Raw genomic sequence first — 144,179 nt, forward strand, 5'->3', positions numbered from 1 at the left:
TTCCATATCAGCAGCAGGGGATTTGACTCCTAGCTTTTTCATAACGATTTTGTAGCCCAACCCCCATGGGTTACTATTTATATCGTCAAAGTAATTATTGGAATCAAAAGCATGGTAGTACTACTGCAGATTTTTGCAGCCAATGCAATCAATATGTTGCTATCGCGTGAAACTGAAGCTAAAATGTAAAAGCCTATACTGAATAGAAACCTATGGTGAAAAGATTTTTAAAAGGTGTGGACAAGATTAGATTAGGTTTGTTTACAAAAAAACTGAGATTGTGTTGGTAATGTGCGAAAAAGCCAACACAGTCTATGCTCATGTTGATTCGCTGCAGCCTAAACAACGACTGAAATAAGGCGAATTCAATACAGAAGGTGGCAGTTACTTTATTTTTCAGTCAAGCACCCGTAATAACACACAAAAAACAAAAACGAACAAAAGGAGAAGAAATAGCATGTTTATGAAAATTTAGTGAATGGCTTGGTAGTATTGTGATTTCTGACATTTGAACTGAAAGAACTAATTCACCAAGTTTGAGCCAGATTCGGTGTATTTCTTTGTGTTTGACATTCATTTGAAACGAGAAAGTCGAGTGATTTTCTTTTTCCATCATGAAACGCACCAGCTCTCGTCTCAGCAGTTTTGGTCGCAAAATTAATGGAAATAGAGCCCCAACTCGTTTCACATTGCCCTATTCCTCAGACTTGGCTCACTCGGATCCCTCAGACTACTATTTGTTCCCTAATTTGAAGAAATGGCTGGTGAGAAAAAGATTTTAATCAAACGAGTAGGTGATTGCAGAAATGAGTGCCTATTTTTCAGACTTGGACAAATTCTAATATTCAGAAGCGATCAACGAACTAGCACAGCTTTGGACAAGGTGCATAAGCCTAAAAGAAGATTATGTGGAAAGATAAAAAAATTTACTTCAAACAATATACATATAATTGGCGCTCACACCCTTTTTGGTTGTTTGGCCTAGCTTCTCCTCCTATTTGTGGTGTGCGTCTTGGTGTTGTTCCACAAATAGAGGGACCTACAGTTTCAAGCCGACTCCGAACGGCAGAAATTTTTATGAGAAGCTTTTTCATGGTAGAAATACACTCGCAGGTTTGCCATTGCCTGCCGAGAGGCGACCGCTATTAGACATTTTTTTTCTAATTTTGGTGTTTCACCGAGATTCGAACCTACGTTCTCTCTGTGAATTCCGAAAGGTAGTCACGCATCAACCCATTCGGCTACGGCAGTCGCCAAACAATTAATATTTTTTTATTTTTCCACCGACTCTTCGAACGTCCCTCGTTTAGTTGGAGGCTACTTGAAATCAATCACTTGTTTCGACATTTTCAATTTGTTAATTTCAGTTAGCGTTGAAATGAACTTTGGCACGGAATCTTCGATAAACCCAGAGCACAGTTACGTTAGTACTGAATTACGTACTATTCTCCAATCATAACAAAATTGATTAAGAAAGTCAAACGCTTGATGAACTGCGCGCACTCCTACTTAGGTACACGAGTACGAATATATACATAATTATGCAATATGTGCATGCATATGTATGTGTGAAGCGCATACATACATATAAAGTATACTCTGTTACATTTCCTCGATGATCGATCACATCCTGTGCGAGTTAATTAACAAAGTTTGCCGCCGTCAAAGTAAAGCAAAGCGTTCGATCCATGCCATCCTACAGCCTACGAGTATTTGTGCTTTTACGATCATTGGCATTTATGATCAGCATGCGCATATGTGCATGTATTTCTTATATTTTTATATGACCCCTCAGTCATCGCTGATTTGATGAGAGTCAATATGAAGCAACACACAGGCCGTAATAAGGTGCCTACTATTTATTTATAAACTTCTAGAAATCAGCAATATCCGGTGTAGAGTATCGAACAGTATAGTTTTATATTTGATGTTGCCATTTGATCGCATGACGATTGACTATTACATACAAGCACATGCATACATACATACACATATACTCATACATGCTTAAATAGTAACTTTGCGGCTTCTCTTAATGATTGACTGAGCGCTGCACGATTTTTATATCCTTTAGTTAAGTTCAATTAGTTGCATTCGTAAAATACTCGTGTTGTTGTTGTTATTACTACGTTTGATAAAAACAAAACACAAGCGATACGCTTGCGTACATTGGTAAATGCGGGTCTTTTGTGTGAATTAAGCCTAATTATGGAAGAAGGTAGCAGTGAACTCAGCTGCGCGTTGACAGCTCTAACGCACCCCAAGCTGGATAAAATGCCGATGTGTGAATTTTTCTTCAAAAGAAAATTGTTCAGATGACTTAACAGAAAGTGCACACATGCATATCTACATACATAATTATATGTGTGAGGAAAAAATTGGCGTGCATCACTTGAAGAAAACTGCTTCATCATTTACCATCGCATGCACAAAATATCTATGTGTGTGTATTGCATTTGTGTTGATTGTGGAGAGTCTTTTGATTGGATCGTAAATTAAAATTTGGTAAATTAAAAATGATATGAAAAAATTTTATTAACTACAAATGAGCGAAAACAACTTTAAAAACATTTCGTTTATTGAGTCAAGCCTGTAGAATTGTGAAGTTTGTTATTGTTTGTAGTCATAAAATCGAATTAAAAATTAATAATTGCTTTAATGCTTTCGGGGAAAGTTTAAAAGTGTCGTTGATTGGTTGTTTGTAGCACGCCTTTGTGTGAGAAACTTCGCAGCATGCATTGTCTCAAGAAATGCGACAGTCCTAGCCCGAATTTTTCTTACCCTACATCAGCCGGAGTCACTGAACGCTTGCGCTATAGGAAAGATAAATTATAGAAAGGTGTGAAAAATAGAAGAGTTTATGCAGTGGAGGTAAAAAAAGTAAATACTCCAAAAGTATTCGTTGCGGTACCAGCTGGTGGTAGCAGAGAAAAAGAATAGCATCCCGTAATAAAATTAAAGAGCGAAGGACATGGCTTCACTTGGTGTGTCCAACTGGTGCCGGTTAGCACGAGAAGGAAGAAGAATCAATGAGCATAGTTAAAAGAATATGGCGTTCTTGTAGCAAAACCAATAAAAACTGTTAAAAAAATATGCACAAAGTGGCGCAAAAAGAATCAGCCTATTTGAACTTGCTAAAATTTTTTCATTTGACCAGCTTTTCTGCGTAACTCGTCGACAAAGAGGACTGGATTTTGCGAACTTGACGCACGAGTTGCTTTAAATCGTGGACTGTCCTTTCGGCAAGATGCGTTTTCATAGTTCCCCACACAATTTTAATGGGGTAGGCATCTGGCGACTGGGAAGGCCAATCCACTACTGTGACGCAATATTCTTGTTTTGTTGTTTCTCAATGTGTTATTCTGAGAACAGTGTATTGATACTCACATCTTACTTACTTACTTAGATGGCCATAACAACCCATTACCGAGTTACAGCGACCTCACTAGCTCTCTCCAGGCGCCTCTTCTCCGCGCGCGTCTCCTCCACCTGGCCTTTCCACCGGAGCAATGGTCTTCCTCTGCGTCGGCTCCCTTGGACTTCGCCCTCGAACACCTTCTTTGCTGGAGCTTCTTCATCCATACGCACGACATGCCCTAGCCAACGCAGGCGTTGGATGGCGATGCATTGAACTACGTCAATGTCGGCGTAGAGCTCATACAGCTCGTGGTTCATTCTTGAACGGTAGTCTTCGCCAACGCGCACAGGACCGAAGATCCTACGAAGAACTTTTCTCTCGAACACCCCAAGAGCGGCTGCATCGCTTTGTGACACTACCCATGCCTCTGCGCCATAAAGCAATACGGGTATGATGAGCGTCTTGTAAAGTGTCAGTTTGGTCATGCGAGAGAGGGCTCGACTACTCAATTGCTTACTTAGCCCATATTAACACCTATTAGCAAGACTGATTCTCCGTTTCATCTTCAGGCTGATATCGTTGTTGCTGTTAACGGCGGTGCCAAGATAAATAAATTTTGGCACAACTTCGAAAGTATAGTTGTAGACAGCATATACTTCGTTTTACCCTCGTTCACCGCCAGACCCACTCGTGATGATTTCTTCTCGATAGCAAAAACGCAGCCGTGACATCTCGCTTACAGCGCCCTATAATGTCAATGTCATCGGCGTACGCAAGGAGCTGGACACATTTGTAGAAAATAGTGCCATTATGATGCACACCTGCTTTTCGGAGCACCCCTTCCACCGTCATTCTGCAAAGCCGTAAGAGCTTCGCTGGTATACCGAGCTCAGACATGGTGGCGTACAGGCAATCCCTTATCGGGCTATCGAACGCAGCTTTATAATCGACAAAGAGGTGATGGGTGTCGACTTGCTTTTCATGGGTCTTTTCCAGGATTTGGCGTACTGTGAAAATCTGGTCGATGGTGGACTTACCACTTCTGAAGCCGCACTGATAAGGCCCGATCAGTGTGTTGGCAAACGGCTTCAGTTTTCCACATAGGACGCTAGACAGGACACTTGTAAGCGATGGTTAGAAGACTGATGCCCCGGTAGTTGGTGCAGATCGTCGGGTAACCCTTCTTCAGTACAGGACAAAGGATACTGAGATTCCAATCGTCGGGCATTGATACCCACATCTTTTCCCTTTTTAGAAAGAACTGATCGTACTTGGCGTAGTCACAAAGAAGGGTTCCGCTTAAAAAGTTGGACGATCACTTTATCCTGCTTTTTTGTCGTCATTCGCTCGGAAAAGTCATCAATATTTTTGTACCCTTTATACCACTGATTCCACATCACAACAAACTTTTTTGATTTTTTAATTACTTTTGCAGCCGCGGCGTAAGATAATTTCGACACTTTGGAATGCGTGCATAAAAATACCGCCTAAAAACGCTGTGCGTACTTCTCACTCATTTTTGTTTGGTTGCGTTTACGGAAAAGTCTCGAACGACACTAACCTGAGTTAGCGCTGGCGTCGTAGCCCTTGAGTGGTACTATTATGGAGGAAAAAGCAGAACGAAATATATCTTGAAGTTATAAGAAAAAAACCAGTTCTTTTCTTCTGACACAGATTGTAAGTGATTCATTTTTTTGCTGTAGATGAAATTGAGTTGATAATATCAAGAATGTTTTTTTTTTGTGTTTTTTTGCCATCCAACTATACTTTATAAACTTCCTGCCATGCTGTCAAGTTTCAGCAAAGGCGCATTTATTAAAGGTGGTGGCACTAGACCAACAACAATGTTTTGTACGTTTGATTGTCACGGCAAAGTATTGGAAAAGTAGAAAAAAAAAATAATTCGCCTTGTTTTATTCTGTGCTGACAGCCATATGGGCACAGCGAAAGAAAAAAAAACAAATCAGCTGATTCACCAACACCACCTTTAAGCGGACAGATACCTGTAAAATTTCGAAAAAAAAATTTTTTTTCATAAAATGTTAATATAATCCTTTAAGAATATGCCAAAAAAAAAAATTTTAGAACGTAAATTTAGGTATTTCTTATATTATAGAACGTCAACCGTGACGACTCTATTCTTTGCGTTCGAGCGCTGGGAATGTATTCAAACTTTAGACGCGTTTTTCTCAAAACTATATTATATTCTTCGAATTGGCGTACACGATAACTCGAAAAGTTATTTACCGATCTCCCTGAAATTTTGCACACCCCTTTTTTATGATATTACTTTCTATGTGAATTAACAAGTTTTTGAAAATATTTCGAAAAAATAATTTTTCATTTTTTTTTTGTAAGAATTTTTTTGTTTTTGATTTTTTTTGAGTTCATATAGAAATTATGACATTAATAAACAAAAAAATTTTAGGTCTTTTGTATTCAGGTCACTGACGCCGATGCTATAATGCCCACCGTTTGAGAAGCCCCGCTGCGATCTTCCTGGAAAAATTGATTACAATGAAAAAAAAATTATATTATTTTAATGTATAGGTAAATAATAATCGCAGACGATGGAACGATGAGCTGTATGAGCTTTACGACGACATAGGAATAACGCAGCGAATAAAGATCCAGTGGCTTCGTTGGCTGGGTCATGTCGTCCGAATGGATACAAGCGCTCCGGCTTTGAAAGTATTCGATGCGGTACCAGCTGGTGGTAGCAGAGGAAGAGGAAGGCCTCCTCTGCGTTGGAAAGATCAGGTGGAGAAGGACTTGGCTTCACTTGGTGTGTCCAATTGGCGCCGGTTAGCACGAGAAAGAAACGACTGGCGCGCTTTGTTAATCTCGGCCAAAATCGCGTAAGCGGTTATCGCGCCAATTAAGAAGAAGATAGGTAAATAAACTGTATACCCATTTTGAAAAAAAATATATTGATTTCTTCATTTTAAATTTATGAAAATTAATGAAATTCAAGGAAAATATGGCCGTTTACAGATATCTTAATAGATTCGCCTTGAATTTCAGCTTGTTGTTTTTTTTTGTGGGGACAACTAGCAATTGCAGCACTCAGACATTAATTAAGTCAATTGTATTACACTTGGATTCCCTTTTAATTTTCTTTAAATCTACCCGATCTCCGAAGAAATCTGAGTAGATCTTGTAGTGCCAAGGAGCCAAGATGGTCGCTTCTTAACACATCAGTGCCAAAGACCTCAAACCTGATTCGAGCGAAGGCGGGGCAGACACACAGGAAGTGGTCCGCCGTCTCATCCTCCTCTTCACAAGCTGGGCAGAGTACACTGTCTGAGATGCCCAACCTTTCCATGTGCTTTGCCCACAGAAAGTGGCCCGTCATCAGTCCAACCAGCCGTCTGCACTCCCCTCTGCTTAATGACAGAAGGGTTTGCGACAGTCGATCGGACATGACAGGTAACATCAGTTTAGTCCATCTGCAGCCTCTCTCAGCCTACCAAGCTCGCTTGTGGGTGATAGTTACCCATTTGCTAACCGTGGCTGTGATGGCCGCAGAAGGGGTGGCAAAACGGGCTCTGGACCAAAGAAGTTGGCCTTATAGCCCATCTTAGCTAAGGAGTCAGAGGTCTCGTTTCCCACGATACCCACGTGTCACGAGACCCATGTTAGCATCAGGCTATTTTGTCTACCGACATAGTTCAGCCTGGATTTACAGGACTTGACTACCCCTGATGTGGCTGGAGGGCTGTCTAAGGCTATAAGCGCAGCTTGGCTGTCGCTGCAGACACATATAGATCTGCCTCTCCATCGCTTTTCCACAACAATTTCAGCTACTCAGCCGCTTTTCCATTGTGTAGAATGAATTTCCGAATCTGTCGGAAGCATCACTTTTGTACCCACCCAGTCAGGTTGTTTCTAAAATTGAAAAAAACGGCAACTCTTTTTTAAACTTGTGATCTTTTCTTCAATAAATTCATTTATTTACTTTAAAACAAAAAAGTTGTTGATCGATTTTAAGCTATTTACCAATTAATTAACATTAAATGAATGTATTTTAATTATTTTATTTTAATTGTACAATAAAAATTTTATTTTGTTTACAATTAGATTAATTAGACTAAATCTTTGGAATGACAATAATATCAAAAGTTCTTTATTTTCGTACGCACACACACACACACTAGCGCACATTTACATTTTTTTAATTTTTGGATGTGTGCGTGTGTGTGTAAACGTATTAATTACGCGTCAGTAAAATCCACGGCTAACTATTTATTTAGAAGCGAGAATAGTGTTTTTGTTTTTTACTTCTTACACACATATACATGTATGTGTATGTATGTGTGGAGAAAATAGATTATATTACTTACTTAATTACAATTACATACATACAATTTAGTTACCGTTAAATACATACATAAAAACATACGTATATTACAAGATAATTTCTATGCTAATATTTACAGATTTACTTAAAGCAGCTTTGTTTTTGTGCAACTGGAAAAGTGTTTAAGGATGAAAATTAAGAAGAAGAATGCGAGCAAATGAGGCGTGAGTTACATAACTAGCATTTCTTAGAAGCTTTGCTTTGTGTATTATTTTTATTTTTATTTTTACTTTTATTTTCTTTTTCAGTTAAGAATTAGGAGGGCTTAGATAATAAAAAATATAGATACATACATACATACATATTTAAATTTTTAACATATTAAATTAAAAATAAAAAATAAGCGCAAAACTATTGCTTTGCTTTGGCAACACTGGAAATTTGAAGAGTTACGCAGACTGTGTTTGTTTGCTTTGTTTTTGTTGTTTGTTTTTTTGCTGTAGACATATTAACTGTACATGGAATTTTTCGTAAGCAATTATTCCGCATTTTATAATCTTCGAATTTGTTCTTTTTATTTAATCTTATTGCACATAATCGTTGTTAGTGTAATTATCCTTTGATTGCTGAATATCCCGCGCCTCACACCTAATCGACTTTGAGGCATTGCTGCAGCCGTCGCTGTTGTTCCAACAATCTTTCATGCTGTTGTTGTAATTGCAATTGTTGTCTCTGCTATTGTGCCTGTTATACCAGCAAAGATACTTTTTGGCAATTCATTGATGCCAATTGTGTATTGATGGAGGATGCAGCTGCCGCCGCCGCTGCCGCAGCAGCAGCTCCCATGTTGTTACTGCCAATGACGCCGCCACCACCTCCACCACCATCATGATGACCACCCATAGTGGACGTCAAACCTTCATGTTGGCCCATTTGTGATGCTGCCGCTGCTGCTGCGGCGGCCATGAACTCCACCTTGCCGCCGAGATTGCGTTCGATCAGTGGCCTTAAGTCGGTGTGTTGGGTTTCTTTATGCCGTCGCAGATCGACTTTGCGCTGGAACGATTTGTGGCAAAGTTTGCAGGCGAACGGTTTGTAGCCGGTGTGTTTGCGTGAGTGTGTGATGAGGTTGGAGCTTTGGCTGAACGCCTTGCCGCACACCGTGCATTTGTGTGGTTTTTCGCCTGCAAAGAGCGGAAGAATAAAAGAAAATTGTAAATTTTAAATTTTTTACTGATAGTTGGAGGGTGTACTTGTAAAAAAGTGCTAAATAATGGGCAATGATATACTAATAGAAAATTTTTAGTGTGGGATTTTGTTATTTTTCACTTTTCTACATGTAAATAAATAAACAAATAATTGGCACTTACACCCGTTTTGGGTGTTTGGCCGAGCTCCTTCTCCTATTTGTGGCATGCGTTTCGATGTTGTTCCACAAATGGAGGGACCTACAGTTTTAAGCCGACTTCAAACGGCAAATGGTTTTTATGAGGAGCACAAAAATACACTCGAAGATTTTTCTTCAAGTGACACCTCACAAAATTGTATGGTAACCCTGTCGGAGCTTCCCTACAAACCGTGTTAAAAAAAACCTTTACGTTAACTACAGATTTGCATATTAATTATCTCCTCCGTTTACATTATGCATACAAATATTATCTCGATAGCAACCCTACCCACCCAATTTTTGGAACAAACTGTGTAACATAAAAGTACGTATTGACAAAGTTTTAAGTTTTCAACTAAAATCTTCGTTTGGAACTTAAAATTCTATGGCAACCCTATACAAACTTATTTTTTAGAGAATAAGTATTCGACCATCATAAAATGTAGATTGGCCACTTTCACCGTGATCTAGTGTTAATTTTTCTATTCTTACATATAATAAATTGTCTGAACTTTAATGCTCTAGTAATAAAATTGATTAATTTTTTCCATTGAAAATCATTTACACCATTTAGAACTTGAACTATTTCGGTTTTACTAAGGACGGTCTTTCCCAAGAAGGTACAGCGATCCTTTTTTAATATAAAGCATCGCTCAAGAAAATGTTGAACTGTTTCCTTCTAATTAAAGTTACATAAAGACCAGTTTTTATTGTAAAGGCCATTTAGCGTAAAGCAATTACTTCAGGTTTTAAAAACGATGAAATTTAAAGTTTTTCTTTGGCATCTGTAAAATAACTTTGAGCTAACACTACGGTCCAGTTCTTTATAAGAACGAATCCTGAGAATTACAACGTTTTGAAGCCCGTCGGAAGAAAATTATCACTATCAACTCGAAAACAGCGAACAATCATAAGGAAAGCTTCTAATTCGACTAAGTGGTGCTCCAACTTGGCCGCTGTTGTTCAAAATAGCGTCCCAAAAACAACAATTTGGCGCACATTACAGAAGTGAAAGCATTTAAAATTATCAAAAATAAGAAAAGGACCCCATCTTTTGCCATGGTATAAGCTGGCACAGTAAGATATTTGGAATATTTTTAATGTTGCCCAATTTAATATTATTTTTTAAAAAGGTTGTATTTTCGCATGAAAAAAATGGAGCCTGGATGGACCCGATGGTTTTTTTAATTGTTGGAGAGATTTGCGCAAGAGCCCCCTCTTATTTTCCAAGCGCAACTTCTGTGGAAGTTCTGTTATGGTTTTGGGTGCTTTTACATCGAATGCAACTCTCTATGTACAGTTTACATCAACGCGAATAAATAATGGGGACTACAAAAACGTTTTGAAAAATAGTCTCCTTCCTTTTATTTAGGATAATCGGGAAGTGCCCTTCGCTTTTCAGCAAGACAACGCCCGAATCCACTTAAGCAGGGGAACAAGGCAGTACTTGACCGATTGTTCCATAGAAACTATAAACTGGCCGGCGTGTTCTCCGGTTCTAAACCCAATAGAAAAAATTTGGGGTATTTTAGACAGAAGAGTTTATGGCAACAATCGCCAATTTGACAACACCAACGAGCTTAAAGCGGCAATTAAGGCAGAATGGGCTTCTCTAGATGTAAATTTACTTAAAAAGTTAGCAGAATCCATGAAAAAAATGTTATTTTGTGTCGCTAAAGCAAATGGTGCGTCCATAGAATACTGAAATATTCTAGACGACAGAAAAAAAATTCGTAAAAATTATACTTTTGTTCAACGATCACATTAATTAAACAGTGTCTTATCATTCTGAAACGCCCGGAAATACGTTTTTGCTAAAAAATTTTCCTTATGTATTGAAAATTAAAAAACAGATAACTTTTGTTACTTTAATCGATGTGAAAAATTTTTATTTTCCTCAGAAATCTATAAATAAAAATACTTTGAAAAATTAGGGGTTTATTATGATTATAAAACGCACCTTATGTTTATAAATTAGAAGCATAAGTAGGCGGACAGCTGGAGTGCTTAAAATGTTCTTTATGAATTTCAGTTCTAATTTGTCATCTCGAACATTCAGTATCCCCACACCTGCGCCGCTTAACTTTGGACAGCTCGACAGACTGATTGAAAGATTTTCCATTTCACATCTAATTTTATGTCCTTCTATTCAAAAAAGCTATTCTATGTGAAGTTTAAACTTAGCATTGCGGGGTTACTCCTTTTTTGGAAAACCATTTTGAGTGTAAGAACCAACCCAGGTAGCAGTACGTGTCTATTATTGTATAATAATATTCACTCGTTTTTCAATAGTTTGCCAACACAATGAAAAACCATTATTGCCGATTTGGCTAGGTTAACCTCCATGCAAGTCTCTAGATTATTTACCATTTTTTAAAGTGTATTTATTCATCGGCCCAAGTGATTATATCACCGGCAGCCTCATATTTCGATCGCCAACTTTCAAGAACCATCCAAATCTTCACTCAAGTCATTTAAATATAGCGGAAAAACTATAAGATACACTAGACACACTTGCTTTACCCCAGCGTACGTTTTAAAATCATCTGAATAATCTCCACCTGTCCATATTATGGATCTTGTGTCTAGATATACCTGTTCAATGAAGTTAAAAAATTTGGTGGGGATATCTTCCACGTATTTTTTTTCTCGTTAAATTTTAGTCAATAGAGTACAACGCAAGACTGTAGATATTGTCAATCGTTGAGTACTTTTGCCGGAAACTTGCATGAAACTCTGTGAGAAAGTTATTTTCTTCAACCCATTGAGCCAGCCGAGAATTTAAAACTAGACTTTAAGCTAATTACTACAAAAAAAAAGATGTGAGCCATGAATCATTGGCAAAAGTAAATTTCAAGCTTGGTATCTCGCCTTCAATCCACTATAAGCAGCTTGACACTTCGTTATGGTCGTGTGAAGTGAAAATACGACCTCTTCGGGTTTTTGTTTTTCAAAAAATCGCGATGTACTTAAGTTGCCATAGATAAACTAATACTATTGTAGTATTGCAAGCGAAACATATCCTAGAATAAATATGTTTGTCTTTAAAAGTCTACTATCAAAATATATCTGATATGACATATGTATGTATGTATGCTGGCACATCTCATAGTGATTATGACGTAGTTCTTCTTGTAGAAACGTGGCAAACACTGAACCTTTTTAGTGAAGAACATTTTCATAAAAACTTATATAATGTCTATAGCAAAAATAGAGATACCTTAAGAACAAGTCTTGTTAAAGGTGTAGTCAAAAAGGACTTCCTGTCATTAGTGGCAAAAGGGACTTGTGCAGTTCTGTAATTTCTCCTCTCCACTCCGATTCTGGAACACGGAATATGACCGCATTATATAAAATTTGTTCTATGACGTCCACAATAAAAGCGGGCAAATTAAGCGTATTCAAAAAGTTTTTATGAAGTACTTCTTATCAGAGTTGAATTTTGATTTACCCGTTCCTTCTTACAGTTCAAGGTGCAAACTCACAAGTCCACATACACTTGAAAGTAAAAGGTAACTTTTTTATGTGATATTATCAATGGGCACAATGATTGCCTACAACTACTAGAATTGGTAAAATTGTATGCCCCTGCCAAACTCTTAGACGGCACCACACATTTTTTATTGACGCCTATAAAACGAATTACTTAATAACTTAGTATTAGATAAATATGCCCGCTTTGATTTTTCACTTCGCCAATTCGGTTTCAGAAATGCACTACTTTGTTATATAAGGTGGCGCAAAATTAATCATCCTATCGGAAGGTTTATAATTTTTCAAAGTGGCGTCGTACGTCAAACATACTTGACACTTAGGAATTAAACAGAAAAGCATGTATACAAGGTGGCGCAAATTTAATCACCCTATGGGAAGATTTATACTTTTGGCCCTTGTGAAATAGACAACTGTAGTAACAAACAGTTAAGCAACAAAGCGCTTAAAGATCATAGTCAAGATTTCTATCACTCAAAATTATTTTTTTTAGTAAAACATTACACAAAAACAATTGAATGATTAATTTTGCCCCACCTTATATTAAATAAACTATGTACACTCAGTAAATGAGCAATATTTATATTTAGTCTGTAAGATTTCCAAATCATACACTTCGGCTCACTACTTTAATAAATTTTCTATATTTTCTACATTCAAAATTATTAAAAAAAATGCAAATTTTATCAATGGGGGCTTCGAACGGTGTGAAAATTTCCATTTCAAGGGGTGCCTGCTTTAAAGGCTTCAAAAAATCGATTTCTTTTTTGCATAAATGTCTTTCCCAACTATCCAAAAATGTGTCTCCAAAATTTCAGAACCAAATTCAAAATATTTTCGGAGTTACAGAAGAAATTGTGAGCAAGCGTCGAGCAGGTATACGAGCGGCCGGATCGCTCGAGGTGCGATTTCTCGGTTTTTTATATTTACGATATTTCCTAATTGGCGGGGAAGATAGGAAAAAAGTTAAACATCCTATCGAAACGAGATAAAATTGATTGTATTCGGAATTCGAATTAAATTCTCTTCTAGTTGAACCTAAAAAACCTTAAGAAAGTTATGATTAACCCACTTTTTAAACAATCTAAAGTGAATTAGTTTTCCAAAAAAAAAAAAATTTTTTTTTTTAATTAGCGAATAATTGTTGAATTTTTCACTTTTTGTTTAATTTTGTGGGTTTAACTAGAAGCTATACTGTACTAAAATAAATTTTTTTTTGGGGTTTTGGTTTCTGATGAAAATTGCGACCTACATCTTTCATTCGAGTCGTCTCGGCAAAATGCTTGTACCAGGCATAATATGACATATATTTTAATGAAAAAATTTGAGAAGACTGTTGAAATGTATAACAATAAAACCTGAAAGTTTCAATGGAATATTTCTTTCCTTCCCAAAAAAAATGTTTGAAGCCTCTAAAGCAGGCTCCCCCCTTAAAAATTCATATTTCACCAATAGGGAAACCTTTCATTTCAACGAATAATTGAAAATTATTTTGAAGCTACGTTTTTTCTCGACACATTAATTAATGGTGTAGACACTGCCTAATTAAGAATTCACACAACAGCCGTTAATTGTCGACAATTCGATATTATTAACTAACTTAAGTCAACTGTTGTTGTTGTTTTTGTTGTAGTAAAAGCCTTTTAATGTACTACCTGCTTAGGTAAATTCTACATTAACTGTAGTCATCGAGATCATCTAACGGAAAATTGTTGTTTTGCCGGGTTGGCAGGGTGACAGTTGCCGAACAAAGGAAGAGAGATGTTAGATGAGTCGTTTAAATTCAAGCGTAAGGGCTTTTTTCACAAATAAATCTCTATATATTTGGTATGTCGGGGTCTAACCTGCCCATTTTCGTTTGTTGGCCTCATCAAATTTTCGATTTTAATTGATTTAAATTTGACAGATACCTGTAAAATTTGGAAAAAAAAAATTCTTTCGAAAATTTTACGAAAAAATAACTTTTTTGAAGCAAAAATAGTACAATGACCGCCTATTGAGAAGCCCCGCTGCGACCTTCTTGGAAGAATTGAGTGAAGAATATATTGGACTTCTTCATTTTAAATTTATGAAAATTAATGAAAATCAGGGAAATATGGCCATTTACAGGTATCTGTCCCCTTAGTGTCTTTCTAATTTTGTTTTACAATTTTTGAGATTCAGCATTCATATCCATAATTTTTAAATATTATTAGCGCATAAAATTCAAATAACTCCCACGTTCGCCTTTCAATAAATTTACACATCCACAGTCACCACGCCAAGTGTTACGAAGCACAAGAAATCTCAGGCTTTAAAATGCTTTGAATGCAGAAAATCGATAAACTCATGAAATCTGCGCGAAAGCTCTCATTTCTCCAACATATTTTACTGTTTTTCATTTTTTTGTATATTTTTTTACGCCCTTTCCAAGTTGCCTTTGGTTTTTATTGCATTTAGTTTTCTATTTTGTTTTTATTGCGCTTCACATCTGCTGTACACACGCAGCTAAGCAGCATTCACATGGCCGTCGTACATTTACACTTTGCACTTACATTTGTATATGTATGTATGTGCGTATGTATGTATAGTAAACCAAATGTACGAATATTTTAGTAGATATCTCGGTTTTTCAGTATCATGGCTGAGGATTTTTCTTTTTAATGCTCACCAACACAAATAAAATGTCTGCCATCTTCGCCTTCTACCTTCTGCCTATGTACCACCTATTTTCACTACTCACTGCCCCCTGCTCTGCATAACGCCATTAACCTCACTGACATGGCTGCGGAGATCTGTTGTGTGCAACAACCATTGCTCCAATTTACAACCCCCCAATAACACACCACAATGGGACCAACGCATGGTGGTGGTGGTGTTTTTGGGTTTCGTTTTTTTTGTTTCTCCATGCCACCCCCTTTACACTTTGTGCTGTGGCGCTATAGATGTTTAAACTTCAACATGCGGATCATCTGTGGTTTTTGTGGTTTTATATGAAGCGAAAGCTTAGATGGAAGGCAAATGCAAGCGAATCGAATTTAAAGCGCTGCTGGCTGAAATGCCCGAAATACCGAGCTGAATAATATAATATCTTGAATGTGATTGAATAGGTACCTATGAGTGTATTTCTACAAATAAAAGCTGATTCTAAACGCACGTGAAATCTGGCACGTTCTTGATTCTGGACACCTAATATACATTGTCCAGTACACATACATGCAGATTGGTGCTTACGTATTATATATGGATGTGTATCTGCGAGTGTGCTTATGTAATCTGTGTGTATGTAGTGCATTTGTACCAACACAATCAATTTAATCAATTCTAATAAAATCGAAGCTATGATTAGCGTTCAACGAATTCTGATTTTATTGCAATTCGTAAAACTTAACTACTAATTGGCATTTATAGTACATACATACATACATATATACATATATATACTGTGTACACAAATATGGCTGTGTTCATTTATTCATTGGCATGTATGTTTGTATGTTAATTATATAAACACCAAAACTGTATTAAACGCATGCTCCTCCGCCGTGGTGTGTAGTATCATAGATTGCGTGTGGCTACCATTCGGGTGGCCCCGAATTCGTTTTCCATAGTGTTCATGCTGCCATCCACTGATGGAACATGATTTTTAAGGCCTTAGCAAACCTGCCCTGAGCTGAAAAAATGTTGCTAAAAATCATTTGCAATTTGGAAGCGACATAAAACAGGGACCTGCAGCCATGCTTTAAAGCACGGAGAGCATGAAATTGATTGGAAAATTTTGTCCCAGCTAAAATCAGATGATTTCAATAATTCGTTCCTTTCGCACACTGGCGATGGGAATAAATATGAAAAACTTGCGAATTGGTAAATTGTTTAAGAAAATTTCAAGTTCAGTGGAGGAAAAAATAAATGCCGCTGACTATTTTCTGAGCTCTGGACCTATTAGAACATGAAGTCAATCTTCACGATTAAGCAAGTCAATAGGGTTCCAGTATCATATGCGCTGATTAACTGCGCGCCTAATGCCCATGGATCGATGGATGCTGAAATCAAAAATAGCAGCTAAAAATATCTTATAAACTTGCAGAGCCATACAAATCCGCTTGCTGTTGCTCTCGCTCATACAAAGGGCATGGAACAAAGAGATCAGCCCCCATTGAATGAAAATAGGTGGATCAAAACGATGCCGTTCAACGTTATATATTGAAGTTTATAGGCTAAGATTAAAAAACTTACAGTTAGGCTTAGCTTTATCATAATCAGATAGTATGTAATATGTGGCGCAAATTTAATCATTAAATTTTGCATTTGAATAACTTTTTCACTAAACACAAACAAATGATTTTGAGTGTTAAACATCTTTATTTTGACCTTTATGCACTCCATTGCCTGTTTATTTTGTTGCTGTCTCATTCATTAGTGCCAAATATGATTATCGTACAACGCCATTTGCAAAAATTATAATATATACAAATTATAAATTCGATAGGGTGATTAATTAAAATTAATTTAAATTAAAAATAGTAAATAAATTAAAAAAATATATTAACTATATATTATTGCCCTCAGAGAAAAATGTGTTTTTGGCAAGAATTTTCTGATCTGTGAACATAAAATTATTCTTCAAATATTTTTTCCTGTAAAAGGTGGATTTCCAACAATTTATTGTCTCTTTGAAGTATACTAGACAGATATGCAACAACAGCAAAGCTACTATATTAATGAATCATTGCTAAGATTTAACAGAGAATCTATAAGAAAAATGATAGGTGTTTTAACTGGTCATTGCTTAATAGGCAGCCACGCTAGAAGGTTAGGACTCCCGTCTCCGATTTCTGTAGAAGCTGTCTTAATACAGAAGAAGAGGAAACAGTCAGACACCTTTTATGTGAGTGTGAAAGCTTAGCTATGAGAAGGCTGCGCACTCTCAATACGGAATTTTTAACTGATGTAGCGGACATAGCGCATCTAAACCTAACGATGCTCTGCTCGTTTATTAAAGCTACCGGATGGTTTGAAAAGGAACATGTAGGGTAAGGATAAGCTCCAGTGGTATCACAATGAACCTGCGAAAGGTCTAAGTGTGTCTTTATGACAACCACCCTACCTACCTACCTATCATTGCTTCCGCCTGTTAAGAATAGAATATTGAAGGCACTCTTCTATGGCCGACCAATGGTGACGGGAATTGACATTTCTTTCTTTTTTGTTTCTTTTTGTTTTTTTTTTTAAAAAAAGGGTAATCCTTCAAACTCCAACTTTCTTGCTTCAAATTATTTGCAAACATTTAATTATCGCGAAAAATGTCAAAATAGCGTAGATGAAAAGTACCAACGATCAATAAAAATCCAGGTTGAGGACAGCCATCGAAATTTAGGGAAACATTGAAGTTCTAAAGTGGTTAGCTGACACCAAGTTGAGCTCTTTGTTTACCATTTCATTTGCCCAGCAGATCGTAGGATCTCTCAAAGAGCTTATGAAGTAGTAAATTGAAAACATGGACTACCTAAAATGCATAGCTCTTCATGGTCATCGCGCTACCTCAGTTGTCCTGTATGTATCGCCAGTCTGGCAAATGTGACTAAATGAATAAATTCATAAATAACAGAAGGAAACTATTATCTGCAGAGGATAAATGCCCTAAAGGTTTGCCTTGGTTATCGAACTATATCAGATGATACGGCGTGTGTGATAGCTGGTATGATACTAGCGGATATGCTCGCGGATGAGATGAAACGGGTCTACGACAGATGCTCGGCTGAGCTGGAAATAAGTAAAAAGGCGATTAAGGGAGGGGAACGACTTATTTCACTAAAATGGTGCCTAAATCGATGGGACACATTCAACAAGGGGCGATGGACTTATGTCAAAATGTCAGTTTCCAATGTCCCTTTTATGACAATAATAAGACTTCCAAATGCAGTTGAGTTAATGTCTGAGTCAGAAGAAGGTTGGGATGAGGTAACTGCTTATGTTACAAGAATTCACAAAGACCTTAGATACATCGAGCAAAGTAAAGTAACAGCAGTTAAAGCAGTTCTACAGAGAGAGTGGTGGAGGTGACGGAGTTGAGGGCTGAGCCCTTAGGTGTACAGTTTCGCAAATCCAGCTTAATAAGAAAATACTAAAAATATTGCGTGGTTCCAAATGAGGTGTACCTTTAGAGGGCAGTATGAATCGTGCATGCGATTTATGTTGATGATATCTATTTAAGATTTCCCGGTTCTAAAAATACAAAAAAAAAAAAACAAGTAACGAAAGGAAGCAACAAATGTTTCCCGGCATGAAAGCGGTCTTACTATTAAGTGCTTCCAAATAAATGTAATTTTTGTAAATGTAACCAACTTCAGACTGCTCTCGCAGCATCAGCTGTCTGTTAGTTGGCTAAATGGCAGTCCAGAGTATTTTTTATAAGCGCGCGGAAGCATTTTGCCCATAGTAAACGCGAAAAAAAAATCAGTAATGGATTTCAAAAGCAATAGTGTGATTGCATTATATTTGGCTGGAAAATCACAACCGTCGATTGTTCGTGAGCTCGAGCTTCTTAAAGGAAACACAGTTTTTGTTCATCGCACCATTACTCGTTACAATGATAGTGGTAGCATCACGAAACGTCATGGAGGTGGCCATCAAAAGACTGCAACGTCACGTGAAATGGTTCAAAAAGTGAAGAAGCGACTTGAGCGAAATCCCCGACCGCCGACGAAGTGCCAATCAAATGGCGAAAGAACTGAAAATATCTGAGCATAGCATCCGCCGCATATTGAAAATTGAAGTTAAAGTGAAGCCTTACAAGATCCCAATGGCGCATGATCTCACACCAAAGCAGCAACAAATCGAACTTTAGAGAGCGAAGAACTTGCTGCATTTGGCCGAAAGCGGTCAATTTTCGAATATTGTGTTTTTTGACGAGAAAATTTTTCAAATCGAGCAATTCGTAAACTTCCAAAACGATAGGGATTTTTTGAGTCATCGATTGGCCACCAGAAGGCAGCACCCGGCACAGGTAATGGTTTGTGCCGCTGTAACCGCAAATGGGCGCTCTCCAATCGTTTTCATTGAGCCTGACGTCAGGGTAAATGCGAAATATTATCGGGAAAGTATTCTGAAGGTTGCTTGGAAGTCGTCGGCAGACAAACATTTCGGTAGCAGACCATGAACGTTTCCACAGGACTCGGCACCGTCTCACAAAGCTCGAGTGAACTAAGAATGGCTAAAAAACAACGTTCCGAACTTCATAACGTCCACACAATGGCTCTCAAATTCACCAGCCACGAATCTGATGGATTATTCTCTTTGAGCTATTTTAGAGAGCAAGGTCCGAACTAAAAGATTCACCAGTCTCGCGGCGCTAAAAAAAGCCATTGCCCGCGAGTGGGCCAAAATACCTGCAAGTCACATTCGGACAGCTTTCAATTCGTTTCTGAACCATTTCAAGACCATAGTCAAGACAAAAGTTGATCATATCGAGCAAAAGTAAATTCATTCTTAATTTTGTATTATTTTCAAACATTTTTTACTTTGAATTGAATAAAAGTAATTTTCCAAACTAAATTTATGGTCTTTTTAATTGGTTACACTTCGAGTGCCGGACCCCGCATCGAATGCGCCTTTACTAAGCTTAAAAAATGGGTTTTCAAATGTAATATTCACTGTAGGTGGGACTGATAGTCATGGGGTGGGACTGAAAGTCATATTTTCATTCGACCTACGAAATTTTAGTACTTCAAATTCCTTCTAAAGTGCATCAAGTTTCGTTAGTTATTTGTTTTCTATTTGATCCCATTGCTTCAGCCACGGATTTCTAAGAAAAGGAAGCTTACTAAAGTTGACTGAAGCCAAACGCTAGTATTGAAAAAAAAAACGCTCTAAAAAATCAAATGAAAAACATCATATTTTGGACTGTGTAAAAGCAGTCACTTTAACCAAAGCTCGTTTTGAATTTGTTCACACATACCTACATATACTATATACATATGAGTACTCCTAAAGCAAATTGCATTTTCCACTTGTAGTATCTGTTAAAAGAAATTACAAATAAAAATCAGAACCTCAATCATCACATTTCATCTCTCCGGCTCATTCGTTTGACTTCTATTTTTTCTTTGTTTTTGTCTTTTGTTTTATTCTTTTTTTTTTTGTTTTGCTTCGACACAGAGTCGCTGAAAGCAGTAATATGTCTTTCGGGAATGAAAACAGACTAAATCAATTTAATGTGATTTTTCCACTCTACTACTTCCACTTCCCGTTACTCTAACGCACAGCGTAGCCAGTAAAAACCAAAGTTTACTTTACCCTGATCTAACAGATAGTGGCACGAAAGAGAAAAGAAAAATTAAAAGGATGTCAAGTGGAAGGATATAAAGCATATAAAAAGATGCGAACCGTTCCAAGCGTTCATATGTATGTGTGCGTAGTTATATACTAAGTTCGCGTGTATGTATTAGTACATTTGTCGCATACTATAGCTGCGCGGCCAAAACGTCGCATGTCTGGAGGTACATAGGTACCTATGTTATATGAGTGTATGAGTGAAGTATAGCTATGATGAGGTAAAGCTACACATATGGTAGCTGAAATGGGCACAAATGGAGCCTTTGACTAAACACCGGTTTTGCGAGAAAATTTTGAAGAAAATTTCTCAAGATCAAGCACAGTGCGGCATTTGATTTTGTGCCTTTATTTTAGACAATGCTGATCGTAGCAGTATGAGATAGAAGTTTTGATAGTATACAGTGAAGAACTTAAGTGTACAGGATCCGACACTCGAAGTGGGCCATAAATTTAGTTTGTAAAATTACTTTTATTCAATTCAAAGTAAAAAATTTATGAAAATAATACAAAATTAAGAATCAATTTACTTTTGCTCGATATGACCACCTTTTGCCTTTACTATGGCCTTGAGACGGTCCAGAAACGAATCGCAAGCTACCCCAATGTGTCTTGCAGGAGTTTTGGCCCACACGCGGACAGTGGCTTTTTTCAGCGCCTCGAGACTGGTGAATCTTTTAGTTCGTATCTTGCACAAAATGGCCCAAAGAGAAAAGTTTTTAATAGGATAATTTTTTTGGGAAAATTACCTGATACCTATATCGATTTAACCTGGGTTTTCAATACTTGAAAACCAAAAAGAGGTGACCTTAAATTGTGTGCCTATGTCTCTGGCCCCATGGGTAGCTGATATGAATGTATGCAAATGTGTGCAGATCTCTGTGTGACAAACAAACATCAACAAGCATCTAAAGCGTGTAGTGTTCTACTCATATATGTATGTATTTATGCGGGTTTGTATGTAGGCATTTACTCAGAGATACTCCACCACATACTCTCTTTCATTTGCTGAATTAAAAGCATACAATCAGAGCTGGTATATAATCAAAGTCTCATATATCGCACCCTAAATACAAAAGGGTCACAACTCAAAATTTTCCAAAACTGAGTTTTTTGCATAAATTAATTCAGAGTACACATTTCTAACTGCTGCAAATATTTCGTTCACATAACTATCTTCTTTAACTGCAAAAATACAGTTATGTCTATTTTTATGTCAAGTGTGTTGCTTTTGCACGATCAACTAAAGAGCCTTATTTTGAGTTGCGTTAATGGGCTCAAGAACAGCTGATTACTTTTATTACACATAAAGAGTTTTATTTTGAGTTCTGCCTCTATAACTGTAAAAAGTGATACATTTCGTGGTATATTATTTTGCATTGTGCCTCTTTAGTTGTGAAAAGTGAGTTCAATTAGGTTAGGAAACTTATAAAATTACAACATTTTATCAGTTAAAAAGGCACAACTTAAGATAATATCCCTAGTTAATCGAAAAAATTTCAGTTAAAGAGTCATAAATCAAAATTTTGTTTTATTTTCGCAAACATAATATAAAATTGAAAAAAATATAGTAGAACCTTCTTCAATGTTGTATATTTTCATGATGGAACAATATTTTCTTTAAATATTACAAAAATTTTTACATAAAACGTTTTTCGTCTCTCCTGAAAATCTTAGTATTTTGAGTTGTGACCCTTTTGTATTTAGGGTGCGATATGTTAAATGTGCATGCACCCATACATACATGCAGGCATGCATACATACACACATACCCATAAATACACTGCCCACATTTATGTAAATACAGAATACGGCAGATGAGTCGTTGATAACATTGAAGAAAACAAAGATTTAAAAGAATTCCCGCAATGTGATACCATAAAAATCCTTGAGTTGCTTCTTCCTACTCCCCACACCGCTCTTCTGCCCTGCACTTCGTTTCATTTACTTGCCACGTACTGCCTGCCTTCTTCCGTTCTCTCTCCCAACTAATAGCAGCAACGGCTGACTGTGGGCGGCTTTTCTACAAGTATGCGTGTATGTATGTATGTATGCATACTTGCCTATACACTCGCATACATTGAAGGAGCAGCGCAATCTGTTACTCGGAGTTCGCTGCTTTGCTTGCTTTGGTTTTTATGTGTTTCCAGGATATTCGTAGTTGGGTGCCATCATATAATATATTTGTTTGTTGGTGGCTGTGTGTGCAATACATTTATACATACATGCATATATATACACTTATGTATCTTTATATCCAGCATGTTGATGGTGTTGGTGCTTTCGCTTAAGAGTCTACTGCTCGTTAGTTATCCTCTTTCCCCAACTTCAGCTGTGATAAATAATAAAAGCTGCTCTATAATCTCTGCGTCTACGTGACGTTATTTGTTCCGATAGTGTACGAACGTGTTCAGCGTACGGACTACATTAAACCCGTTTCGATATACGAGTCTGTGTGTGTGTGTGTGTGAGTGGTTCTATGTATGTTTTGTTGAACCTAGAGGGTCCGAATAACCCCAAGCTATAGGACATATGTACGCCAATACAAGCATCCACACGCATGCATATACATATGTACGTCAATTTGTATGTATGTATGTACGTATTATGGTGCGCTTGTACTGTTGCTTTTATTTTGGCTTCTGCGTGTCTGCCACTGCTACTGTGCGCGTGCTATCGGGTCCTTTATATTTTCTGCAATTTTTTTCAAGTACATAGTTCACCTAGTATACATCCCTACATTTGGAGGCATCTCTGCATATACTACATATATAAACCTCTCCGCCTTTCTCACTCTCTCTCTTTCTCTCTCTCTCTTGCCACTTGCCCCTTTTCAGTCGTTGGCCACTGCACCAAGCAATGAATCCGTTGCTAATGTTGAATCAGAGCACATCCCAACGGTCGAATGTTTCGCAATCACATCTCTGCAATACCATTATGGGATTCCACTTCCTCTCATTCAATGTCAGCACCAATGTGGGGAGGTATGTGCATATAGACACACATACTTACTAATGCTACGTCAAAGAAATAAATTTGTATGGATTTTTGTTATCTTCTTTTGCAAATTTAAGCCTTTAAAGCGAGTGTTGAGCATATCGAAGTTTTTCTTAATTTTGGAGCAAAAGCTTTAAATAAATAAAGTATTTAGAATTCGTGGACAAAATAATTCCAAAAAAACGGAATATAAGTTTGCGGAAAAAAAATCCATTATTTTCTCGGTAGATGGCTGAAGTTGTCGATATCTCTTAAAGTATCAAACAAACAATTTAAAGGTTGCGCTTTTGCTATTTTTTGTTTGTTCAACGCTCAGACCAGTCGAGTCGAGATGCGAAGTCCTCAAACATTTTTGAAAAAGTTGGAAAACTTGTTCGAAAAAAAAAAAGATTGCAAACATGTCTACGCTTGTTTTAGGCAACCCACATGATCATCTTGGTACGTTTCCACGGCAGTCGGTTCTACGTTACCGAAACGACCCGGATTTATATCCGGCTAAGGATTGCCACTCCAGCAGCAACCCCGTATGTAAGTATGGGGAATGTTTATGCTGCTACCACAACAACAACAACACAACAACAACAACAGCAATCATCTTCGTGCGTCTAAGACCAGTGGAGGATGATTGCCAAGAATGCTCACGCCACTCCTGAAGTATGACGCTTGGAGTTCATCAACCACTTCATTACTGTATTAAACTATGAACTTGAGTCGAAGCAGGACACTATGCAGTGCAAGTTAATCACCGCCTAAAAAGTGCGAGGAGTTTCAATCCACTGGAAAAATTGTAACTAGTATTTTTTAGGATTCAGAACGCATTTCATTAGATAAATGTAAAGAAAAAGTGTGAATATTGTGGGTGAATATTTCACTAAGCTTTGGAGTAATTAAGAGGTGCCATTCACGAAAAACAATGAGGAATTAGACTCGAAACGTGCTTCCTTTGCATGACAATCCACCCGTTCAAAGAGCTCCATGGTCCAAAGAGCTGACTGGCACTTGTGAGGCTTCGAAGCACACCAGATTTAACTCCTCCAGCTTAATTTTATTTGCATCCAAGCAAAATATATTCAACGAAACCAAGTTTAATGATAATATTTCTGTTTTTATTTGAAGGCCTTTTTGACGCCTTAGGATGGGCACAGAAAAGAGCAACAACAGTTACCAGGCCTTCACTAGTGCAGACGCTTGCAGCCCTTCCACTTCCGGTCTTTACGTAAGATCTGACGTCTGTAACACCTAAACATAGTTCCTGTAAAGCACAAACTCACCGCTTAAAGTCATAATAACGCAGTTAAGCCGCGGGCATAACCAGAACCGTCCTTGCGAGTGAAGAGTTCTAGTAGCGTTGGATCCTCGCTACTTTCGTGGCTTTCGATGCCACGCTACTATTGTTCCATCTACTCTCACAAAGGTACTGGAGAGGTCGTTCGAAAATTACCTGTATAGTCGACACTCATCATAAATATTTCGAGATCGAATCTTAAAGCAGAGGAGAATAAAGCAAGAGGTGACGCAGGATGGTGCCCTTTCCCCTTGCTTTTCAACTTCGAAATTTCGAAATATCCCCAACCAAAAGAGGCAGTTTCTTCGGTCCCATACGCTATCAACTGTTCGGTATTGGCGTCCGACAATGGCATCGATGGCTTGTTCTAAAAGTGGACGAACGATATATTCTTTCTCACTTCTTCATTTCAAGCAATTCTTATCTTTGTCCCACTAAATTCCAAGTGGCGTCTATGCACATCTTAAGCGAAGAGCGTCCAACTATCGCTGGAAGCCAAAGTCGATGGAATACCAATACCGACTGTAAATAACCACAAATTACTGGGGATCACTTTCGATAATTTGCTCTACTTATTAGCGCATGCAACCACAACCATCATATAGTAATCGTAAAAGCCCAAAACTGCAACAAGGTCCACTCACTAACCGGTAGCACTTTTGGCAAAAAAACAGAAATGCTGCTGGCGAAATTTAGGGCAATTGACTGTTCAGTTCTTAATTAAGCAGCACCTATCTGGACGCCAGAAACTACTGATACGCAGTGTATTAAGCTGCAGACCTGCCAAAATTTTCCATCAGGGTGACGATTTGATGCCTCCGATAAACATTTATCTAGCGAAGCATCCAAGCTTCCAATCAAAGAACATAACACATAACACTCATAAAGCAGTCGCTGTTGGAGTCACCCCAGTAGGCACTTGCTGGAGGCGGAGCCTACTTCTAAGCACATCAGAAGGCATCCACATCACTTAACTAACAAGATCCAGTGCTATACTCGATAGCCTTTGGGCCGCCCAGTATACGGGCAGGCTATTAACGACATTCGCCGGGAGTTTCGTACGACTTTATCAACTTCCGCTCTCCGAATGCCGTCATAGAGGTCCAACAACCACCCGTGGCAGGCGAAGAGCTTCAGCTCGGAGCCCGTGTTACTCTGTCACAATTACGCTCCGCATATTGCATCCGGTTGCAATCCTACTTATGCAGAATTAACCCCGGCCAGCTTAACATATGTACATCTGTTCAGCATGTAAAGGTACCCCGGACGACACGAACCACCTATTCACATACCGCATTAAATCTACCCATGTAACACCCATTCCTCCTACATTCATGGCGAATATTCGATGACTTCATTGCGCTCAAAAAGGCTTTATAAACTTCTATAACCAGCCTGTCTAAGCATTCAAACTATTTGACTGAACTTATTTGCTGATTTTTGTAAATTTAAACTCTTAAGGATAACGCAGGTGTGGTCGCAAAAGTAATGGAAAGCCGGACTTTTCAAAGACCTGTGCACATTGATCACATACGAGGTGTGTTCAAAAAGTATCGCAAATTTTCGAATTTTCGCAGGTTACGTATACTCGAATTTTTATTTTTTATTGGCGATATGTTGGTACTCTTGTCTCTCACTCATGCCGACGAGCTCGGCCATGTTCACTTAATTCCTGACAGCTTCTTTGCTTGCACGTGTTTCAGCTCGTCTTCGATTTTTACCTATTCAAAAACATGGATCAAAGAACCTGTATGAAATTTTTTGTGAAAACCGAAATTAACTGCGCGGATGCATTCCGAATGCTGACTGAGTCATGCGGAGAAGCTACTTTGGACCAAAGCAACGTTTATCGGTGGTACAAAATGTTTTCAGAAGGCCGAAAAGATGTGAACGACGAAAAGCGTGCCGGACGACCAAGCTCTTCAACAACAGACGAAAAAATTGAAGTGATGAAGTGAAGAAAATGGTATTGGCCAATCGTCGAATCACCATTAGAGAAATTGCTGAGGACCTAGACATATCGATTGGCACGTGCCATTCGATTTTTCCCAATGATTTGGGCATGAGACGGGACGTTCGTACCAAAACTGCTCAATTTCGACCAAAAGCAGCATCGCATGAACATTGCTAATGAGATGTTGGGCTCTGTCCGGGACGACCCAAATTTGCTCCAGACTGTCATAACTGGTGACGAATCATGGGTTAATGGTTATGACGTGGAAACCAAAGCTCAATCATCTCAATGGAAGCTACCGCACGAACCAAGACCGAAAAAAGCGCGCCAAGTTCGGTCGAATGTTAAAGTTTTGCTTACCGTTTTCTTCGATTGCAGGGTCGTTGTGCTTCATGAGTACTTGCCACAGGGTAAAACGCTCAATAAGGAATACTACCTGCAAGTAATGCCAATTTGCGCGAAGCAATCCGCCAATCCGCCAGAAACGCCCGAATTTGAGGAAGAACAAAAATTGGCTCTTGCATCACGATAACGCCCCTGCGCATACATCGTTGCTTGTGCGCGACTTTTTGGCCAAAAACAACACACTTATGATGCCACAGCCACCGTATTCCCCAGATCTGGCCCCTGTGACTTTTTCTTGTTTCCGAAACTGAAGAGGCCCATGAAAGGATGATGCTACGCTACGATTGACGAGATAAAGACCACGTCGAGGAGCTGAACAAGATAAAAAAAATGATTTTTTGAAGTGCTTCGAAGATTGGAAAAAACGTTGGCACAAGTGCATAATATCTCATCGGGATTACTTTGAAGGGGACAAAATAGATATTAAAGAATAAATAAATAATTTTTGAAAAAACTCATAATTCGCAATACTTTTTGAACACACCTCGTATATGATACTATCCTTTAGACACCTATAGTTGGCAGAATTTACCGAAATTTTTTTATTTTAATATTCTAACCTTCTAGCTTCTACTTAAAAGGGTGTTTTTGGCCCTTCTTTAAGGACAGTTGCATGAAAGTTCATGAAAAAGACAGTTGAAAGGTTAAAATGTTCTATAAAAATTTAGAAAGAACAAACCTTATGCCATTTCAAAATATTTTTTCTCATATTCTTCAGTTTTTATCTCTTATTTTTGCGTACCTTTCAATACTTTAATAGACATACGACTTTGGAGTGAATTTCGGCGGCTGATTAGACTTCACGTTTTATTTTTTTTCGCTTAGAGTGCAATCTCCTTTTGCTTTTATGGAAAGAAAATGGTAAAGCCTGTGGCGAATAGAGGTTTGGAAGCCCAAACTTTGACATATACAAATACAAAACTAATTGTGCTATTTTTACTTCGTTAACATGACACCGGGAGAAGATTACAGACACAATGATTTCACCATCTCAACATGCCTACCTCAAAGGAACACAAGGACAGCTCTTCATGAGGTTGTTAGTGCGATTGAGAGGAGCATAGAATACAAACAATACTCACTAGTCGCTTTTCTCGACATAGAGGGGGCGTTCAACAATGCTAGCACAAGATCCATAATCGATGCTCTTAATATGTTAGGCATAGACATAGGTCTCAGCGAATGGATAGAGAACATGTTTAAAACTAGAATAATCATCTGTAAGGTAGGCAGCAGCACGGTAAAACGCTCTGTCAACAGGGGAACCCCTCAGGGAGGAGTCTTATCCCCTCTGCTGTGGTTACTAGTCGCTAACAACATCTTTACCAATTTCAACAGAAGGGGAATTAAAGTAGTGGCGTACGCGGACGACATAGTCCAGATGATCTCAGGAATATTTCCAACCACAATCAGTGGGATTATGGAAGGAGCTCTGGTATTACTCAGCAATTGGGCCACGGACTGTAGTTTAAGGGCGGGGTAGGGTTTAGCGCTAAAAAAAAAAACACTTTTTTTTTGAATTTTTTACAGAAATATGGCTTAAGATACTTTAATAAAATCAGTTGCATGTTATTGTACATCTTTTCAATAAGTTTTTAAAAAATATTAATAATAAAATATTGACAAATAAGCCCATGACAGAGTTTTTTTGGAGATATGTTTTTCGAGAGGTGCTCTGCGGTGCCAATCGGCATTCGTCGTAGAATCATCTGAAACTAAAAAAGTCGAATTTTTCAGTTAAAGTATGACGTAATGCTCCCCCCTACATTAATAAATTTTTTTTTTTTTAATTTTTGTAGTTTTGGTAGCAAAAAAACGTAAAACGAGCATTTTTAGCGAAAAATTTCGCCATATTTGTAAGTGAAAAACAACCTTAAAAAAAAAATGAAAAAAAACAGTGTAGGGGGGAGGTATTTTTGATTTAGAAAACGTGTGCCAAATTTGAAAAGAATCGGTTGAATAGTTTCGGAGTTGTGATTGGCACCGACTTTTAAGAAGTCGTTTCGGGAAAAACGCGTTTGAAAAAATGACTCTGAAAAATTATCGATGCTCCGCATTCGAGGTAGAGTGCCTACAAAGGCTATAACTTTGAGAGTTCTGCTCCGATCCACTTAAAATTTTGACACAACATTCTTGAAATGATTTACTATAAGATGAGTGAAGAAAAAAAATTTCGATTTTGTGACCCTACCCCCCCCTTAAGTGTAAACCCGAAAAAAACTGAACTGATGCTATTCACCAAGAAAACCAAGGTACCAAGCTTTAACCTCCAAAAACTAAACGGCGTCAGTCTCACACTAACCCAACAGGCAAAATACCTAGGTGTTATCCTAGATCCCAAACTGGAAGTCCAACGTAGAGTACCGGGTAAAGAATGCGAATATAGCACTTTACACGTGTAAGAGAATGTTGGGGAAAAAATGGGGTCTCCAAAAAAACTATCCAATTGGTCCTATACAGCCATTGTAAGGCCAATACTAACAAATGCGAAATACAACAAAACTAAGCTGAACAAGATACAAAGAACAGCGTGTATCTTAACTACAGGAGCGCTTAGCACCAGTGCTATTGAAGCGCTCAATGTACTAACTCATCTGCTACCATTAGATCTACACATTAAAACAATAGCTACTTGCAGCGCGGTGAGACTCAGAGACATAGGAAGCTGGACAACAAGGTCGTACGGTCACAGTAAGATCCTCCTACAGGGACCCTCACTGCTAAAAAAACAGATCAGACCCCCGACCTAAACTTCAAGAAAGGCTTTACGGTACGTTTTCCACCGAGAGCCGAATGGAGCAAAGGGAAGGTGATTGGAAGATACGATATCGAAATCTATACAGACGGTTCTAAGATGAACTGTGGTGTGGGAGCTGGCTTCCATTCGGAGCCACTCAACCTATCCCAGTCAATTCGTCTTCTTGACTATGCCAGCGTGTTCCAGGCAGAACTGTTAGCGATCAGAGAAGCATGCAAATCACTAAAACTCTACAAGGAAGTTGGTGCAAGAGTAGCTATCGTCTCAGACAGTCAAGCAGCTATAAAGGCCTTGGACTCCAACTCCATTTCATCCAAACTAGTCTTACAGTGTAGAGAGGAGCTGGAATTGCTCAGTCATTGGCTTGAAGTCACTCTGATATGGGTTCCCGGTCACAGGAACATACTGGGTAATGAGATAGCGGATGAGCTAGCAAGAAAAGGCTCGACACTAGAAATAGCAGAGGCGGTGGCAGTCTTCAGCCCACTCAACACATTAAAAGCATCGATTGCTTCACACTATCATGCTTTAGCCGAAAGAAGATGGAAGCAACTAGCTACATGTATTACAACAAAAAACACATGGCCGTCATACAAAATCCAAAGGACGAATGATCTGTTAGGATGCTCCCGGCCAAACATCTCACGCATCACTGCAACCCTTACAGGCCATTGGAAAGTAGGGGATCATGCAACTAGACTCAATCTACCTTTCAATCCTATCTGCAGGAGCTGTCAAGCAGAAGGTGCGAAGGAAAGTCTTTTCTACTACTTATGTGAACGACCAGGGCTAGCTAGGGCACGACTCCGCTCCTTTGGTAAGCCTTTCCTGCAGCAAATTAATGAAATCTCAGACATCGAGAATAATAAAGAATTTGCTGCTATACTTGGACCTCACTAAATGGATTTTACTTAGAACAACAAAAACAAAAAAAAAAAAAAAAAAAAACTCAACATACATCCCTATGTATGTGTATAAGCCATATGGCCATGGATATTTCGGGTTAATCAAAAAATTATAATACTTTAAACTTTCATGTCTTATTTACGGAATTTATGCTCACCACTTTGCTAGAATCCTTTTAAACACTGACAAGTTTTCATTAAATGTAGTCACAGCTTCCTCCCATCAACACTCTCACCGAATCGAATGCCAGAGGATATTGATTTTCTCTATCAGCACGCTGTCATAAATAAATCTGTGTGCGTACGTAAGCGGAAATCAGAAAATTCATACATACATTTGTTACCGTTTTAGCCGCAACGCCGCCAACATACCATCGCAGTTAATGGCACGTACATAGGAAAGAGCCTGCACGTACATGCGTGTGTGCAAAATAGCCATAAGCAGCAGAATACGCAACTAAGAGTGCGGGGAGAAGGGAAAGAAGTGATGACTAAAAATATTTCAATACTCAACGCGGAAAGAACCAAAAGAACCAAAAGAGGAAAAAAACTCCGCGCCATCGGTTAAATCTGAATGTAAATGCATGCATGACCTGCGCTGACGGCATCAAATCCACGAGTCAAGCATAAAGGCTGATGGAGAGTAACCGATGGATAGCAGAAGCAGAAGGTTGAGAATGTAAGAAAAAATGGACAAAAAGCAATCGAAGACAAAAACGATAAAAATGTCTGGCGGCTAAATATTGTTTGCTTTCTCAGCAATGCAGACAGCCAACACTCACTTGCCATTTCCAATACATACAAGTGCAACTACAAAAACACTACACTGACAGGTTCGTTCTTCTACTTTGCGTCGGCACACAGCCGCCGCCAATTGCTTTTGTACCGTTAAACGCTCAGCGTTAAAGTTATTATCTCTGCCATTTGTTAAACTGATTTACGGAAGTGTTCATATTCTTGTTGCTGTTGTTGTTGTTGTTGCTGCTGTAAAAGTCCCATTCAACTGATGTTGTTGCAATTTTCATTACTGATATCTGTTCCGCATTTCTTTGGTGGTGTCAGACGCAGCGCCAACAGCTGCTTTTCATCAATGTATGTCTAGTTTGTTTGCGCAAACTTGAGGCAACCATTTCCAGTGCAAGCGCTACTCCACTTCTCTCACTGCTCACCTTACTTGCCGCTATTCGATGTTGTTGGCTCAGATTAGCAGTCAATAGTACCCAAAATGGCAGCGCCAACGCGCAGGAACCAAAATTTCATGCTATTGTTCGTTCGTTGTTGTTGTTGTTGTTGTTGTTGTTGTAGCGTTAGTGCAGGAAATGGCTGCCAGAGGTCGTCGTCGTTGCCATCGTCGCTGCCAGTATACTATATATGTATATGCATGTGCATGTGTGTGTGTGTATGTGTACGTTGTAATAGCATGTGCCAACGCCACCTCCTCTGCTATCGGCACAACGTGAGCGCTTGTGTGTTAGATGGAGAAGTGTGGTGGAGCGCGCAGTGATTCCTGTGAGCGCAAATGGGGTGTGTTCTCTCTGACTGCGCCATTACAACAAAAACGAAGCTTTACAAATACCATATCATACTCTGTTGCTCGATTGGCGCGCGCGCGCGCTTATTTGAGAGCATTTGAGCGGGTGCATTTATGCAAGTCTGCAAGTGTGTGTATTTGTGTGCTTATGTGTAGTAGGAGCGTAAATTTCCAAGAATAAAATAGAAAATCAAAATCCCTTGACTAAATTTTTCATTGGTTGGCTGTGATTGCGCGCTCAGTATGTCGTTGGCGCACTTACACACTCACTCATTCGGTAAGCGATAACCGCTTTTGTAGTAGCACACTCACTATGTGGGTATAACAGCGAGTGTTAGCTGAAATCAATTATAATACGTCTGTATGTGTGCATTTATTTCCACGACACAATTTTCCAGTGCAGCTCAGATTTTTATCTCTGGCATTGATAGTCGTCGTTGCCGATTTTGTTGGTTGTTGATGTGACACTGTGGTGCCGTTGGCCCCAATACACACCAATGCGCTTATTACATATACATATATACCTACATATGTGTGTTGTGTTAGAATGTGCATGTGTTTGTTTGTGATTAGAATGGCAATGGCGTTCATTTCTTGATAATGCTTTCGTTTTTAAGAATTGTTCGAAGGGAGGAGAGCACGTTTTGCAACAGACTTACATACATGTATATGTTTATGTGAATATGTTATGAGTGCTCACGTTGCTTGCCAACCATTAGTGGATTTTTCAATTTTTGCTTTAAATTGATTTTACCAACAAAAAAGAGAGGAGACTCGGTATAAGAGCTCCCTGCAAATTGAGGGAAATAAATTAAATCAACTTAAAGTCTATTTAAACAATGCGCACAGTTTTCATTTATTCACGAGAAAGTTGGCAGTGTCCGTCACATTTTTCGAAATTTTGTTGTATTGTAGGTATTTCTACTAAAGTATTTTACACTAAATCTCCTCCGTTATTCCCAGAAATTCGCTTTTTTCAACTTTGAATGTCACCATTATATGGATGGTGAGCGAATTCGTTTTTTTATTGTAGAAATTTCGAAGTTCTCTTCTTGGAATATTTTTTTTTATTTATTTATAAAAATGAGAAACAACAATACAATTGTTATTGCACAGCGAAAAAAGGAACACTGGCTGCCAGGGCCTTCGGCTCAGGTTCTTGGAATATTTAAATTAATTTTTTCGGAAGGGCAGTACAGTCAGTATCTCCCTCTATAATGCCACATGCGAAAGTAAAGGAGAGAATAGGTCTTCTGCCTGCTAGAGGTTCGAGAATTAAAAGAAATAAACGAGCAATATATGACGGAAGAGGCTCAGTAAATGGTAAAGACCGCAGACCACACTTAAAAAAGGGAAAACCTTTCGAATTTTCTTAGAATTGTTGAGAAGGTCACTAAACAATAATGGCATACTCAGGGTGAGAACATACAAAAGAGGGGTAAATCATTTTTAAAATGTATGGGTATGAGAACTTCGAGCTATTCCACCGAATGAAACCAAACATCGCAAGAGATTTAGAAATTCCGTATCGGCGCAGTATTTCAGTTATTTTTTTTAAGTTTTTTGTATGGTAATTAAAATTATTTTTTATACAAATGCAGTTCATACTAGAACAATGGCCAAATAAAGCAAAGTTTCGAACTTCGTGCAAAATTTCATCAAAATTCCAAACTTTTTACTCAGGGATTTTAGAAAAATTTTAGGTTTGCTTTGAATATCTCAATAAATTTTAGTAAAGTGCAAGTTCCAAGTCATTAAAAAATCACGTTGATTTTTGACAAATTTTCCTGCTGACGGTGTTAAGTGTTTTTTTTTTCATATAGAAGAAATGTGGAGTAGGCATTACATGGAAAAAATGCACATGACCGCGACCGAAAAAAATTTCCAAAAATCAGTGTAATATTTGACCTACTTGAAACTTGCATTTTACCAAAATATATTGAGCTATAAAATGCAAGCCTGAAATTTTTACAGAAATTCTGATTATAAAGTTGGAAATTTTGATGAAAGTTTAACGAATTTTTTTAAATTTTGATGAAAATTTAACGAATTTTTATAAATTTTGTACAAAGTCTGAAAGACTATATGGTTTTTAAAGATTTATTTAAATATCATCCTCCAAATTCGTAACAAGCGATCTCAAAAAACCGCCCGCAGTTCTGTGCCGATCTGAAGGATTTTCAAAAATGTGTCCACCATATTTGGTCCGCCATTTGAATTTCGAAAATTTGATTTCAGATTCGTAATTAGCAGCCCCGAAAACCCCCAAGTACCAAGTTTCAACTCGATACGATACGATTTTGAATTTTGGCTACTTTTGAAGTTCGCAGCCCATAGTGCGCTGAGTGGTTTGAGAAGAAGGCTAGAAGGCTAACCAACTACTAACATTAGGTGTATTTATTTGGACATCTGTAGAGTATGGCTTTCATCATGAAGATTGAATAAATAGAATTTCCTGGAGTTCTCAAAAAATCTATACAACTTCTCTCGGGAGTACTACGTACTGCGAGACTCTTAGCCATATAACCGTCAAGCTTGGCTCACTTCGTAACCACTTCTATTGAAGCTGTAGAAATGAGTAAGCGGTAGAGCCCATTCATTACATGCAGTTTGAATGCCTTCGAGAAACGAGCGCTTCGAAAAAAGAACTTCGAGAAAAGAGCTTCAGATTCCTGGAAAATAACTTCTTCGTAGAACTGAACAATTTTGACTCTTACTCTCTGTTGAGTCTTTTTGGATATGCCTAAAGATTATAAAGGTAGGGCTACGATGCCATAAATTTTGCTTTTGCAACACAATGAGCCTTCGTCGCTACCGCGAAAGCTCGTCTTATCTAAGCTAATCGATATCCCCCGGTAGAGTAATGCGCTCGAGAATATTCAAGTCTTCCATTTTGACTCTTTTACTGATTTTCAAGCTAATATAACGTTGGGAACATCTAAAAATGTTCCATCGGAGGCGCCCAAAAACGTTCGATCTAATCGGAACCTAACCTTGCAAAGTTGTTGTTGTTGTGACATTGCAAACATTCTTCATAAATTTTTGGGATCAGTCATTGGCCGAATATAAGTCTGTAGAACCAATACAGGGTTTGATTGAAAAGTAATGAAACTTTATTTTTTAAGCAGTTTTATTAAACCTTTTGACTTACATAACTAATATTCTTCCAAATAGGACCCTTGAGCGTCAATACACCGTTGGTAGCGGTCCTTCCACTGCAGGAAACATTTTTTAAACTCATCCGCCGGAATCGCGTTCAATTCGACTGTCACAGTTTTTTGGATCGCCTCGATGGAGTCGAAACGCCTCCCCTTCAGCTTTCTTTTCAGCCGCGGGAACAAGAAGAAGTCCGCAGGGGACAGGTCTGGGCTGTAGGGTGGGGAAGCACCGTAACCCCCACCTTGGCCAATGCAGAGGTGCAGAGGAGGCGGTTTGCGTCGGCGAATTGTCGTGATGAAGGGTCCAATTGTTGGCGAGGTCGGGGCGAACCCGGGCGACGCAGTTTTTCAGCCGAAATTTAACTCTTCACTGATCTCACGTAGACTAGCACGACGGTCAATGTTCAAAAAATCACGAACCCGGTTCACATCTTTGTCTGTTTGCGTCGTCGAAGGCCTTCCAGATCGCTGTTCGTCTTCGACGTCCTCCCGGCCTTCCTTGAACGACTTGTGCCACCGTTTTACCTGGGCACTGGACAGAGATTGGTCTCCGTAAGCCTCCTTGAGTAGCCCAATGGTTTCGATACTCGTTTTGTTTAGCTTTACGCAAAATTTGATCGAGTAACGTTGCTCCAACGATCGCTGCATTGTCGCCACTGCAAAATCCTAACACACTTTTAAAATAGCTTTCACGCGCGGAGCGATGTTGACTGCACCGCTGTTGCCAGCGAACTGGGACCGGCTTCTAGTAGAAGGGGAAGGTACAACGATCATTTTCCCCCACCAGCCGATTCGGTTGATCGCTTGGCAGACGCTCCGCGCGGGAAGGCTCATTACTTTTCAATCAAACCCTGTATATGTTTTTTGTGGTGACAGACTAGCAAGTCTCGCAGCCCTCAAGCCTCTTAGCCCTCAAGTCTCTTAGCACTCAGACAGAATTAAATCCATTGTACTCGGGTTCCCTTTTTAATTTTCTTTAAATCTACCCGACCTCCGAAGAAATCTGAGTAGATCTGCCAATGCCAAAGACCGCAAGCCTGACTCGAGCGAAGGCCGAGCAGACGCGCAGAAAGTGGTCCGCCGTCCCATCCTCCTCTCCACAAGCAGGGCAGAGCGCACTGCCTGAGATGCCTACCTTTTTCAGGTGATTCGCCCATAGAAAGTGGCCCGCGATCAGTCCAACTAGCTGCCTACAGTCCTCTCTGCCTAATGACAGGAGGATCGGCGACAGTCGGTCGGACGCGGCAGGTAACATCAGTTTTGTCTATCCAAGAAGAGCCAGCAGCAAAACCGACTACAGTCACAGAATTTATGTGAAACAAATTTGTTTAAAAAAAAAAATAAATAAATAATTGGCGCGTACACTTCTGTTAGGTGTTTGGCCGAGCTCCTCCTCCTATTTGTGGTGTGCGTCTTGATGTTGTTCCACAAATGGAGGGACCTACAGTTTCAAGCCGACTCCGAACGGCAGATTTTTTTATGAGGAGCTTTTTCATGGCAGAAATACACTCGGAGGTTTGCCATTGCCTGCCGAGGGGCGATCGCTATTAGAAAAATGTTTTTTATTAATTTTGCCTTCACCCAGATTCGAACCAACGACATCTCTGTGAATTCCGAATGGTAATCACGCACCAAACCATTCGGCTACGGCGGCCGCCAAATTTGTTTAGCACTCAAAAAAAAATCTGTATGCTCGTCACTGGTCTCAACTAATTTTTAAAAACACTTTTTAATATTTTCCAAATCTTACCTGTATGTATGTAGGTGTGCTTCTTCATATCACTTTTTTGGTGGAAACGTTTTCCGCAATAACTGCACGGATAAGGCCGGGTGTCGCTGTGAATTAGCAGATGTGTGGACAGCGTACTGGAGCGTTTGAAGCGTTTTCCGCATTGTTTGCACTCAAAGACCTTCTCCACATTGTGTACAGCTCTGGCAAGAGGAAGAAGGGGAGAAGAAAGGAAGCAAATTTTAGCTATGGAGCAAATAAAAGTGAACCAAATTTATACAAATGAAATCTCTTTGCGGGCTTTTAAGCCACTAACTTAAGAGCTCTTTAACAGCTACGCTTTTCCTTTGCCAACTTAAGAGTTTGGAGTGGGTGCCAAAAAACGTTACATTTGGTTTTTAATTTAATTGCACTACGCTACAAATTAATTCGTTTACCGAATGTAAGCCTTTAGCTGCACTCCCCCTTGGCTTTCCTGTGCTCATTAAATTTTAACACAATATGTTAAAAGGCTTTTGGGACAACATCAACATACCTGTGTTGGCTCAAACTAACTTCATGACCGAAGGTCTTGTTGCAGAGTTCGCAAGCGTAGGGCTTCTTGCCGTGATGCGTACGTCGTGAATGGACTTCGAGTCCGTGCGGCGTGGAGAACATCTTCTCGCACTTCATGCATGAGTAAAGGTCACTGAATTGCGGCAGGCCTGGCCATTTGGCCATGTGGTGAAAATGCAGATGCGGTGGATGTGGCAGGCCGAGATGGGAATTCGGTGGCAGACCAGACGCATCGCCATTCTGGCCTGCCTGCAGCGGCACCATTAAGTTGCGTAGACGAAAGAGATCTTCCTGTGAAGCGGGATGGTAGCTGGGGTGGGGAGAAACAGAGAGAGAGAATGCTAATGTAATGCAAACAAACACTAACGTATGTGTGTGTGAGTTTGAGTGAGCAATTAAATATTTTGCAGCTTTTAATTAAGTTTTTGGTGTTTTGCGTTTTTTTTTTTTTTTTTTTTGCTTTTGTTGTTCTTTCTTTATTTTATTTTTTAAGCTGCCATATGCGCAATTGAGCTACTTACGCTGAGGTCAGACCAGATTGTTGGCCCTGGTGGAATGCAATGGCGGCAAAGGCGAACGGGAAAGCGGGTGACAGTAGTGGTCTTTGAAAGAATGCCGGCTCATAGCCACCGCCGCTGCCGCCCGCACCACCACCACCGCTACTCGTGTAACCGTTGCGAAATGCCTCGAAGGGATTCACACCTACGGGTATGCTCACTGCTGTGGGTGATTTTTGCGTTGGACGCATTGGCGCCGCCGCCGCCGCCGCCCCATGTACTGGCTCATCGCGTCGCAATAACGCGGACACCGAAAACATTTCAGACTTTTTTGGACTGGAGCTAATCAATAGTTCCGCGGTGGTCGGTGGTGGCGAACAGATTGGACTGGACCGGTTGGTGTGATGTGAGGCAGGCGGTGGCGGTGAATCAACTTCGAGTTCCAGCGAACTCGAACGTGAACGCGAGCGGGAATGTAACGAACGACGACAATTGCTGTCATCGTCGAGATCGATTTGTGATGATGAGGTGCGCGAATGACTGCGCGATCTCGAATTCATATCGCGTACGATGAATGGGCGCTGATGTTCGCCAACGCCACTCAATGGCTGTTGTAGTTTCCATTGTAGTATTTGATTTTTGCTCAATATACAAATTGAGTTGTTGTTGTCTTCATCATGCTTGGCAGCAGCGGCAGCCGCTGGGCTGGTCGTAAGCAGCGCAGCTGGATGATGACTGGGCAAATGCTCTGATTTGACAAGGCGATTAATGCTGAAGGCGAGCTCATCTGGAAGGAAAGAAGATATGTTTGTAGAGGTATTTGAAAAGCTGGAGAAATGGACGAAATAAAACAAGCAAAAAAATTTAATTAATTTAAGTTTTAGTGCCAAGTGAATTTGAGCCTTGAGAACGGATACGATTATAAGCAAAATTTATATGAAAGAAATTTAATGTTGTAATCTGCAGCCTGGTGCAGCCTCGTATTCACATGTGGAATGGAATAACTTTGCAGTTTTCAGTTTTTTTGTTGCTAATTATTAAATTATGGTCCATAAAAAAAACTTTTAAATTCAAGCTTTTATTTGTAGTAATTTTTTTTTTTTTTGGTTTTTTTTTTTAATTTTAAGGGGGAACTGTGAGTGGTCAAAAAATAGTCAATTTTTTGGTATTTTTTTTTTTTGTAAGTAGGAATGATTATTCGCTGATCGGACAAAAGGCAATTTATTAAATATGTATTACACTATGTTGATGTAAATTTTTATTAAAAAATATTGAAAATTGACAAATTTATGTAAATAAACGTAACGAGTTAAAAAAATGACGTCATCTGGTGGCAGCGATACAGCAATGAATAATCATCTGAAATCAAAACACCAAAAATTTTATTACTCTACATAATAGTGGCTATCGTTGTACGTAGCCGTTTTTGCTTTTTTTTTTTTTTTGACAAAATGGTGGTGATTTGAATTTCGATGTATGTTTTTCACCATTTTTTTATTTTCAACTGGTCCAAAAAATAGTTACTTTCAAAATTTTGAAAATCGGCTATGTACAACGATAGCCAATGCGATAACAAAAATTAAAAAAAAATGAAAATTAAAATCGGTTCACTAGCCTTCGAGAAATCGTTGCCACTGCATCAAAAAAAATCGTTTTGAGAAAAACGCGTTTAAAGTTTTTATTGGTCGTTGTAACTCACTACCTGCCCTTATTGTATTGTTATACCCAATAAATCGTAAATTTTCAAGATTTTAAGTTTATAATTTTTTTACAATTTTTTGAATATTTATACTTTCAGAAAATGCAAACAAAATCGATTTTTTTGAATTTTCACAATGGCGTTCCCCCTTAAAAAAATCAAATTGTTTTTTTTTTTAGAAAATTTTTATGCCACGATTTCCTGCGCAAATGGTGGGAACAAATTTATGAAAAATTGGGCACAAAAGACTTTGAGGTCGAAGTGCAAACTTCCAATAAATCTAAATCTAAAATTCAAATATTTACCACAAAAAACTGTGTTAAAACAACTACAAAGGTCAAAATCTTGGGCTACAATGGAGAGAAACATCAACAACTGGGTAATGGGAATTTTTCAAATATTTGTAACCGAAAAATGTACAGCGGAAGCAATTTTATTATGTGTCAAAAAATAGTTTCTTATCACAGCCAACAGCCGATTGAGGTTAGCATAAAGCTAAAGGTCCCTCCATTTGAGGACGCTCGTCATAAACTGAATCAGAAGCTCGGTCATTAATTTTTTGAAAATTCTTTGTCTTGAAAATTCTTATAGTAATAATTAGAAAAAATGGACAAATATATCAGGTCAGTCCATAAGTTCGTGCGTATTTTACCCATAATTTGACTTTTGTACGATTTTTGCATACAAAAAATTATTCGTGGAATATAACGGAACTATTTATATTTTCTTTGGTATATTGTGCATTCAACAAGTGATTTTAATCGTGTTGTTAAAAAGTAAAATGGAATCTTCGAACGCGTTTAAGAGGAATATTTTGTATTTTTTTTTATAAAAGTGGTAAAAATGCAACATCTGCTGCTGCAGAAATAAACACTGTTCACGGAGAGGATACCGTGAGTGTAAGGACTGCGCAAAAGTGGATTTCAAAATTCCGAAGTGGTAACTGCGACGTGGACGATGCCCCGCGCGCTGGTCGTCCTGAAGTCTTTAACTCCGACGCCTTGCTCGAACTCGTGGAAGCTGAGCCAAATTTGACAGTCGATATGATAGCTCAGAGGTTGAATTCATCGCATGGAACAGTTCACAGGCACCTGGTTCAGTTGGGAAATGTTTCAAAGCTGGGAAAATGAGTTCCACATAGACTTTCCGTCGCCAATCTTCTGCAGAGAGTGAAAGTGTGTTCTCAGCTGCTGTAACGGCTTGAAAATGAAAGTTTTTTGAACCGTATCGTTGCTGGTGATGAAAAATGGGTCCTTCTCAGCTGCTGTAACGGCTTGAAAATGAAAGTTTTTTGAACCGTATCGTTGCTGGTGATGAAAAATGTGTCCTTTACAATAATCCTGTTAGCAAACGCCAATGGTTAGATAAAGATGAAACACCAGAACCGACCCCTAGAGATGACCTTCACAGCAAGAAGATTCTCCTGTCTATTTGGTGGGATATGGCTGGTATTGTTTATTATGAACTTCTGGAACTAAACCAGTCGATAACTGCTGATTTCTATTCCCATCAGCTATCAAACCTGAATGAGGCACTTAAAAATATCGACCGTCTTTAGTGAATAGACGCAAAGTTTTGTTTCACCACGACAACGCAAGACCTCATACCGCAAGGCAAACATTAGGCAAGCTAAACGAGCTCGGTTGGGAGCTAATGCCGCATCCACCATACTCTCCGGATATTACACCTTGTGATTGTCACCTTTTCCGTGGACTTCAATCCCAATTGAGTAACAAGAACTACTCCTCGAAAGAAGCTATAAAAAGGGATATTGAAGAGTATTTTGGCTCCAAGGACAACACATTTTTTGAGCAGGGAATTAAAAATTTGCCTAAACGTTGGGAATACATTGGAAATAATGAAGGAAAATATATTATTGATTAATAAATACTTTAAACATCTTTTTTATTAATTTTAAAACCACCTTTAAGAAACGCATGAACTTATGGACTGACCTGATAATTAATGCAGAATGATAATATACATTTCAAAGTTTTTTCAGCCAAACACAGTATTCCAAACGGTGGAATTATATTTCATTTGTTGCAGCTTTAATATAAATTTTATGTTTTTTTAACGAATTTTGGCTTACAGGGACGCCCCTTTTGTAAATTTATGCAAGTGACGTCGAATAAAAACCATCCGGAAGAGATTAGCTTTAAAACACAACAAACTTTGTATAAATCGGAACATTCTGTGCGTAGTATCGGGTGCTTTTTTCGCTGCATGAGAACTATCGATATCTATAACTCTGATTTGACAGCTAAGACTGGCAAACTGTGTGGACAACGCTTCCAAATTTCAGAAATTTACTTAAAAAAAAAAATCTGATTGCGATATTCATAAAACACTGGCGGCATCATCAGCCCTCATTCCGAAAGAATAGGAAATTAGAAACTCGATTACAAAATTTAGAAACCTGAAAATTGTCAAAACTTCACTCCACTCATAAGCACATAATTAAAAGTTTTAAAGAGAGAATTGCCAAAAAATTTAATAAAATTGTGGAAATCGCTTGCAACTGGAGATAAATCTGAAATATTGGGAAACTTCACTCAACTCATAAGTAAATAATTATAAATAATAAAATCAAATAAAGTTTGATTAAAATGGGCTCCAAAAATTTAATGAAATTTTAGAGATTCAATTGCAAAGTTAAAAAACTTGAAAATTGGCGTAGGAACCAGCACTAACACCGTTAACAATGTCAGCCTTGAAATCCAACGGAGAATCTCTCTTGCCCACAACTGGACTAAGTAGGCAACTGAGCAGTAAAGTCCTCTCTCGACGAACAAAACTCACACTCTACAAGACTCTCATCATGCCCGTCCTAACGTATGGCGCAGAAGCTTGGAGAATGACAACATCCGATGAGGCGTCCCTTGGAGTGTTTGAGTGGAAGATTCTGCGGAAGATTTTTGGAGATGCAATGAATTGTATGGGCTTTACGACGATATAGACATGGCGCAGCGAATAAAGAGAAAGATCATGTCACGTTTCCACGACAGTCGGTTCTACGTTACCGAAACGACCCGGCTTTATATCCGGCCAAGGACTGTCACTCCAGCAGCATTCCCTGTATGTAAGTATGGGGAATGTGTATGCTGCTATAACAACAACAAAGATCATGTCATCCGAATGGGTACAAACGCTCCGACTCTGAAAGTATTTGATGCGGCACCAACTGGAGGTAGCAAAGACAAAGGAAGGCGTCCTTCGCGAAACGACTAATGCGGCTTGTTGAACTCAGCCGAAATCGCGTAAGCGTTTATCGCGCTTTAGGGTTACCGTACTTTAGGTTAGGCAGGGTTACATCAGTTGCCTGCTACGGAGTATACTCAGGCGCATATGCCATTGTGGTGCCGCGTGGGGAGCTTATCGTTATCTCTCCTAAACCCAGTGTGAACTTTTGAAACATTTTAGAACATCTTTGATTTCCACAGTACTGAGACCTACCAGCTCACCTAAAGTGCTGCATCTACGTCTGGGTAGAGCAGGACAGTGGCACAAAAGGTGCGAGATCGTCTCTTCCATATTTAGGCAGCTTCTGAAAAAGTCATGTGTCTGCGCGCCCATCCTCTGGGTGTGCTAAGAATATGCCTATTTTAGCTTAGCAGAGATGGGCGATTCTGCAGGTGGGTTCGTTACGATATCTTTCATTCACTGTTTTTACAATTTGTTGAAAACTAAATGGCTTAGAAGTCTGTGAAGGTATGTCTATGTCATTGTCTGCGTACTCAGCAGCCAGCTTGGTGTCAAGTCTCGCTAGTTCCTCGGCCCTACAGTTCCCTGGGATGTCGCAATGACCGGGTGATTTGAGGTGAAATGACTCAGCCATCTCTTTCAGAGATGTGCGGCAATTCATGGCAATCTTAACCCTACGGTGGGTACCCAGATCTGGCCAAACTGGTTTTTTCGACTTTGGACGTGAATTTAATGTATTTCTACTATAACTAACTACTTGAGCTTTCAGGTAGCTTCCTAAAATTTAATTTTCTATCGATTTATCCTTTGGATCCTGTCCTCGAATAGGACGAAAAACGACCAGACCCGGATACTCAACCGCAAGTTTTAAAAAAGGTGTCCAACGGAGGGTTAGGGGTTGTCAACTGCTTTGCGAGGTATTTTTTCGCCGATTGGCTACCAGTGAAAATGTAGACTTCATCTTCTTGTATCACGTCACACTGTGCCGATATCACGAGTTCCATTATTGCCATCAGTTCAGCCTGAAAGGCACTGCAATAGTCGGGGAGCCGAAAGCTGAAGAAGATCCCCAGATATGCGGAATATACACCTCCGCCCACCCGACCCTCGGGCTTTGAGTCATCTTTGCATACTTCTATGCACTTGCCCTGTCTTGAAGCGTCCCATTCCCACCCTTCCCTTAATCGTAGAAGGATCGTGAATGTTTGAATGGCAATCGTAAGCGGTTGTGCATAGTTCACCAGTCCAGGAAACTCCGAAATATCAGTTAGGATTTTACCGGAGATCATAGTTAAGATCTTACGTGGCCATAGCCCATATTTGACCACTTACTTAAGGCGTTCAATCTGATTGCCGCACGTGTTTTCACTGCATGTTCGTATTTTCATTAAAGCGAGTACAATTCAACACCCGCAATGAAGCCTCTGGCCACCGGAGTTCACTCATACAAGTTTACTGGCAATGCTTGCTTGGGACATATGGCGAGGTAATAAAACCAAAATAATTCACAAAAACTTTGTTTTTCCATGCTTCACGCTAACCAAAAAGTAAAGTAACGAAAACTAACAAAATCTAGTCATTCCACCTGTATCATATCAGGTCGTACTGCCCTACCTACCACTCCTACGCCCTCCTTCACTTGTGCTTCTATATGTGGCTGCCTATGCTTACTGAAGCACATATCTACGTACAGATTTCTGTCTGTCCATGACGGCGGCATCAAATTTCGAAACATAATTATTTTCGTATTCAATCACATAATCCACCTTACATGACCATTAATTCACCCTAATCAACCGCCCATCAGCATCAGGCGACGCAACGAATCGGCAAATCATCATTATAATCACCACCCTGACACCCAACGACTTGGCGGCACAGAATCCCTCCAACCACCACACAGTAGCGGTGCATAGACCATTTGCACCATAGCAAATAGAAAATAAAATAATAATACGCGCTTAAATAGAACATCTGTTCTTCCACACCCGAATAAATGGAGCATGACCAAACACAAAATACACAAACGCCCAGCAAAACATCATCAATAGCACACACACAACAACAACACACCCACACGCACGTGCATACGATTTGCATTCATGGTGACATTGATATATAAACAGCTAGAAAATTACAACAACCACAAAAGCTGTCAGTCCTCAGTAGTCGAGATGTGTTAGTGAAGTGCGAAAAAAGGGGTATGAAAATCTGCAATCGCAAGAGGACAAGCACGTAGCGCCAACTCTACACTACCGCCACGGCAAGCGAGCCGAGAGAAGGGCGTTTTTGGTGAGCTTTAAATGTGAATCGAATGCGTGTCGAAATGACGCGTCGTGCTAAAATTGTAATTTAACAAAAAAAAAAAAAAAAAAAAAAACACAAAAACAAGGAAAAATAAAAATCATTCGCAACGCTTTCTAAAAATCAAATACAAAGCAATTGGCAGCGAGAGAGATGAGCTGCTAAAATGGGTGAAGTGTTGAATGTGGAAAATTGATGTTAGCTTTAGGCGCAATCAGAAGCTATAATTGTTACACAATAGGAAATTGATAAATTACTGAAAGATTCGTGTTAATACTTGCGTAGGAGGACAAAAAATGATGTCACGATCGTTTTAATCAGGCGCAGTTGACGCTGGACGCATTCAACATCGAGCTTCAGTAATCTGTATCCGCTCAGACAATGGAAAACCTTCAAGAAATCGCATTACAGGAAGAAAATCCTAAGAGGCTTTTAAGAAAGGTATAGAAATTTATAGGCCGCCACCCTAGCCGAATGGGTAGGTGCGTGACTATTATTCGAAATTGCGCACGTTCGGGCAGTTTTTTTCTAATTGTGGTCGCAAAAATGGGCCATACCTGTTAATAACCCTGCCACCACCTGCCACATAAAGAGAATTCAAAGAGAAAAAAACTCAAGTTTGGCACAAGTGATGAACCTAAGAAAAAATACGTCAAACTTGAAATTTCTCAAAAATGGACTTGGTCACTTACCCACCTTTGGGTAAATGAACGTATCGCGATAACGACTTAATACAACTCACCCAAACTTGTTACAGGTAATGCTCCTCACCTCATTTAGATGAGATCGATTATGATTATGATTGAGATCGAATAAAAACCATGCCTACTTTTTATATGTTAAAACTAAATTTCCGTCCGTCCGCCTGATATTACAAGTTAGATTTCAATAATTAACTGCCAGCCAAAATAAAATTCGACTAAAATGTGCGCGTCTGGACCGAATTTAGCCTTCCTTACTTATTGGGTAGTCGAAAAAGTCTTTTCGTATTTCTAATCAAACTTCAACTCATTTTTTTTATATTTATAATGAACTTTATTAAACCAAATATGTACCATTTTGGTCGACCACCTTTTGCCATTTTTCTTCTAGAGACATTATTCCATCAGTGTAAAACTTTTGTGGTTCCTCGGCGAAAAACTGCGACAAGTAATTTTCACAAGCTTCTCTTGAAGCCAACTTTACTCCATTAAGGGAGTTCTGTATTGACCGAAACAAATGGTAGACCGATGGTGCAAGGTCAGGGCTATATGGTGGATGCATCAAAACTTCCCAGCCAAGCCCTTTCTGCTGAAGAGTGCTGACCGTTTTTTTCGATTGCGTGCTTCAATCTTATCAGTTGTTGACAGTAAAGTGTAGAATCAATCGTTCGAGCAGGTTGGAGCAGCTCATAGTGGATGACTCCTATCCAATCCCACCAAACACACAGCATAACCTTTCGAGGCGTCAATCCTGGCTTTGCGACCATTTGTTGAGCTTCACGACCCTTGCACCATGATCTTTTTTACACATTATTGTCGTATTTGATCCACTTTTCGTCTCCTGTTACCATTCGCTTCAGAAATGGTTCGATTTTATTTCGTTTCAGCAAAGAATCGCAGATGTTAATTCGGTCCGTTAAATTTTTCACAGACAATTTATGTGGTACCCAAACATCGAGCTTCTTTTTGTAACCAGCCTTTTTTAAATGGTTCAAAACCGTTTGATGATGAATGTTTAGTGCCTTGGCGATGTCATGGCAGCTTATGTGACGGTCCTGGTCAATCTTTTCCATAATTTCATCGACTTTTTCAACGATAGGTCGACCGGAGCGAGGTGCATCTTTCACATCGAAATTTCCAGAACGGAAGCGAGCAGACCATTGTTGTGCTACACGAACTGATACAGCATCGCCTCCGTAAACTTCACAAATTTCATTGGTGGCTTGCGTGGCATTCTTCCCTTTTTTATACAAAAATTTCAAAATATAGCGAATTTCTTCATTATTTTCACTCATTTTTGAACAGCTATTTTTTCAACTTCTCCGAATTTAATTTTTTTTGGTTAAATGAAGCTTAAAATGTCACCTTTCTAACACCATATGATATGACACAATGTGATTGGTAGCACTGGAGATAGATGACTCCAACGACATCTATTGACAAAATACGAAAAGGCTTTTTCGACTACCCAATATTAGGTTTAAAACTGTATATAACAGAATTTCGAAGTTAAGCAAATCAACTAATCAGCATCATGAGTACCTGAACTGTAACTCTCTCTCTCTCTCTCCAACTTCTCCAATCGAATAAATCAAATTGCAGTGTATTAGAACTTTGACTTTTATTGAAGGCGTGAATTTCTCTTACTAGCCGAACTTTCGTTCTATGTACATGCATACATATCTACATATGTAGTTGTGCGTGTTCATATTCACAAACCAAAAATTTATTATCTTCTTAAATGAAAATTTCCTGTGATCAAAATTGTTTACAAAATAAAGTTAAGCTTCTACTAAGAATCACGACCAGCAATAAAGTCACGTTTTGCAAAAAAAATTTATGAGCTTTCAGAGAGACCCTAGTAGCAAACAAATACCAGAAAAAAATTGAAGGCAATTGTTAAATAATTTTCAAACTCTCTTCATATACCAACAACACAATGGTCATCAGTGAGGGGTGCATTACACAGATATAATTCTACGTAATTTCTCCTTTTGCTCCACCACCAACACCATCAACGTATTATGAGCGTATAATTATGGAGGCAGGCATAGCGTATAGTTGAAATCGATGAGGGTGTTAACAGGCACATACATATGAGCCTGTGTGTGTGTGTATGTAGTTGTGTGCATGGACTGCATTCCCCAATGATTTGAGTTATCAGATGTGTGTATGAAAAGAGACAAATTTAATTATGAACAGCAGTAGATTTAATACGCATACATCTGTGTGTGCGTGTATTTGGTGTGAAAATTTAATGTACGCCAAAAAAGTAATTAAGATTATATAAGCATAACGCGGCATTGATTGTAACGAAATCTTAAAATGATTTTAAGTGAATTTTGGTTTAATTACTAGTGATGGCGTGAGGTGATTTGAGTTTTTGCCACTTATATTAAATAACGTCATGTAAATACAATTAACAGCCTCATTCTGCCTGACGAATGTGCAGCCGGAAGAGCATTTCGAGTGCCGAAGAAATCGTTTGCAATCGGAATTCCGTACCTCGTTCAAATTACCGTTTCGTCGTAGTTGATTAGTTCAAATGCATGTACATAGTTTTACGTTCCTTCTTGATGGGTAAAACTACTGTTCAAGCGAAGCAATAGCTTCAAAAGTCTTATAGGGGCTCCGCTCCATCAGGACTTTTTCAGCCCATATGTTATACCCTATGATCAAAAAGTACCGGGAATGTTTAATTTAAACGAACTGCGCACGTGTGAACCGGTCCATATTATCGGATCATTAGTGTCGGCCTGTATGTCGCAAATGGCCGGAAATGAGGGCAAACAATTCTTGGATTTTACATGATGATAACGCGCCATCGCACCGAGCCCAAATGTGCTGAATTATTTCACCAAATACCAAATAAATACCATCGTGCAAGCACCGTATTCGCCTGATATGGCCCCGTGCGACTTCTTTTGATTTCTTAAGTTGAAGTTACCACTTCGTGGAAGGAGACTTCAGTCTATAGAGGAGATCAAAGAGAATGCGACGAAGGAGCTGAAGGCCATCCCTTCGCCGGCCTACCAGGGGTGCATGGAGAACTGTGTTAAACGTTGGCACTTGTGTGTGTGTTTTGCTTCAGACGGGTCATATTTTGAAGGAGATAAAAAAAGATTTGCCTAAAATTTAACTCAGTTTTGTTTTATTTAAACATTCCCGGTACTTTCTGGTCATAGGGTATACCTACACTTTGTATTAAGGGGTTAGGGGTAGTCAGAGGCCCGAAAAAATGATGATATTCACGAATTTTTTTTTGTTACTTAATTAATTTATTTAACAAAAATAAAAACATAGCACAAAAACATCATGTTTTAACTTGACTTCACCAAAATTTCACAAAAAAAAATTAATAATTGCAAAAGTTATCGCTGCTTGTGTGAAGCCCGTTTCTCCAGAAGTCCCTTGCGGTGAACATCACAAGTCCTTGCAGATTCATCTAAAACCAATCGGACAAGAAAAATTAGTTTTATTAATAGATAATCTTGTGCCTGATCGAAGCTTTTTTTTTCAAAATGAACAAAATGGCGGCCTCAGAAATTTTTTTCCAGATTTTAGAAAAAAAAAACCAACAGTTAATTGTTAAAAAAAAAATCGAAATTTTTGAAAAAAAAAAAATCCTTCGATCAGGCACAAGTTTTTTATGTTTTTCAAAAGCTGTATAAATTTTATTGAAATCTACGTAGCGGTTTTTAAGTTACAGTGTTCACCAGTTTGAAAAACATAGTTTTGAGAAAAACGCATTTAAAGTTTTGCTATCGGCTCCGGAGCGGCCGAGCGCCCTTTGTTAATTGTTGAATAACTTAAAAAGTATTTGTCGGATTCCCTTCAAATTTTTACACAATATTTTTAAAACATTATACTTTAAGAAAATGCAAAAAAAATCGATTTTTTGAAAATTCTGACTACCCCTAACCCCTTAAGAAAAACAGCAAAAAAATTGTATGGGACGTTATTCTGTATTAAAGATTCTTTATTCTTTATAGCGAAATGACAAATTTCTAAATTCTGTCGCTAAATCTAAACATTAATTAAAAAATATTACTTTTGCCTTTACATTTCCGAAAAAATACTGCTTCTTGCCTTTATTAATTTTCTTATATCAGTAAATATGGATTTACAACCCATGTCCCGAGTAATTCCACGCGCTCTAATCAGCCTTCCTTATATCAGACACGCGCCACTGTTATTTGATATCGACCTGCATTATTATTCGCTTGCTTGAGACTTCAGCCAGCACTTTTATGGTAATACTAATTGTGTTATATCATATCTGGATACACACATATTTACATACTAACGTATGCCTATCAACATGACAACTATTTCAATTTTATTAAGACGTTCAGTTAATAATTTCCACTTTAAACTGCTTCTTGGCAAGATTTCAAAGCGCCTTAATTTCAACATTTAACACCCATTTGGAGCTATAACAATCGGCTTAAACGCTTTTATTTTTCAGCTAAACCAACAAAATTCGACTTTAGCAACACAAACACAAATATGCATATTTACCTATTTATGTTTTTGGACTTAGCCATGTTTTTCTTTAATAAATGCCAAACAACCTGCCGAATTCTGTTGAACACTTCGCAGCTCAATCAAGTGCGCATCAACGTACGCGCTCTGCAAGTACACCACCACTACCAGCAAAGCACGCATCTCACGCCGCCCTGTTACTGGGGTTGCGCAGCAAACAGATGTCGACAGTCAGTGAGCAATCGAGGGCGGTCGAACTGGTCGGGCCAGACTGTGTCTAATGCGTACAAATTTATGACTTAGTCCCGCGGGGCGCGTGCCGTTTAATACTCACACACACACATTGGCATACTCTAATATATTGAGAAGTTTAAAAGGGGCGGTTTATTGTTGTAATTCTCGTATTCCACTGCACAGTTTGAAGTTGTTGCCTGAGTTTGGTAGCACTGCTGATGATGAGTCTGTTGGAAGCTGAGCATATTTTTATTTGCTTTCTCCTGCGTGCAAAGGGTGTGAGGGGAGCGATGGTGAATTGAAAAATCCACAATCCTTATTATTATCCGCGTTGTGTCATTTAACATTTGAATTTTCAACAATTATTATACGTTGGGCGTTGGGTGTTGTTTGTTGTGCGTCTTTTGGCATGTCTCATTCTGTGTATGTGCGGTTGTGCGCGTCAGCAGGCAGGGGGTACATGAGCGGTGTTTGGTGTTAAGCCTATAATTATTATCCGGTGGTCGTAAAAAGGTGGAAATTAGAAAATCACACCTATTAAAGCGATTGCTGCCGTTTTTTCCGGTTAGCTTTACTTCTTATTTTTCCTATGCTTCGATAATTTTTTTTTTATTTGTATGATGCTGAATGGGAAGTGCAGCTGAATTTGAAAGGAACTGGTTAAAATAAGCCGTTCATTATCTCCTCTCTATCTATGTTTACTTATTCCCCTCCGGTGGACACCTCCGGACAGCGTTGGACACCTTTTTTAAAACCTTTGGTTGGGCACCCGGGTCTGGTTTGGTTTTGACCAGTTCAAGGATCCTTTATAAAAGGTTATATCCATAAATCGTAAGAAAATCAAATTTTAGGAAGCTGTCTGGAAGCTCAAGTCATTAGCTTTAGTAGAAATATGTTAAATTCATATCCAAAGTCGAAAAAACCATCTGTCCAGACTCGGGTGCCCAACGGAGGGTTAAACGGACTGTTTTTAATGATCAGCGTTCACTCGCCGCCTACAGATGGCCAACGTAGCACTCAGAAAAAGATTCCCTTTGAGTGAATTCAATCAGCCCTCTAGTGAGACTGTATCGAAATTGTCCAGACCTTCTAAGTAGTGGTTCCCCAGGAATATGAAGCACTTTCTTCGAAGTACCGGACATTCACACAAAAAGTTACCATTCTCTTTACAGAAATACGGAACTGGTTAGGCGGTGCTCTGAACCTACCTCTGAACCAAACACGGGTGCAGTACCCACTTAGTATTCTAGGTAGTAGACTTATTTTCGTCTTAAAAGTATATTAACGAAAAACAGGCTCATCGTGAATTGGCTGAAACGGTTGGTCCGGTTGCTCCACCCGCTGATTGTAGCTGTTCTAGCCGTTTCTTTAAGGTACCGCAAACTTTGGCAATGGTCCAAAAACGGACCTTTGTCGATTGATGTAAAGAAACGTTGAAGAAATTCAGCCGCGAAGGCTGAAAGCCTGTCTATAATTTCCTAATAAGTGACGAATTTTGGATTAGACATAGATCGCTGAAAGCAAAACAGAAATCAACAGTATGGATGTTCCAAGATGATTCTAATCCACCAAATTTGTTCGCGGAAGAAGCACCGCAAAGCAATTGGGTGCCTGTTTTTTCGGAACATCTGGTCATATCTCAACTCTACTAGTAGGGAAACTTAAAACAATCAGTGCTGAGTGGCATGAGTACATAACTATTTGTTTACCAGACGTTTTCGGAGAAGAGGCTGAAGAGGAATCATCATTCACCAAGACAATGCGAGCCCTCACGTATCGGCTCACATAAGAGAGTTTTTTAGCACTTAAAAGATCAAATTATCTGTGTCGTCCATATTACAGCCTTGACTTAATTCCTAATAATTCCTCTTTATTCCCCAACATAAAAAATAAAACGCTAGGTTAACATTTCTCAACATCTGAAGAAACTGTTGAAGCCCTTAAACAGCTCGGTTTAGAGGTATCCACTTCTAATTGGCAAAAATGCTTTGAAAATTGGTTCAAGCGAGTGTAGAAATGTTCTGACTTCCAACGAAAGCATTTTGAAAAACAATAAAGCCATTCTCATTATTATTTTACTCTGTTCTCATTCAACATCAAGTGCAAGTGAATCATTGCTTCCGTTACAATTCGCTTCCACGTCACTCGGTCTTTTTTTGACATCAGATATGCCCATAGTAGTCGTCTTCTATGGCATCTTCTTCTGCATGCATACAAATATATGTATGTATTTTACAATCAACATTTTTTTTTACTACCATTGCACTCATTACCCATTTTATCAATGACACATTTTCACCCGAAATAGAAACTTCAAAGTTCAATGCATAATATTTAAGGAATAGCGCTGCATAGAATTGTACTTTGACGTAACTACAATTAATACGTTTTTACATGTACATTCACTATGCGATAAATATTTATATCATAAAAACTATCGCAAAAAATTACGATAAAAAAACCCCAGAAAGGAAATCGTCCGTAAAGCAGTCGCAATAAAATTTTTTATAATTTCCCCATAAATGTATATATGTTTATATGTGAGTACATACCTGCATATGTATGTACGTGCATTTCGCATTTTCGGGGTATCAAAAATCACGCAGTTTTTAAACAAATAAAGGAGCTTCTACTGTAACAACTGTGCGCGGCAATAGCTCTAGCGCTATAAAATGATCACACAAATTACCGTCGGTATTATTAATGCGCTCGCAAAAACAAAAACAAAAACACTGACATTGGAATTACCAATCAAACTACGCCATTTTTCTAATCTCACTCACGCAATTCTCCACACTACTCAACACTGTGCAGGTGACAAAGAGTACAATCAGCTACAAACTCGCAACTACCAACGGTTCGTATGAGAACTGCCGTCAACAATCAGCGACTGATTGCCAACTCCTTCGGTAAGCGGAGAGCCGAGTGCTAAGCAGGAAAGAGCAAACAATTAGGTATCAATTTATCAGTGGAAAAAAGGTGTAAAGTTTAGATAGTCCCCTGATTTATGAGCGTAGATAAGAAAATCGTGCCCTAGCATAGGATCTACGTACCTACATACATACAAACATACATACATGAGCATGTAGATATGTATTAAGTAGAGTGATTGTTGTTGTTGTGGCAATAAATGCGAGTTATGTGGACATATTTACATACAATATATACACATAAACATACGCCCGTTCATATGTCAGTACAAAATATTATTAATCGTAAATATGTAGGCACATATGTTTATTTTTATTGCTGTTAAATATGTATTTTCCTATTTTTTTCCGAAAGTTCTTCTTCTGTGGTTAGCACTTTCTATGCCCGCCAGTTGTTTCTATTTTTGATTTTGTTTTCATTTTTGTTTAATAATATCTTTTACTATGTGGGTAACGCCTGAATAGCATTCATGCCAATCGATCACATTTGCCTTTCCATCGATCAGCGGCGATCGCGCAATCAGGAAATCATATTAGCCAATATTAATACACAAAGTTGAGCCCTCAAAGGCTGCCGCCAACGCTCGATCGATGGTAATCGCCATGTGCTTGTTAACATTTACGTTTATTATTATTACCCATTACTTGTACTTACTTTTACAATATTTACTAATAGCGATATTGACTGTCAGCACTGTAAGCAGTGTAAGCCTCATGTAATTACTTACAAGAAAGTTGTTTACCAAGGCACTCATAAAATGCCCTTTCTTAAATGTCAGACCGTTCGTTCGGTGTTGCCAAGCCATGGAGAGAAAAAATAAATAAGCAATAAAAACAATAGTAAACAAGTAAAGAAGTGCTGAATTTGGTTTGGACTGAACTTTATCTATACTAATATATAAAGAGGAAAACTTTGTTTGTTTGTTTGTTACGAATAGGCTCAAAAACTACTGGACCGATTTTAAAAATTCTTTCACCATTCGAAAGCTACATCATCCACGAGTAACATGGATTATATTTTATTTTGGAAATAGGGCTCGAGATATAGGTCAAAACGTGGACCCGGGTAACCTTCGGATGTGTATGTACAATATGGATATCAAATGGAAGCTGTTGGTGAATGCTTTAGTCCAGAGTATTTTTCATGCCGCTCTGTGACTGGGGTCTCGAGATATAGGTCAAAACGTGGACCCGAGTAACCTTTGGTTGTGTATGTACAATATGGGTATCAAATGGAAGCTGTTGGTGAATGCTTTAGTCCAGAGTATTTTTCATGCCGCTCTGTGACTGGGGTCTCGAGATATAGGTCAAAACGTGGACCCGGGTAACCTTTGGTTGTATATGTACAATATGGGTATCAAATGAAAGCTGTTGATAAGTGCTTTAATACGGGGTAATTTTCATACCTATTGATGACTAGGGTCTCGAAATATATGCCAAAACGTGGACTCGCCGTGTCTTTGAACCGAATTAAACCAAACTTACACACATTGTTAAGTTTGTATTGAAGATGATTTCCGTATAGTTTGAATACCTATTGGTAGATAGGGTCCCGAGATATAGGTCAAAACGTGGACCCGGGTAACCTTCGGACGTGTATGTACAATATGGGTATCAAATGAAAGCTGTTGGTGACTACTTTAGTACAAAGTATTTTTCATGCCGCTACGTGACTGGGGTCTCGGGATATAGGTCAAAACGTGGACCCGGGTAACCTTTGGTTGTGTATGTACAATATGGGTATCAAATGAAAGCTGTTGATAAGTGCTTTAATACGGGGTAATTTTCATACCTATTGATGACTAGGGTCTCGAAATATATGCCAAAACGTGGACCCGCCGTGTCTTTGCACCGAATTAAACCAAACTTACGCACATTGTTAAGTAAGTATTGAAAATGGGTTTCGTAAAATGTGGTTGTAATTCGGAGCACTGGCAACGGGTACATCGTTCTTTTGAACCAGCCATAATGTCGCTTACTTTTTTAACGCTTGGGGCGGAACTGAACTGTCAAATTGACAGTGTGAGTTACAATGTGTCAATATTTCTTTCTGATTTGGATGCCATAAGGAAAAAGTAAGTGCAACATGTAAAAATTGTTTGTGAATTTTTTTGGAGTGGATTTTTGAACAGTGAATAATTTCTTACGAAATTTGAGAATTTAATGTGAAATCCGAATGAAATTATGTGTTCGTGGAAAAAAAATTTTTTTCGTTTTTTTTTTTTTGAAAAATATAAATGGATAATGGTTAAAAAAGCTCCAATGCTTAATAAAACATATAAATTGAAACGAAAAATTCATGGATGATCATATGCATTGATTTGAAATTTAAAAACAATCTTTTTTTTTCCTGATTTTCAATTTATATTTTATATTTACTCAAAAACAAATAGAAAAACAAAAAATATTGTTAATGCCAAAGCGCTTGAATAAAGAATAAAGAAATAAATAATATGAAAACCATATATTTTCTGTTCTAAACCATATCTATTCTATTTTAGTGTGCCCAGCGAAGGGGGCCGGGTTTGCTAGTATTGTATATATAGCTGAGCACATTTTAGTAAAATTTAATTTGGACTCTCTGTTAATTTATGGAATCTAACTATGGATATGAGTTTGTCAATGAGAGTTATTGAGCTTATAACACTAAATGAAAGAAAGTTGTTTGAAAGCCGCTATGGCTAAATATCATGATGGAGAGAATAATGAGATGGCGCATATCGTGGTCCCGTTACTTGGCTCTCTGCGAATTTGACAACGAGTTACGTGATTTTAGCTCCAGTATGGCCAGATTACCATTTTCGTAACTTGATTTAGCATTTTTTTTTGTTTTTTTGTTATTTAGTGTCGGAGTTTTAGTTCTTTCTTCATGAGATTTTTCTAACCTGTTCTAATTAAAATGTAATATTTATAATTTTGTAAAATATACATTTTTTAATAATTAGTTAAATATATCACTCAGTTTTCTTTAGCTTTACTTTTTTTTAACATCTGGTGGCATTGCCCGCGTTTCCAGGTGTTGTTGCTGTTCTTCCGCTTTCGGCAGTCAAATCTCTCTCTCGCTACTGCAGTGTTGCCTAGCTTTGGATATAAAAACGCACTTAAATGCCCATTTAAAGAAAATAAAACACCAAATTTTTATTGAATCACTTAAAGAACTTTGTATGCGTGACAAATGGTCTTTAGAATGTGCGTTTTTTTTTAATAAATGTGTTATGCTTATGTACAATTTAATTTATGAGTTTTTTTGCTATGCGAGATTTTTTTTGTTAAGGAAACAAGTTATTTGCTATATTTGAGGTTATGTAACTAGATAAGGTACTTTTTTTGTAAAAATGCCAGTATGGTTTCTTTAGTATTTTCTGGTAGTTTGTGGCTTATTTTTACTATGAATACTCCTCTTGACGCCCTATGTCCCACTAAGGATTGATGGCCGGAAAAAATGGTTACACCTCTATGGTTTTAATCCGCATTCAGTAAGTTCAAACGCTTTTTAAAATGTGTAAAAAGGTTTTTGATCTTACGAAGAGTTGAGAGAGGGACATTTAATATTCTTGCATAACCTTAAAAGGAGCAAAAAATTAAATTCACACTTTCAAAATATCAAATTTATAATAACCAACTAATTTTCATTAGCGCTAAAATCTTCTCAGAATGGCCTTTTTTAACCTTCTTTTGTATAATAATACAGTTTTGTTTTAACTTAAAGTTTCGGTAGCTTTAAATTAAAAAAAAGAAACAAACACGAAACTTCAAATTTTCGCATTTTCGGTATAAAACAGCACTAAATTCATTGCGAAGAGCAAATGGTCGCCAATACTGCACAACTTGGAAAAACGTGACGTCACATACTCTTCTTTCTCTCATTCTTGGCTATTCGTATCGTATTAGCAAAGAATTCAAAAGCTCCATCGTATATGAGAATGAAGTTTGCATATATAGAGAAAAAATTAAGAGAGGCATCTCTCCAGCCAAAAGATGCCTAGAAGTGCATGCATTTGCCAAATAGGAAGAATGATAGAATACAAAATTACGCTCATCAGAGAGGAGTGACGCTACACTCGTACAGTTGCCTGAGCGAACAGTAGTCTGTGAGAAATTGGAACAAGAATACAAAAAGAAAATTAAATTACACAAACAACGCACGAATAAATTCCACAAGTGTGACTGCACATAACAGGACTATGAATAAGTTCGTGCGGTTTTACAACAGATGGCGTAACTTGATTATTATTCCATCGATCCACATTTCCAAACATTCATTGGAGAGCTACTGTCGTAAGGCACAAACGTCAGTATAAGTTTTTTATTTGAAGCGTAAACAACAATATTTTTACCACACTTGAAAATGTCGAATTTCGTGCCAAATAATGTGTTTTTGCGGGGAATTCTTCTTCATTATTTTAATATGAAGAAAAAAGCAGCCGAAAGTCATCGTATCTTGGTGGAAGTTTATGGTGAGCATGCTCTAGCTGAGCGAACGTGCCAGAAGTGGTTTGCACGCTTTAAAAGTGGTGATTTTGGCTTGGAAGACGAAGAACGCGAGGGTGCGCCGCCAAAGTTCATGGATACCGAATTGGAGGAATTGCTCGATCAAGATCCGGCTCAAACGCAAGAAGAGGTTGCAAAAACTTTGGGAGTTGATCAATCAACCATTTCCAAACGTTTAAAAGCCATGGGAATGATCCGAAAGGTAGGCCATTGGGTGCCGTATGAATTGAAGCCAAGAGACGTTGAACGCCGTTTTATGGCATGCGAACAACTGCTTCAACGGCACAAAAGAAAGGGTTTTTTGCATCGAATTGTGACTGGCGATGAAAAGTGGGTCCATTACGACAATCCAAAACGTCGGGCAACGTATGGATACCCTGGCCATGCTTCAACATCGACGTCGGCGCAGAATATTCATGGCCTGAAGGTTATGCTGTGTATCTGGTGGGACCAGCTGGGTGTTGTGTATTATGAGCTACTGAAACCGAATGAAACGATTACGGGGGATGTCTACCGACGACAATTGATGCGTTTGAGCCGAGCACTGCGAGAAAAGCGGCCGCAATACGCCGATAGACACGACAAAGTTATTTTGCAACATGACAATGCTCGGCCACATGTTGCACAAGTGGTCAAAACATACTTAGAAACGCTCAAATGGGATGTCCCACCCCACCCGCCGTATAGTCCAGACCTTGCGCCATCCGATTACTATCTCTTCCGATCGATGCAACATGGCCTGGCTGACCAGCACTTCCGTAATTACGATGAAGTCAAAAAATGGATCGATTCGTGGATTGCGGCAAAACCGACCGAATTTTTCACAAAGGGAATCCGTGAATTGCCAGAAAGATGGGAAAAAGTAGTAGTAAGCGATGGGCAATACTTTGAATATTAAATTTGTAACCATTTTACGTCAATAAAGTTTCAAATTTCCGAAAAAAACCGCACGAACTTATTCATAGTCCTATTACAATAAAAAAAAAAGCGTTTCCACAAAACTCACTGAGAGCGGAATAACGGTACGAGATACTAGCCACTTTTGTATTCTGTATATCATGCATCGTACACGCATTCGATAAGGAGAGAGAAACATCCATTCTTCTATAATAACTTCTATTTAAAAAATACCTTGAACTTGAAATATTGTTGAAATCTTTTATTTTCTTGATTGCTACATCTATCAGTTGTTTACATCCCACTTTTTAGCGCAATCTACTTATCCGATTATGTGTTCATACTAGTATTGTAAACAAGTTGTTGTTTGGCGCATTCTACAAATTTCCCAATGACAAATTTAGTAGTGCATAATTGGCGCAAAATTAATCATCCAATTGCGGTTTTGCATAATTTTTTCACTAGCTCAGGTTATGTGGCTAAGTGGATAAGTGGCTGCCCAGCGTGAGCACACTTAGACAAATAGTCAAATTCGTCCAAACAGAGAGAAAAAAAGTTAACCGAACTGAGCGAAAGAAAGAAGAAGAGGCTTCAAATTGGAGGATGATAATCAAACGGTGACTAATTACATTGTGTTAACCGCTTCAAGATGCTGATGATTTTCACCAAGTGTGTGACGCTTAAATCGGCTATATCCGCAGGTGCTGCAACAAAGTGAAGGCCTAGATATCTGAATCTTAGTCCGACGAGAGCATGGCAGCGGAGTAGAGGGTGCTGAGATGATTCCACCTCATCCTACATACAGGCAGCTTCAGCAAAAAGGACTTCAGGCTATTTTAAGTCTCATTGCATGGATACCTGACGGACAATGTACTGTAAGCATACCTACCAAATTCGAGAGCTGCGGCTTTGCTAGCCTCATAAGTTCCCCCAAGGGCCCTCGATCTACCTGTGGTCAGAAGGATCTCGCGACTTTGCCCTTCTGCGCAATAACCCAGCGCGGGCTGAGTTGACGTGAGGTCACTAAAAACAAAAAAAATATATATAAAAATAACTATTTTGAGGGATGGAAATCTTAAATTTGTCCTTTACGCGCCCCATTTCTTGTCTGTTTGCATTACGCTCCTGTGTACTTCACAAGTTTGAGGTACGACGCCCTTTGAAAAAATTATAAATTTCCCGATAGGGTGATTAATTTTGCGCCGAGTAACTGAAATTCATAAATTTTCTAAAACAAAAAAAAAAAAATATTAAAATATGAACTCGACAATATTGAAAACACAAGCCGTAGTACAAATAATTGAAAACCAGCCAGAATTTTGTTAATTATTTTCCTCGCTCCGGTCGCCTAAACATGGCTGTAACTGACGTTAACATCTAAAAAGTTAGGAAAATTATTCTCGAAAATTCAAAATTATAGATCTTCCGATAAAATGATTAATTTCGCGCCGTCTTGTAAATGCAGAGTGTTCTTTGTTTATACGAAGTATGGATTGTATTGTAAAACTCATTGAAGCCCGTAGCCGTGACAATGAACGAAACGACCAATATGTCTCTCTCTCTCTCTCTCTCTCTCGTTCTCTCTTTTCAAGAACAAGAGTTTAATGTTGTTGACTGTTCTTTAAATCTCAAAATAAGTATCTTTGAGAAGATTTGCAAAATATTTCTTGGTAAAAATAGTAAAGGGTGTTTTTTTTTAGAGGTTAGGTTTTCAAGGTGAAATAAAACGTATATAATTTAATGTTATGGCCAAGAATTTAGCTTTATTATAAAGATAAGGGTTTGCCATTATGTTTTAAAAATGATTTCGGGCAAGTGGCCGCCGCGGCTGGCTCGAATAAATTCCAGCCGAGAGGCCCAATTTTCGACCACTTTTTGCAGCAATTGGGGCCGTATGTCAGCAATAACGCGCCGAATATTCTCTTCCAAGACGTCAATCGTCTCGGGCTTATCTGCGTAGACAAGCGACTTCACATAGCCCCACAAGAAATAGTCCAGCGGTGTTATATCGCACGATCTTGGAGGTCACGCCACAGGTCCACGGCGCGAGATAATGCGCTCACCAAAAGTTTCCTTCAATAAATCGATTGTTGCGTTGGCTGTATGGCATATAGCGCCGTCTTGTTGGAACCAAAGGTCGTCCACATCAACATCGTCCAATTCAGGCACGAAAAAGTCATTAATCATGGCTCTATAGCGCTCTCCATTGACTGTAACATTATGGCCGGCTTCATTTTTAAAGAAATATGGGCCAATGATTCCCTCTGCCCATAGAGCACACCAAACGGTGACTTTTTGAGGATGTAACGGCGTCTCAGCAATGGTTTGTGGATTATGTTCACTCCAAATGCGACAATGAGCTTCATCGCTGAACAAAATTTTCTTCGATGCGTCGCGCGAACCGAACCATTATTTTCGTAATAAATTTGCACGATTTGCAAACGTTGTTCAGGTGTAAGTCTATTCATTATCAAATGGCAAACCAAACTGAGCATAAATCAAGTGACAGCTGTCAAAAAGACCATCTACGAAAAAAGTAGTGCCAACTTGAAAACCTAACCTCTAAAAAAAACACCCTTTATATTTACTAAGGTTGTATATTTGGGTATGTTGATCCACGCAACCCTTTCATTGGAACTAATTTTGTGGTAAAAATTATTACAAATACAATTCAGGCAGCAAATAGTAAAAGAACGCAAGTAAGGAGATAACACATTTCGCCAAAAATACCATTAATTCCTACATAGCTTACTTCTGCATTTTTAAGGTTCTCTTTCCCTATAAACAAATCGCAAAACCAAAGGTTAATAATGGCGCGCCTTCAGCTGAAAGCACAGTGATTTGCACTTGGTCAGTTATCGAATGGGAAGTCCGAATAATCTTTATGTTTATACACAATGCGATAATACTACAAATTTGAAATATGATTCACAGACAGGGGTTAATTTAAGTAATTGTTAAAAAAAATTATACTACATAGGGTGATTCAAGGGTGATGTAGGTCATTGTTCATATCTCATTCAAGAAAATACTATGCACTCACAACGAGTCTCTATTTGCTGTGGATTTTGGGCTGGCGGAGTCTTCAAAAATGTTGCCGGAAACGCTGTGCCGCAGTGATGTTTCAACACGTTTTGGGAGTTCTGAGAGAAAAGTCAGTACGGATGAAATTTTTGAGTGCAATCAAGAACTTAAGCACTGGATGGAATACAAAAATTAGAGCAGATGGAGAACATATTGATGAAATACCATGCATGTCTGGAATTCGCCAGAGCGATTCACTTAGCCACCTGGACAGTTATGATGGACCAGAAAATAAATGAAGTCAAGGAATTAGAAGGAGGTATCGACTGAAAAGGCGAAGAGCTTAGTCATATCAAAAAATCCAATAAGGGGGGAACTGAAAATAGATCGAACTGTTATTGAATAAGTGGTGAAGTTTAAATAACTCGGGGTGGAGATCTACAGTGACGGCAGAATTATTAAGTAAGTGCGAGAAAGATATGCTCAAGGTGCAAGCAATCAGGATGCCTTAGAGACACAATATGGAGGAATAAGTACTTGAGAACGGAAACCCGAATATACAAATCTGTGATAAGACCCATTCTAACGCAGAGGCGCGAACTGAATATTCAAAAACAAAAAACAAATGCTACGAACTGCAGATATGCAAATTTTACGATCCATCGCAGAAAAAACTGGTCTAGATTGCGTAAGAAATGAAACAATAAGAGAGAAAGAGAAACTTACTGACTTTGTAGGGACTAAGAGACGAACTTGGAATGGCCATATAACAAAGGTACCCAGTGATCAATAAAAATATAATTTTTTTTATTTTTATGTGATTATATGGGAACTGTGGTTTTAATGCATTTTATGTGTACTCGTGTAATGAAATGTAATTAATATAGCGTGGAGAAAAACAACTAAAAAGCCTGTAGTAAAGCACAAAGAAGAAGAAGTTACAGTTTAGAAAAATGTAAAAAACACAAAAATCGGTTTTAGTATATTAATAAAATAACTAGTCAAATGTGCCAAAAGTCTCACTAGTTTCAAATTTCCCTAACAAAATACTTTCAGTCAAAGTTCTATATCTCCCTACGTTTCCCTCAGATTTGATTAAAATTTTTACACAAAATTAGGGAAACGTTAAGCACTAGAAAAATACAAAAATCTGTTTTTGTAAAAATATAGTCAAATATACTTAAAGTCTTATTAAGAGGGTATTCTGGTCTAGAAATTAAAAAAAATCGATTTTTTTTTTGTTGCATATTTTCAAAGTTTAGACCTGCAAAAATATGTCCTTCAACGGATTTTTAAAAATTCGAATTATTTTCGGAGATACAGCGGATTTCGTGACGTGGCGTCTAAGCCGGCGGAGTGGAGCGAATCGCACAATGAACGGCAGATGTTACCGGACGACTTGAGGACTCGTTCTTTCCAGAAAAACGTTTGTATCCCACATAAACTTTATTTATTCTATACATATATATATACTTTATACTTCTATAATATTTACCTGGAAATATATCGCCGATTAATCCAGAGTGAGTAGTAAATATTATGATCTAAGTTATTCTATTGGAATTGTAGCTCCAACTTCAAACGCGATTTTCTCACTCTACTTTGATGGTCGTCATGATATCTCAAGTTCTACTTGACCGATCGCTTTGAAGTATAATGAGAATTTTTTGTTATACATCTGGCTATCGCGCCTGCCTCGGATTTTGAAAAATTTAAGTTCGAAGTATTTTTTGAAAAATTTGAAAAGGAAAAACAAATTTTTTTTTCAAGTTGAAGTCATTTTATGAATTATTATTTTTTCTTTGATTTGGCGTAATCCGATACCGACATTCTAACTAATGAAGATTTTTTTTAATTGGTTTGTTTTAGATTACTACAAGGGTAGGAATCATGTCAACCATGGACCGCCGTTTTTTATGTAGCCCCACTCCGCCGGCCTGTAATTCCACGATTTTTTTTTTTTTTTTTTTTATACTTTTCCAATATTATTAAAAACCATAAAAAATGGATGGTAAAAATGTTTTTAATTTTTTTACTTAGTGTTAAAAATACCTTAAATTAAGGCAGGTAAGATTTCACATGTATCCCCTAAGGATTTCAGACCAATCAGTCTCTCCCCGTTCCTGCTAAAAACCCTGGAGAGGCTGATTGATCTGCACAAAAGGAGTGAAATTCCTCGGGGGCGTTTATCGTACGCTCAACATGCTTACTGTAAAGCCAGATCGGAGAGTCTGCTTTGCAACCATTGTTAAGGACATCGAGGTGTCCCTCCACCAGAAGGAGTTCACTGTAGGTGCCTTCCTCGACATTGAGGGGGCTTTTAATAATGTCCTCCCGGAGGCAATCACCAGGTCGCTAGGTAAACTAGGAGTCGGAACCGAACTCATAAGGCTTATCCACACGATGCTTAGTGATATAAAGGTCGTGGCAGAATGGGGTGACACCTCTCTCCGCCGGCCAGTGAACAGAGGCACTCCGCAAGGCGGTATTCTCTCGCCACTACTCTGGATTGCCGTACTTAACGGTCTGCTGGAGGAGCTGGAGGGGAGGGGCTGACGTGGCACTTATTGTCAGAGGCAAGTTTCTAGATACTCTGATGGAACTGATGCAGGGTTATCTGAATCTAGTTATAAATTGGACCGCAAATTGCGGCCTATCGATAAATCCTCTGAAGGCGGAGCTCATCTTATTTACGAGGAAATACAAAATACCAAGAGTGTTTCTTCCCTCAATAACGGGCGCTCCGTTGGTGCTCTTTGACAAGGTGAAGTACCTGGGACTCATCCTTGACAGAGGTCTTACGTGGAAGCCAAATATTGAGGAGAGAATTAGGAAGGCAACAGTCGCCTTGTATGGTTGCAGGGGCGCTATCGGCAAAATATGGGGCCTCTCGCCTAAAGTCCCTTTTTGGCTTTATAACATGATTATAAAACCAATCTTGTTATACGGAGTCCTTGTCTGGAGGAACTCGCTAGAAAGGATGGTATCAGTTAAGAAGTTGGAGAGGGTACAAAGGTCTGCCCTCATTGGAATCAGTGGGGCGCTCTGTACCACTCCTACTCTAGCGCTTAACGCTATGCTGAATGTGACGCCCGTGGACATTGTAGGAAAAACTACCGCTGCACGCGCCGCAATCAGACTAAGGTGTTCGGGCCATAGGCTAGACTTAAGTTACGGACACTCTAGCATTCTTAAAAACTTTAGGTTCATCCCCATGGTGCTGGACCACTGTACACCCACGCTAGGTCCGAGCGGACCTTTCTCTACTCACATTCCCTCAAGGGATGAGTGGGCGGGGTGCAACATTTGGCGGCAAGGCATTACAAACATGTTTACGGATTGCTCGAAATTGGACGGAAGGGTTGGTGGGGGAGTATTCTGCAAGGAGCCTCCCATCAAACTTAAAATTAGGCTCCCGGACCACTGTAGTGTTTTCCAAGCGGAGGTATCCGCAATTAAGGATGCGGGGGACTGGTTCCTTAATTCGGTAATTACCGTTAAGGAAGTAAATATTTACTCCGATAGCCAATCGGCAATTAGGGCCTTGGGCTCGCTGTTTGTGCGTTCGAGATTGGTCGGGGAATGTCTGGCTTCTCTCTCGATTGCATCCGAATACTTTCTGATCAGGCTCATTTGGGTTCCCGGGCACAGCGGCATAGAGGGAAACTGCTGGGTTGATGAGCTGGCTAGACAGGGAACTTTGGAGACGGTTTCGTCGCGAAATAAGAGAATTGGGGTTCCCCTGAAAACCTGTGGTCTGCTCCTGGAAAGATGGGCCTTGAGTCAACTCAGCGAACGCTGGGCTAGTGCGCAAACGTGCAAGGTCGCGAGATCCTTCTGGCTACGGGTATATCGGGGACGCTCAAGGGAACTCCTAAGGTTAACAAAGCCCCAGCTCTCAAGTTTGGTGGGCATCCTTACCGGACATTGTCCATTAGGTGTTCATGCTGTGAGACTTGGGATTGCCTCAAGTCCGTTCTGCAGAAACTGTCTGGAGGACGAGGTGGAATCATCTCAACACCTTCTTCTCAGCTGTCCTGCTCTCGTCTGGCAAATACTTAGACATCTGGGCTCTCACTTTTTCGCTACGCCTGCGGATATAGCCGGTGTAAATACCATAAATTTGGTGAAGTTCATCAGTAGCTTGTTGCGGCTAACTACGAACGCAAATCAGCCACCGTCGGCGTCGTCGTAAAATGTATGGTCATCATCGTCTCTAATCGCAAGGCTCCTTCTTCCTTCCCTTCTCCTTTCTCCTCTCCCATGTGTGGCACCACAACGGACGAATTTTTAATATTTGCTCAAGTAAACCCTTAGCTAGGGCCAGAATACCCCCTTAAGACCAAATTTTCCTTACTAAATTATTTCAGTCCAAGTTCTATACCTCTGATTTACTTGAAATTTTGACGGAAAATTAGTGAAGCGATACATTTTAGAAAAATGCAAAAAACACAAAAATCGGTTTTTTGTAGAAAAAAAATCTCTCAAATGTGATAGTGAGACCTAGTTCAGAGTTTTCTTTCGGACCAAGATCTTGTGATTTGACACCATTAGACTGCTTTCTCTGGATCTGCGTGAAAGGTATGGTCTATGACAAAGTCATATGTGTTATAAACGATATGAAGCCACAAAGTTATGGAAAAGTTTGAATATATCCATCGTGTGTTGATAATACAACTTAGTTATTTAACGGATATTGTGGTACATACACAAATGCCATAGACTAAAAAAATAATAATTTCGACCAATTTTATTGGGTTTTATTTATTAATAAGTCCACGGTTTATTGAATCACCCTATCTTTAAAAACGTCTTGCTAAATTTTGACGCTGCTGCAGTCTTCTAAAAATAATTTTGCTAAATGAGTTATTATTTGGTCTAACTTCAAGCTGGCACATACATACATACATACATATATACATATGAATAAAGTTATCTTTATGGCTTAAGAAAAACAAATAAAAAGAACGTTGCTGGTAAGTCCATACACATGCGATATTACTTTACAGCAGCGTTGGTTCAAAAGCGTTAATTTGAGTTAAACAGAAGTGAGTCTGCATTTAAAAAAAAAAAGAATAGAGACTGGCAACGCGATAAAATTCACTAGTAGTGATTGGGACTAGTTAGGTTAGGTTAGGTTAGGTTAGGTTAGGTTAGGTTAGGTTAGGTTAGGTCTATTAGGTTTATTAGGTTCAACCCTCTCTTCAATTTTTGATCCATCAGTGAATACATTAATGGTCTTACTCCTCAGAACCAAGTCTTTGCGCCATTCACCGTATGCAATAACGGTCTTTAGTGGTTTTCCAAAACTCATAGCTTGGGCCATATAGTCTGAATTGACTGTGGCATTCCCAGCGATGGAGCTATGTGCGAGGACTCAAGACGTAAGCTGTTCGATTGTTTGTAGCCTCACAGCTGAGTTTGCAGCCCAATTTTCCGGAGATCCGAGATCAATCGGTGTTGGGTTGAGGATAGTCTCTAGAGAGAGTTGTTGAACTTTTACCAATGCCTTGAGACATGTTTTCTTCCTAACCGCCAGCCACCACACCAATAATCGAGGCCAGAGAGGACTGTTTTTTAAGTAAACTCGATGTTAGCAGCACAAAGCTCCTCTCGTTTCTATTTTAGCTTAGTCTTGTTTATTTTGGACTTCACCTTATGTAGGTAGGTCTAACAATTTCAGTGTAATCCCAATGCACAAGAGCAGGTAACGACTAGTTGCCGTTGTCAGAATATTGTCATAAAAGTTATAAATCTTGATTTCTCCGCCCATATTCCATCAAGGGAAGAGTGTACCAGGGGCAACACCTGGGAACAGGGCCTGGTTAACCGGTTCTCGGATGGCTCGAAGTCGGACGGTAGGGTTGGAGGAGGAGTATTCTGCAAAGAACTCCCCATGAAACTCAAATTCAGGTTACCGGATTACTGCAGTGTGTTCCAAGCAGAGATGGCCGCAATCAAAGAAGCAGCTGACTGGCTACTTACTTGCGTAATAACTCTTAAGAAGGTAAATATTTACTCCGATAGCCAAGCGGCAATTAGGGCTCTAGGCTCTATTACGGTGCACTTGAAACTGGTCAGGGAAAGCCTGGTCTCTCTTTCGATTGCATCAGAAATCTTCGACATAAGGATAATTTAGGTACCTGATAAACCGGCTGGAAACTGCGAAGCCGATGAGCTGGACAGACAATAGACCTGTGAGGTAGTGTGCCCGCGAAAGGAGAGAATCGGGATCCCCTTGAGAACCTGCGCTCTACTCCTGGAAGCATGCGCTTTGCACCAACTCAGCGAGCGCTGGGCAAGTGCACGAACGTGTAAGGTCGCGAAGTCCTTCTGGCCACGTTTGGATGGGAGGTGTTCGAGGGATATTCTGAGGAAGACAAAATCTCAGCTCTCAAATTTCGTGGGCATCATCATGGGGCACTATCCGCGGGGTATACATGTCGTGAGACTCGGAATTACTTCGAGTCGTTTTTGCGTCAGCTATATGGAGGACGGGGTGGAATCATCTCAGCACCTCCTCCTTAGCTGCCCCGCTCTCGCGAGACTAAGATTGAAGCATCTTGGTTCTTACTTCTTTTTTGCGTCTGCTGATATGGCGGCCGCCGTAGCCGAATGGGTTGGTGCATGACTGCCATTCGGAATTCACAGAGACAACGTCGGTTTTAATCTCGGTGAAAACACCAAAATTAAGAAAAACATTTTTCTAATAGCGGTCGCCCCTCGGCAGGCAATGGCAAACCTCCGAGTGAATTTCTGCCATGAAAAATCTCCTCATAAAAATATCTGCCGTTCGGAGTCGGCTTGAAACTGTAAGTCCCTCCATTTGTGGAACAACATCAAGACGCACACCACAAATATGAGGAGGAGCTCGGCCAAACACCCAAAAAGGGTGTATGCGCCAATTATATATATATATATATATTAGGCCGGGTCGATTTGTGGGGAGGCAAAAAAATCGCCCATTGCTCTGGGAAAATCATATTCTAGGGATCAAAGTAAGAAACTTTGCCGAAGGAACCATACCTCTAAAACGAATTCTGATGTCTCCCAATTTGGGTCGAACTTTTTAGTTTCTTTTCTCATGTAAAGGCCAAAAATGGTGATATTTTGAAATGATTGTATGTGGAACCCCCAGGGGAGTTCCAGGGGGTGTGCCACTGGCATGGGTGGATCGGCCGTCACAAGTTAGGGGGGGTCGGTCATACATTTGGACTCGATTGGAGCACTCTAAATGGGTCAAAGTGTGATTTTTCGTTCGACTCATATTGGGAGACATCAGAATTCGTTTTAGAGGTATGGTTCCTTCGGCAAAGTTTCTTATTTTGATCCCTAGAATACGATTTTCACAGAGCAATGAGCGATTTTTAAATCGACACGCCCTAATATATATGATATAGCAGGTCTTGATATCAAAAATCTGATGAACTTCATCAGCACCATAAAGAGGCTAACACAACCGCAAATTAGTCACCGCTCATTGTCCACAAAAACTCAACCCACCCCACTCCTTTTCGTCCTTTCGTTTTTTCTTTCACCTCTTTTTCCCCTCTTGCAATGGTATCACAAAGGATGAACCAAACTTCTTTCGTTCAAGTGGTCCCACTCTCTGGGCAACCATTACTACCTAACCTATAGGTAAGTCTTGATAGCACTTAACCGTTAGTAATTAGTATCTCGCAAATTTCGGTCAGCTATTCTTAGTAATTTTTGTCTCGATTTCATATAAAATCGAACCACTGTGCCGAACCTATGTGTATTTTATGGCAGGGATTTAGTAATTCAATATTTGTTGATTGATATTTGGCTGCCAAAAATGCTAATTCAAATATTTGTATTGCCCTCGTACTGAAACGTGCACATGTAAGTGTGTCAATTAGACGAAAATGCAATGCAAGCCTTTGGTAGTATTTTTATTTCCTGTTTTTTGTAGAAATTTATGACCGACCAATACCTGCAATTGGGTTGCATGCAACATGCGTTTGCTGGCCATAAATCAATCGAAGTGCGTGTCCAATGCACGCACGCTTGCTGTGACATGAGTATAAATTTTTGGCAGCAACTACTTTGACTTTTAACACCAGCGAAAGTGTCATCCATAGCGACAGCTACAATACTTGCTGAGTCGTATTTATTGACATTAAAGGCAGCCACTGTAGTGCATTTTGGTCCGAAACATTGCGATATATTTTATAATATGTCATTCATCCGACGTAATTGCTGCGAGTGGATTATAAAACTTCATAAATATGCCCCAGATTTGCTTTTAAAACACACATTGGTCCACTATCTATTGCTATCGAATTATTAGTATTTGCTTTCACTGTAAATAATTCTTTTTTTTGTCATTCAATTGTATTTGAACTGAAATGCTGTGGAACCATAAATCGCTCACTGGCAGAGTTGTTGGTGGTGGCAAATGCTTGTTGTTGACAGTATTAGTTTTACAATCTCGTATTTTTTTAAGTTATTTATTCGCTGATTTAGTTGATTTTATATAAATCACCATCATCAGCAACAGCAACAGCTGAGGTTTAGTTTATTTTTATTTCGTTTTACACTTTGATTTTATACAGATATCCATATATAAATGTATATGTAGGTAGGTTTGTAGGTATGTGTGTAGTGGCGGAAGTCCGTACAATTGGCTGCCCTGTAGGAAATGCACAGTTCAGAAATGGTGACCTAACTAGAGAAATGCGGGGGCTTTCTTTGCAGTTCTAGGCAAATATCTTTGCTGTGCCAGCAATTGGCGAATTTAGGATTTCTTTGTAGTTAGATTAGGTTAGGTTACGGTAGTTGCCACTCATCATGAGAATGTAGAAAGGCACACTTAGGCCTGCAGAGCCATTGTGGTACCACTTGATAGAGGAAGACTCCCCCTCTAATTTATGATGTTGAGAAACTATTTTTTTTTTAATTTTTTTTTTTTTTAATTTTTTAAATTTAAAATTTTTTTTTATATTTTTTTTTATATTTTTTTTTATATTTTTTAATTTCTTTTTATTTTAATATAATTTATATTTTTAATTTTTTTAAATTTTGTTTTTTTAATTTTTTTACGACGTTCAAACTCAATCAAAAGCCTTAGTTAGGGTGGGACTTTAACGCCACTAAAAGTACCTCAAGTCCGACGGTTCATCCTATAGGGATGAGGCCGATGCTAATTACGTCTGGAGGCTGTCGTGAGCAAAAAGCTCAATCGAAAGTTACATTCGTCTGCTGTTCGTCTTGCTGCATTTTATCAATACTGCAGTTGTTCTTGCCGCTGCGTTCGTCCAGCATCATTCCTTTGCTTCTAATCAAGGTTGCGAAGTCCCACGATAATTCGTGTTGCAAAAACTTGCACCACCCTCCACTTTTCATCCGACTCAAGAATTTGTGGGACTAGATTATTGGACGTTAGAAACACGCCAGTTTTGTTTGCTAGGTCGTCGCGTTCCTTAGCAAACCTGCTACAGTAAAAGGCCATATGTCGTCCAAGCATTCTGGGCAATAAGGGCAGCAATGTCGCGTTCTTGCAAGAGCAGAACAGTGGCAGAGAAAGCGTTCAACACTCTCTACTTCCTTCTTGTTTCTGCAGCTGCGACAAAAGTAATTGTCCCATTACGAAGTGCTTGGTAATGATGCCAACCGCTGTGCTAATGGAAGACTGGTCTAATTTGATGAGGAACTTAATTCTGCGCTCACATCTTCTAAGCCAGATCTGTCTAGGTACCTCACAAGTAGGCCCTTCTACTGTTGACCTGCGCGATGTGGGAGGACCTAATCCACAGCTTGCGCTGCAGAGCATCCTTAATAGGATGCGCACATACTGGACAGAGTTAACGTCTCTGCACCCAGAGTAGGTAGTAGCAAATTATTCGCTCTGTGTTACCCTTGACTAGAGTGAAATTCTAGTAGGCTCTCTTAAATTCTACCATTAATAAAATAAAACTCAGCACAAAGGTTTGGAGACCAGAAAAGAACCAGCCAAAATTTATATAACAAATAAATGCGAGGGTAGAGACCAGTAAGTAACTCAAATTGCAAATCCAGCATTTTCTATAATAAGAAGCATATTTTAAATAAATGCATCCTAATTTTGTGGCTGACCTGCTCATCCTGTTTTAGAGCCGTTTCGTAAGACGAAAAGCTGATTCTTCACAACACTCCAGCGACTTGGAAAGTGCGCCCAGCGAAGTAGTATTTTCTGAGCGAAGGTAGCCTTAATTAAAAAACAATGAATTGGTTGCTGACTTCAGTAACTACTGTAAGGGAGATAAATATCTGCTCCGACAGGCAGGCGGCAATTAGGGCCCTGGACCCGTTGTTTGTGCGTTCGAAATTAGTGGGGGAATGCCTGATTTCTCTGTCGGCTGCAACCGAATACGGCATAGCGGGCAACTGTTAGGCTGATGAGTTAGCTATACAGGGTACCCTGGAGACGGTTTCAACGCGAAATCAGAGGGTTGGGGTAACCTTGACCTGTGGTCTTGTTTTGGATGGTTAAGCCTCGCGTCAACGCAGCGAGCGCTATATTCGTGCGCAGACGTGCAAATTCGTGAGATTCTTCTGCCATCCAAGCGGTGAGACTTGAGATTGGTTCAAGTCCTTTCTGCAGAAACTGTCTGGAGGATGCCTTCTTCTCAGTTGCCCTGCTCCCGTCGAGCAAATACAAGTCAACTGTCTTCACAAGGTCAAGGTGGCAGTTTCTTGGAAGGTGCACACTAAATTCACATTTATTGCATTTCAAAGAGTGAAACGATCTCCGGCGCATACGAGCGCTTTGCAAAACTGTTGGATCGATTGATTAATTTACGCCAAATCAACCGTCTTTGAAAAGAAAAACTTTAAATTAGACTCTAAATTGGTGTCTCTCTAAAATATTTCCAATTATTTCTTATGACAAAATATAAATGAATGGCTGACCCAGGAAGAGATTTTTTGTCGGAGAAAGATGCATAATAAAATAATCATATTATTTTCTGAAGCTTATTGATTCACCCTCGTATATACTTAATTAACTACACTGCTCTTTCAGCGAGACCGAAGCAAGATTTGATTAAGTAGCAAAGTAGTTTAATAAGGTCCAGTTGGATACTAGTTTCCGTCAATCACGTCAATCAGTATAGGAATACCGAAAAAAATTACTGCAATACTAAAAGTGCGCCATAAACTACAGCTTAAATTAGACCATCCCGACAGTGCATTTATATGGACCACTTGGGTTACGTTTGAAAGGACTTTCAACTACAAACAAAAGAATAATTTGGAATTATTGTACTTGTTTCTTGCAGGGTGGTAAGTGAAACCCATACATTCCACATACAAATCCTTATGTATGCACTTCTTTCGAAACAGTCCGAGCGCGTCGGTGTGCTTATGGGGGAGAGTGGTGCAGTGAGGGTAATTTACGATCGCTATCGACAAACGTCGCAAACAAATAAATTTTCAGATATTGAATATTACGATGCGATTATTATTAATTGGAATTGTCGAATTGATTGGTGTGATTTAAATGGTATTTTTACTTTCGACTTTAAATATTGACCAGATTATGGCTAAGAAATATTATGCCAGTTGTATTGAAATGAATTGATTTGAGTAAGATTGCGTTGAGTTGCCAATAATTTATGTGTGTGAGTACAAAAAGTTTTTTATGGCTCCATAGATGAGTAAGCAAAACACAAATAAGTAGTGGCGGCGACAGAAATTTGTTACGAACGGGTTAATTGTTAAGAATTATTTTTTTAAGGAAATTTTTAAGAGGTTTGAAATTTTTTAATTAATAAGGCGAGTAAAGTGTAAATTTTCCAGACTCGACGAGATTATCTCTATAGACATTTCAAAAAATAGGCCGCATTCCTAACATTCTCAACTAACCACTAGAAGACACACGGGCTTTCATGGTGAAAAGAATTTAGAAGGTGTGGCTAACACCAGACCGTTAATTGATTCGCAGCGAATTTGAAGGAATCAGCTGATTTGCTTGCGCCTTAAAGGTTGTGACAACGGTTTGTTTACGACAAAACTGAGATTGTGTTGGTGATATAAGAAAAAAATCAACACAGGCTGCACTCATATTTTTCGTTGCCATCTGGACCGTAGATGACAAGATGCGAATCTCTTTTTTTTCGAGAGAGTGCAGTTAAAATGTGCATTTTTTTATATTATTTTTTTATTTTTTGTCAATGATGTCACACCGAAAGAAACATTAATTGGGAACTGAAAAAACAAAAAAATGGAAATTTTCAGTGTCCACACCACCATTGAGGTATATATACAAATGGCGCGTTTTCCGAATTTAGTGTTCAGTGCTCGGTTCCCCATTAGGCCTATATGATCCATATAGAAAAAAATATTAGGTGCGCAAATAAGTTCCCGCTGTTTGTCAAAAGATGCCGCCAGCAGTGTGGGCTAGTCGATTCTAACATAACCTAAACGTCATAAACCAAGCTTAGACATATGGTAAACAAACTGCTTCGACACATTAGTGATTTTGTTTTGGTATCATATAGTTTTGGTTTTGTGAAAATGTCTGATTTTGTGCCGAATAATCGTCGTCCTCTTTGATTCGAAAAAAAACGGCGGCTGAAGCGCATCGAGAGCTACAAAAAGTTTATGGAGATGCTGCTTTAAGTGAAGCAACGTGCCGAGGTTGGTTCCGTCGCTTCAAAGACGGTGATTTTAATGTTGACGACCGTCCGCGTGAAAGAAGACCAAAAACCTTGGAAGACGTTGGCATTACTCAATGAGGATCCGTGGCAAACGCAAGAAGAGCGGAGTTACCCGCCAATCTATTTCCAAGCGATTGCATGCTTTGGGAATGATTCAGAAAAAGGGGACATAAAACCAAGGGATATTGAACGTCGTTTTTTCGCCTGTGAACAACTGCTCCAGCGACAAAAAAAATGGTTTTCTTCATCACATCGTGACAGGTTATGAAAAATGGATTCATTACAGTAATCCAAAGAAAAGAAACTCATGGTGACTGCCCGGTCATGCTTCTACGACGACCGCCTCGGTCGAATATTCACGCTGCGAAGGTTATGCTGTGTATTTGGTGGGACCAAGTTGGTGTTATTTATTATGAACTGTTAAAACCAAGCGAAACCAACACTGGCGATCGGTATCGACTTCAATTGATGCGAATGAGCCGAGAACTGCGCGAGAAGTGGCCGCAATACGCGGATAGGCATGAAAAAGTGATTCTACAGCATAACAACGCTCGACCTCACGTTGCCAGACCCGTTAAAACCTACCTGGAAACACTGAAATTAAAAATTCTACCCCACCCGCCATATTCTCCAGATATTGCGCCGTCCGATTATCAACTGTTCCGATCGATGGCACATGGTCTAGCTGACCAGCAGTTCCATTCATTTGAAGACATCAAAAAATGGTTTGATCCATGGATAGCCTCAAAAGGTGAACAGTTTTACCGCGACGGTATACGAGATCTACCAGAAAGGTGGGAGAAAGTAGTAGCCAGCGATGGGCAATACTTTCAATGATTCACTTGTAACCATTTTTTCAGAATAAATATGTATTTTAATAAAAAAAAACAGCGATAATACAATAAAAATAAGCACAATCAGTATAAAATTCTACAAAATATTAAAAAGAAATCCATTATTTTTCCGTAAAATTTTTGCTCAAATGGCTTCGACCACTAACATGTCGGTCAGCTTCGATTATTTCTGTGATTTTATTGACATTTTCGCATTTTCTTTAACATCAAAAATGCCTGAATGGAATAGACGAAACCAAAATTGGACGCAATTAGCTGTTACAGAATCGGCACCACAATCACCATTCACAATTTCAGCGGCCTGGCTACATTTTCGCCTTTATCAAAGGAAAACTGTAAAACGTACCGAAATGTCTCTTCTTTCATTGTTGAATTCCATGGTTAACACCCTGTAACTCACAACTGAATGGAAAAAACAAAAAAACGGCGAAAGAATTTTTGAGTGTGAAATGTCACCTTGACAGTAAATATTAATTTTTTTATCATCACTACAGCCATCTACCGAGAAAATAATGGATTTCTGTTTCCCCAATCTAATATGTATGTAAATCACGATATTATCGTAAAATCAAACTATTTTCTGCAGTTATTTTTAGCGCCTTATTTCTGGCAACCCGCCATTTCGTCTATCAGCTGTTCATCAGCCCAGGGATTGGCAGTGTTGGGAAGTGCTCAAATGAGTTCATGGTCGCGCTCTCAAAGAAAATGAGAGAGTTTGGCATGTAGTCATCTAGGATCTGAACAACGACGGATTGAACGAGCGTAAGAATAAGTGAAATGAGCGGACAGAATTCTACTGCCGAGTTCCCGATGACGTGACAGCCGAAGTTACTCTGACAATTTTGCTTCGGATGGCCAAACCTCACAATCTATCATGCTTGATGCGCTTCTACAATTCTTTAGTGACATGTAGTATGATTTGTTGGATCCAAATTTTGCCTACAATTAAGAAAAAGGCTCGGTAATTTTTTTTTTATTGTGTTTGAATGGCAGCACAAACTACTGGTTTGAATTCGTGACTGGACCAACTAATCACGCCTATCTCGACAGTGAATTTACTATTTCATGAATTTAGACACAATATTTCGTAAAAGTAATATAATAAAAAAAAGGAAATAATATCAGGTGAAGATATGTTTCGTTCAGATATTGGAAATTTAATAATTTCTTTGGCTATCTAATCAATGTTTAGCTGATACCTTTCAGAAGGTTTGTCTACTTTTTAAATGCGACTTTGGAAAAAAAGTTTCTGTCACTCTCAAATTAAGATGGAGGAAATTGGTGGTGTGCTATTCATCACCTATAAATTTTATTAGAGAAGGTCTTATTCAAATAAAAATCAAATAGGAATCAATTGGCTTTTGTGTGTGCTGAATGTCGATCTCAAGTTTTGATAAAGAAATACCTATACCGGCTGTGCAGTATCCTAAAGTTCTCTGTTTCACACAAGAACTCTACAACATAAGTAAAATTTGTCCAATTAAAGGACTAACTATTATAAGCCACTGTCCATTACCCGACTTAAAATTCTTGATCAAATATTCTAAAGAAATTTTGGAGAGACATACCAAATCTACCGACATGAAACACCAAATGATTGAAAATGTTTTCACCTCTCGGCCGGCAAGGGCTTCTAGCTTCCGAGTGTATTTGTGCCATGAAAAAGCTCCTCATAAAAAAAAACCCATCTGCCTCTCGGAGTCCATCTGTCTCAATCCTTCTATTTGTGGAAAATATCGAGACGCACACCACACATAGGATGACTCGAGCTCGGCCAACCACCTAATAAAGGGCGCAAGCACCAATTACTTATATATATGTATATATATATATCCTAAGTCCCAAATGGATCTTAGAACAGAAGTGAGGACATACATTTTACTGCCGAAAGTGGCAGCTCTAAGCTAGGCATTCATCTCCTTGTTTGTAATTTTGTATAAATTTGTAGGTTTGGCGCTCCCAAAGCCCCGTCAAACGCACCTAACCACCTGCACCGTAGATGCGCCCATGTTTACGTCTTCTTATTCATGCGGCCGGAAACCTTCTTACAAACATACATTTGTATGTATTGCGCAATTTGCTAAAATAATTTATGAGTAATAGCTCGTTTATTTGAGTGAATTGCTTGTGCTTGATGAAATCTTTTGATTTTCATTATATCTGCCTATAAAACAATCTTAACAGTATTAAGTTGCTAGGCTTTAATTGAGTGAACATTCAAATTTTGACAGGTTATTTGATCAGTCTGTCATTTAATTAATGCGTGATTTGTCACCGAGATATGCTATCAAACGTAAGAGGCAGTAGAAAGGGGCTTGGCGACATAGCGCCACGTTTTAAAGCTTTTCAAAAACCTACACGAGCTTTGCTATTTCAATGGCTCGCTAGAACTAGATTTATTTTTTTAATTAATATGCGTAATTGGCCTAGTTAAGATAGGCATTGCGCAAAGATCCACATGCGAGTGCTACACATACAGATGTATGTATGTGTGAGTGTGCCTACATATTTAAAGTATGATAGTACAACAAAATAGTGCAGCTAAGTGTGGTATTCTAAATATAATACAATCAGTAGTAAAGTTCATTGATTTCCATTTGTATAAATAAATAAAATAAAGTCAAATAAAATAAAAAGAATCGATTTTTTTATTAAAGTAATATGAATTTGGTCACTGCATTTGGAGGGCCTAACGGATTTAAAATATAAGTATATGTAAATATAAGTATATATCGCCGTAGGCGAATGGGTTGGTGCGTGACTATCATTCGCAATTCGCAGAGAGAACGTCGGTTCGAATCTCGATGAAACACCAAAATTAAGACAAACATTTTTCTAATAGCGGTCGCCCCTCGGCAGGCAGTGGCAAATCTCCGAGTGTATTTCTGCCATGAAAAAGCTCCTCATAAAAATATTTGCTGTTCGGAGTCGGCTTAAAACTGTAGATCCCTCCATTTTGTGGAACAAAATCAAGACGCACACCACAAATAGGAGGAGAAGCTCGGTCAAACACCCAAAAGGGGTGTACGCACCAGAGAAAGTCGACTCACACGTACCGACGACAATTGCATAAGCTTGAGTTAACGACTCGCGACCATATCACATGCAGACAAGACGGTAATGCACATGATATGATGATTTTTCGAACCCTTTCAAAGTTGCATCTGCTTCATAACGAAAGTAATTGGAGATTACCAGCAGCGTATAACCTCCGTATGCCATAGGTAGAGAGCCTGAACGCAGGTTTCTTTTGTGGTTGATAGTCACAATCGCGGCTTCACCCTCGTTGTAGTGCAAATGCGGTTCCAGGGTAGAAGTCAGCCGAGGAGGGGACGTCAGTTTTCTGTTTTATTGGGAGCATATCCCACATATCATTGGCCCGACGGCATCAATCGAAATGTTTCTGACATGTTTATCCCTTGGTTGGTTGGTTGATTGATTTAAGTGGTGATTCGTCTAGAATCCAACTAGCGCTTCCGCACCATCGCATCCCTTTCCTCCCAAAAAAAATTAATAAAAACTGAAAATAGTACTAAAAAGGTAGTCTGAAAATACTTTAATTTATCTCCCCTTTAATAATTTTAAATGCATCAAAGTCACTGACATCACCTTTTTATTATGACCGTTCACCATCAAACCACCAAGCCTCCACTAATGATGGTAACTTGTGATCTCAAGTTGTTAAATAATTATTTTTCTACTTCAATACTTATAAAAATTGTTAAGAAAAAACTCAATGCAATAATTACTGCAAAAGTCCTTAAATCATTTTTTCGTTCGTTCTATTCAAGTTGCCTTCACTCGAGTGCAAATTTCATTTCATCAAAAGGCCCTTGTAGTGCATGGTATAAACAGCCCTAGTCCCTTCTATGTACAATGGAAAGCAAGGCCTAGAAAACGCCCGCGCTGATGGTGTGAATTGTTGAAAAGTAATCACATTTCAGTTGTTTAAGCCAGAAAGATTTTTTGGCGATACACAGCTGTCAGTATCACATGACAAACAAGCACGGCAAAAACCATAATACCATAATACATCCACACACCCACACACACACATACATATGTAGCACATATGCGAAAGGCGACAGCGGCTATATATGTATATAGTATGTAAATACGTATGTACATGTGTGTGTGTATGTTTAACGCAAAAACAAAATGTTTTTATGAAAAAAAAAAAATGGCAGCATAAATCCATGTTGTAAGTCGTCGATGAGCTCGCTGTGGCGCGTCGTCATCAACTTTGAAAGACAGACAAATTGCGGCTGGTATAGAAACTCTCGCATGTATACGTGTGTGTGTGTATGTTTGTATTATAAAAAATCGCATTTATTTACACCTACGTAGGTCCATACATACATATGCATACATATATGAGCCTGCCAGCATTAAAGAGATATGTGGGTGTAGCTGCTAAAATTTGTCTACATATGCATGTATGTGTGTTCTGTGTGTGTGTGTGTATAGTGAAAGCATGTCCTGTGGCAAGGCGTATTATATTTCAGTAAACAAAGTAGAAATAATTTTTGCTGAATTTTAATGCAAAAAAAAGAAAAGGAATCCTGTTAAACCAAATTGAAAATGCTTTATAAACAGACACAACGAGTCGCGTGTTTGTGTGTGTTAACTGCGTTGGTGCTATATACAGGGTGAACGATATGAAGTGTTACCAACTTACTCAATATATTGTTTATAAGCCATCAAAAGCATTTGCGTCTCAATTTTGTTGAATTTTTTTTTCTATGATGGAATTCAAACGTAAGTGTGATTGCGTTATATTTGGCTGGAAAATCACATCCAGCCATTGTTCGTGAACTCAGTCACCTCAAAGTGAATAAAATATTTGTGTATCGCACTATAAAACGTTACAATGATACTGTTAGCATTGCAAAACGCTATGGAGGTGGACCAAAAAAAACCGCAACAACGCCAGAAATGGTTCGGAAAGTGAAGGCTCGTCTTGAACGAAATCCACGTCGAAGTGGAAGAAAAATGGCCAAAGAACTGAAAATATCGCAAGACAGCATTCGACGCATATTGAAAAATGAGCTCAAGGTCAAGGCTTACAAGTTCCAAAAAGCACACGATCTTTCACCCCAGCAAAAAAAAGTTCGGTGCGAAAGAGCAAAGGAGTTGTTGCGCTTGCACGAACGTGGCGAATTTCCTAACATTGTGTTTTCTGATGAAAAAAATTTCCCAATTGAGCAGTTCATAAACACTCAAAACGATCGTGTTTACTTGACCGAACGCTCATACGAGAATTTGAGCCTACGTATGGCCACTCGAAGCAATTTCCCATCGCAAGTAATGGTTTGGGCCGCAGTGACCGCTGATGGGCGCTCTCCAATCGTTTTTATCAAGTCGAATGTCAAAGTGAATGCGACTTATTATCGGGAAAATGTTTTAGAAGCTGCTTTAGAGCCGTGAACACGCAAACATTTCCGGTCGTAGACCATGGACGTTCCAACAGGACTCGGCACCGTCTTATAAAGCTCGTGTGAACCAAGAATGGTTAAAAAATCATGTTCCACACTTCATTTCGTCGACACAATGGCTTTCGAATTCGCCAGACGCAAATGGACTATTTCATCTGGCCAATTTTGGAGAGCAAGGTGAGGACTAAAAAATATCCCCGTATGGATGCGCTGAAAAAAGCGATTATACGAGAATGGGCCAAAATACCTCAAGATCACATTCGTGCAGCATGCAACTCATTTTTTGACCGTTTGAAGGCTTTAGTCAAGGCAAAAGGTGGTCATATCAAGCTAAAGTGAATATATGTTAAAATTATGATAATTTTTGAACAATTTTGTCTTTGAAATCAATAAAAACTAATTTTACACAAAAAAGTTATGGTTGTTTCGTTCACCCTGTAGTTGGTAGTTATGAACGAATGAGTTTTGGCACCTTGCAGAGAAAAAATTGTTAAATTTTATTAATTCCAAAATCAGCTATTAGTGAAAAAAGTAATGCCCATGTCATCATCATCCATCAGCATTACAGCTCCTTCCAGTTTTTTACTTTTAATTTCTTCAAGTCTTCGATGATGTTTTGTAGCCCCATCAGCTGGGGTCTGGCTTTGCCTCTCACAATGATTGGATTATGGTTTATTATTTTTTTCTGTGGTCGCTATTCTTCCATGCGCACTACGTAACCAGCTCAGCGTAGTCGTTGCGCCTTAATACAATAAATTTCACAAAGTCTTCGCCGTTGTATAGGTCCATTAATTCGTTGTTACCGAAATGGGGTACTCGCAGGTCTCCTTATTAGTCCATCTGTCAGCGACCTGCTTCTGGAATAGCGAGAAGATCTCCCTTTTGCGCACTCCTTGGATACAGCCTATTTTTAAAGAACTCCCTTTCTTTTTTGATCGGTTGCGTAGTTTTCGTTTGGCGTTCGTTGAAAAATAAAAAATCAAAAGGAACATTTATGTCATATTTTGTTTTTTTATTTCCGCAAAGGGAAAAGCGCATCGCAAGCTCATATTATGGTGACGAAGCCTTAAAAGATCGGCAGTTTCAACATTGGTTTGCCAAATTTCGTTCTGGTGATTTTTCACTCAAAGATGAAAACCCCTCTGGTCGTCCAGTTGAAATTGATGACGCCCTAATCAAAGCAATAATCGATTCGGATCGTCACAGTGCATCACATGAGATTGAAGAGAAGCTTCATGTATCACATACAGGGTTTGATTGAAAAGTAATGAGCCTTCCCGCGCGGAGCGTCTGCCAAGCGATCAACCGAATCGACTGGTGGGGGAAATGATCGTTGGGCCTTCCTCTTCCAATAGAAACAGGTTCCAGTTCGCTGGCAACAGCGGTGCAGATAACATCGCTCCGCGCGTGGAAGCTGTTTTAAAAGTGTGTTAGGATTTTGCAGTGGCGAAAATGCAGCGATCGTTGGAGCAACGTTACTCGATTAAATTTTGCGTAAAGCTAAACAAAACGAGTACCGAAACCATTGGGCTACTCAAGGAGGTTTACGGGGACCAATCTCTGTCCAATGCCCAGGTAAAACGGTGGCACAAGTCGTTCAAGGAAGGTCGGGAGGACGTCGAAGACGAACAGCGATCTGGAAGGCCTTCGATGCTGATCATCTTTTCCGACTCTCGAGACATCGTCCACAAGGAGTTTGGACCTCCAGGAAGCACTGTAAACGCCACATCCTACAAAGAAGTGCTCCTTCGGCTGAAAAACTGCGTCGTCCGCGTTCGGCCCGACCTCGTCAACAATTGGACCCTTCATCTCGACAATGCGCCGGCGCACACCGCCTTCCTCTGCACCTCTGCATTGGCCAAGATGGGGGTTCCGGTGCTTCCCCACCCTCCCTACAGCCCAGACCTGTCCCCTCCCGACTTCTTCTGGTTCCCGCGCCTGAAAAGAAAGCTGAAGGGGAGGCGTTTCGACTCCGTCGAGGCGATCCAAAAAACTGTGACAGCCGAATTGAACGCGATTCCGGCGGATGAGTTTAAAAAATGTGTCCTGCAGTGGAAGGACCGCTACCAGCGGTGTATTGACGCTCAAGGGTCCTATTTTGAAGAATATTAGTTGTATAAGCCAAAAGGTTTAATAAAACTGCTTAAAAAATAAGGCTCATTGCTTTTCAATCAAACCCTGTATCTACATGCATTGAGAACCATTTAAAACAACTTTGCTATGTTCAAAAACTCGATACATGGCTTCCTCATGAACTGAAAAAAACGCATTTAACGCAACGCATTAACAGCTGCAATTTGCCAAAGAAACATAATGAAAATTATACATTTTTAAAACGACTGATAACTGGCGATGAAAAATGGGTTACTTACAACAATATCAAGCGGAAAAGATCGTGGAGCAGGCCAGTTGAACCAACTCAAACAATATCAAAAGCTGACATTCATCAAAAGCAGGTTTTATTATCAATTTGGTGGGATTACAAAGGAATTGTCTACTTTGAACTCTTAACACCCAACCGAACGATCAATTCTGCTGTCTGCATTGAACAACTAACGGAATTAAACAATGGAGTTGAAGAAAAGCGGCCCGAATTGACAAATCGAAAAAGGTATTGCATTCCATCATGACAATGCAAGGCCCCACACATCTTTGGCCACTCGGCAAAAATTATTGGAGCTTGGTTGGGATGTTTTGCCACGACCACCATATAGTCCTGACCTTGCACCATCTGATAACTTTTTGTTTTGATCTTTACAAAACTGCTTGAATGTAAAAATTTCAATAATGATGATGATGTAAAATCGTACCTGAATCAGTTTTTTGCTAGTAAAAACCAGAAGTTTTATGAAAGTGGGATTATGATGCTACCTGAAAGATGGCAAAAGATCATTGATCAAAATAGGCGATACATTACAGAATAAATAAAAAAAGTCCGCAATTACTTAGTTGCCAACCCAATAGTTGTGGATGATTTCTAATTATCCTGCAAGCTTTCCGTATACCGAAAACTTCTGCTTGAAAGATACTATTCCAATTCCCCAGGCAAAAAGGCTTGCAAGTCTCGGGGTCTTTCGAATATACACCGGCGCCGACTCCACAATCCATCTTGGATCCGTTAGTGTAAAGTGCAGTTATATTTTCTTTGAATACTGAATTCAAATCCCATTCCTTTCGCGTGGGGAACTTTACCGTAAACTCTAATCTAAAGTCTAGGAAGCGGTAGTAAAATCTGATTAGTTGCTAGTAAGTCTCTGGCCGTCTAAAATAAAGCGCCTTCTTTTATTCTGAACGCGGTATTCATTGCTGTTAGTTGTAGTTGTAAGGTTGCAAAGTGCACAGTGCACGCTGAGACGAAGACGAAGCTGAAGACGAAAAACAGTGCAGAACAAATCGTATGAATTCGCTCGCTCGTACGCATAGTGCGCGCCGTGACGAAGACGAAGATGAAGGCGAAACGCAAGCAATCAGCTTCAAACGCTGCTGTACTGAATTTGAAGACGAATCGCTTGCTAGTTACCGTGGTTTTTGTTTGTTTGTTCTGTCTATGCTTTGGCACGTTAATTAAGTTAAGACAGTCGATAAACAAGTAATTAAATGAGAAGTAATAATCAATAAAAGGCATAAAACTAAATATATTTTAAATTATTTTTTACCTTAACGTCACAATTAGCCTTTCAGCACATATAATTGGCGTTTTATTAAAATTAGTCCAATTATTAATAATAAGTTGCGCAATTTTAATTAGAATATAATCAAATGTGCTAATTGTCATTCTGGTATATTCCACAAATTTCTTTTCATCGTGGCGCAGCTCATCATACAAATGATGAAATTCACCAAATGCTTCTCTTCCCAAATTTATAGGGTGTACTTTATTACTTATTTACTTTTATACGTTTTAATTTAAAATATAAGCTTTGCTCAATCAGCAGGTCATCATCTGATGAGGAATCCATTGCGACTAACATAACAAAAGCGCAACCAATTCGTCTTGCACACTGCAACCTATTCGCTTACTCGCAACGCAAGCAATTTCTCTTCAGCTTCGTCTTCATCTTCGTCTTCGTCTCAGCGTGCACTGTGTTTGCAGCCTAAGTCTATTGGTAGCTGGTGTAGCACGACATTAAGTGCCTCTGCTGGACACAATTTCATAGCTCCAGGAAATGCCGCTGTAAGAAGTTTCTTTTTTTAAACAAATTTCAATTTTTTCTTATAAGCTTTGCAAAAATAAAATTCTATAAAAAATTTTTCTTCGTAATCGGTTTCACGCTTGTGAAGACCTCGAAAGTAGTCTTTCTAAAGGTACTGAATACGTTACTAAACTTAAATATTTATGACCTGTGTAATACCACTACCATTCTGTGGTTTGAATCTCCGCGCATCAAAAACCAAATATTAGAAAAAGTTGTTTCTAATAGCGATTCCCCCTCAGCAAGTAATGGCAACCCTCGGAGTATACTTCTATCATGCAAAAGCTGCTTATAAAAATTGTCTGCCGTTCAGAGGCGGCATAAAATTGTAAGTCTCTCCGTTTAAGGAAAACCACCAACCACAAATTGGAGAAGAAGCTCGGCCAAACAACCCAAAAAAAGGTTGTAAGCGCCAATTTTGTAAGCTCTTTAAAACTTTAAAAATGATTTGTGATGTGTTCGTGTTCCTCGTGAATTTTCATTTAACCAGCACAGAAGTGCTCTTAAGTAGCCAGCAGCACTATTTGCAGTTCCATTGGATTTCCATTTTCCAACTACTTTATGATGATTGTTCTAAAAACTTTTGTCCAATTTAATTAGATAGATTCTCTAGGGCTGTCGTCCCTCAGTGTGTCTTTTATACGCACGACTAAAATGTCTGTCTGTGATGCAGAATCCGTATTTTTCTTCAAAATCTTCGAGAAGAGCTGTATCATACTCCCAATATGGATACCTGCCAGGAAAAATTGGCAGGTCAGAGTCAAATCAAATGTTTGTGGTCGCCATATTTATACTGACGGCTCAAAGATGAACAAAAGCACAGGATCGGGAGTGTACTCGGAACAATTATCCTTAAATTGTTCCCTTAGACCCCCAGACTGGATTAGCGTCTTCCAAGCAGAGGTTTACGCTATAGAAAAAGCAGTAAATACGATGATAGACTTACCTCCAGCAAGCCTTCCAATTTTCGTTGATAGTCAATCAGCGATTAAGACACTGGCCTCAACGCGCATCAATGCAAGATGTGTTGAAGAATGCAGGAGGGTCGCTCTGACTTATCGACCAACACAACACCACACTTCGGAGGGTTCCCGGGGAGTCTATAGTGGAGGTAAATGAAAAAGCGGATGAGTGTGCAAGGAAAGACTCTGAGCTTGAGTTTCAGCGAATGGTAGAGGACGTTAACATTCCTCTAAACGAATATACACTGCGACCGATTTATGCAATGAAAAGGTGATTCCCGACTACTAACTGCAGGGTATCCAAAACGCTTTAATCCATACTGAATCTTAAAAGGACAAAATGTCTGCTTGGGTTCAGCAGATCTACTTCCAGCGACCTCACAGGTGTTTTTGGCACCCTAACCAGTAGAATTGAAGTACCTCACAAAGACTTCTGCAGAAGTTGTGGAGATAAAGAAGTGATTGAGGCGGTACAACACCTCCTCTGTGAATGTCCTGCACTTCAAAGAAGCCGTGTCAAATATCTGAGCTATTATTTATTGGAAGACCTGGGAAGTTTGCAAAAAGTGTCACCGGAGGGATTTGTTATCTTCTTAAAAAGATCTAAGTTGTTTAAGCAACTTAGTTAGCTGATGGAAATCAAATGCAGGTATCACAATGGACCATAGGGCCACCGGTGTCTTGTCTTAGGCAAGCAACCTGGCCAACCTAACTATATCAAAGAAATTGTTCAATATTTTGTGAAATATTTTATGCTAAAATTCCTTTTCTGAAGAATTTCGAAGCACAATAAAGACAGCGGCTAACATAAGCCTTCCCAACATCGATATAACAAAATATGGATACATTAGTAAGCATCGACGGCATCCAGTGTAACGGCTTTATTCGATGTGTTAAAAAGCAAACGTCGATGTTTCCGATGCATCACTGGTTCGTAGGCACTCCGCGTTAATTTTCATATTTTTTTTTTAATATTCTTTTTAATATAGTTTGCTCTGGTGGGCTCAAACACGTCAATTGCTAAGCTCAGAAGCATTTTTGAAGCTCAGCATACTTTTTGGTCTGTCTATGTCCTGGGCAATTCCCCCATTTGGAACGTGTAGCGCTCTTCATATTTTACAGTCCAGAAAGCAGATAGCTGTTGTCCATCAAAGCAGGTTAATAAACTCTAGAAACTAGAAACCATTCGAAATTTTACAGACATAAAGCTATTTCCTAAAACATTGCTTTGAAAGTTTTTAAGTTTATTTAAAATTAAAGAGGTAAAAGTGGTAAAGGAAGTAAATACGAAGCCAGGATTTCATCAACATGCGGCAGTGCATTTTGCTGCAAGGATTGCATATTTACTTGTCTGTTAGCACCGTTATACATACCTATGCGGAAGATATACTAAATAAATTGTGCGAGCATTTTCTCATCAGTGGCGTTGTGTGCGTGTGTGTGCGCGTCTATGTAATAACACTAAATGAAATTGAATATCCAAAAACAGTATTTCACATCCACATGGAGATTACAAACCCAGTAAACTTTGTGCTTGTTGAACAATTCAAAAATGAATTGAGCATTCGCTCTGCATTCGCATTCGCTCTGCAATGAACAAGGTGGCGCAAAAATAATCACCCTACACAAGATTTATAATTTTTACAAATAGCGTCGTCCGTCAATCATGTTTGACACTGGGGAACTAGTAGGTGTAGCTGCAGTATACAGGCAATGGAACGCGTAAAAGTCAAAATAAATATTTCCGTCACACAAAGTCACTATTCAAAAACAAAATTGGATGATCATTTTTGCACCAATTTGTATTTTCCCTACCTTATAAATTCGAAATTCAGCAAGGATGAGAGATTGATTACACGTCAACTCCTGTACGGAGGAGATCAAATTTCTTAGGTGTGGAGGTAACATTTCTCTGATCTGAGTTCCAGGACATAGGAACATAGAGGGAAATGAAATTGCTGATGAACTCGCCAGGAAGGGGACTGAATTGGTTTCAGAGACCTACTACCCGGTCATCGTAGCTGTGTAACCGATCATTGAACAATCGACTCACATGCGGAAAGGCTAGGTTTACCATTTAACCCCCATTGCAGAAGCTGTGAGAACCCTTCAGAAAAGGAGACTGTTGAGCGAGCACATTCTCTGTAAATGTCCAGGCTTGGCAGCTAGAAGAATACATTCACTGGGTGCTCCTTTCTTCGACAGCCTGGGGCAGTGCGCTAATCTAAACCCCATCTAAATCTTCTGCATTACATCAAGAGCTCCAACAGGTTGTAGATACCTGCCTGTTGGAGTTCTCATACTGGTAACAAAAGGGCACTTTAGTGCTACTTGTGGAGTTCCAGAGGGGTACTTCAACCATTTCATCTACCTACCTAAGCCTAATTACTTTTTCTGCAGGATTTTTGACACCAATACATTTTTGTAAACGAAATTTTCTAAACAAATCATATTTCAATAATAACAAACGAAATTTTTCATTTGAATCCAAACCGACAGATGGATTGGGAATATCTGGTTTATGTATCTCACATCCAATTGCATATACAATTGCCATCAAGTAGCGAAGAAAAGTTGTGAAACGAATTTTTATTCCTAATTTCAATTTGAACTTTTAGAAGGTGAGGTCCAAAATAAACTACACTGGTTTCTTAAATATGTTTTTGATTGCACCATTTTTTCAATAAGTTAGTGTGTTGGAAGCTACATCCCTAACTGACTTCCAGTAAAAGCTTGGTGGCAATCGGTTCAGTAGAAGCGGAGTTATTGCGTCTAAAGTGTCAGTATGTTTGTGTCATTGGTACAAAAATGAGTTTCGAACAAAGAACTAATAGCAAATTTTGTTTTAAAATCGGCAAAACGTTTGCCGAAACATTTGAATTGATGAAAACAGATGATGGCGATGATTGTCGATTGTCTATCTCGTGCCAGAGTTCATGACTGGTTTACACGTTTCAGAGATGGTTGTGAGGACATAAGTGACAATGAACATACGGGCCGCCCAAAATCAGTAATCACCGAAAACTCCATCGAAATTGTTCGTAAATTTATAAAAAATGAACCGAAATCATCGTTGAAATTCATGGAATCGGAGTTGAATATCTCCAAAACATCGATTTATCGCATTTTAACGGATCATTTGGACGTACGAACGATCTGTGCACGTTTCATTCCGCACAAGTTAACTGACGGCCAAAAATTGCTCAGAATTCAACATTCGAAAGACCTCATTAAAGAGGCGAGAAAAGACGAGAACTTTCTCTACAACATTGTTTCCAACATGAACCTGAAACTAAGCGTCAAAGTGCCGAATGGAAAGTCCCAGACGAGGCACCACATAAAAAAAATTGCGTTTGGAGAAGTCAAAAATCAAGTCGATGCTCATTTGTTTTTACGATTCCAAGGGAATTGTCCACAAGGAGTTCGTGCTAATAGGCCAAACCGTTAATGCAATTTTCTATATTGGCGTTTTGAAGCGTTTGTTGCATCGCATTCGTCGAGTTCGCCCTGAATGTCGCGAAGGAGGAAGCTGGCGCTTATTGCATGATAGTGCACCATCTCACCGATCCACTCTTGTGACTGATTTTTTGACTAGAAATCGCATTTTAACCATCAACCACTCACCGTATTCGCCTGATATGGCTCCCTTTGATTTCTACCTATTCGGAAAATTGCATTTGGCCATGAAAGGAAAACATTTTGCGTCTGTAGAGGCCATCCATAAGGCTTGTACCGACACTCTGAAGGACATTCCAATCAATGACCTGAAACACTCTTTCGAAAAGCTTTTAGAACGCGCAAAACAGTGCATCGAGGCCAGAGGGAACTATTTTGAACTCGAAGTTATCAGAAAAAAGCTCCTGTTGGTTCTATTTTAACTCAGTCTTGTTTATTTTGGACTTCACCTTGTATATGTTGTATGCTTTGATAGATTGAATTTTAACTTTATACACTTTTTTTTTGTTAACGTAAATATTTTTTTTCGTTTTGTAATAAAAATTATAAATTCTCTTTTTGGTAATACAAATATTATTTTTTTTGTTTTGTAATAAAAATTCATTTTTTGTGTGTGATAAAAAGTATAATTTTTTTTCCATCGATTTTTGGAAAATTTTTGAACCCATTCCTTTTTAAACAATTTTTCAAAATTGCAGAATATATCCCTTAATCTACCATAAGTCGATTATTTCGTAAAAAATTATTTTAAAATTTCCATTTTTTCCTTTCTTTTCTTTTTCTTAACCGATTTCGTATGAATTTTAAAACTAAGCTTGATTATGAGTTCATTCTCAGTTCGGCATTCATATTGAATATCGAAGTTCATCATCGCGCGCTCGCCACAATGTTTATTGGGATATTTTGTATCTACATTTGTAGCTTTGTATCTCAGCATTTCAGCATTGAATGTGGCGCACTGATAGGTTAGTCACCCACGCCACATTGGACTATCCAACAGCTCCAGCAAATACGCCATTTTCACAAATCTGTTGTCCTTGCATATGCGCCCTCTTCCCACCTCACTGCTACGCTTTATTTGCACAGCTCTTAAAACTCTGCTCTACACACATGCACATATATATAATACATATTATCCATTTCTGCATGCGCGTGTGTGTGTGTTGGAGTATTTCCAACATATATTTCCATTCACGTATTCTGCGCTCAGCTCCATGTATCCTGCTGATATGGATTTTTCAATCAAAAAATCTTTGCATATTCGTTTTTTTTTTCTGTTTTGTTTTTATGTTATTTTTTCAGCGCCTTTTGCCATGTTTTCCATGTCCATGTCGTCCGCTTGGGAGATTTGTGCTGCCAGCTCAGCGCACAATGATCCACAAACGGAATAATGGATTTTTGGATTTTCTCTTTGTCCGTCTGTTATTATTGTCCTGTTGTATGTATGTATTTTGTCTCTATGTACTTGCATATACATACATAGTATGTGTGTGTCTTGTTGGCGCTGCTGTATGAGCCGACCGCGCTTTAAAATCACACATTACTCAAATTAATTTTAATTTTTTTCCTTTTGTTCCGTTCGTTTTTCATGTTTTACCATTTCACTTTATGCTTTGAATTTGCTGTTGTTATATTTATTTTATTTTGGTGTGTGCTCTTATGGTGCTGTCAACGCGTGGCTCATCGTCGCCAATTTTAATTAACTGGGGAGTACACAACGGCTCCGCAGGCAAGTTGGGCGACGAATTGATGAAATTCATCAGGTGAAATGTGTAGCGCTTTAAAGTTTTAAACTATATTAAAATATATTTTTCTATTATATTTATTTGAAGGATTTGACGGAAAGTTGCACACAGTACATAATAATCGGCTCTAAGTGAGTGAGGCCACCAATTAACTTGAAGTATGCCTTATCGTATTTCAGCTCCTAATGTGGACTTTAAATTTAAAGTTGCTTAAAGCTGGCGGTAAACCAGTTCGAAAGCTGTTAAGCAAAGAGTTCAACTCACTCGATTTACGCGAAAACGATTATTATTACTCCGAGCGACAATTTTCGGAAATTTTCGGCAACTTAAACCAGCCCGGATTTTGTGAACATTTTCTGAAAGTATATCTATCCACTAATAAAAAACTCGATAGATTTGGCAAATTTAGGTAGAATTCTATTTAAGGCCCACTAAAGTGTTTATGTCCCAGCCAAAGTTGTTTTCAAAACTTTGTGAAAAATAGTTAAAATTAGAGAACGACCGAACTGTTGCTTCGACTATGTTCGGTAATAAAAGTTCAGTTCGGTATTGCGATGACTTTGGCCCAAAAAACAGTCACACTTTAGCCGAGCAATTCCTTAAATTTTTTTGTTGCAAAATTTTTTCAAATTTTAGCTCGTGTATTGTTTTTCGAATAATGGTATTAAATCCAATTTGTTTTTGTTTAATTACTTTGAAGAATCTGCTCATCTAAGGAGTGGCTAGTAAGCAATTATTCAGTGCTGAAAATCAACCCTTTTTTGTTTATAGTTTTTTACAATTTTTCGTTTAAAAATGTCATCTAAAAATATATAAAATATATTAAGGATTCAAAAAATGCTAGTAAGCTATTGTTTTTGCATTACAGGGTCTGGCACTTGAAGTGTAACCAAATTCAGACCGCTCGCACAGCTGATGCACGGGCATGCACGGGCATCAGCTGTCTATTAGGTAGCTAAATGACAGTTCGCGAAAGCATTTTGCCGAGAGTAAACTCGAAAAAAGTAAATCAGTAATGGATTTCAAACGTAATAGTGTTTATACAGCATTATATTTATTTGGCTGGAAAATCACAACCAGCGATTGTTCATGAGCTCGAGCAGCTTAAAGAAAATAAAGTTTTTGTTTATCGCACCATTTCTCGTTACAATGATAGTGGTAGCATCGCGAAACGTCATGGCGGTGGTCACCAAAAGACGGCAACGTCACGTGAAATGGTTCAAAAAGCGAAGAAGCGAAATCCCCGACGCAGTGCCAATAGCGAAAGAACTGAAAATAGCTGAACATAACATCCACCGCATATTGAAAAATGATCTCAAAGTCAAGCCGTACAAGGACCAAAAGGTGCATGATCTCACACGAAAGCAACAAACAAGTCAAACTTGATAGAGCGAGCAGTTGCTTTGCTTGGCCGAAAGCGATCAACTCCCGTACATTGTGTTTTCTGACGAGAAAATTTTTCAAATTGAGCAATTCGTAAACTCCCAAAAGGATAGGGTTTATTTGGCCGACCGTTCATTACGAGAAGTTGAGACATCGATTGGCCACCAGGAGGCAGACAGGCCACAGGTAATGGTTTGTGCAGCTGTAACCGCAAATGGGCGCTCTCCAATCGTTTTCATCGAGCCTGGCGTCAAGGTAAATGTGAAATATTATCGGGAAAGTATTCTGGAGGTTGCCTTGAAACCGTGGACAGACAAATACTCTTATTTCGTTGACAGACCGTGGACTGGGCACCATCTCACAAGGCTCGGGTGAACAAAGAATGGCTAAAAGGAACGTTCCGAACTTCATAACGTCCACACAATGGCTGTCAACTTCATCAGACGCTTATCCGATGGATTATTCTCTTTGGCTCATTTTGGAGAGCAAGGTCTGAACTAAAATATTCACCAGTCTCGAAGCACTGAAAGAAACCATTGCCCGCGAGTAGGCCAAAATACGTGCAAGTCACATTCGGGCAGCTTGCAATTCGTTTCTGGACCTTTTCAAGGCCATAGCCAAGACAAAAGGTGGTCATATCGAGCAAAAGTAAATTGATTCTTAATTTTGTGTTATTTTCATACATTTTTTAATTCTAATTAAATAAAAGTAATTTTCCAAACTAAATGTATGGCCGTTTTAATTGGCTACACTTCGAGTGCCGGACCCTGTACAACAGAAAATAATTCAGCTGTTAGTATTAAATAATATAGTAACTAGTAATTTTTTGTTTTTGTTAACAACTTTTTTTTTTTGTCAATTTTAAAAACATTTTTTGCTTGTTATTTTTACAAACATAAGTACTCAGCCAAAAGATTTGCTCTAAGGCTGAAGATGTCAGCAAAATTTTCACAGAAGCTTTCAGGTCACAGCAACATTCTGAATTCAAACGGATGGTCAAGCTACATAATTCCACAAGTTAAATTTAGCAAAAGGCCTAGTGTCATTATAGAGCAAAATGGATGGCAAAAAGGTCTAGAATCCACATACCATTCATTCGATTTCTACACAGATAAGTTCAAAACGGCCGAAGGAGTAGGAGCGTCTGTCTTTTAACCGCAATTTGATCTCCAACAGTCCTTCAGACTCCCTAATTATCGTAGTAACTCCCTAATTGCTGTAGTAATTTCAAGCTTCTATGCCGCAACATAAGGCGCTAAATTGGCACTGGATTTAACTCTCTTAATAGTCGAGCAAACATTTTCATTGATAGGCAAGCGGCTTTTAAAGCAATAATGGCTCCTTAAACTAACTCGGAATGCATTCATCAATGCAGATCCAAAATGTATGAGATCTTCGGAAATGGGCAGGTCATTATTTACTGGATACCAGGGCACAAAGGAATAGAAGGATATGAGAGAGCTCTTGACGTGCCGAGATTGTACAGGTCAGAAATAAACTCATCACTCCTCTCCTTCTTGAAAACGTATCTAAATGAGGAAGTAGCTCAGAAAATGCAGTCGATACGGGAACACTCAACCTCGTACAAAACTGCCAAAATTAAGCTAGAGATTTGGAATACCAAAACTTCAAATTTTATTTTACCACTGTGTAGGAAAGACTGCAAAATATTGGTTGGAGTACTGAGGGGACACTGGCTCACCCCACATCACGCAGCCAAAATGATATGAATCCACGAGTCCACAGGAATGCGTGTAGCTCACGTAACGAAGCGAATGCTAGGGGTACTTTGGAACAGTACTTTGGCACTGCCCTGCTTCTTGTAGGACTCGACAAATGTGCCTAGGATCAACATATTTCTCATACTTCAAGGAGATTGCTGACAAAAGGCTGAACGGCTTGTTAAAACTTAAATTTAAAATTTACAGAAAAAATTAATTCGACTTCAAATTCAATGCAGTAGCAACACAATGGACCTTAAAGGTCTAAGTGATATCTCTCGACAGATCAGCCAGCACTACCTAACTTAGCCTAACCTAAATTTGTAGAAATATTTGACATTCCTTTAAGCTAAACTTGTAAGTTCCATATTTTAAGCGGTGAGGGGTAATCAAAATTAAAAAAAAATGATTTTTTTTACATTTTCTTAAAGTACAAGATCTTAAAAATATTGTGTGAAAATTTGAAGTAAATCCGATAAATACTTTTCGAGTTATCCAACAATTAACAAAGGGCGCTCGGCCGCTCCGGAGCCGAGAGCAAAACTTTAAATGCGTTTTTCTCAAAACTATGTTTTTTGAACTGGTGATCACTGTAACTTAAAAACAGCTTGGTATATTTCAATAAAATGTATACTGCTTTTGAAAAACATAAAAATTTGGTGCCTGATCGAAGGATGTTTTTTCAATAATTTCGATTTTTTTTAATCAATTAATTGTCTGTTTTTTTTCTAGAAAATCTAAGAAATATTTCCTGAGGACGCCATCTTGTTAATTTTGAAAAAAAAGAAAAAGCTTCGATCAGGTACAAGATTATCTATTAATAAAACTGATTTCTCTTGTCCGATTGATTTTAGATGAATCTCCAAGGACTTGTGATGATCAACGCAAGGGACTTCTGGAGAAACGGGCGCCACACAAACAGCGATAACTTTTACAATTATTAATTTTTTTTTTAATTTTACTAAAGGGAAGTCGAAACATGATTATTAATTCTATGTTTTTATTTGTGTAAATTAAAGCAAGTGACAAGCAAACAAAAAATATTAAACACCATCATTTTTTTCGGGCCTCTGACTACGTCAATCACCTCATAAAAAAAGTTGAAGGGTCAATTAAAGCACTTTAGGTAAATTAAATTGAGTCAAATTAAAAGGTAACACCAAAATGAGATACTGAAAAAATCTTAAGGGGTTATATACCTTGAGAGCCCGAAAAAATGGAGGATTGTCATAATTTTTTTTAAATATGTTTTAGAACTTTTATTCAAATGAGGCAGATATCATATTGAAGGGCAACTCTCGAAGAATACATTTTCGTGGTTTTATTTTAAAAAATGTTATTATTTATTGTTGATATAGCCCCTCCCCCGAAACGCCGTTTTTTAGAAGAGGCTTGCGGTGATTATGGTAGCGCATGAGCAGCTCAACTGAAATCAAAAATCTTAAAAGATTATTGTAGAAAAATGTTTTTTAGTGAATCTGAACGGTTTATTTACCCAAAAAAAATTTTTCGCGATATGAAAACCGCTGCGAACTAAAAAACAACGATTTTGAGGGGTTGCAAAATTAAAAAAAAAAATTATTCCAGCGAACTATGCAAATATTTATAAAAAGTGAACCATTCAGATTCACGAGGTTGTTACTTCGAATAATTAAAAAAAAGTTGTTGCTTGACCGATTTGCATAAACTTTTTTTAATTATTCGAAGTTAGTTTTTGATAAATAATGATCACCGCGACGGTAATTTTCAAAAAACACGACTTCGAGATAATCTCTTATAAAGTTTTGCGTGCACTTCATTTATGTACGGATAAGGTCGCGCGCTTCCACGGTCCGTAACTTTCGTTCTAGTGCTCCGATCTTTATGATTTTTTGAATTTATATTTTTGATATGATGTACTTTTAGAATATGCCATAAAAAATCTTCGATTTTTTAGTCCAACACAAGGTATATAACCCTTTAAGCAATAGCTTAGAATCTTAAAAATAGTAGCGAGTGAGTCCCACAGTAGAAAACATTTTTTTTCTTTTACTTTAATTTTACTGAGTCCCACAGTTGAAATTTTTTCTTAGTTTAATTCTCGATTTCGCTGCAGTGCCTCAGATCTGCTCGTAAGTGAGCATGATGGTTTACACGAGATTTTCTCCAAACCACTTTTTTTTAATTTGGCGCACAGATTTCTTGAATACTGTTTAAACTTTTGCAAATATCTTCTCAAATACATTTTTTTTTGGAAGTACATAGCCTCTTTGCTATTGATTGTAAATTCTCTTATGGGCAATTTACAATTAGTGGTTTCTTCAAAAAAAAAAAAAAAAACACAAAAAAAAACATTTCTATATTTTCTCAAAAAATGTATTTTAATTCATAATTTACTACAATACTATTTATAATTTAATGTTTCTTAAACAATTTTACTTGAAAAGCAACAACCCTGCAAAAGCAAAAATATAACACATTTTTATCATCAAAAGGCTTTAGGACAAACGCTTTCCTCTAATAAATTTGACGTAGTGAATACACGAAGAAAAAAAAGTCATTATAAAGAAAGCTATTAAGGTAGGCCCAATGTAGGTTGGCTTCATTTGCAGTACTTGCCTTGCTAGACTTTGAAAACTTGTATGGCCAAATGGGCGCTTTGAACGCTGCTATAAAAATCAGCTGATTCGTAAAAGGAAAAAGAATACAGCGATGTTAGTCATATTCAATAGTCAATCACGCCAACGATGAAAGTTTTGGGTGCCTGAAAGTTTTAGATCGTCAAAAATATGGGAAATTTCAGCTTTGCGCAAGCTTGCAAGAGACGAAACTACAATTCAAGAGGAATTTAAACATCTATGCTTTTCAATGGCATTTATTAAATTTTCTTCAAACATTTTTGAAAAGCAAATGAAAGTAAAAAATCTCTCTAATCTGCCTAAATTTCACAAAGGAAGCTATACCAAATCAGAAAACCAAAATGAGCGAGAGGGATGTGCAATTACTAATGTCAAAAGCGCTGTGAAATAGAACATTGAGTCGTTTCAAACTCCGCTGTACTTTAAGCAAAGCTGCTATTTGGTCACATTTCATATATTTCAGTATTTTTCATTTTATTCATTTTTGAGAGTTATCGAAGCCATACAGGCAAAGCCAACCTGCATTGGGCTAGAACCTCTACACTTCACCAAAAATTTGCACTCCTTTGAAGTGGTTTTAAACAAATTAATTTCTGCGCAAAGCCCAGTGCTGCGCTTTAGTTTGAAAAATTTTTTTGTAGTTTTTTTTTTTTTTTTTTGCATACTTAAAAAGAAATCCCAACAATTTTCCGAAAGTCTGAAAAAAATTTCATTTGCCTCGTCAAATATCTTTTTTCGGCTGCTGGAGTGCTGTTACCTCTTAATAGCCGATAAAAAAAAACAAATTATGTTCACACATTCATTTATTTTCATTCATTCATTTTTCAAATTTCCTTATTAAAAGTTTGCTTTAAAATACTGTTAAATCACATTCGTTTTTTGTTGCTTTTTCTGGTTTTTTCTCATATTTTCTTCAACAAGCAAAGTAGTAAATTTTTTTTTTTTTGCCACACATTCTCGCGACTTTCATTCAGTTCTGGCACTTACCGTCGGCGATTTTCTTCTTGGGCAAAACGGCTTTAAAAGCCGATACCGGCTGATAATCTTGTGACTGATCGTTGCCATGCTGTTGTTGTTGTTGCTGCTGTTGAACGCGTTGTTGTAATAATTGCGTTGGATTTGGTATTGTCGTGGCCATATTGGAGCGCATATTTAAATCGCGTAAGGGCAAACTGCCCGTTGTGCTGCCGCCGCCAACGCCGCTGCCGGTGCTAACGAAATTACTGGGGAAATCAGAGGCAACAGCAGGCTTAAAATTTCCTAGACTATAGTCGAGCGGTAGGTGATGTTGCTGTTGTTGTTGTTGCGTGGTGGGCACGCTTGTCGGAGGCAAGGCATGTGGCTGTGGCGCCGACGGTGGCTGCGGTTGTGTAACAACCGACGGTGGCTGTTGTAAATTCGACTCAATTTTTACAATCTCCATGTTTTTTTGTTATGCAGAAATTTGATTTTTTTTTATTATTTAATTTTTTTTTTAAATTTATTTTTAATATCACAGAAACACTAAAAATTACTTTTTTAAGGGATTAAAGAATGTGCACTTTGTTGTTGGTATGCCTGCTTCCTACTTCTTGAATTACTAACGGCATATATTTAGCGTTACGTTAGAATTTAGTTATTTCAAATATTTATTTAAGTTTTTTTTTTTTTGTGAATGTCTATTTTTACATTTTTTTCGAATGAATATTATTTTTTATTGCAACACTTGACATCGTGCCCGCGTAACATTTCATTTATTTCACTATCACTTGTTCGCATTGCAACCCACACGACACTATCCGCCAATCGGTTGGTGTGTCTTCAGCGTCGTCTATTGTACTAACAGTAAAATTAATCACTGCTTCAGTGGCTACCATCTGCAACGTCGCAAACTGAGTGAAACTGATTTTCGAAACTGGCTCTGAGACTTCGCGATGCCATATGTACATACGTGAATATATATGCACACTTGTCGTCGTCGTCGTTGTCGTTGCCGTTGTCGCTCCGCAACCCCCGCGCTAATGGCACTACTGTTGTCGCACTCCTCGTACCATTCAACTGGCTGCATATCAGTGTTTGATGCTGTGTCACAGATATTCCCTCAAACTAATGGAAGGAGAGCGGGAGATGGGCGCACGTTCGTGAGTGGTGTGGGTATGCGGGTATGGGCGAGTGTATGGTGGTGACAGCGGCGGAGGCAATACCACCCAACCCAAAACGCCAATCCGACGCTTCCAATTGATGCGATTTTTCGACTTAGATTGGAAGAAATCAAGAAAGCCAACTAACGGTAACGACCACTACGACTAGCGATGTTTGGGTGTATGGCGAGTACGGGCGACGGGTGCGGAACGTTAATGCTGGCGCCAATAGGTCGTGAGAAGCGTAGTAGAAATAGCGTGTTTACGTTGGTGAGAGCACGCTGATGTAGTATATAAGAAAGGAGCGGCGAGCGCGCGCCCGCTTTTGCTGTAGTAGTTGTGTATGTAAAAGTTTCTCCGTAAAAGATTCACGCAACGGAAATCTGCGCTATGTAACGAGACGCGATTTCCAACGACGGTTGTACTGCGATTAATTGAAGCCGTTCTGTGGCGACCATTGATACCGTTCGTTTGAGTGCGGTGCACTAACTGACTGAGTCTACAATAGCGCGGCGGAGTAACGATCACCCGCGCCGAGCGTTGTACGCTGAGAGTGTGTCGTCGCCACCAGCGCCGCCGCCGCCGCTGCATTCCAATGCCAACGCGCACAACAAAAGCCACTTAATCGCGTGTAATTGTGGCGATAACATTAAAAGGCAGCAACAAAAATAACAACACAAGAACACCAATACCATCTCCACCACCCTAGCACAGCACAGCGCGATAACACCACCAAATCAGTGGTTGACAAACAGCTAAACGATTGCTTCCGGCACCCTTGCACGTTCGGCTGTTCTCTTTTCCTTCGTGCGCACGTTCTGACTCCATATTGTGCGACTAACGATTTAAGGTGCGAGCGAGCTCACCATATCTCTTACTATAAATCCAACATTTAAGTGCTCGCATTGCGCATACTTTCCAACTGGAAGCGCTCTAAACGCCTGATATTCCACTCGGAGCGCGCTGATTACAGTTGGGCGCTCTTTTCCCCCCACACTAACTACACACACACACACTTGAAACTACTGCCACTATTGTTGTTGCTATACATTATACTCTTCCCACTCCATGCTTGTATTTAAAGCTGTTGCAATCTTTGACAGTGATTATTCCAAGATTTGTGGTTGTTATTGCAGAGAACGTTAAATCAACGCTCTCTGATACAACTACAACTGTTGCGCAACGACAGCTCCCTGCCTGGCACTTTTGCTGTTGTGGAATTACGGAACATTGTGAAAACGGTACTAATGTGTGAGTGAAATGCCATCCCGTATGCTTTGCTTTTGTTTTTGTGTACTTCAATTCATCCGCTTTCTCTCTCTCTTTCATAACCGCATAACGCAAAGATGACTGCCTGTTGCATCGTGCACGCCTACTTTTCGATATGGTGGCTATAGATTACGTCTTACCTTTCGCGTTTTTCATTGCTATTATTTACTTACCATTTTTTTTTAGCTGTTAGCTGATTTTTGTTTCTTGCGCTCTATTGCTCACGCCCACACGCTTAAGGTCTATAAAATGTTGCAAATTTTATGAATTTTAAGTGCATATCAACTTCTTAATTATCTGATTTCTTTTTGATTTTATTCTAGGCTATCGAACGAATGTGTTTTCTTATCTTTACTGGAAATGGCATAAAGTCAATACGATTGGTTTTTTTTTTTTTTTTAAATCTTAGTAACTGGCCTTTGATCCTTTATGGTATCGTATGAAATTATATTTGCTTGAGTTATAAACCAGCGATTAAAATAGCAACTATTAAATACTCGTGTACCGCAAAAGCTAAAATAAAATAAAAACCAGTCTACACCGCTCCAAGAAAATTCATTAACAAGACGAAAAAAATATTGTGCGTGCGTTTATATTGCATATATTTCTCACAAATGCCAGCTCAGCAATTTTCAAAATTAAGATATTTTACATTTTTACTGCCCCTAATTCACATCTCTACTAGTCAGCAAACGATCAACTAAATTTTTAACTCTCTTTTTACTCTCTTTTAAGCGGACACCTAAGGGACTGAAATCTTTGTCCGCTTATGAGAAAAGTGGAAAGAAAGTATGCCATAGCAGGTTTAACATGTTATGGGATAGTTGACCGCTCAAGGGAAAAAATTAGAAAAAAAATCTTAAAAATTTGCTATATGTATTGAAAAAACTGTCCGCTTATTGGAGAAGTCCGCTTAAGAAAGGTGTCCGCTAGGAGAGAAAAAAATTATAAGTAGATAAGTATCCAGAAATGACGATAGGCTCTTATTTTATGCTGTAAAAATTCTTTAAAAATACATTGTGTATCTCATTAGATTATCAGCAATATCTCATTAGAAGCAAATGTGTACAAGATGGGGCAAAATTAATCATCTAATATGGTTTTGAATATATTTTTTCCAAAATTTAAATCTTTCAAAGATGGGTCGTGCGCACCCACGTACACAGTTGATAAGCGGAGGCTTGTTGTTAATCTACGGAAAGAAAAAAATATCATACAAACTTATCGCTGAGTCACTTGGACGGTACAAAAAATTCACAGAACGACGTGGTAGCAAAAAGGAAAAGACTTGCACTACTGATAATTTAATTAGGACTCTTGCCAAAAGGGATTCTTTTAAGTCAGTAAAGACCATTGCAGCTGGAATCAATAACGTAGTATCAGCGAGAACTGTAGGGCGTCGATTGTTACCAGGCAGAATAACTCTGTTCCTTTGTTAAAAGCAGCAAATTTAAGGAAGAGGAAAATGGCGTGTGCCAGAGGGTATGAAAAGATAGTAATACACTTTGAAGCGCTGAAACGAAAAAAAAATTTTTTGTTTGGAAACGATCTGTGCGAAATAGCAGTCGTCCTAAAGGACAAGGGTTCTCACCGTGGTTCACAAAAAACAATAGTCAAGCACGGCGGCGGAAACATAATGATTTGGGGACACTTCCCTTGGCCGCCTTACCAAGACCTATTCACAACATAACCAAGAAAATATACAAATTTATTTACAGGGACATACCTCAGGAAGTGATGCTACCATTTGTTGAGGAGAATATACCACTTCGATTGCTTTTTAGGCAAGACAATGACCAAAACACTCCTGAATGTTAGTACGTGAATGGTTTTTACAAAATAATGTTTAAGTTACCGATTGACCAAATCAATCACTCGATCTAAATGCCATTGAAAAACTTTATGGAAATTTAAAGAAGCAAATCGGAAAAGAAGCATTTAAAAATAAGCAGGATTTATGGCAAAAATCAAAGAGCTAAGGAAAAATAAGAATAACTGTTATTATTAATTTAAAAAACTTTCATGTCCGAACATGGGTTACCTTTTTTAGTGAACCCATATACATGTGGGTACCACTCTAATTAAAGTTATAATTGGGTTGCCAGATCAATTTCCCATGTATACTGATTCGGAAAATCCGCATAGTGCGTCATTTTAATCAAAAATTATAGAGTAACTACGACAATGCGTAATGGGCTTGCATTTATGAACTTGTATTTTTGGTTAACTTTGCCCTTTAAAATTTATTTAGACTATTTTTGAAACTTATTTTTTTGTTGGCAATTTTCTGCGCATGCAGCCATGTTAATTTTTGTTTCTTGTTGGAATGAACAGTTGTCTGTGCCTTTTCCACGCGTTTGAGATACCACAAACTAACATCTATCAATATCCAACGTCTCGTCAGCTCTGAAGAAGAAAGTACCAATGACGGTACCATTTGATTACAATTTTTGATTCTGGTTCGTGCACCAGATGTCACTGTCGAATTTCTATGTAGAATTTTGGGGCTCACTTGAGACCCTGTGGTCTGCTCCTGGAAAGATGGGTCGGTCTCGCGTCAACTCAGCGAGCGCTGGGTTAGTGTGCAAAGGTGCAAAGGCGAGAGATCCTTCTGGCCACGTGTAGATCGGGGGCGCTCGAAGGAACTTCTAAGGCTAACAAAGCCGCAGCTCTCAAATGGTCGTTTTGGGCATTTGCCTGATGTTATTTTAGACTATTAACGGCATACCTTCCCCTTTATAATGAAATAAACATCCGATCATTTATATTAAAAAATAGCATTTTCTTTGATTATGAAAATAAAACCTCTTATTGGAAAACCCTTTAATTATGCATTAGGAAAAAGAGTGCAGCAGTTATCAGAAATGTTTAACCCGACAAATTATTTATAACCTCATAAATCGTGCAAGAAATTAAAATAGGCTAGAGCTAAAATATGGAAGTGGAAGACCACGAAAAATATCTGACCGCGCTGAACGTATAACAATAAAGCTTTCTAATGAGTTTCTGATGAGTGAGGCGTCGAAGATTCTCATGAAAAAGTCATAAATAAACAAAATTATATTATATTATACTTTAAGAATTGCGCAAAAGAAGCCTTTGCTCTCTACACAGCATATTGAAAGGCGGTTGTTTTTGGCTAGAACGTACGTATCTCAACCAGATGAGCTGGGATGATGTGATACCTCAGCAACTCAGCGAAATAAATAATGGAACAAGCGATTTCTTAAAGAAATCAAAAGACGTACTTCTTTTTTTTATTACTTTAATTTTGAATTCTAATGTGCATTAAAAAGAAAGCAAAAGACATGACTTTGAGAGCAATTTCATAAAAATTCATTTCATATTTCATAAGTGAAACATAACCAAACAATATTTCCATGCGAAATTTAGGGTGTAAAAAATATTTGTAAAGTTGATAAAAGAAAACAATAAAAAAAACAAAAAACAATAAATAAAATTTTATAGCGTGTGCTGCCATGTTAGATATAATTTCATTTAAACAATCGGGCATGATGAAATGAGCCACAATTGTTGTTTTTTTTTTTTAATCAATAAACCGTTCAAATCGCCTTCTCTTTTAGTAAACATTTGTAGATAGTAGTCCCCAAGCATTCTCAATAGGCTTTAAATCCTGACCAATCCATTTGGTCTCTCTTCGAAGAGGCCAAGAGGCAGTTGGGACACGTGAATTGCAGCATTGCTTAGCTGAAATATCCAATTTTCTCCCAAAAACCTATCCCCAAATTCGATTAAAATATTATCAAAAAGCGCCGTGTACATTTGGAAGCTCAAGCGATGTGATGCCCGGAAGCTACCCAAACCATAAAGGAGCCGCCGCCAAAATTTCAAGCATACCAAGTGGTCCTGTCGCGGCGTGTGTCTTTCTAATACTTGATCTTTCCATCTGGCCCGTCCAAGATGAACTTTTTCCCATCACTAAAAATGACATTAAGCCACTCTTCAGACCAAAATTTTTATTTGTCAGCGAATTGCGTTCGTGCGTATTTATGGTACGGTTTTAACTTAAATTTATGCAGCTCTTTTCGTATTTGCTAATATCGTCAGTAATCAAAATTTGCCGAATTCGACATTAAATTAATGATAATTGAGACTTAAGGGGTACTGGTGGTCTAGCGCTCGAAAGTTTAGAGTATTTTCAGGAATTTTTTTACAATAAAAAAGATATTTAAATCTTTTAGGCTTTTTGTTTAACTTCTGTTACATACAAAAATACAAATAATTTTTTTTTTTTAATTTCAATAATTTTAAAAATGGCGCTGGAGTTAACCCTCCGAAAAATTGGAATTGGATGGTATGTCCATTTTGGTTCTTCTATTTATCTGAAACACAAAAGCCAAATCCATTATTAATCAGTGGGGCTGTAGCTATGCCCTGCTACTATAATAAAAAAACTTTGACACAATGGCGCGATTTTGAATTTGACACTCTAAAAATCGGTTTTATCAGTTTTTTTTTATCAAAAATTTCAAATAATAATAGGATTCTAGTACCGGCGATAGCCATTGATGTTGTGAACACATATTAAAATTTCAGACAATTCGATTGAACAATCTTTTGACGTGATAACGTCTTATAATTCGATTTAACAGGCTGCACGCACGAAAAAATGTGTCGTTACCTTGCTCATTAGTGTTACCTTGCTCATTTGTCGTTACCTTGCTCATTTGTCGTTACCTTGCTCATTGCCGTTACCTTGAATGAACTGCAAGCGAAAGCGCGGAACGAACGGCAACGTTCGACATCTTGCTCTCTCCTACGTAAGTGAACGTATATATGTATGTATATGCGCATATGTACATATATAAATTCACGTATTTGTATTTGCATATGCCTTCTTATTGATTATTATTAATTTGATTTACTTGAAGAATTTAAAATAAAACCAAGTTTGTTAATAATACCTGTTGTTTTAATGTTATTATTATTAATTTTTTTATTATATATGAAGGAAAAAATGTATGGTAATATTTACCATATACCTTATAAGATATGTTGTGTACTAATATATGTATATAAACATGCATATACATATACAATTTCGCGCAATTTTCAAAAAGAACAAATCTATATGTAAAGATGCATACAAATCATGTGGACATATCAAATATACGAATCTATTCCGTACGCAAGCAAATGTAAGCTAATGTGCTTGAACTGCGAGCGAGAGCGCGGAACGAACGACAAAGAGCACAATCGGCCCCCGCGTTCGGCAACGTTCGACATCTGGCTCTGTCCTACTTGAGTGAGCATATATATGTATGTATATGCGCATATGTAGGTATATAAATTCACATATGTACTTGTATTTGCATATGCCTTCTTCCTATGTGCATGGTAATGAACCAATTCTCTGTTGAGAATAAACGATGATAGGAAAAATAGGAAATGAAAGGGAGTGTTTCAAGTGTAATGAGTCTTGAGAAAGTCAAATCGATGATGATGCCTCTTAGTGTTGTTGACTTATTAACGTCTGATGCACAATCGAAATGTAAGATATCTTTCATGAATTTGATAAATGTTGCGTCATTTTTCACGTTTGTGTAAATGTAACTGGACCTATTCCATTGCAATTCCATTTACCTCCTCCTCTATATCCATACAAAATATCTATCAAACAAATAAAATTAAAATTTTGTTTTGAAAATTGCAACCATTCCATCAATATTTTCTTATGACGTTGTCACGTTAAACTATCGTCAGTAAGCCGACTTTACAGACAACCTCTTTTTTTTTTTTGACAACACCAGACCAAAACAGTCGTTTCGAGATAAATGAGTTTATGGTTCTAGGTGCAGGAGCGCACAGACTACATAGTTAATGGGCTGTAGAAACTATAATGTTGGGAATTTCGGTATGAAAATTTCACAGTATATTCTTAAGACACTATACTTTCGAAATATTGAAAAAACAAAAAGTCGAGTATTTGAAATTTTTAGACCACCGGGTCCCCTTAATATTACCTGCACTTAACGACTTCTTAACTGCTAATGCTTAATACGATGCTTTGTTCGCTCATCAATAATAGAAGAACGGCCGCGTTTTCCTTGTTTTAAGTAATCTTTGGGTTTTGTTTTAATATTTACCACAGTAGTTGCAGTTATTTGAGCAATTTTTGCAATATATCTTATTTTTTTACTTTCCTCACGCAAATGGAAAACTATTTCTGCAATGGATTCTGAAATATATTCTGAAATTTCACGAATTCGGCGTTTGCGTAACAAAATCTGAAGGCTTACTCCACTATTTACTCTAAAATGGTCCCGAGAAAAGAAGTAAAAAAACTAAAATTGACATTCCCTGCAAAATTATAATCAGAGCTTAAAAAAATGTATTCCGCCTAATATGTGTTTTGGCCTAACATATTTCAGTTGTATAGTTTTTAAACTATTTGTTTCATTATAAATTTCGCTAAGGTATTCGCGATGAGACTCAAATCATGACTATTACATCGATAGACCCAATATAGCGTGGAGGCAGCCATTATAAGCACTGAAAAGACGGAATATACCGTGAATTTTATACCAGTGAATATTGACAAACTTTCAGTGATGGTGTGCGGATGCATATCCAGCAACGAAATGGGTGAATTGGTGTTTCCTGTTCTTCTTAATTGGCGCGATAACCGCTTACGCAATTCTGGCCGAGTTTAACAAAGCACGTCAGTCGTTTCTTTCTCGTGCTCTTCTCCATCTGATTTGGTGTTTATGATTTGAATATTCGGCAGTGCCATTTGACAAATAGTGCAACAAAATTTGGCTTCATTGTTGACAGCAGACATCAGTTTAAATTCTATGTGGCCAGAATGTAGCTTTTTTTATTGCAGTAAAGTATTGGATACACCAGCCCAAAGCTGGGATATGAATCTAATATAAAATTTAAAGAAAAAGTTGTCAAAAATACTCAAAATGGGTACTTTGGAACACCTACTTTGCCACTGCCCTTCTCTCTGTAGGACTTGACAAATGTGCATAGGATCAACATTTTTTTCATCCTTAAAGGGTAGTGCCGACAAAATGCTGAACGGCTTGTTAAAACTTGAGAAGACGCGCATTAGGAATTACATTAATTATTAATTCGATTCCAACTACCTAGCACTGGTAACGCAATGGACCCTAAGGGTCTAAGTGAGATCTTTTCACAGATCAGCCAGCACTACCTAACCTACTCAAAAATTCGAGCAGAGCTCAAAAAAGATATTTTCTAGGAATGGCTCAAGGTACCCCAGGACTACATATTCAAAAATTTTTTTCGTAGGTAGTGGTCCACATTATGGTATCAAAACGCAACGTAAGTGCTACTTAAAGTCTACCTGTTGTACTGCTGACATCTAACCGACCTACCTACCTACTACTTGCCTTAATGTAATTAATAAATTTCCTAATCTTGATTTCGCCCTTCCCAGATCTCTAATTCCGTGACAGCTGAAATAAAATTACTTTTAAGTCTTATCTTTAAGCCATTTTGTCTCTGGTCTGTAATATTCTGCAACCATTAAACTTAGTAAATGAAACGAAATGAAAAATCAATCCTCTATATTTTTGATCGGTTTTGGGAATTCAAATATGTATTGCAACGGTAACAACTCGGCTGCCCTGTTCATTACCAAACATCTTTAACTAGCAACAAATTTTTAAGCCGAGTATTCATTGAACATTTTATGCGATATTTGTTTGTTTTTGTTTTTTTTTTTTTTTGTGCCAGAGCAATTCAATTAATTTATTTTTTTGAACATACGGAATATATTTGACGTTATAAATTAATAAAATACATGAATCAACACACGAAATTATGCTTCAATTGATGAATTTTGCTCTCATTGCTCCGAATTTATTGCAGACAATGAGTCTGACTATGCTCTTCTATTACCAATTAATGTGTAGATATTAAGGCTATACATCTTCATCTGCATAGTTGTATATGCATACAAAGGGTGTATAAAAAATCTTGCATGAATCTTGCCGTTTAGGCAATGCGATCTAATGCCGTTCGTTCATTGGTTAGTTTTGAAGTTTTAAGTTTATGACTACGAACCCTAAGCTAACGATTACTTGAAGAAGGGAACCAAATGTTGTTTATTTATTTATTTATTTATTAAATTAATTATTTATTTATTTATTAAAGTAGAAATGAGTCACAATAACAAATTTTCTTATAGACTAATTCAGATTCAGAAAAAATATAATAATAATCTTAATGAGTAAGAATTTTATAAGAGCGTACAATTGTTGGTGTATGCCGATGATATTGACCTCATCGGGCTTAACAACCGCGCTGTTAGTTCTGCCTTCTCCAAACTGGATAAAGAGGCAAAGCGAATGGGTCTGGTGGTGAACGAGGACAAAACGAAGCACCTCTGATGAATCTCTCTTCCCTGCTACTTTGGACTAAGTAGGCAACTGAGCAGTAAAGTCCTCTCTCGACGAACAAAACTAACACTCTACAAGGCTGTAATCATGCCCGTCTTAACGTGCCTGGACGATGGCAATGTCCGATGAGGCGTCCCTTGGAGTGTTTGAGGGAAAGATTCTGTGCAAGATTTTTGGACCTTTGCACGTTGGCAGCGGCGAATATCGCAGGCGATGGAACGATGAGTTGTATGAGCTTTACGACGACATACACATAGCGCAGCGAATAAAGATCAGCGGCTGCATTGGCTGGGTCATGTTGTCCGAATGGATACAAACGCTTCGGCTCTGAAAGTATTTGATGCGGTACCAGCTGGTGGTAGCAGAGGAAGAGGAAGGCCTCCTCTGCGTTGGAAAGATCAGGTGGAGAAGGCCTTGGCTTCACTTGGTCTGTCCAATTGGCGCCGGTCAGCACGAGAAAGAAACGACTGGCGTGCTTTGTTAAACTCGGTCAAAATAGTCTAAGCGGTTATCGCGCCAATTAAGAAGAAGAAGAATCGCAATTGGCGGGAAGTGTTGATTTTCCTCTTTTATTCGAAAAAAACGGCGGCTGAAACGCATCGAGAGCTACAAAAAATTTATGGAGACGCTGTTTTAAGTGAAACAACGTGCCGAGGTTGGTTCCGTCGCTTCAAACACGGTGATTTTAATGTTGACGACCGTCCGCGTGAAGGAAGGCCAAAAACCTTCGAATACAATGAATTGGAGGCATTGCTCAATGAGGATCCGTTTCAAACGCAAGAAGAGCTTGCTTCAATATTAGGAGTTACCCGGCAATCCATTTCCAGCGATTGCATACTTTGGGAATGATTCAGATACAGGGAGGCTTGGGTCCTTATGAGTTAAAACCATGTTCAACGTCGTTCTTTTCGCTTGTGAACAATTGATCCAGCGGCAAAAAACGGAAAAGGAAGGGTTTTTTGTCATCGCATCGTGACGGGTGTTGAAAAATGGATTCATTATAGCAATCCAAAGAAAAGAAAGTCATGGGGACTGCCCGGTCATGCTTCTACGTCGTCGCCTCGGCCGAATATTCACGCTACGAAGGTTATGCTATGTATTTGGTGGGAGCAAGTTGGTGTTACTTGTTATGAACTGTTAAAACCAAGCGAAACCATCACTGGGGATTGGTATCGACTTCAATTGATGCGAATGAGCCGCGAACTGCGCGAGAAGCGGCCGGAATACGCGGAGAGGCATGAAAAAGTGATTCTACAGCATGACAATGCTCGGCCTCACGTTGCCAAACCCGTTAAAATCTACCTGGAAACACGGAAATGGGTAATCTTACCCCATCCGCCATATTGTCCAGATATTGCGCCGTCCATTTTTTCAGAATAACGTTGCATTTTCATAAAAAAAACAGCGAAAACTTAGCTGCACACCTAATATATAATTTTCTTTAATAAAGCGTGATCTGAACAACAGGTTATGGGCTCCGGACTTTATCAAAATCGGAAAGAAAGATAAGTATTTTTAAGTTACGGTGGATAAACCGATCTATATATATGTGTTTGGCGCGTATTTGTGGTGTGCGCCTTGATGTTGTTCCATAAATGGAGGGACCTACAGTTTCAAGCCGACTCCGAACGGCAGATATTTTTATGAGGAGCTTTTTCATGGCAGAAATACACTCGGAGGTTTGCTATTGCCTGCCGAGGGGCGACCGCTATTAGAAAAATGTTTTCTTGATTTTAGTGTTTTCACCGAGATTCGAACCAACGTTATCTCTGTGAATTCCGAATGGTAGTCACGCACCAACCCATTCGGCCACCCAGCCGATCTGGTAAAAGTATTTTTAACAGCCGATCCGTTTAAACTAACTATGTCTGGCACATCCATCGGGAGAGAAACCTTATCCAACTGGCGAAAATGCTGCAAAGTGGAAAGAGTTCGATCAAAAGGCGTGTGCGGATATAACACTTGCAATATCTTCCTCGGAATCAGGTTTGAGCTCCGAATGTGAAACGTCGTACGATATGTGGAGGAAATCGAGTATACTTTTCAATCAAAAGGTTCTGCAAGAAAATCAGCACTCTTGAAACGCATAGCCCTCACACGAATGAAGGAAGGGTTTAATAGCCGTGAACATTTAAATGAGTTTTTCCACGTCATGACTAAGCTGAAAGAAATAAACGTTACTGTGGGTGATGATCTTTTGACAATATAGAGTTTGCCTAAAGTTCTCCACCTATTTGTGGTGTGCGTCTTGATGTTGTTTCACAAATGGAAAGACCTTCAGTTCTAAGCCTACTCCGAACGGCAAATGGTTTTTAAGAGCAGCTTTTTTCATGGCAGAAATACACTCGGAGGTTTGCCATTGCCAGCCGGAGGCGACAATTTTTTTCTGTTTCATATACAGAGAACCAATCCCACGCACTCCCGAGTGGTAGTGATACTTTTATATGAACGAAAATGCTCAAATCAAGCAAAAAAAATTGTCAGAAATCAACGCGATTTTTGAGTGACTTTAAGCTTGCACTTTATTATACTAAAATTGAATTACCAAGAAGTTTTCTAAAGATGCTGATTAGGAAGTAGACAATTTTTGTAAAAACTTATAGAAAACGCTACATTTTTGGGAATTTTGTACAAAGTTGGGAAACACGATTTATAAGGTTTTCGTTAAATAATGAACTATATTTCTATAAAAAATGAATTATATTATTAATTATTAAAAACTAGCTTGAACAATTTTGTTAATATAGGGTGGTTAAGTTTCAAGGGCCGGTGTTGATTTTGAATAAAATACAATTTTTTTAGCAAATTATGATCATTTCTCTTTATTGTGATAATATTGGTATGGCTCAATTACGTATGGAACAAATTATTGGCCAAATGACCGCCGCAGCCTCGGCGGCACACCTCCATCCGATGGTCAAAATTTTCGATGACGCTGAGGCATAATTGGGTTTCTATGCCGTTAATGTGCCGAATTATCTCATCCTTAAGCTCTTGAATTGTTGCTGACTTATCGACGTACACCTTTTCTTTCAAATAACCCAAAAGAAAGTAGTCCAACGGTGTCAAATCATATGATCTTGGCGCCCAATTGACATCGCCGCGACGTGAGATTATTCGGCCATCAAATTTTTCGCGCAAAAGAGCCATTGTTTCGTTAACTGTGTGACAAGTGGCACCGTCCTGTTGAAACCACATATTGTCCACAACCATAACTTCCAATTCGGGCCATAAAAAGTTCGTTATCATCTCACGATAGCGAACATTATTCACAGTAACTGCCTCACCGGCCTCATTTTGGAAAAAATACGGCCCAATGATGCCGCCGGCCCATAAACCGCTCCAAACAGTCACTCTTTGTGGGTGCATTGGTTTCTCGGCAATCACTCTTGGATTATCATTCGCCCAAATGCGGCAATTCTGCTTATTAACGAAGCCACTGAGGTGAAAATGTGCCTCATCTCTGAAGATGATTTTCTTCACGAAGTGCGCGATATGCATTTTGATTTGAACGCCCGTTTTCATAATAAGCCTGAATAACTTTAACGTGTTGCTTGATAGGGTATCTTTCCATGGTTGAAATTGAGTTAGTCTGCAATTGAAAAATGTCAAATGAAATGCAGAAAAAACTTGGCGTTTAGATGTGGTTCACATTCAACATCGGCCCTTGAAATTTAACCACCCTTTATAAAAAGTAAAAGGATAAAGTGAGTTAATAATATGAGCAGAAGCGCAAGTATCTTGTGATTTCGTATAAGAAGAGATAAATTTGTATCGCCGCTCAAAAATATCGGACATCAACTTCAAAACCCGCTTATCATAGACAATCACATCACCTTCCTTTTGTTACATTCCGACGATAGAACTGTTTTGTAGAGTTCTTATGATTTTTGAGCAAAAGATAACAAAGGTCCAGTAGGTTTCCCTCCAGCTGCTACAGTTCTATCATGCATATTGGTACACCCTATACTTATGTAGATACTTATCTTTAGATAATTGCTGTACAACAGACAAATAGGCAGACAAACGAAGTGACTCAGTGGGTGCCAAGCAAATACTAGCTTAAGGAAAAATAAATTGCCACATATTTACGATCATCAGGCTTAAGTAGCTGCACCCATAATAACAAATTTAAATAACTACAAAATATATGCCAAATTAATGCGAAATGAGAATTTATGAATTAAAAGATATTATTTTCTGTATATGTTTGTATGTATGTATATATGTATGGATGTTTGTATATATGTGTGTATGTATGTATGAATGGATGTAATCATATTATTATAATTTTTTTCCCGAATAACTGCAAAAAATGAGCTACAATTAAGTGTGAGGCAACAGCGCATGTGACCCACATTGACCACTAAGAACCCGAAAAAGGGTGGAGCGCGTTAATACAAAAACCAAAAAAAAGGAAGAAAAAGAAAAAACGAACGACAATAAAGCAGCTTAATTTGCATAAAACTACAAATATATGCATGTGTGTGTGTGTATGTGCTTACATGTATGCATATGCGCGCATTAATGTTCACTGTTAATTATGTTTGTGCAACAATATGTTGCATTTGCCACATGTTGGTGGCAGCAAGTAAATAATTTGGGGCAAACTGTATGACATTTGTGACAGCTACTGCTTATGTGTGTATGTATGTATGTATGAGCATATGTACAACTAAGTAAGAGGCACAACCATAATGGGCTTGAAGCAAGCATTCGAAAGTGGTGCCACTTGCGCGTACGCTATGCGCCGCATAAATATGGGCATAAATATGAATGTGCATATGTGGATTTGTGGATTTGTAGATTTGTTGGGCGCTCGCGTGGGCGCAACACTAAATATGCGTCACAGATTTACGCCTTTAATGAGCAACAACAACAACTGCGAAGAACTACTATCGCATATGCATTTGTATGTATGTGTGCACGTGCGTAAATATGTATGCTGCGCTGTAAACGCAAGTTTACTAAATCAAGTGTATTATTTGCTCGAAAATTGCTTTCATATGTTGACACAAATTTCATATTTGTTCCATTTTTTGGTACTTTACTACTCGTAGCCGCATCGTAGACAGACTTCGAGCATTAAAATCTGTGATGAAAACTTTAAAGAATTTATGGTTATGTTGAAATGAACACAAACAGCTGAAAAAATTTTTTTTTTAATATCTACTTATTTTTTGCCGCCCATTAATATTCTAGTTGGCGACACTATTGTTTACAAACATGTGTTAATTGCGTGAAATTCCATGAAGATCATTTTTCATTTGGGAACTCATTTCGTAAGCGAGCGAATGCTGAAGATTTTTGAATATTGATAATTAGCTTAGTAACAAATTTGAAGACACTAAATGAAGTATTTAGTAATGCTTTAAAATTGGTACGGGTCGGGCATTTCGATTTACTTACATGCATACATGCATACATACAGTCCATGAAAAATCATATGGCACCTCAACATTTTGGCAAACTTTGACTATTTAGAAAGTGCAAGCGGTTTTTTTTTTTTTTTTTTTTTTTTTTTTTTTTTTTTTTGTTTATGGAGGTGGCACAAAGCATTGAAAGCCGAAAAGTGTGAGACTTGCCTTTCGGCTCACCCACTAAAAACCCACCCCAGCACCGTTTCCCTCCCGCGGGACCACCGTTAAGTAGTACTTCACGGGAGGTGAAGCGGCCTATTGCCTCTTCATGAAGATCTGCGCTGTTGTTCAGCGCGACGCAGGAGATTACTATTTTTGCCATATTATATACAGCGGACCAATATTCTTCTGACTCTAACATAATATCCACTAGGTTATCAGCCGAAATTGGCTTCCCCACCCTAGTGTTTAATTCCTCCCTTTCGAACACAAATCGCGGACAGACAAAGAAAACATGTTCTGCGTCTTCTACAGCTGGTGCACAATGAGAACAGTACGGGTCGTCTTCGTGCTTAAACCTATATAAGTAGGATTTAAAGCACCCATGTCCCGTCAGTATTTGGGTCAGGTAGTAATCTAACTGTCCATGTTCACGGTTAACCCATTTGGAAATTGTGGGAATCAATCAGTACGTCCAGCGTCCGTTGGGGGACAAGCTCCATTTCTCCTGCCATGAACGCAGGCTACGCTCTCTTGCTATCTTGCGTATTGTCACCCGTTCCGAAGTAGCTTTTTTTTGGTATATTTCAGCATACTCTGTAGCCATTAGGTTGATTGGGAGTAGTCCTGCTATAACCATAATGGCGTCTTCCGATACCGTGCGAAACGCGCAGCACACTCTGAGGGCACTTAATCGGTACACTGATTTCATGCACTTCGCATATGAGGTGCAATTTGTGGCTTCCGCCCATGCTGGAGCTGCATACAGCATAATCGATGAGACAACAGAGTTGAGTAGTCTCCTACAGTTTTGCCTAGGGCCTCTGATGTTCATCATTATTCGTGTTAGCGCAGTTACTGCTTCTGCTGCCCTGCTGCTCGCGTACGCCAAGTGCTCTTTAAAATTAAGCCTACGGTCGATTATTACTCCCAGGTACTTAATGAATGGCTTCGATCTTATGCCATGATCGCCCACCATTATGTTGGCCGACTCCACAATCTTCCTGCTGCTAATTAGTACTACTTCGGTTTTATGGTCCGCAAGAGTTAGACCATGTTGCACAACCATTCCTTTACCATGCCAACAGCTTGGGTGCATGCTTCTTCGGCTTGATGGAGTGATTTAGCCACGACCACAACAGCTATGTCGTCAGCAAATCCTACAATTTGTGACCCTAGAGGTAGATTGAGACGCAGAACTCCATCGTACATAACGTTCCATAACAAAGGGCCGAGGACTGAGCCTTGTGGAACTCCGCCAGTTATTTTGTACTCTTTTACACCAGCATCGGTTTTATAACGCAGGGTTCTGTCGGAAAGGTAACTGGCGACAATCCTACGAATGTACATTGGAATGTGGAAACTATCCAGGGCGATTAGAATTTTGCTCCAATTCGCCGTATTGAAGGCATTCTTAACGTTCAGCGTCGCAATTAGGCAGTACTCCTTGCTACCGTATAGCCATCGAGTACCTTCAATCGCCTTCTGTGCAATGGTTTTGACTGCAGATACAGCATCTGTGGTTGAACGGGCTTTCCGGAATCTAAATTGTCGGGGTGATAGACCGCCTACATCCTCTATAGCAGCCTCCAGGCGATTTGCGATCAGGCGTTCCAGGATTTTCCCTGCGGTGTCGAGCATGCACAGGGGGCGGTAGCCTGAAGGATCTTCCGCAGGCTTAGATCCTTTTGGAATTAAAACCAGTTTCTGCAGCTTCCACTGGGTTGGAAATGTACCTTCCTTTAGACATGTATTGTAGAGATCTACAAAAATGTCGGTACGACTTTGGATTGCTACTTTCAAGGCCTCATTGGGGATTCCATCCGGGCCTGGAGCTTTATTATTTTTTATCCGTTTTATGCTCATCAGGAGTTCTTCTTTGTTTGTTAACTGCACATTTTGGTCGCCTTCACCGAGTCTTACCAATTCGTAGTCTCGTATAGTGTCTTGCACGGGGAACAGTGTTTCTACCACATTACGTAGAGTAGCTGGGCATGTTGTTGGAAGTGGCTTAAATACTTTAAGTTTTTTCATAACAAGCCTGTATCCAAGGCCCCAAGGATCATTATCGGAATCGTCGCATAGCTGGAGGAAACACCGGCGTTTACTATTTTTAATTGCCTTTTTTAGCGCTTTTCTTCTTTGCTTATATTGGATCTGGTTTTCTCGGAAACTGTCCCTACCCCTGGATCTTTGGTAGGCTCGCCTGACTCTTTTACATTCGCTGCGCAATTCTGCAATATCTGCTGTCCACCAGTAGACAGGTTCGCTGTTGTGCCTGTTGGGCCTAGTTTTGGACATGGCTGCATCGCATGCTTCCGTTAAGTGTTTCATGGTTTGCGTAGTCTTTTCAGATGCATCCCCCGTAATAGTTACATCTGCGAGCATGATCTCAATAACCTCAGCCTCCATTATTTTGACTTTATACCTCGTCTCGTAGTTATTTGGGAACCTTTCTTCGCCATGCCGCCTTATTTCACAGATTATTGCGAGGTGATCGCTACGGGTGTAATGCTGGCTGAGGAACCATTTCGTGTAGCGAACAAGACTAGAACTCACGAACGTAAGGTCGATTATAGATCCCGGTAGCGGTATTTGAGGCCATACGTAATATATATGTGGCTAGAACTTCTCCAAACCATTGCTTCCTTTTTGCTCTTTTTCAGAAGAGCTCCAGAAGACAAATATTATTAAATAAAAATAATTTAACCAGCTCAAACTTATTGGATTACTGATAACTGAAAAGTGTGCATTTAAAGATTTCCCAATTTCGTCATGGGAGGGGCAGTGGGGGTGGTACAACATTGTACCATCAGTACCTTTGAGTGGTATTACATGTGTACCATCAGTCCTCTATCGACAAGTAGTAAAACTAAGTATAGAATTAAATTTTTATATCGTTTAATGGTGAAAAATTCAAGTTATACAAAAATAGTATTCATATTCAAACAGATTTTTATTCGAAATAAACGTAAAGTATCTTAGCTTCATAAAGAATGTACGGAATCTACTGATTTTCAGTATGATAAGTGGCAAAGCAATTCATGCAAAGTCGTATATTACATTGCTGACAAATTTGTTTTGTTCTGGTTTGCTTTTTTTCTAGCGCACATTTGGAGCAACGTCTGCGAGTTTGAATTGGTACCGGCAAATGCAAAGATACGTTTCCCAGCAGTCTCTGACGTTTAGCTAAACGACCTGATGATTGGGATCTGCTGACGGCTGCAGTTTTCTTAGCTTCTGCTATTAATGACTCAGTTAATGTTATTAGAAATTCGATGGAAGGAAGTTTTTCTCTTCTAAAGTCGCAGTAAATTATCCAGGGATTTACTGCAGAAAACATTAGTAGACGGTAGAAAACCTTTTTCCACCATATTGTAGACTTCCTATCGTATTCGTAAATTCCTGCCACTTGGTCGGCGCGATCTACTCCTCCCATTACTTCTCGGTAAAACTTTATAGATTCAGGGCATGATACTGATATTTTTTTCCATCTTTCAACGTTTTATTAACTGCTGTCATTGTTGATAGTTGCTTAGCACCATAACTTCCTTTGTATTTTGCCACTTAACGCAAAGAAGGCCAGATATGCTGACCCTGAATGAAGACTCGCTTATTTTTAATTCCTCATCTAATACTGGTAGATTTTTTTCTGTTTCGCATGCATGTTCCTAAAGCTGCGAACTCTAGAGTCTCAAGTAGATTCACAGAAGTAAAAAATCTATCGAAACATGCCGTCACATCACGTTCTCTAATTGTACTTACTAAGCTTTTAACCACACGTTCTCCCAAAGTACCATCGCACTTATTTTGTTCCCTTTCATTATATATATTAAAATCATATGTATACCCGGCCTCAGAGTCGCATCGTAGCCACATGTTTATACCACGTTTTACTGGCTTGAGTGGCATATATTGTTTTAAGGAAGATGTTCCTTTAAATTTCGTCATTGATTCATCAATACTCTGCCTAGAACCTTCCTGTCGGTATTTCTGAAATGTATTTTTCAGACACACTTTATAAACATTTAGCGATATACCTATATGGTGTACCGGGAGGTTCGAAAGGGTTAACTGGAGCTAGTACATATTCTCATAGACTCAGAATTGAAAAATCTGTGCGTCTTCCCAATACTTGCAGGGTCTTCCAGTCGAAAGCTGCAATCCAGGCAGTGGATTCAGTTACAACAACCTCTAAACTGTTCGAACAAAGCAGAAATAACCTTACTATCTTGGGCGTAAACGATAAAGTGACCTTAATTTGGGTCCCGGAACATCGGAACATTGAAGGAAATGAAAAAGTGGACGAACTGGCAAGAGGGCGATAAGCCATGAATAATATTCTTGCAGAATCGGTATTCACACCACTGGGTGCAATCAACAATGCGATTTCCTTAAAATATCTACGAATCGTGGATTGTAGATGGAGAGACCAGACAACATACAAAGTTAGCAGAATGTTATGACCCACCCATAACCACAAAAAATCTCAATACTGGAGATGCTTGCAGACTCGCGGCAGTGATAACTGGCTTCTAGTCTATCGGGGAACACGCCAGAGAAAAAGGAGACGATTTTCCATTTGTTCTGTGAATGCCCTGCCTTATGGAAGGAGTGAATGTCAGACCTTGGCAAACCACTGTTCGAGAGTCTCGAACAACCGCCTAGCTTAAACATCAACAACCTAAAGAGGTTCTTAAACCGCACAGACTGAATATATGCATGCTGTAGATAACCGTTAAACAAGCTGGTAACGAAGATGTGGCAACAGAATGGTGCGGAAGCGCTATTTGGATTTTGAATGAATCACCATCTTCACCAACCAACAGCTTAAAATGAAAAAACTGAATAGCCCAGTTTAGAAATACCTATCTTTCTTTAGCGCGCCGTGAATTCGTTCATAAGGTTCGCCGTGAATTGGAAACATTAGGCGGCGATGAAGAATTTGTTGAAATACGCAAAAAAACACGAGGAACGTTCTGGCACTGTTCGACCTGCAGAATTTATTCAACAAGGCACAAGCGATAATCGACGAGGACTCTTTAAAATCAATGAGAGCCTTTATGCGGGAGTTGAATGTTTCTGAGGGTCTTATCCGTCGAGTTGTCCATGAAGATGTCCGGTATAAATGATACGTTATGAGCAGAAGACAGCGAGTTATCCGATCGAAACACGTTATAAACAAAATTATATACCTTGAAGTGACTGATTAGTTTATGCTTATTTTTCTGACGAAAAAATGTTTGAAAAAGGCCAAAAGATCAACCACAGAAATTACCAGAATGACAGATGGCTATGTTAAAGTCCTACAGAGGTTCCTGTTTTCATACACACGAAGTTTCCAGCCACTGTTATGATTTAGGTGTTGTGAGCCACAATGATCCTTCCACTCTTCTTTACTCAAGAATTTCGAGTGAATTACGCTGCTTATATCGGGGTTCTAGAAGCAGTACCCAGCAGAACCCAGGATTGATAGTATACGCGGTGACAGCCCATACATCATTTAGCAAGACTCTAAGGCCAACATCCTTGGCCCGGATCCCTATTCTGATACTTCCTTCTGCAGCCATCAAAGCCACGATTAGCAAACGGGTTACTCTAGCGCGCGCTCTTAATATTGCATTTTTAGCCGATGTAGCGGACATAGCGCATCTAAAACAAACGATGCTCTGTTCGTTTATTAAAGCTACCGGATGGTTTGAAAAGGAACACGTAGGGTAAGGATAAGCTCCAGTGGTATCACAATGGACCTCCGAAAGGTCTAAATGTGTCGCTACGACAACCACCCAACCTACCTACCTACCTACTCTAGCCCACAAACGTGCTTCGCAGGCTGCAGATGGACAAAACTTATGTTACCTCTCATTTCCGACTGACTGTCGCAGTTCCTTCTGTCACTAAGCAGAGGGGACTGTAGACAGCTGGAAAAGGTGGGCATCACAGACAGTTCACTCTGCCCAGCTTGTGGAGAGGAGGATGAAACGGCGGACCACTTTCTGTGCGTCTGCCCGGCCTTCGCTCGAATCAGGCTGGAAATCTTTGGCACTGATGTGTTAAGAAGCAACCATCCTGGCTCCTTGGCAGCATAATGCAGTACAATGGACTTAATTGCATTGCACGATGTTTGGTCAAATAATACAGCGCTATTTGGGTTCATGCAAAATCCAAGAATTGTTTGCCCACAATTCTGGCCGTTTGCGACATACAGCATCTCTCAAACGCTTGAAAACGGATAAATAATATTCTTTATTGACTGTCTGGCCCGATGGAAGGCACTCATGGTGCACTATGACGGCATTCATGGCAATCGAAGAAAACAGTAAATATCCCCTCCCGGTACTTTTTGATCATAGGGTATATATGATGTGAATTAAAAATTCGTTAAGTTTCTTTAACTTTTGTTCAAAATAAAAGCTAATTAGTTTTACTCTCAAATTAGCCTCATATACCGTACGCACCCTGTACTTATTTGCTTGTGTATTTTATAATTTCATTCATTTTTTTTATAACCATAGTTTTTTATATAACAAAAACCGCAATAACTTGAATTTCAAACTTTCTACAAGATTTATAAAAATCGTACAAATTTTCATCAGAATTTCAAAATTGCTAATCAAATTTTTTTATACAATAATTTTGAGTATATAATTGCAATCCCATGGACAAATTTTAGTATAATGAAATGCAAGTTTGTGGTGGCTAAAAATTTTCGTTGATTTTCATATTTTTTCCCTCTAACGGTGCTGGAAAAAAAACTTTGTGGATCTGTTGTACGAAGAAACTGCGCAACACCGTCAAGGGAAAAATTATAACATCAAAAAAAAAAAAGCGAGGTCAATGTTTTCAAAGCCTAAAGAAACTGCTGAAGCATTTAAACAGATCGTTTTGGAGGTATCCACTTCTGAATGGCAAAAGTGTTTTGAAAATTGGTTCAGGCGCAAGCAGAAGTGTATTGTCTTCCAAGGAGAATATTTTGAAAAACAATAAAGCCATTTTCAATATTTATTTACTCTGTTTTCATTATTGGACGTAAACTATAAAAGGCAACCCTCGTAAGAAAAAATGCTGTCGCCCTCGGCTTGATATAAAAAAAAACTCGCAAAATCAGCTATAGGATATCCTGAATAAACAACATAACACAGCTGTCGAATTATTCATCGGGCACTTCTAATTCTGTAAGATTTATTTTACTCTTTAAGTGAACGGAAATCGCGTATGGCGCCGTAGAAATACCCAAGTGATTCATGTACTGTTTAAAAAAAAGAGGTACTTTAAATTGTTTAACTAATCAACTAATTGTTGTTTTACTTAATTGCTATACTTACGAAATATCAAAGTAATTTAGTCATGAATTTGTTAAATTGAAGCATCATAAATTATATAATACACAAACAAAATCCCATTTTAATGTAATCGCGTTTAATCACTGGGCTAATCGAACTCATGTTTCGGTAGTTTAATAAAAATTTCTTCTATCAGATCGTAAACAAAAATATTCTTGCGATTTAGGAATTTGATTTGATTGGTGTTTCGAGAAAGCGGCCAAATTGAAGCTATTTTTAATGTGGAATACATATGCATATATGATATATATATTTACAAGGTGGCACAAAATTAGTCGATAGGGTGACGGAATAGGGAGAAGATATATAATTTATGCAAATGAGGTCCTTCTTCTTGATTTTTGCGATAACTGCTTATGCGATTTAAGCCGAGTTTAACAAAGCGCACCAGTCGTTTCTTTCTCGCGCTAACCGCGCCAGTTGGAGACACCAAGTGAAACGAAGTCCTTCTTCACCTGATATTTTCTCTTCCTCTGCTACCATCTCATCGCTCCATCGCTTGAGATACTCGCCGTTGTCAACGTACAAAGGTTCGAAAATCTTTCGCAAAATCTTTATCTCAAACCCTTCAAGGGACGCCTCATCGGATGTTGTCATCGTCTAAGCTCTGCGTCTTACAATAGGACAGGTATAATGAGAGATTCATAAAGTGTTAGTTTTGTTCGGCGAGAGAGGACTTTACTACTCAATTGCCTACTTAGTCGAAAGTAGCTCTTGTTAGCGAGAGAGATTCTTCGTTGGATTTCAAGACTGGCATTATTATCGGTGTTAATGCTGGTTCCTAAGTAAACGAAGTCTCTTACAACCCCGAAATCGTATAATAACTGTCAACAGTGACGTGGGGTCTGATACGCGAGAGCGCCGAATCTTTGTTTGATGACAGGAGGTACCTCGTTATGTCCTCGTTCACCACCAGACACATTCGCATTGCCTCTTTATCCAGTTTGGAAAGGCGCGGTTGTTAAGGCGGGTATGGAGAAAATGCGTAACGCCGTTAGAGAAAAAATGATCAAAAATCAACATGAACCTGTTTCTGCGCCAATTCAAACTTTTCTGATTCGGACTAAAAAGTGTGAAATATTGATGAATTTTTTTTTAAACTTTGTGCAAAGTTTGAAATTATGAGTTATAGGATTTTTGTTGCAGAATGAGCTATATAACTTCACAATCAATCGCTCTTCCGCCCACGCCTCATCGCCTTTCACTTGGGAGTGACCAGGGCGACTCTTCTGCCAACGGTCCAAACAGCTCAGAACTTTCGTGTTTCGTCCAAGTATCCTCAGGGGAGCTTCCGAACATCCGTTCAAGAGCGAGCTAAGGCAAGAAGGGAAGCAACTCACGATATCTAATTGTGCGCTGGGTTTGGGACCCGCCACGTAAAAATTGTCCCCGATGGAAAAGCAAACAAAGACTCGGATAAGTACTATTTACCTACTCTGATGGCAACCGCAACCGAACGAACTGAAGACTATGCTTTCAGGGCATGCACCTGGAATATCCGATCCTTTAATGAAGAAGATGCCTCTGGATGTTGTCCTCTTAACAACAAAGGTCATTTCAAGAGATGCGATAGAGGAGGTAAGGCAATAAGAGAATTAGCCACGTAAAGGAGCGCGAATTCGGCGTTGGATTTGTTGTAGGAGAGAGACCTCGTCGACAAGTACTATCGTTCGCTTCGGTGAACGAGCGTTTTGCAATAATCCGCATCAAAGCGAGATCTTTCTCGCTCATTGGCGCCCAGACTCCGTCGGAAGAGAAGGACGATGCGACCAAAGATGGCTTCTATAAGCAATGGAATGGTCCTATGAACGCTGCCGCCACCACGACATAAAAATCATGCCTGACGACCTCAACGCCAGGGTGAGCAAGGAGGTAATTTTGGTCCCACAGTCGAGAAATTCAGCCTACACAATGAAACATCTGGTAATGAACTGCTGCAATTATTATGAACAATAGTGGACCTACTTTAGACTCTGCGGAAGATTTTTGGACATTTTCATGTTGGTGACGGCGAGTATCGCAGACGATGGAACAATGAGCTGTATGAGCTTTACGACGATAAAAACATAGCGCAGCGAATAAAGATCCAGCGGCTATGTTGGCTGGGTCATGTCGTCATGTCGAATGGACGCTCCGGCTATGAGAATATTCGATGCGGTACCAGCTGGTGGTAGCAGGGGCCCAGGAAGGTCTCCTCTGCGTTGAAAAGATCCGGTGGAGAAGGACTTGGTTTCACCCGGTTTGTCCAACTGGTGCCGGTTAAGACGAGAAAGAAACGACTGGCGCGCTTTGTTAAACTCGCCCAAAATCACGTAAGCGGTTATCGCACCTATGAAGAAGAAGAAAAGTGTACCTACTTTAAATATATCTCAAAATTCCCTAAATTCCGTTGGACTTACATACTTATTTTTTCGTTCTCAAAAAATCCTAAAGTTACACCATTCTTAGGTAGCACAAACCACGGTAGCCTTACCCTCACAATCGAAATGAGCCTAAATGCCTAGAATCGCCCTAGTAGAACTGCCATCGCATGAATGCGCGTGCACACATACATACTTACATATCTTCCCAGTTGCCTGAGTATACATATTTGTACTCTATATAAATATTGTGCTTTTATCAAAAAAGCACATCAAAAATATATTTCAGTAATACCCATTAGGTCGTATAATGAACAAACAACCGCGAAAACCCACAGCCGTACATACAAACCTACATTCAAAGCAAGGGTTCACAGCTTTCTGGTGCGCAATGTGGCGGCAAAATCAAAGTCTCCAGTGGTTTATGAGTACTGCTAATTCAGACACGTTATTGATAATAGTGTGCCCTATCGTGCGGGCATTATTAGGCTATCTGTCCTAAGTAATTATTTCATATAATGGACGCAGCAGCAGAAGTAGCGACAGCGGCAGCCAAAAGCTTCTACTGGATGCCCCCGCTTTCGCTGCTAATGAAACAAAAACATAAAAAAAACACAAAATGCAGAAATGAAATGCATGTTGTTGTTGCCCCTTAAAGTTATCGATGTAGTTACATATGTATGTATGTAAGTGCTGGCTGCGTGGTATTTATTGCTTTTGTTGTTGCTGCGGTTAGAAGTTGATTACTAGCAATCACCAGGTAAATACAAATATTGACTTTTGACAGAACGGAATCAATGATCGTATTCTTGAAGACAAACATATAGTACATACATACATACATGCATACTTGCTCCTCGTACAGAGTGAAGAAAGTGAAAGGAGGAAAATTTGTGCAATATAACAATTTACCTTTGGTATCATAAAAACGTGTGCACTTCTTTAAACATCATTAGTACACATCGATGTATGTACCTATGTATTCATGCGCATTTAAACGTGCTGCGAGAGTTGTAAACAGCAATAAGCAACAACAACAATCGGCGATCTTGAAACGCGCATTAAGTAGATTTCGATTAGATAAGCTCACAAACCATGCCGCCACACCAAAACCAAAAACAAAACCTAAGACAAAAAAAATGTCCAGCAAAAACAACTGAAGCATTAATAAAATCCAAAAGGCTTACAGCGATTATCCATGGAAAATTAAGGTTTTTTTACTGCAATCGAGACTAAGCAGGAGCGAGGGAGAGAGAGAGAGAGAGAGAGAGAGAGGGAGAGTGACGTGCTATCGAATAGAGGTTTATCGAATAGTACTTAGGCAGGCACTAAATCAATAGACACTAAATCAACCGTTATAAATAATTCTCCAACATACGCTTACAGGTATGAAGCATTGCATTACTTATGACTACTCAGGAACTCTACACATCGGCAAGAGAGAAGTGTGGCTGCGGCTGCTTGTTTGGAAATCTACCGTTGTGTCTAGCATCATGCAGTTACAGTAGTAGTACAAGGTGAAGTCCAAAATAAACAAGACTGAGCTAAAATAGAAACGGCAGGAGTTTTGATCTGATCACTTCGAGTTTATTTATTCAAAATAAAGGGTGGTTCAGATTCAAGGGCCGGTGTTGATTTTGAATAATATACAATTTTTTTTAAGAAATTATTGCCATTTCTCTTCATTATGATAACATTGGTATAGCTCAATTACGCACGGAACAAAATATCGGTCAAATGGCCTCGGAGGCACACCTCCAAAGACCACCAAATGCAAATAGTTCCTTGTCTAAAGTGTGGTTAGATTTCAAGGGCCGGTGTTAATTTTGAATAAAATAAAATTTTTTTAAGAAATTATTGCCATTTCTCTTCATTATGATAATATTGGTATGGCTCAATTACGTACGAAACAAAATGTAGGCCAAATGGCCGCCGGCGGCACACCTCCATCGGATGGTCCAAATTTGTCGATGACGCTGAGGCATAATTGAGGTTCTATGCCATTAATGTGCCGAATTATCTCAGCCTTTAACTCTTGAATTGTTGCTGGCTTATCGACGTACACCTTTTCTTACAAATAACCCCAAAGAAAAAAGTCCAACGGTGTCGTTGAGGTTTAGGTGTGGTTCACATTCAACATCGGCCCTTGGAGATTTAACCACCCGTTAGTCCCCACGGACCTCGATACACTGTTTTGGGCGATCTAAACGCTTTTCGAAAGAGTGTTTCAGGTAATTGACTGAATATCTTTCAAGATGTCGGTACAAGCCTTTTGGATGACCTCTACGAACGCAAAATGTTTTTCTTTAATGGCCAAATGCAATTTTCCGAATAGGTAGAAGACACAGGGAGTCATATCAGGCGAACACGGTGAGTGATTGATAGTTAAAATGCGATTTCTAGTCAAAAAATTAGTTAGAAGAGTGGATTGATGAGATTGAGAAGAATGAGTGCATTATCATGCAATAAGCGCCAGCTTCCTCCTTCGCGGTATTCAGGGCGAATTCCAAGAATGCGATGCAACAAACGCTTCAAAACGCCAAGATAAAAAATTGCATTGACGGTTTGTCCCGTTAGCACGAACTCCTTGTGGACAATTCCCTTGGAATCGTAAAAACAAATGAGAATCGGCTTGATTTTTGACTTCTCCAAACGCTATTTTTTTGAGTGGAGGCTCATCTGGGACTTTCCATTCGATACTTTGACGCTTAGTTTCAGGTTAATGTTGAAAACGCCACTTTTCATCACCAGTTACAATGTTGTAAAGGAAGTTCTCGTATTTTCACGCCTCTTTAATGGGATTTTTCGAATGTTGAATTCTGAACAATTCTTGGTCTTCAGTTAACTTTTGCGGAATGAAACGTGCACAGGACTTTCGTAAGCCCAACTGATGAGTTAAAATGCAACAAATCGATATTTGGAGATATTCAACTCTGATTCCAAGAACTCCAATGATGATTTCGGTTCAGTTTTGATAAATTTGCGAACAATTTCGATGGAGTTTTCGGTGATTACTGATTTTGGGCGGCCGTATGTTCATTGTTATTTATGTCCTCCCAACCATCTGTGAAACGTGTAAATCACTCATAAACTCTGGGCCGAAATAAACAATCATTGCCATAAACTTTTTTCATCGATTACCGATTTTAAAACAAATTTTGATATTAGCTCTTTGTTCGAAACTCATTTTTGTACCGATGACACAAGCATACTGACACTTTAGACGCAATAACTTCGCTTCCACTGAACCGAATGTCACCAAGCTTTCACTGGAAGTCAGCTAGTGCTGTAACTTCCTACGCACTAACTCATTAAAAAGATGGCGCCATCAAAAACATTTTTATGACGCCAGTCTTGTTTATTTTGGACTTCACCTTGTATGTCCAAAAGGTTTTTTTTTTGTATTTTTCCGTGTTTCAGTAACCAAAATTTAGCTCGCACAATGCTGATAAAGTGCCGCTATGCATGGTGAATAAGGTATGTAGGTAGGTAGGTATAAAAACCCGTCGACTGTGAGTTGTAGTTGGTCGATTTTGTGCTGATAACCGTGTTGTTATTAAGGCTATTAGAATTCTGATTGAAAATTCATGTCAAAAAATATATTTTATTGATCATCATAAAAGTTCTTTTCCACTTAAAGTCCCAGTACAAACGCATGCACAAATTTACATAGAATTTGAAAAAAACCAAGGAAATTTCCTAACGGCAAGTAGTGAAGGAAATGATTTATTACAAAGAGTACTTAAATATTATTAAAAGTGTATAGGTTAATTTGTAGATTTTTTGCATATATAATACATATCTATATGCATGCTATATGCATGCTATGCGCATACAAATTGCCAAGTGCACTGGCCTAAACTTGTTACGATCAAATTTCTTTAGAACACAGCGCTTCGTGATGAAAGCAATATTCCTTTGCAATGCAATATGGGAGCTCTCTGTAAGAAAAAGTGATTTCATCGTGACTACTGTCATACTAAATAAATAATTGTTTTCAATATTCATTGATATTTCATCGTGGAAAGACTTACGCAACAAAAACTTTTACAAATCGTACAATTCGTACTTTTTACAATCGTACGAAAATCGACGCTCTGTGAAAAGTGTTCATCGCGCGTTCAGGCCAACTTATGGTGCACATAACCGTTCAGCAATGACACCAATTTTTGGCTTAATGGCCACGTCCATAAGCAAAATTGCCGTATTGGGGCTGAAGCGCAACCCGAAGCCATTCAATAACATCCCTTATATCCATTGAAAGCTACTGTTTGATGCGGCCTATGGGCTGGAAGAATCATCGGCCCATATTTCTTCAGTGGCGAGACGCCAAGGTAACAGTGAATGGCATACGCTATCGCGCCATGACAAACATTTTTTTGATGCCGGAAATTGGAGCCCCGAAGCTTCGATTGAGGCATTGGAAGCCAACATTACTAAAGTTATTCACGAGATACCGACCGAAGTCCTCCAGCGAGTCATTCAAATTGGTGTTTACGAATGGCCGAATTACGACGCAGTTGCAGCCAACATTTAAAAGGAATTCTTTTTCTTCTTCTTGATTAGCACGATAACCGCCCACGTGCTTCGACCGAGTTTAACAAAGCGATGGTGTCAGTATCATCGGCAAACGCCAACAATTGTACACTCTAATAAAAAATTGTGCCAGAGCATTTAAGTTCAGCGGCTCGCACGATCTTTTCCAACATGAGGTTAAATAAGTCATACGACAGCGAGTCACCCTGACTGAAACCTCGTTTGGTATCAAACGGCTGGGAGAGGTCCTTCCCAATTCTGACGGCGCTGCTGGTATTGAGCAACGTCATCTTGCACAGCTGTATTAGTTTTGCGGGGATACCAAATTCAGACATCGCGGCATACAAGTAACTCCTTTCCGTACTGTCGAATGTAGCTTTGAAATCGACGAAAAGATGGTGTACCTATGTCGATACTCCTTTCAAGGGCCTTTTCCAAGATTTGGCGTATTGTGAATATTTGGTCGATGGTAGATTTTTCCGGTCTAAAGCCACACTGATAAGGTCCAATCAGTTGGTTGATGGTGGTCTTCAGCCTTTCACACAATACGCTGGCTAGAACCCTATAGGCGATATTAAGAAGACTAATCCCGCAGTAATTGGCACAGATTGCAGGATCGCCCTCCTTATGAATTGAGCAGAGCACACTTAACTTCCAATCGGCAGGCATGCTTTCATCCGACCATATTTTTCATAGAACCTGATGCATGCACCTTATCAGCTTCTCGCCGCCATGTATGAATAGCATCCGGCAGTCAGTCAACTCCCGCGGCTTTATTGTTCTTTAGCCGCGTTTTCGGTATTCTCACCTCTTCTCGGTTTACGGAACGGCAGTTTCGTCGTCAACGATTGGAGTATCGGGATCTTTACATTCTCTGTGACATGCGGAGCTGTCACTATTTAATAGATTCGAGAAGTGTTTCCCTCCATAATTTAAGTACACTCTGGATGTAAGTCATCAGATCGCCGTCTTTGTTCTTACAGGAAATCGCCCTGGTCTTAAGTCGCCAAACTTTCTGGTAGAATTTTTGGGCGTTGTTTGATTCGATCAATTGAATCGTAGCTTGGTATATCTTCTTATGCTGGAATCTGGTGCTGCAGCTTACTAGTCTATCAGCCTCTGTCCGTTACCGGATGTTTCCTTGTGCAAGCTGAATTTTCCGACTGTGGAACCAAAAACTCCCTCCTTACCCACCCTAGCATTCAAGTCGCCAAGCACGATTTTTATGTCGTGACTGGGGCAGCGCTCATAGGAACATTCCAGGCGCTCATAGAAGCAATCTTTGGTCGCATCGTCCTTCTCTTCCGTCGGGGTCTGGGCGCAAATGAGCGAGATATAGAAAGAACTCGCTGCAATGCGGATTATTGCGAGACACTCGTCTACCGGAGTGAACGACAGTACTTGGCGACGAAGTCTCTCTCCCTCAACAAATCCAGCCCGGAATTTGCGCTCCTTTACATGGCACCTGTAGTAGACGTCGCGAGGTCCTATGGTTTTCTTGCCTTGCCCCGTCCGTCGCATCTCTTGAATGACAGTGATGTCACGAGAACATCAGCCAGCCTGGCAGGGGCATCTTCCCCATTAAGGGACCGAATTCTTCAGGTACACGCCCTCAAATCGTGGTCGCTAGTTCTTTTTCAAGGGCGTCATCAGTAAAGGAAGTTCTCATCCAAGGCTTTGTTCGTGTTTTCATTACGTGGCGAGTCCCCCATCCAGCGCACAATCAGCTATCCTGGGTTGCTCCGCCTTCTCACATTAGCTCGCTCGCGAACAGGTCTTTGGAAGCTACCCAGGGGATACTTGGGCTAAGACCGGTGGTTATGAGCTGCTTGAGCCGTATGGAGAAGAATCGTCTTGGCCACTCCCAACTGAATGGCAATCAGGTACTTTCCCCACCTGCGTGGGCTTCTACACCAACCTCCAAAGGGAAAAAGGATTGCCTTTAAAAAATAAATGGTTCTACACAAAAATAATAAAGATTTGATTTTCGTTGTTTTATTTCAATTTAAAAACCAAAACCTCTAAATTGATCACCCTCTATAAAGATATTCGTTAAAGAGAGGTTCTCTATAGAGAAGTTTGATTGTACTTTAATCGAGAAATTCTTCGACTAACGTAGGGCACTTTACACGTATAAGAGAATGTTGGGAAAAAATGGGGTCTCCAACCAAAGCTATCCAACTGGTCCTACACAGCCATTGTAAGGCCAATAAAAACATATGCGGCAATAGTTTGGTGGCCTGCAACAAAAAAGAAATACAACAAAACTAAGCTGGAAAAGATATAAAGAACAGCGTGTATCCTAACTACAGGAGCGCTTAGCACCAGTCCTACTGAAGCGCTCAATGTACTAACACATCTATTGCCATTAGATTTACACATTAAAATAATAGCTACTTGCAGCGCGGTGAGACTCAGAGACATAAGAATATGGACAACAAGGTCGTACGGTCACAGTAAGATCCTCCTACAGGGACCCTCGCTGCTGAAAAAACAGATCTGACTACACAGTCCCCGACTTAAACTTCAAGAAAGGCTTTACGGTACGTTTTCCACCGAGAGCCGAATGGAGCAACGGGAAGGTGATTGGAAGATACGATATCGAAATCTATACAGACGGTTCTAAGATGAACTGTGGTGTGGGAGCTGGCTTCCATTCGAAGACGCTCAACCTATCCCAGTCAATTCATCTTCTTGACTATGCTAGCGTGTTCCAGGCAGAACTGTTAGCGATCAGAGAAGGATGCAAATCACTAAAACTCTAGAAGGAAGTTGGTGCAAGAGTAGCTATCTTCTCAGACAGTCAAGCAGCTATAAAGGCCTTGGACTCCAACTTCATTTCATCCAAACTGGTCCTACAGTGTAGAGAGGAGCTAAAACTGCTCAGCCATTGGCTTGAAATTACTCTGATATGGGTTCCCGGTCATAGGAACATACGGGGCAATGAGATAGCGGATGAGTTAGCACGAAAGGGTTCGACACTAGACAGAGCAGAGACGGTGGCAGTCTCCACCCCACTGAACACACTAAAAGAAGAAGAAAGAAGATGGAAGCAAATACCTTCATATATTACAACAAAAAACACATGGCCGTCATATAAAATCCAAGGGACGAATGACCTGCTAGGATGTTCTCGGCCAAACATTTCACGCATCACTGCAACCCTTACAGGACATTGGAAAGTAGGGGATCATGAAACTAGAGTCAATCTACCTTTCAATCCTATCTGCAGGAGCTGTCAAGCGGAAGGGGCGAAGGAAAGTCTTTTCCACTATTTATGTGGATGTCCGGGACTAGCCAGGGCACGACTCCGATCCTTCGGTAAGCCTTTCCTACAGCAAATTAAGGAGATCTCAGACATCGAGATAAAGGATTTGCTGCTATACCTGGATCTGACTTGGGAAAAAAAAAAATATCATCTTCACACGAGATAGTGGTAGTAAAACGGTGCTGGTCACTAATTAGGAGCATTTCAGCTCAGAAATGTTCAACCACCTTAACAACAACAACAACAACAACAACAACGTCGGGCTAAGCTCTATTGTCCTGGTACTTACATTTAAAATGTTAATTCATCAACCGAAATTGATATTTTGAAAGAGTAAAACAAAGGACAAAAGGGGTGTAAAAAACGCACCGAGTTAGGCAAACAAAATAATGCCTCATTCGCGCTACCTACAATTTTCCATTTTTCCCTCCAATGTTATCTGCACGAAATAATTATTTATTTGATTTTGGGCAACGTTTGCACACTACAACTACTTATTTTTCCATGATTTATGCAGCAGCAGTGGAGTAATAAATCATTTATTGCTTAGTAAATTACTTTTAGGTAAATAAATATTTCAATTTTCGATTCATTAAGTTACCTTCGCCTATACGTCGATGCATGCGATTAAACGATAATTTTACAATGCCAATTAATGTCCAAAAGGTGTGTCAAAAACAACAATGGCACCGCTAATAAATGATAGAGAAAAACCCACAAAAGGAAATTTTTAAAAAGGTGTGTAAATTAAAAAAAAATAATAACGAAAGGATTTTTTTTTTAAACCCACCTACCAATTGTCACAAACTTGTTAAATCAACAAATTACCACCATTATGGCTTATCAAACTCAAAAACCCCAAAGACGTACGAGTACAGAAGCGAAGAATGCACGCACGGGGGAAAATGAGCCTACAAAGCTAAAACAAATACAATTGACACGGATTGTCATAATTTCAAATCGACTTCAATTTCGAGTGCGATAACGTCAATCCAGCCGATAATGGCTTTGTTATCAATCAAAACAGACAACGTCCGCCGCATGAGCGTTGGAAGAGGGTGCAAGAGACATCTGAAAACTGTGTGTTTAGGTGCGCGGTTGTGGGGCGCGCGAGACGATTACCAAACATCCCTACTGTGCGCGCAGCACGTACATATGTATGTACTTATTTACTACATAGGTGAACGTTAAGCGCGCGACGAGAGCATCACTGTGATTGGCTCGTGCGCTGATTGTGGAATAGGAGGAGCGCAGTGCAATCAATTAGTCCATCGTTGTTGCCCTTTGCACTCGCCTCGTTCTCGTAATGCCAATATCTACATACATGCATACATACATACATACATACTAGCATGCATACGTAAATGATATGCAAGTTGGAGCGATGCGATGAGGTGCTCTGTGTCAGTTTTCTAAACACATTCGTAGTGTAGCAGAGTAAACCAACCACAAACCTGTTTCCAGCCATTTGCCTCAAATCTTTTATGCCAGCGTTCGGTATGTGTGATACTTGTTGTTTCTCCGAGGCACCGAGTAGGAGCAGCAAAGCAAATAAACACATTTACTTAGCAAGAAGGCTACATATAACTATGTACCTACATATGCCGTGCGCTCGCTTGCCTTGTAGTGTGAGCATTCAATGGCCAATAGCACTGGCGCATACCGCCACATGTAGGTGCAAAGCATTTGTTGCGTGTTAGATGACGAGATAGAAGTAGTGAGAATGCTTATGCTGGCGTGCGCGCATGAGTGAGAGTGAGAGAGAGCACAACAGCGGCGAGCGGTGAACAAGTGATTAACTGACTGGGTGGAGCCACTTTTGGTATATGTTGTGCGGGGGTCTCAAATGGAGCTTCATACTGTAAACTTTGTACTGTATGCTATGTACAGATGAATATCGTTAAGCAAATCAAAATAAAAAGCAAATGTTTAAAATAAAAACATGCCTATGTATGAATAATATTATATATATATACATAAATACGTATATAGTATGGTATATATGTACCTACACACAAAATAGAAAATGAATTAAAATACATGCGAAACTATTTTGTAGCCACACTGTATAGAATCACTTATAGATATTACATAAACATATGTATGTATGTGTTTATATATGTGTATACGTAAGACTTAAATGTCGAAAATGTTTATTTTTCTATGATAAATATATTCAAATTGGGAAAAATACCGAAAGGATTGCAGCTTTCAACATAAATATAACTTTTTAGCTTAACGAAATTCGAAATTAGATTTACTGTGCGTGTTTTTAAGTATATACATACATGCATATACATATGTCTAATCATGTGAAAATGTAGAATAAAAGCTGCAAGAAAAAGCAAGCTGTAAAAATTTAAAATATGACCATGTATGTGTATTTTAGTATTATTCAAATGCATAACGGTTTTTAGGGTAATCAAAGGTTGCTTAGATTTGCTCCATCAACAATGCGCTTAGTGAGGGAATATTGGATGCTTGAAGTACTTTTTTTTCGAGCCCAAGTACTTGGAAATAAGAAATCTGATCATATTGTCGGTGTGAGCTCAGCCCAAAACTTTCTTTGGCCCACAATTCGTAATTGGACGACCTTACTCCGTCACGAATGCTTTGATAAAAAATGGAATAATATTTCACTTAACGACGACTGGGCCGCATAGAGTTTGCAGATACAGCTATGGACATGTAAATGGCACATTTTTTAAAGTCAACTTTGATATGCTATACTAACGTCAATTTAAAAAAAAACGAACAGGTATTTGCTTCTTTATAAAGCTTTATTTCTTATATTCAACGATAACACAAAACAAATATTGAATTCAATTTGAACAACAAAAAAATTTTAAAATTCTGAAAAGGTAACAGAATTTGTTGGACACATAAAGGGCGCAACCTTAAAAAATTAAAGAAAATCTAGTTAAAAGAATATTTTTTTCTTGTTTTTTGTTTCACAAACCTGCAAGTTATTAATATTTTGTGCTGTTGCCTTTGTTTTTAATTACTGCTTCTCACCTGCGACTCATACTTTCTACGAGTTCTTGGCACTTGTTGTTAGGTATGGAGTACCATGATTCCTGAACGGCAGACCAAAGATCATCCAAATTTTTATAGTTTTTCCTTGCTACTTCCATCTTAATTTCCTTCCACAATTTTCGATTGGATTTAAGTCAGGGCTTTGAGCAGGCCAGTCCAAAACGTCAATTTTTTCCGTACTAAACCAACTCTTTACTAGTTTGGAGGAATGTTTGGGGTCATTGTCTTGCATAAAACACCATTTAATGGGCATATTTTCAAAGGCATAAGGTTCCATATGGTTTTTTAAAATATTTAAGTACTGAAACTTGTCCATTTTACCATCAATTCGAACGGGTGGGCCCATTCCGTGCCAAGAAAATGCACCCAACACCATGATATTTCCTCCACCGTGTTTGACCGTCTTCTGGGTGAACCTAGGATTGTATTCTTGGCATATCGGTCGGTGTACAAATACTCTCCCATCTGGTACTATCCTGTTGATTTTAGTTTCGTCACTCCACAGCACGTTTTTCCAAAAATTTAGACTTTTCCCTTCATTGGTTCTGGCGAAAGATAGCCGTTTCGAAATATTTTTCTTATACAGAAGTGATTTTTTCCTGGAAATGCGTCCAAACAAGTTTGCCTCGTTTAACCGACTTCTAACAAGCCGAGAGGATATTTCTGTGTCCAATGACTGACTAACATCGGATGCTATCTGCCGCGATGACGTAAAAGGATCAACTTTCATCATCCTTATAATGGCAGCATCCGTTCGCGCATCGGTCTTTCGTGGTCTTGGCTTCCGAGTTTTGCCTTTTGCCTTTTGTCAGTATTTCGGGGTTACCAGCAACTGAATTAATTGCATTGTATACTTTTTTTCGTGAACAGCTCAAAATTTTAGCCATTTCTGCCACTTTTCCCCCTGCTTTATGCATTTGCCGTATGACCCTTCTTTCTTCAATTGTTGTGTGATTACCTGACCCCATTTTGTATTAATTTTTTTCCAAACACTTTAAATATTATAATACAAATTGTCTAACTAAACAAAATATTGTACACATCTAATGCAGGTTGCGTCTTTACTGCATATAAAAGCAAACTGTGCCATTTATATGTCCACTTATAATCAGCGATGTTTACAAAAAAACTGATAACGGTTTTGCAATTTTGCATTACCTAAAATTTATGTTTGAAAATTTTTCACATTGCGTTCATATGAAATTTTGTGCCATTTACGTGTCCATAGCTGTAGGTTAAGCGTAGCTTATGCAAAATTTGGACAAACTCACAAATTCCAGAAACATCAGGGTATTCAACGCATGTATCAAGTCTACACGGGAGTGAAACGTGGCTTTTTTCGAAAGCGATCACGCAGAAACTCCAACTAAAGCTTGCCGATAATATGCAGAATATTCTGACCCAACATAATAAGTAAGGAAAAACTCTGGAGGCAAACGAACGAGGAGCCCATCTTACACCAGCTAGCATGCAGCGAATGGAGTTGGATAGGCCACGCTCTTAGAAAACCACCCTACAGCATCAAAAGAATGTACCTAGATTGGAATCCTTAGGAAAGCAGAAGTCTTGGCTGGCCAAAAAACACCTGGAAAAGATCCATTCTGTATGAGTTAACTTCCATAAACACCAGCTGGGAAAATGCTATGTCTATATCATCTAATCGCGTACGTTGGAGAAGCCTTGTAGAGGCACTATGCTCCTCAAAGGAGTAATAAGTAGAAAACAAAAATATTTATTTATTTATTTATTCATTTCATCTATTAAAGTATAACTTAAATAGATTACTAATACTAAAGCTTAAATATAATATATGGCAACATACCGTGAGATACACTAGCCACAATTCAAAAAATGTATCTCCAGATTAAGTTTGGATTTGAAAGTCTCTCGTGAGTTAGAGAATATATCCAAATGTTTGCATAATTGGTTGGACTGTCTTATACAACATGCAAGCGGTTCATTTCGACTAAAATTGGTCTTGTGCAGTGGCGGATCCACGGGGGGGTTTTCGGGTCCGGACCCCCCCCCCCCCCCCCCCCATTGGAATCATGCTCTAAAATTTTATGTTTCAATTCTGTATGAGTCAAGTTAAAAAAAAAAACAATATTTTTTATATGCATTAGCAGTTTATTAGATTTTTCTTCCAGTTTTAATTTATTTTATAATAAAAACAATTATAATACGACGGACGCAATTCAAAATTTTGAATAATTACACAGGCCTGCGTAATTTCATTTTTGTCCAATTTCTAAAACGGCTACGAGTGTCTCTTGAAGTTTTTTTTGTGCTGAAAACGAATTTGATCTTGAAAATGCTTCAGCACGTCAGGACTTTTGGCAATTTATGGTTAAATAGTCAAGAAATGCCGATTTTGGACATCTTTATGAATTTTTTTTGAGTAAGGTAAATTTTTTTTTTATTTTCCACAACGGAATTGCAAAGTAATACTCTGTAGCTTTAAAATCCATTTTTTAAAAGACTTCTAGGATGAATGAAAAAAAGTTATACTATTTTGAATTTAAGACTTTTAGACATGCAAATTCATTTTCTTAACGCCCTCTTTAATGGCGCAACAGATTCTTAGAAAACTATGTATGTTCGACATTGGTGTCGATGATTACAAATCTGATGTTAGTTTTTTAGCAACGGCTCTTTCATGGTAACTTTCTTGCCGTTATATAGCAACACATGTTGTTAGAGAAAAGCGCAATTAAATATATAATATTATATATAAACATGACCGTTTCGTTTGAAGAACTTTATTGGAGTGAATTGAGTCACAGTAAGCATTAATACAAGAAGAAGAAGTAAAGAAGTTAGAAACAGGGTTGATATTTTTTTCGTAATATACTTAAACTATACATGGTTGAATTGCAAGTTGGCTCCAACACATGTTATAATATATTGTATCTTAAATAGGCGTAATTATTTATGAAGGTGTCCCACGATGTATAAAAACCGCCAATTATTCTTGTAATTTTGAATCAAAGTCCTTTACTATTTTTAGAATTTTTTTTACAAGATATCTAGAGCTATTAGTTTTTTCATCGGCTAGTCACGACATGCAGCGCGAATAATTCCATATTTTATCCACGAAATTGATTTTTAATAAAAACACCCTTCTAAAATACCCCAAATGATACTGCAATATTCGAGGCTTGATCTCAAAAGAGAAAAATATAAATTCTTCAGCGTAGAAATATCCTGGAACTCCCTTGAATTCCTTATTACAAAGCCAAGCATAGATCTAGACTTGGCAATCATAAAGTTTCGATGTTAATATGACCCCCAAGTCTTTCTTTTCATAAATTTTTGTGAGGGTGGTAGTGCCCAACTTGTAATCGAAATCAATCATAATTTTTCGTCTACTGAATGACATGTGCTGGCATTTACCAGCATTAAGAGGTAAGGAGTTATCATCACACCAAGCTTCCAATCTTGTTAAGTCTTCTTGAAGGCTTATGCAGTCAGTTACGTTCTCTACCCGACTGTAAATTTTCAGGTCATCTGCATACATCAGACAACGTGATGTCTCGAAAACGTCTGGAATGTCATTAACAAACATTAAGAACAATAGTGGCACAAGATGGCTGGCTATCTTGAGGTACGCCTGAGGTAACTTTGACGGCATCAGATTTTATGTTATTTATACGAACGAATTGAGTTGTATCTGTTAGATAAGATGCAATCCACTTGAGTAAGCTAGGATGAAGACCGAATGAACCCAGCTTTTTAAGTAGGATACCATGGCTGACTCGATCAAACGCTTTCGAAAAATCGGTGAATATGACATCGCATTGTTGGCCTGTTTCAAATTGGTTTAAGACATAATTTGTAAATAACCCTAAATTCGTAACAGTAGATCTACTCTTAACAAAGCCGTGCTGATTAGGCGATATGAGATTTGAAATTTGGAAGAAAATCAAATCATAAACTAGCTTTTCAAAGAGTTTAGGTATGCAAGAGATTTTGCAGATAGGGCGATAATTTTGGAGTTCCGACTTGCTTCCAGACTTATATATCGGTATGATAAACGATTTTTTCCAATTATGTAAAAACTCACCAGAAGCCTAGTGATTTATTGAAGATAATCGTCAATGGTTTTGCTAGCGATGTAGCATAGTTTTTTAGTAATATAGGAGGGAAGCCATCTTCTCCAGGAGTTGGGTCATTTGCCAAGGCCGGTCGGCTCCTGAGTATATCATTAGATGAGAGCTGGAAACCTTTATTTGTTCGTGAGCTGTTAACATTTATTATGTTTTTATTATATTTGTATATAGTGACAAATGCCGTTCATTGGTGTCTTCCCAAAATAATGTACCATTCAAAGCTACACATACGGCGGGCGTGTATAAATTTATTTTATTGTTCGAGCATTTTACTCACCTGATATTGGTCCCTTTGGCTTCCGTTTGCCTCAACAACCTAAAAATTACCCCGTCAAGAAAATCACTATAAATCGATTGAAACCATAAAATGAAATTCACTGAAAAATTTGGGCATTCCTCGATCAGCCTGTATACTCATATAAATATCACTTATTGGTGTAGTTGTGTTACACTCGAAGAAAGCTACTTTAACGCCACACGATGGAAGCTACGCCAGAATACCAACCAAGAGATGAGCAAAAAGGACTCAAACTGAGGTTTACCCCGTTTGAATTTATGTGCTCGTTAAGTTGACGAGACTACAGGGGTTTTATTTGCTAACTCGATTCGAAAATAAATTTACTCGAATTGGGAATTTTGATACTCTAATTTCGCATAATTAACTCGAAACTCAATTAATTTTCAAATCGAATAGTTTATTTGATAAACGAAAACTTATTAAGTCATGACGACGTACAAAGTCGTGAGATCCTTTTAGACACGCGTAGATTGGGGCCGCTCGAGAAAACTTCTGAGTCTAATAAAGTCGCAGCTTTCGAATTCGGTAGATGTCCTTACCGGGCATTGTCCGTTAGGTATCCATGCGAAGAGGCATGGGATTTCTTCAAGTCTTTTCTGCAGAAGCTGTCTAGAGGATGAAGTGGAATCATCTCAGCACTTTCTTTTCAGCTGCCCTGCACTCGTCGAGCAAAGATTTAGACTTTTGGGCTCTCACTTTTTTGCTACAACTGCGGATATTGCGGCTTTTGCATCAGAAAATTTTAATACAAAAGTAATTAGCCTCTGTTGGTCGACATCCTCAAATCCAAGGCTACTATCTCGGTTATTTTCCTTATTTTCAAAACAAAAGCTCTGGTGGAGCTCTGCAAGCCTTTTAAACTGGAGGTCGCGAACTTATGTGTCCGATGAAATAAGAGATAATGAATTAAAATGGTTCAAAGAATACCATTATTTGCTCAGTAAATGGCTGTAATTGATACCTCGTAAAGTATTAATTAAACAATTTAACATTTATGCTCATTGTCAAAGTGACATTTCTCACTAACACTGATTTTTGTCTCTTGTTGCATTCAGTGGTGAGTTACAGGGGGTTAACAATGGAAGTCAACAAAGAGAGAATTACTTACATCCTACAGTTTTTCTTTGATAAAGTCGAAAATGCAAGCTAGGCCGCCGAAATTGTTAATGGAGTTTATACAGGCGATACTGTAACAGATAATTAGGTGTAATTTTGGTTTCGTCAATTCCATTGAGGCATTTTTGATGTTAAAGAAAATGTCGATGAATTCACAGAAGTAATCGAAGTTGACCGCCACGTTGGTAGTCGTAGCATCGCCCAGGAGCTAAAGATCGACCTTAAAACAGTTTTAAACCATGTGCACAAAAATTTTACACAAAAATAATGGATTTCTTTTTTCCCCTTCAAAACCCACAAAGTATTAATTAAACTTTCACGTCCCAACTATTTTGCACACACTAAAATGAACTCTCTTCACAAAATGCTCAACAATTGTGGAATAATGCAAAAATCAGTGCTTCTATAATGGTTTCTTGTTTCATCGACGTCCCAGCAAATAACTAAATACGAGAGGGTAGCCCCATAACAGTAAAATAATATTGTTTTTCAAAATATTCTTTTCGGAAGTCAATATAACTCCACATTGAACTAATTTTCAAAGCACTTTTGCCCCTCAGAAATGGATACCTCTAAAAACGAGCTGTTTAAGGGGTTAGGAGTAGTCAAAATTAAAAAAAATTGGATTTTTTGCATTTTCCTTGAATATCTTAAAAATATTGTGTGTTTGAAGTGAATCCGACAAATACTTATCCAACAATTAACAAAGGGCGCTCGAGCGCTCTGGAGCGTTCGAGAGCAAGTAGCTAACAGCAGTAGCAGTATGAAAGTGGCAGATATGCTACGTAGGCGATATTTTGGAAGCTGCTATGACGACTGAAGAACTATTATATGGCCCAGGAATAGATGACACAGTGTAAACCATTAAATAATTCGTATAACTCATATAAATCGATAGCAAAACTTTAAGTGCGTTTTTCTCAAAACTATGTATGTTTTTTGAATTTGTGATGACTTTAACTTAAAAACCGTTCAGTAGATTTCAATAAAATGTATACTGCTTTTGACAAACTCGTGCCTGATCCAAGGATTTTTTTTTCAAAATTTCAATTTTTTTTAAACAAATAATTGTCGGTTTTTTTCTCGAATATCTGAAAAATATTTCTTGAGGCTGCCATATTGTTAATTTTTAAAAATAACTTAGGTATATGAGGCACAATCTATATTATCTATTAATAAAATTAATTTCCCTTGTCTTGTTGATTTTAGATGAATCTCCAAGGACTTGTGATGATCACCGCAAAGGACTTCTGGAGAAATGGGCTCCATACAAACTGCGATAATTTTTATAATTATTAATTTTCAAGTCGAAACAAAGTAAAGCAATTGACTAGCAAAAAAAAAATTATTGAAAATCATCATTTTTTGGGCCTCTGATTACCCCTAACCCCTTAAAGGCTTCAACAGCTTCTTCAGAAGTTTGAAAACGTTGACCTCGTAGTTTATTTTTAATGTTCGGGAACAAAAAGAAATAATTAGGTGCCAAATCAAAGCTCCAAGTTGGTGACCATTAATTGGGTCAGCTCCTCCAGCACTTTCAAATTTTAATTTTTTTTGTTGCTTTAAAAATTCATTCACAATCTAAAGAATGTCTTTTAAGTGTTTTAAGCTTAATAGAAAATCTAAAAAGTCCCCATGTATAAAGTCAGTAAATAGATTAGCGCCGAAAGAAAGATGAATAAGAACGAAAACTTTAATCGCATTCTTCTCGAAATACGTTATTTTCCGCGCTGTCGAATATAACTCAAAAAGTAATCAATTTTAAGTTGATACATTTTTTCAAAATTTTTTATTTAAATTTTAACATGTACCTTTGCATGTATGTACCTCAAATTTTATATTATTGTAATTATCACCAAAATTATTGTTTTCATAATTTTGATTAAAAAAGAGGCTGTACATTCTACGGGGCATATTAAAGAAGCCCCCATTAGGCAGCTATATCGCCGCCATTTTTTTTTTTTTGTATTTAAAAAAAAATGATTTATATTAATTTAAGCATGAATATCAATATGCAATTTATTTTAAAATAATAAAATGATTGAAAAACTCATTGTCTGGAGAAGCTGCCCCCTTAATTTGATTTTGGAATACTCAAGAACTGGGTTGTGTGAGCTGATACGTGAGAGCTCGCATTATCTTGATTGAGTGACTCATCTTCAGCGGTTGGATTTCCTTAATTCTCCGAAAACTTCTGGTAAACAAATGGTTATGTACTCATGCCACTCAGAATTGATTGTTTTCAGTTTCCCTAGTAGTAGAGTTGAGATATGACCAGATTTTCCTAAAAAACAGACGAGCATTTGCTTTGAGGTGCTTCTTCCGCGAACAACTTTATTGGATTAGGCCTGTCTTGGAACATCCATACTGTCAATTGCTGTTTTGTTTCCAACTCATATGCATAGATCCAAGATTTGTGACCTGTTACGATATCATAGACGTGCAATTTCTTTACACCAATCGAGTTCAACACGAGTTCGTTTTTGGGTAATCGTCAAATAATACAACATCCAATGAAAACAATTTTCTTGCAGACCAAATGTTCATGCAATATTGAGTGTATGCTGATGTAACTAATACCCAAGGATGCCTTTTTCTCGCGATGTGTCACAAGGCGATCTTGCGTTATCAATTCACGCACAGCAACGATCGTTTCTGACACAACAACGTTTTTGAACGGCCTTCATGAAATTCATCCTGCAAGGATCGACGGCCACTTTGGAACTCGTTATACCTGCGTGTTACTATGTCCGATGTTTCAACGCCAAAAGTCGATGTTAGTTGATCAATGCACTCCCGTCGCGATAATCCAATAAATCGTCAAAAATCGTAATAGAACATCGCAAGAAAATGCTCAGAGTGCGAGTTATTTCCATTTTTTGGACGAAATCAAGGTTTCATAAAGGGTAGTAATGTGGAACTTAAATACTGATCTTGAGGCATGATGTATATCACCTCTCACTGTCAATCTCCCAACTCTAATCCTTCTAGCGGTGAAACTGTTTACGCCAACTAGACAGTGGAAGGAAAGGGAACAAAAGAAATGGGTGGTCTGGCTCTCCTAGAGGGGACTAGTCCTAAGGCTGGCAACCTATTATTAGTATTTATGATATTGTCGCGAATCCACAGCGAATAATCT

The 144,179-nt window shown here is 38.7% G+C and overlaps 1 protein-coding gene across 2 annotated transcripts; it reads right to left on the reverse strand.

The window, feature by feature from the left end:
- Positions 1 to 8,025: 8,025 nt before the first annotated feature.
- On the reverse strand, positions 8,026 to 99,039 carry LOC129249117 (B-cell CLL/lymphoma 6 member B protein). 2 transcript variants are annotated; one of them, XM_054888768.1, is made up of 5 exons: positions 98,604 to 99,039; positions 38,646 to 39,408; positions 38,105 to 38,434; positions 37,591 to 37,772; positions 8,026 to 8,842 (listed from the first exon to the last, which is right to left on the reverse strand). In XM_054888768.1, exons 1-5 carry the CDS (start codon positions 99,037 to 99,039, stop codon positions 8,406 to 8,408), a joined length of 2,148 nt encoding a protein of 715 aa, XP_054744743.1. In that variant the 3' UTR covers positions 8,026 to 8,405. The 2 variants fall into 2 exon arrangements, with proteins under 2 accessions (XP_054744743.1, XP_054744744.1); XM_054888769.1 differs by lacking the exon at positions 98,604 to 99,039 and adding an exon at positions 53,801 to 53,984.
- Between the last annotated feature and the right edge of the window lie 45,140 nt (positions 99,040 to 144,179).

The sequence above is a fragment of the Anastrepha obliqua genome, chromosome 5 (assembly GCF_027943255.1).
Source record: "Anastrepha obliqua isolate idAnaObli1 chromosome 5, idAnaObli1_1.0, whole genome shotgun sequence".
Classification (NCBI taxonomy): domain Eukaryota; kingdom Metazoa; phylum Arthropoda; class Insecta; order Diptera; family Tephritidae; genus Anastrepha; species Anastrepha obliqua.

Bases quoted from the DNA above. Each gene is read 5' to 3' on its own strand.
- LOC129249117 (XM_054888768.1), bottom strand. From the start codon at position 99,039: ATGGAGATTGTAAAAATTGAGTCGAATTTACAACAGCCACCGTCGGTT. The intron at 39,409-98,603 runs GTAAGTGCCAGA...CTTTCCTTCCAG, and splicing joins CAAGAAGAAAATCGCCGACG to ATGAGCTCGCCTTCAGCATT. The intron at 8,843-37,590 runs GTAAGATTTGGA...CGCTCTTTGCAG, and splicing joins GCACACCTACATACATACAG to GCGAAAAACCACACAAATGC.